Source organism: Hyperoodon ampullatus (assembly GCF_949752795.1).
Source record: "Hyperoodon ampullatus genome assembly, chromosome: 19".
NCBI classification, from domain to species: Eukaryota; Metazoa; Chordata; class Mammalia; order Artiodactyla; family Ziphiidae; genus Hyperoodon; species Hyperoodon ampullatus.
In genome coordinates, this window is record NC_136932.1 from 38,685,030 (window position 1) to 38,824,358 (window position 139,329).

The following is a 139,329-nucleotide window of genomic DNA, read 5'->3' on the forward strand; positions in this document are numbered from 1 at the left end:
CCAGTGGTTGGGACTCCGTGCTTTCACTGGGGAGGGCCCGGGTTTGGTTCTTGGTCCAGGAAATAGGATCCCACGGGGCACAAGGCATGGCCAAAAAAATAATAATAAATAAAATTTAAAAATTAAAACATAAAATAAATAAAAAAGAGTACAATGAAAGTCTCCCTCTCACCCTTGTCTCCTGGAATCTTACTGCCCCAAAGAGGCAACCATTGTTAGATTCTTGTGTATCCTCTGGAGGCCCTTCTGCATACACAAGCAAATAAAAACATATTTTCGTATAGTTCCCTTATTTTCATAAAAGATATCACTGTTCTGTACCTTGATATTTTATTTTAATGATAGATCTTGGAGGACTTACCATTTTTTGTTTCATAGAGAGCTGATTATAGCTGCATAATATTCCCTTGAATGAAGATACTGTAACTTGGCTGACCAGTTAATCTTGCTATTACTAGCACTGCTCCAAAAAATAACCCTGTCCAGACCTCATTCTGCTGTGTGTGCAAGCACACTGGTAGGGTAAATTGCAAAATCCAAGGGTCTACGCACTATGAATTGGATAGGTGTTGCCAAATTGTCCCCTACAGGGATTATAGCAATTTACTAGCAATAACTAGAGTGTCTTTTTGCCCACAGCCTGAATACAGAGTACATTAAAAAAATTTTTCAATCTGCTATTTGAAAAAAAAGCATAAAAATATCTCAGTGTGGTTTAAATTGGCATTTCTCGTATGAGTGAGGCTGAATTTATTTTCATGTTTGTAAGCCATTTGAATATCACTTTCTGTGAATTGATAGTTTATATCCTTTGTTCACTTTTCTATTGTGTTATTGGTCTTTTTCTCATAATTTTTTAGAGCTCTTTAAATGTTGGGTTAATTACACATTTGTGACACAATTTGCAAAAAGAAATATTTTTCCCAGTTTATATGTTTAGTGGTTGCTTATAACCTGGGTGTGTTTTTGCCAAGCACCTTTTTAAGTGTGTTTTTTTGTTAATGCTGTTTGGATACGAAGTCATTGTCTTAAAAGTCTTTGCCTTGCCAAGGTTATAAATGAATTCTCCAGTGTTTTCTTTAAGGACTTATAGTTTCACCTTTGATGACCCATTTGGAATTTATCCTGATGTTGGGCATCAGTAATGGATCCAACTTCCCTTCTGGCTGGCTCTCATTGCCTTATTATTATTCACTGAATAATTCAGCTTTCCCCCATATTAATCATAAAGAACATTCCTGAATGTATTTGCATCTATTTCTGGGCTTTCTCTTCTCTTCCATTGGTCACTCTGTCTAATATGAACCAGCACCATACTGTTTTCATTACTGAAATATTATAATATTTTTAAATAACGAAGAGAGCTACTTCCACCCCCGTCTCATTGCTCTTCTTTTCCAGAATTTTCCTGGCTATTCTTATGCATTTATTTTTTATATAGTCTTTATAATCACTTCGTCTAAGTTTTTTCCCCAAAGAATTAGTACTTTCATTGTTACCGTGTTATATTTATAAATTAATTTATGGAACATTCATATTTTATGATGCTGAAACTCTCTATGCAAGAATATGACATATATGTTGATTTGTTCAAGTGTACTTTTGCATCCTGGGGTGTTTTAAACTTCTCTTTAATGTAGGTATGATATGGTTTTTGCTAAGTTTATTAGAAGGTATTTTGTCTTTTAATTGCTTTTGTAGGGTCTTTTATATCTTCTAACTTGTTGCTGCTTGTTAATATCTATTTTTCTCTTTATAATATACCTTGGGCATTTTCTCATGTTCTTAGATATAGATTTACCTCATTTTCTCATGTTTTTCCATATAGACTTACCTCATTTCCTTAAATAGTGTTCTTCTGTTTGAATGTATATGAAGGTAAGGATCTTGTGATGGGGAGATTATTCTGGATTATCTGAGTGGGCCCTAAATCCCATCACAAATGTCCTTATAAGAGGGAGGCAGAGGGAAATTTGAGACAGAAGAAGGCAATGGTGGACTGAAGCAAGACACTAGCTGCTGACTTTGAAGATGCCGTGAGTTAAGGAACCCGAGGAGATAGTCACCACTATCTATACTCAAAATTTTTTCATGATCGCCAACAAAAATTCTGTACCCATTAAACACTAAGTTCCCCCCTCCCCTTCCTCTATCCCTTGGTAAACTCCATTCTACTTTCTGTCTCTGTATATTTGCCTATTCTAGTACCTCATATGGGTAGAATCGTACAGTATCTGTCCTTCTGTATCTGGCTTATTTTGGCTAGCATAATGTTTTCAGGGCCCACCCATGTTATACCATATACTGAAATTTCATTCCTTCTTATGGCTGAATAATATCCCACTGTATGTTTATACCACATTTCGTGTACCAGGTTTTTTTTTTAATGAATGTGATATTCTGTAATACATAATTTTGAGGACATTAATTTGAATATTTTAAGTACTTTTGTATTTCCTCTGTTCTACTGGGGACCGTTATTTTCCAGATTGTCCTGCCTTTATCAGGATGCTGATGGTTCTTACTCACGCGGTGGTTCTCTGTTGGCTGTTCACACTTAACGCTTGGGTGGAAGTGGGCAGGGATAGAGGCTCCCAGGGTATTTGCACAAATCATCTTGTGCTTCCCCCGTGGGACCCTCTCTCCTCCGCAGGACCACCTTAGCACAGCGGAGGGCTGTTGGCTGGATGCTGTGTGAGTGGAGAAGAGGCAAAGGGCACATTTCCCTGCAGGGACTGGACCAGCCACTGCGCGCCTCAGCGGCGGACCTCAAACCCCTCAAATCTTCAGTTTGGTTGATGGCATTCTCTCCAGTTTTTTGTTTGCTGGAACAGATTTTTTATTTTTTCTTGTAATGTTTCTCTCTTTGATCATTTCCATGGGATATGGAGCGAAAAGAGAGGTGGGGTGTGAGACAGTCCTTGAAATCAGAAGCCGATGAAGTTATCCTTGTCTGGATATTAAAATTCTATCGCATTATAGTTTTCTGCTACTTTTATCCTGTCTTCTTATTTTTCTCTTTTTTCAATAGTTATAAAATACGATTCCTAATGGTCTAGCACATTCTAAATTCACTGTATGATTTTGGGACATGTTTGGTTCAGGATTATAGTTCTGAACTACAAAGTATTATGGGGAAGTGCTGTGATCAGGATTATCAATAGCAGCAATTTTATATTTTTTGAACTAGGAAAGATGTTCTAAATTCACTTAGATATATACAGACTTTTGGGAAACCTGGTGGCATATTATCCAGACGCTGAAAAACAATGTTATCCACTAGGGGGAGCTGTAGGCTATCGCTGAAGATTTTTTTTTTAAAGAGAAATGTTTCTTTGTGTCTTTCATGTGTCACTTTATTTATTATTTTTATTTATTTATTTATTTATTTATTTATTTATTTTGTGGTATGCGGGCCTCTCACTGTTGCGGCCTCTCCCGCTGCGGAGCACAGGCTCTGGACGCGCAGGCTCAGTGGCCATGGCTCACGGGCCCAGCCGGTCCGCGGCACGCGGGATCCTCCCGGACTGGGGCACGAACCCGTGTCCCCTGCATCGGCAGGCGGACTCCCAACCACTGCGCCACCAGGGAAGCCCACTTTATTTATTTTTTAAAAGATTTATTTATTATTTTTGGCTGCGTCGGGTCTCAGTAGGCGGGATCTTCGTTGAGGCATGTGGGATCTTTCACTGTGGTGTGCGTGCTTCTCTCTAGTTGTGGCGTGCAGGTTTTTTCCTCTTCTCCAGTTGAGAAGTTTCTCTTCTCTAGTGGCGCACAGGCTGCAGGGAGCGTGGGCTCTGTAGTCTGTGGCACTTGGGCTCTAGCTGAGGTGTGAGAGCTCAGGAGTTGTGGCACACAGCTCAGCTGCACCGAGGCATGTGGGATCTTAGTTCCTTACCAGGGATCGAACCCGCATCCCCTACGTTGTAAGGTGGATTCTTTACCACTGGACCACCAGGGAAGTCCCTCATGTGTCACTTTAAAATATGATTCTCCTGATGGATTCTGTGAGGGCTCGGAGGCCAAACAGACTAAGCCAGAAAGCTTTAATGGCTTCTTGTAACTGAAAACTTGAGGGATAGGGCTTAACTTCAGGTATAGCTGGATTCAGGCGTAAACAACACCAGGCCTCAGGCTTTGCTCTCTGGCCTCTGTGATTGGCTTTATTGTCCAAAAGGCCCTCCTCTCCTAGTGGCAAAGTGGCTGCAGCAATTCTGGCCTCCCATTCTCCCAGGCTTAATTCCAACAAACAATGACCTCACTTACCTAATGGCTTCAACAAAAGTCTGAGAACTGAGTCTCTTGATTCAGATTGGCCTGACTTTGGTTGAGTGTCCACTCCTGAGCCCATCTCACCTGGCAATGTGGTGGACTGACGAGGCTTGGGTCACCTGGGGCTGAGGGTGGAGTCAGCCTAACCCAGATGACATGGACGGAGGGTGAGGGCAGAGGGGTCTACAGACAAAATCAGGCTCTGCTACTAGCAGCTGGGTGAATGCTGGGCAGCCCTCAGAAAGCACGGTGAAGCCACAGGGAGATGGAATGAGGTAATGCGGAGGTGCGGCACGAGGGGTACAGAGCATACCTTGCAGGATCAGCTGCAGACAAGAGGAGAGAGACTCCTTGGACAGACGTTGTGATGAGCAGGCAATTGCCCTTCTGCATGACCCAATGGCCAGGCCATTAAACATCACTCACGAGTTGGTAAAAACTCTAACACAGGGTCAAACATCACACAGTTCAGCCTACTGAGCTGGATCGATTTTACTTACTTCAGTCAGCGTGGTGGTCTTCCAAACAGGATGATATCTGTTCATCTTGAAACAGCCACTTGTCATCTTGGAAGCTCTTTGCTGGCCAATAGAGAGCTGCGCAAGGGGCTGCCCACATGGCCCAAGTGGCTATAGGATCCAGCAGCTCTTGGGGTACTTCCGTAGTTGGCCCTGGGGGGAAAGAGACTACCTGCTGGTGAGTATCTCCTTGCATCCCCCTGGTAGCATGTTCCCGTATAAACCATTTCCATTTTGTTATGAAACTCTTCTGGGCTCTGCCCTCCCCCCTGGAGTGTTTCTTTAACATTACTCAAGACATTGTGGGTATTTCAGGTTTGAGATTATTTTATATCCTTTAGTCATAGGCACAGTTTCAATTAATGTCCAATAGCAAGCTAGCAATTGTCTCTCAAATGGAAATTTTCTGGTCCCAAATCCCAGTGGTCATTGTTGGGTGGTATTTTGCTATAGCCCAAGTCTTCACTGTACACAAGGCTGTTGTACAGACAACTGTCCGTACCAGGACTGTAGCTTCTAATGGGGCATTAATTAAAGTGGTAATCTCCTTCTGTCCACCAGGTATTCCACACTGTTTCAAATTAACAACCTGTGTGGACTCAGGCAAATTTACTGGTTCTCGTTTAGCATGGCCAGTCATATTGGCAGAAGGGCAGAATTTCATGCCTTCTGTTTTACAATGCTAGATAAGGGAAGATGCAATATCCATCCCCCAAACACATTCAGGGAAAGGGGACAAAACCACTTCACATAAAGTCTGTTCAAACCTTACAATTTTTATCCAAATTTTCACCTTAATTCCATCAACTGTTACGTTGCCATATCCTCCCAATCTAACTGTAGCCCCCGTTATGACTCACCAACAGGTTTTGGAACCACAGTGTATGGGGCCTTGATGTCAAGGAGTCCCAGAAAAGTCTCTTCTCTAGCTGCTGACCATTTTCCCCATGCACGTGGCTGTGAGTCCCCAGCCAGGGGTGGGGCAGAGGGACTCAGGCTTTTCCAGAAGTCCTTATTAGACTGTGAGGGTCTCAGGCATCTGAAGTAAGGTTTCTCATTGTCATCTTTCTTCTGGCTTTTTAAATTCCTCCAAACTGTGGTGAGTAAAGCAGATCTATTTAGGACCCCTCAATGTTGGTGGACCAGCAGGGGCTCCCATTGGTCCACCCAGATTCCAAAAGAATTAAGACCTTTGTATTTTCATCAACAGATGAATGGATACACACACAGACACACACACACACACACACACACACACACACACACACAGAGGAATACTACTCAGCCATAAAAAAGAATGAAATTTTGCCACCTCCTAGGCCACCTGATACAAATTACATATCTGATAATTACTTGTATCCAGATCATATAAAGAACTCTCCAAATACAATTTTTAAAAATCCTAATCCAGGGCTTCCCTGGTGGCGCAGTGGTTGAGAGTCCGCCTGCCGATGCAGGAAACACGGGTTCGTGCCCCAGTCTGGGAAGATCCCACATGCCGCGGAGCAGCTAGGCCTGTGAGCCATGGCCGCTGAGCCTGTGCTCCACAACGGGAGAGGCCACAACAGTGAGAGGCCCGCGTACCACAAAAAAAAAAAAAAAAAGAATGAAATTTTGCCATTTGTAGCAATGTGGATGGACTTGGAAGGCATTATGCTAAGTGAAATGAGTCAGACAGAGAAAAACAAATACTGTATGATATCACTTATGTGTGAAATCTGAAAAATACAACAAACTAGTGAATATAACAGAAAATAAGCAGACTCACAGATACAGAGAACAAGCTAGTGATTACCAGTGGGGAGAGGGAAGGGGGGGAGGGGCAATATAGGGTAGAAGATTAAGAGGTACAAACTATTAGGTATAAAATAAGCTACAAGGATATATTGTACAACACAGGGAATATAACCAATATTTTATAATAACTATAAATGGAGTATAACCTTTAAAAATTGTGAATCACTATATTATACACCTGTAAATTTACATAATGTTGTACATCAACTATACTTCAATTTTTTTTTTTTTTTTTTTTTTTGCGGTACGCGGGCCTCTCACTGTTGTGGCCTCTCCCGTTGCGGAGCACAGGCTCTGGACGTGCAGGCTCCGGACCTGCAGGCTCAGCGGCCATGGCTCACGGGCCCAGCCACTCCGCAGCATGTGGGATCTTCCCGGACCGGGGCGCGAACCCGTGTCCCCTGCATCGGCAGGCGGACTCTCAACCACTGCACCACCAGGGAAGCCCTACTTCAATTTTTTAAAAGATCTTTCTTTTGACCTCCCCAATGTCCACTTTATTCATCCCATTTCTTTTTTTTTTAAATAAAATTATGTATTTATTTATTTATTTTTGGCTGTGTTGGGTCTTCGTTGCTGCGTGTGGGCTTTGTCTAGTTGCAGTGAGGAGGGGCTACTCTTTGTTGAGGTACGTGGGCTTCTTATTGCCGTGGTTTCTCTCGTTGCGGAGCACGGGCTCTAGGCACGTGGGCTTCAGCAGCTGTGGCACATGGGCTCAGTAGTTGTGACTTGTGGGCTCTAGAGCGCAGGCTTAGGAGTTGTGGCGAACGGGCTTAGTTGCTCCGCAGCATGTGGGATCTTCCCAGACCAGGGCTCGAACCTGTGTCCCCTGCACAGGCAGGCGGATTTTAAACCACTGTGCCACCAGGGAAGCTCTTCATCTCATTTCTTAATTACCATTTAAAGATTTCCACCTTGCTGGGATGAGTCCTTTAAACTCCCCTCTTTATCTTTCCTCATTCTCCTACAAATCAGTCTATCTTTGCTATCTGTTGTTTCAGCATAATTTTAACCATTGGTCATGGCCCCAAGGCTAGCAGCTATAACTCAGCCTGGCTGGAGTTCAATCCTGGCCCAGTAGAAGCGACCCCAACACTCTCCCTTGCTTTCATTTTAGCTATCATGGAAAACAATAACCAAGAGATCGTTTCTTGTTCCTTTGCATTTCCTTATGCATTCAGTGAACCAACTACTCAGGAGTTAAATCCGTCATTTCTAGATTCCATCAGTAACTTTTGCCCCAGTAACTTATCACAGTGTAGCTGCAGCGTCATGCCATGGGTGACTAGGTAGTCATGCAGGAACCCAAAGTTTACCAACCCCCACCCTTTCAACCTTCCTCTTTCCAAACCACATGCTTCAGTGAGTCAGGGTCATTCTAGAGAATCCCATTTCTGATGCCACTGAGTTTAGGCCACTGTTCCCTTCAGTCCACACACAGGACTACCCTCGAGACTGACATTGATTGCAAGTTTGGGGGATTCCCCAAACTACCCTCAGTCTCAATAATTCACTAGAAGGACCCACAGAACTCACTGAAAGCAACTGTACTCGTGGCTACAGGTTATTACAGAGAAAGGCTACAGATTAAAATCAGCCAAGGGAAGAGACGCATAGGGCAGAGACTAGAAGGATCCAAATGTGGAGATTCCATTGTTCTCTCCCTACAGAGTGATGGACAGTGCCAGCTCCTTCCAGCCATGATATATAACAGCACACATAGAGTATTGCCAACCAGAGACACTCACCCAAGCCTTGGTGCCCAGAGTTTTTACTGGTACTCAGTCGCATTGCCCAGATTGCTGACCTTTAGTCTTCAGCCCTTCTGGAGATCAGGCTGATACATTTAGCCTCCAGTCCCTCCAGACACAGAACTGATATCACTACCTCCACCAAAAAGCCCCATCATAAATCACATTGTTAGACTGTGTCTTCATTACACAAGTAGGCAAATTTTCTCAAATAGAACAACAACAAAAAACACATGAACCATAAAACAACTACTAACATGTACTTTATCAAAATAAAAAAATTGGGGCTTCCCTGGTGGCGCAGTGGTTGAGAGTCCACCTGCCGATGCAGGGGACACAGGTTCGTGCCCTGGTCCAGGAGGATCCCACATGCCGCGGAGCGGCTAGGCCCGTGAGCCATGGCCGCTGAGCCTGTGCGTCCGGAGCCTGTGCTCCGCAACGGGAGAGGCCACAACAGTGAGAGGCCCGCGTACCACAAATAAATAAATAAATAAATAATAAATAAATAACTTGCATCATTCAAAAACACCATTAAGAAAATGAAAAGACAAGCCAGAGACAGGGAGAAAATATTTTGAATACATAGAGTATTTGACAAAAAACTTGTATTCAGAATATGTCAAGAACACTTACAACTCAGTAAAAAGACAAACCACCCAAATAAATAATGGGCAAAAAACATGAACAGACACTTTATAAAAGAAGAAATGAATGGCCAACAGGCGCACAGAAAAGATGTTTAACATCATTAGTTATCAGGGTGATGCTAATTAAAACTGCCCTGGGATACCAGTACACCCATTAGAATGGCTAAAATGTAAAAGTCTGACAAAATCAAGTATTGGAGAGGATGTGGAGCAACGGGAACTCACGATTCATTGCTTGCAGGAAAATAAAATGGTCCAACCACTTTGGAAAACAGTGTGTCAGTTTCTTTAAGATTTAAATATATACCTACCATAAATCCAGTCCTTTCACTCTTAGGTATTATGTATATGTATTTACTTGGTAAATACAGAATTAATTTAAAAAATCTATGTGGAGAAGCTTGTTTACCTTGGGCAGGATTATAGAGACCCCAGCATAAAGGTTTGGGAGAGAGGGGAGCAGTGGAAGTCTGGGGGTCCCCACCCAGGAGGCAAGGAGCAGTAGCGGGTAGAGAGTAGGAGAGAGGAAGGGAGACTGAACGGAGCTTACATTTGCCAGAGCAAGCAGTGATGGCAACAGATCAAGGGAGCAGTGAATCCTGATCAGGGGAATGGGGAGGATTTATGGAGGCTAGGGCTCAGACAGACCCTGAAAGAAGAACAGATTTTGCACAGAGGAGGGGGTTTCTCACTCTCCAAATCCTCGGTGATTATTAGGAGGGGCCACGGTAGGGAAAGGTGGGAGGGCCCACCAGAGACTTGGGCACTTTTGGTCCAGGTGGATGGCAGCTGAAAGAAAAGATAGGCTGTAAAAAGCGAGATCTCAGAAGGTAGCACTGTGTATCAGCATAAGGGGCAGAGACCTCACCGCCATACTGTGGGAGTCCCTGGGCACCACGCTGTGTCACAAGCAGGGTAATTCATCTAAACTTGTGGCCTTGAGTCATTGGGAAAGTTAAATGATGGTCAGGGGGCTCTGCTTTTTAAGGAAAGGGTTTAGAAATATTTCCATTGAAAAAGTGGTTGAAATTATTTAAAATGTAAGCCCTGGCTGCCTGGAAAGTTCGATTCCTTCCCCTCTTTTCTTGAGGCATGGTCTCGGTTCCCCTGTGAGTTGGTAAATTGTCTGATCCAGCTCCATAGGCCCCCTAGCCTGGCAGTGCTGGAGGAATCAGGCCTGTGTCTGTCACCTCTGGCACATGGCCGCTCAGCAACAGCTGCCCTCCAGCCCTGCCAGTCCTTAAATGATGAAGATGCTGGAGCTGAACCCCATGCAGACCCTGTAGCCCAGGGGGCTATGGGGTGACAAATTGTCTAGAGAGTGTGGGGCTTCTGGAAGGCTGTAATCACGGAAAATGACTCATTTTCCTCCCCGGATCTGTGCTGCTTCTTCTTCAGTGAGAGGACTTATTGCTGCAGAGTTACCTTCCTCAGGAGTGGAGGTATCTGGGCTCTAGAGCATATTTTCACACTATTTACCATGAATCCTTAGGCAAGTGAATTCTCCACTCTGGGCCTTAGTCTCTGCCTCATTTGTGTAAAAAAATTAAAATACAGAACTAGATGTGTTTTTTTTTTTTTTTTTTTTTTTTGCGGTTCACGGGCCTCTCACTGTTGTGGCCACTCCCGTTGTGGAGCACAGGCTCCGGACGCGCAGGTTCAGCGGCCATGGCTCACGGGCCCAGCCCGGACCGGGGCACGAACCCGCATCCCCTGCATCGGCAGGCGGACTCTCAACCACTGCGCCGCCAGGGAAACCCAGAACTAGATGATTTTTAAGGTTGTGTCCTTCCCTAACATCCAACCACGGACCCCTGAGCTCCTGCGCACGTCTGTCATTCCAAGGAATGGATGATGAGTTCCATCCTACCCTGCTCTGCTCAACATCTAAGTCTTGGGAATTTTGTTGTTGTTGTTAATGGGTAATATATTTACAGAATTAAAAGCCACAACTATACAAAAAGGCATCACCGAGAAGCCTCGCTTCCACCCGTCTCCTTCACCTTTCCCCTCCCTCCATCCCCTAGAGACACCATTTTTACAAATATGTGTTCTGATTCCACCTCCTTCCCTAAGAGGCAGCATACACTTAAGACTGAACATTTCTTTCTTCACTTAGCAATAAACCAGGAATTGTCCGTGTAAGTAGAGAGATCTTCCTCCTTCTCTCTTACGGTTTATATTATATATAGGTAGCTGGACTATAATGTATTCAACCAGTCGCCCATTATGGGGCATTTTGATTGCTTCCAGTCTTTTGCTATGAGAGCGTCTCAGTGAGTATCCTGTGCTAGTATCATTTCATTTTTGTGCATGGATCTGTATCTAATGCACACACCTTATATATATATCCCAGACATGGCATTGCTGGTCAAAGAGCAAATACAAACAGTACTGTTTCCCTAAAGCTTTACCAACAGCCTGTGTTGCCCGCCTTTTGGATCTGGGGATTTTTGCCAACCTATTAGGTAGAAAAAAATGGTGTCTCCCTATAGTTTTCGTCTGAATTTCTCTTCTGAGGAAGTTGGAGCTTCTTTTCATGTATTTGAAGACTTAGTATATCTCTTTTTTGTGAACTATCTCTTAATGTCCTTGCTCATTTTTTTTTTTGGTTGGCTGGTTGGTTTTCATTTTTTCTGTTGGATTGGTGGTTTTTTTCTTCTCAATTTCTAGAAGCTCTTTGTATATCAGAGTTAGCCTTTGGTCCATAATATGAGTTGCCACTGTTTACCCCAGCTTGTTGTATATCTTTTGACTTTACTTGTAATTTTTTTAAAAAAATTTATTTATTTAGGCTGCACCGGGTCTTAGTTGCGGCATGCAGACTCTTGGTTGCAGCACGCATGCGGGATCTAGTTCCCCGACCAAGGATCAGACCCAGGCCCCCTGCATTGGGACCGCAGAGTCTTACCCACTGGACCGTCAGGGAAGTCCCTGTAATTTTTTAATTATACTTTTTATTTTGAGGTAAGTATACATGCAGTAGTAAAAAATAATACAGAGCCATCTTGGGTACCCTTTACCAAGCTTCCCCTAATGGTAATATCTTGCAAAACTATAGTGCAGTATATTTCTGATTTTTTTTTCCACACAAAGTGTGCGTGTGTGTGTGTGTGTGTGTGTGTGTGTAAGGTGGTGGAATTTATCAATATTTATAGCTTCTGGAATTTGACTCCGTTGCAAAGCCCCTCTTGCAATATCTGTGTCACCACTAGAGAGAGCAGTTGCTTCTATGAATCTTTTATACTTCTCTTAGCAGGGAAAGGGGATTTCTAGAGAGATGCTCTTTTCCCTGGGAGTGTTGCTTGCCCCACATCCTGACTTTTGCTCTCCCCAAAGAGCCCACTTCTTGCAGGCCCCAGCCTCTAATGTCGAACCCGGGGAGGACAGTTTCTGGCCACATGCAGCTGCACTCAGCTGCAGACACTGGTGCTGGAGGCTCCTAACCTGGCCTGATGGTCCCACCCATGAGCCCCTCTGCGGGGAGAGTCTTCCCAGTCAGGTCAGTACCTGGGTGGGCAGGCATGCATGGCAGTGCAACGTCCAGTGTCTCGGGGCAAACCTCTCAGTGGTTGGTTCTTCATCTCCGGGAACGTCTTCCTCTCTCCAACTCTCCTGCCTTTTCTTCCTACTAGAGATTCAGGGGCTTTGAAGTCAAACTCATCCCCAGGCTGCTATTGATCACCTGTCATTTCTGCTGCTTAAGCCACAATTACTGGGCTTCCTACACTTGACCTGTAATTGAATTTCCCTGGGAACTCAATGACAAGATTGATTCAGCCTAATTGAGTCAAAGATCAACTCTCCCTGCCATTCATCTAGTTCCTGTCTCTGCCTGGGGCTCTCTGAGCTGAGGCTATAAGACTTCCACAGTTTTTGTTTTAAAAGTCAAGAACCAACTGACACCCTTTAAGTACCATTTCTTCAAATGATCCTGTGGAATGTTGCCTGTCTTTGCCGTCGTCCCCCGTCTTCGCCAGCTGAGAGCAGGGGAAATTTCTGTTTTTAAACTTGCTTGCATCCTCTTCACATGAATGCTAAAATACAGTTCTGAGGAAGAAAGTCTGGTTCAAAAGCAGGTTTGGAAATGAGTAAGAAAGAAGTCAGCTTCTAGGTGGTTCCGGAAATTAGCAATTTGTTCTTTTTTAACTTTTCATGATATGACTCAATAATACAAAGACAAATAACCCGGGACTTCCCTGGTGGTGCAGTGGTTAAGACTCCACACTCCCAATGCAGGGGGCCGGGGTTTGATCCCTAGTCAGGGAACTAGAGCCCACATGCATGCCGCAACTAAGAGTTCACATGCCACAACTAAGACCCAGGACAACCAAAAAAAAAAAAAACTTTTTTTTAAATGGGTAAAGGATCTAAGTAGGTATTTCTCTAAAGAAGATACACAAAAGGCCAATAAGTGCATGAAAAGATGTTCAACATTATTGGCCATCAGGGAGATGAAAGTCAAAAATCACAATGAGGGGAATTCCCTGCCGGTCCAGTGGTTAGGACTGCCGAGGGCCAAGGTTGGATCCCTGGTCAGGGAACTAAGGTCCCACAAGCCGCGCTGTACCCTCCCCACAAAATATCACAATGAGATATTGCTCTACACCCACTAGAATGGCTATAATCAAAAAGGTAAATAACAAATGTTGGGATGGCTGTTTAGAAATTGGAAATCTCATGTACTACTGGGGTGAATGTAAAACGGTGCAGCTGCTTTGGTGACAGCCTGACAATTCCTCAAAAGGTTAAACACTGAGTTACTGCATGACCCAGCAATTTCAATCCTCGGTATATACCCAAGAGAAATGAAAACATATGTCCACACAAAAACTTATACATGAATATTCATAGCAGTATTATTCATAATAGCCCAAAAGTGGAAACAACCCAAGTGCCCATTGCTGATGAGTAGATAAACAAAACGTGGTAAAGTTGGTCCTCCATACCTGCTGGTTCCACATCGCAACGAAGACCCTAAGCAGCCAAATAAACAAATAAGTAAATATATTTTTTTAAAAAAGGCCAGAAAAGTAGATAAACGTTGTAATACTGAATGCAAGAAGCAATGATAAAACTCCCTACCTAGAAAATCCAAGAGAATCACTTGAAAAGCTGGTTGGATGCAAGAAAATATTAAAAAGGAGGTCAGAACCAAGATAAATACACACAAATCAATTGTTTTTCTGGGAACTTGGAGGAACCGATTTGAAAATGGGCTTTGCCGGGCACCAATCTATCAGGGACTAAAAGCTCCCTAGACTACATGGAATCACACAAAACTGTCCGCTGTAAATGGTCTTGCTGCTGCTCAAGTAGCTGCTCTTTACTCAACGTGTGGTCTGCAGACCAGCAGAGAGGGCACCACCTGGGCACGTGTTAGAAATGCAGAATCTCAGGCCCCTCGCGGACCCTCGGAATCAGAATCCGCATTTGAACAAGACCCATGGACAGTGTGTATTCACACTGAAGTTTGAGAAGCGCTGAACTAGACAACACTCTAAAGTGGAAATAAAAAACTACTCCTCACCAGCCTAGTCTGTCTCAAATGTTTTCACAACGTGTACCAGTGCAGTAGATAACCTCAGAATAGGGGAGCCCTCAGTTCGTTCCCCTCCTACACCTGCAAACTGCACTTCACGCCAAGGGGTGGAGCCAGCTCTCTTCCCCTCTAACCAGGGCTGGTCTTTCCAACTTACTTGACCGATTCAGTGTGGCAGAAGTGATGCTCTGGGACTTATAAGACTAGGTCATAAGACACCTTGCGGCTTCTGTGTAGGCCTCTTGGACCTGCTCACTCTTGGCATGTCTCAGGTCCCAGCCATCAGGAGAAGTCCAAGTCCTGCCGAGCTCCCAGCCAACAGCCGGCATCAATTGCCAGCCATGTAAGTGCTCCATCTTGGGGGTCCAGACTAGTTGAGGCTCTAGATTTGCCACCGCTTGACTGCAAATCCCAGGCAAGAACCGCTCAGGTAAGTTGGTCAACTCACAGCACGATGAGCAACAGTAGTACATTTTTGTTTAAGTCACTAAGTTTCGGGATGGTTTATGACATAGCAATATATGACCAGAACAATGTGCTACCCTTAGATTAGTTGCCTGTCAACTGCCTGAAATCGGAGGTCATGGTGAGTAAAAATTCTGTAACCAAATCATAATTTTAAATTCCTTAATATGCCTCCCAGGCATTTACCTCATTCAAGATATCACAGAAGAAAATGAGAGAAAAACAACAATAGAAAAATGGGAGCAGCTTAACACGAAAGCCAGGAAAATAAACTTCTACACCTTTTTTTCTTTTTTTTTTTTGCTGCACTGGGTCTTAGTTATAGCATGTGGGATTTAGTTCCCTGACCAGGGATCAAACCTGGGGCCCCTGCATTGGGAGCACAGAGTCTTAGCCATGGGACCACAGGGAAGTCCCTTTTATACCTTCTTAAATGACACTTTATCACTAGATTCATGTGACACACCTGTATCATTGGTGACTGAGAATAACTGATGCTTGTAAGTGACAGAAAACAAATGTTGTCATCAGCACATATGACAAATACCTTATTAAAATATTTAAGAATAAGAAAGTAAATGCAATGACAAAAAAAGATTCCATTCAAGATAGCAATAAAAACTTTTAAATGTCTGTGAAAATTTTAGTAAGAAATATGCTGGACCTTTGGAATAAAATTATAAAGTTTTACTAAAGAATAAACAGATGGATAAATGGAAAGCAATGACAAATGTGAGAGATGTACTATTGTAAAGATGAAAATTCTCCTAAATTAACTTGTGTTATATCTTGTTTTTTTGATGCTTTCATTTGCTATCTCTAGTAATTTTGAGATTACTAGAGATTTTGAGATTTTCATCTCATTTATGAAACATGATAGTTTTATTTTCTTCCCTTTCCTTATGTATATCTTTCTTTCTCTTCTCAAATAGCTTTGTCAGAATTTTTAGAGCTAAGTTAAATAGTGCTGATAATGTATCCTTGTCTGTTCCTGTTTCAAAGAGGAATAATTCATGTTTCTCCATTAAGTGTAATTTTGATTTTTGGTTTTCAATAGAGCCTTTTTGTCATGTTAAAAAGGCAACTCTTTATTGCTTTTAGGAAGAGTTCCAATAAAGAATTCCCTTTTGACATTTATGGAAATAATTATATGAATTTTTCCAATTTTTCCAATAATATTATTGGTTATGCTGACTGGAGCTTTAGTGGGAAAAAACCCAGAAATGGTTAAAGTATATGTTCCTTTTAAAGTTATATTATATTCTGACTGCTACAATTTTATCTAGAATTTTTGCATATCTGTTAATTCATGAGATTACCGTATCAACTTCTTTTTTGATGTTACTCTTGTTAGATGTGATGATCAAAAATCTGTTTCATCAAAGGAAATGAAACAATATACATAAAAGATAAAATTAATAGCAATAATTTTTTTAAACTCCAACCTCACTAGGAAAAAAAGAAATGCTAAATAAAACCACAATGAGACACCAAAATAACAAGTTGACAATTTAAAAATAATCCCAGTTCAGAAAAAAAGGGGGTAATCTTCATGCATTGCTGGTGGGAATGTAAATCAGTACAACCTTAAAATTGCATGTACACACCCCAAATCCAATAAAGTTGTCGGGGGCAGGGTGTGGGGGGAGAAGAGGATGGTAAGATAGAAATGATTTTTAGTTATTTCTTTCTTGTACTTTTGAAATTTTCTATATATACAAATGTATTACTTTAATAATGAAAACGTGCATTTTCAAATTAAAACCATGGTGAGACAGCAGTACACATCCACTAGAATGGCTAAAATGAAAAAGATTGACAATATCAAATGTTGGTAAGGATAGAGAGTAACTGGGACTCTCATACATGACTATTAAGTGTATAAACTGGTTCAACCACTTTGGAAAACTATTTGACAACTGTCTACTAAACAGATGCACCAGCAGTTCCATTCCTAGTTATGTACCCAACAGAAATAAGTGTACTTGTCCACCAAAAAAGTACCAGCATGTTCACCACAGCTTTATTTATAATATCCCCAAACTGGAAACAACCTAAATGTCTACTAAAGGAGAACAGGTAAATTTGGTATATTCAAACAACAAAATACTATACTGCAAAAAAAAAAAAAATTACTGATATGTACAACAATATGGTTGAATCTCATAGACATGACGTTGAGACAAAGAAGTCAGACACAGAGAGCACGTATTGAGGATTCTGCTCATATGAAGTCCAAGAACAGGCAAAAATACTCATCGGTGACAGTAATAGTGGCTATTGCTGGGGAGCAGGTGAGCATTGATTGGGAGGGGGCCCAAGGGGGCTTTCTGGGTGATGGAAATGGAAATGTTCTGTTGTGGTCTGCACAGAGGCTACTTGGGTGTTCGCATATGTATGATTCCATCAAGCTTGTAATGTATGCACTTTATGTAAGTTACACCTCAATAAAAAGAAAAGTAAACACCGTGTATGATCTTTAGCCTACTTCAATTCTACTTCTAGGAAATCACCCTAAAGAAATAATCTGGGATCCTAGCACAAAGATTTCTGTACAGAGATGTTCAATACAACAATAATATATCAGAACCTTTAGAGAAAACCTTACTGTCCAAACCTAGGGAATTGATTACAGATAATTATGGTATCAATACACATCCATGTGATGTAATCTTCTGTAGCCATCAAATTTTAAGATGTTTGAGAATGCTTATGGCCTTAAAAATGTTCATATTCACAATATAAACAAATATTTAACTAATAAATAATATGTTAGGAAGATGCAAAAGTTTGCACAAGTGTGAGTCCAACTATGTAGAAAACAAAAGTAAATAAGCAAAGGAAAAAACAGGAAAAGCAGACAAAATATTGCATTGGCATTGGCCCTAGAAATACAGAGTATGTGTGCAAACGTTTCTCACTAGTGTTCTCTAGAGTTTGAATTGAGACCTGGGGAGAGCGGACCTCAGCACTGCCAGAAACCTCAGGCCTCCTTTGCGACTTGTTCCTCGGCTTCAAGCAAACAGATTATGCTGTGAAAATCATTGGGAGGTTTGATAGAAGCTGCTCTACTGCAGTAGGTTGGCTAAGACTACAACTCCTCTGTAGGAGTTGGAGTCCCTAAATTCTACCTAAAACTTTAAGATGCTAAAATTATTGCTTGTGTAGGGGAGAAAAAACTTTTCCTCCACCCTCTTAAGTTTTATGATGGGGGCCTGCAAATTAAACTGATGAAAGATGGATTAGAAAAGACAAATTTATTCACATATGCAGGCAGGAGCTCACAAAGAAAGTAACTTGGCTCGGTAAATAAAGATAGGAGTTTATATACCTAACCTAAGAGGGGAGAGGAAGTGGGGAGAAAAGTTTCTATGGGAAGAACAAAAGGGTTTCTTCAGGAAAGACAAATGGGCTTTTATGGGAGATAAGATTGTTTGTGATAATGTTTGTTTATGTAAGTGAAGTAGGTTTTCTTCAAGGCCATGAAACTGCCTGGAGAGGGGATATATGGTAGTTTCAATCCCAGAAGTTTCTGCTTTAGTCAGATAAGGGAGGGTTCAGACAAAGCCTCTTTCTGCATCTGTTGATTCTCAAATGTCTTCAGCTCAAAATCATTTTTATGCCACTGTGGTATAATTTGGATCCCTTTACTTGCATGGAAATAATTTAGATATAATTAAATAAAAACATACAAAATAATTGCATAGAAATAATAATAATAATTTGAAATACGATCCACCTTTTCCCCATTTTTCTTATTAAACCTTTTCTCATTTACTCTTCCAGGTGCTCTGCCTTCACTGCCTCAGCAAAAGGGTGGCACTACTTGAACACAAGAAAAACAAAGTATTTTCCTGGCTTTTAAACTTCCAAAGTTTAGGTAGGCCCTGTGGGGGAATGAGAAGGATGGTGGTTAAATGGGATGGAGCTGGACTCTTCATTCCTGAGACAGGAAAAGACTGAGGGGAGAAATGGAGGGGGTGAGTGTGTGCTGAATGCACTGCCCCCCTGCCCCCAACCCGAGGCTGAACCATGAGGTTGAGGGACAGAATCAGAAATCCCAGATAAGGTGGAGTGCTTGGGGTGGACCCCAAGGTGGAGGAAGACCCCAGAGCAGAAATGGTGGGGTGGGGTGCCCAGCTTTGGGGGACACAGGAGCAGCGGACTGGATTCCCGGACCCCAGAGGACACGGAGTTTCCATAAAGAACCAGAAGCTCCAAAGAGGTCTCTGGGATGTGCTTTGAAAAGTGGATGAAAATGTGAGTCTCTGGGTGATAGAATTTCAGGTGATTTCTATTTTCTTATTTATAATTGTGTTTGTTTTCTAAACCTGCTACCATGAGCAAGCTTTAGAAGAGAAAATCAAGTTTTAAAAACTCCAGTCAACAAACATCAATTGAGCAAATATTCTTTGCCAGGTCGTGTGCTTAAGTCCTGGACTATAAAGCTAAGCAACACATGCCCTGTTCTCAAGCTGATTAGGATCTAGTGGGAGCAAGAGACATAAAAACAAGCAGCTGAATCCTGAGAATAAGTGATAAACACACAGTCTTAAGCTTAAGCCCAATGGAAGCCCATTACAGCTAAAGGTTTGCTCCTCTGGACCCACGTAATATTTTCCATATTTGTCTCGATTGTTTTCCTGATAAAAATGGCAGGTGGGCTTTTCTGTTTTCTACTCTTTTAAAAAATAAATTTAATAATTGGATACATTATTCAAATGTACCTATATACAAATTAACACCACCAAGGAATTCCCTGGCAGTCCAGTGGTTAGGACTCTGCACTTTCACTGCCGAGGGCCCAGGTTCAATCCCATGAGACACCTTGATATGTTGGCCCATTTGCTGATGCACAAAAGCCAAATCCAGGCTAATAAGGCAGTTTTGGGGTATCAGTGTATAAATTATAAATAATCTATATAAAAGATACACATTAAAAAGTCAAGGATGACTTATAGCTAGGACTGAACCTGAATCTGTCATGCTGTGCCACCCAATATGGCTTATGGGAGATTTTCTATGATCAGCTGATCAAGAATGAAAAGCATCTTTTGGTCCAGAATCTATGTGATGGCTAATTTTATGGCCATGGAACCCAGCTATTTGGTCAAACATTATTCTAGATGTCACTGTGAAGGTGTTTTTAAGATGAAATTAACATTTAAATCGGCGCACTTTGAATAAAGCAGATTGCTCTCTATAATGTGGGTGGGCTCATCCAATCAGCTCAAGGCCTGAATAGAAAGGCTGATCTCTCCAAGCAAGAAGGAATTCTGCCAGCATCTGCTTTGCCCCGAGTCTCCAGCCTGCGGTCCTACCCTGCAGACTTGGGACTAGCCAAGCCTCTGCAATCATGTGAGCCAATTCCTTAAAATAAGCCTCTTTCTCTCTCAATCTCACCACACACACACACACACCCTGTCTTTTTTCTCTGGAGAGCTCTAATAAATATTCATGTCCCATATTTACCCTCACCAAAGCCCCCCCCAGTGCAAAAGATGCCTTAATATCATGCTGCCCACAGACATTCAATTCGTGGTCGTGGTTGTTCGTCCTCAGTCAACCGAAAAGGCAGGGGTGATGAATGATTATCAACATCAGCAGCACCACTTCCTGCTCTGATGAGGCACAACTACAACCACCAGTGCTGAAGCCAAACCATGTGGTTCAAAATCCTGGCTTTAGAGCCCAGAGCCAGCCCTAAATCATCTCAGCACAGATACAGTGAGACGTTTTGTTCACCAGCCCTTGACAGTTAGATATGACTGTTACATTAGAATTTTAAAAGAAAAATCCATGTATATGCTAAAAAAATAATTTTCAAACAGTAAGAAGTGGTACCAAGATCCAGTGAGAGCTGCTCGGAAGACAAGGGAGGCCCGGGCCAATTCCTTTGTTTTTTTTTTCCTGAGGCTCCTGATATAGCAAAAAAAAGAAATGCCAAAAAGAATTACAAAAATTGTGGTATATTTCAAACATTTACATTTTATTATTTTTATTTATTTATTTATTTATTTATTTGGCTGTGCCAGGTCTTAATTGCAGGATCTTTTAGTTGCAGCATGTGGGATCTAGTTCCCTGATCAGGGATCAAACCCGGGCCCCCTGCATTGGGAGCGTGGAATCTTAACTGCCGGACCACCAGGGAAGTCCCCAAACACTTACATTTTAAATGTAACGTTTTCTTTGTATCAAAATAAAAAGAACCATACACATGAAGATGCTACTAGTGAGATCATTTGAAGATTTATAGAGAACAGGAATTAGAGAGCATTACAGGTGCTTTTCAACTGTCTTAATCTTTCTTCATTCCAAAGCCTGCCCTCTCTTGAATGGCAAAAGGTCCCCAGCCCCAGCCATTGGTGTATTTCCTATCATCCCACAGCGGCAACTTTCCACCGAGCTGGCATACTTTTTTCCTTCCTGTTTTCTCTTGTCAGCAACTTAATAAAATTTGACCTGTAGGACCTCCCTGGTGGCGCAGTGGTTAAGGATCCACAACTTAGCCACAACTACTGAAGCCCCTGTGCCTAGAGCCCATGCTCCTCAACAAGAGAAGCCAGGGCAATGAGAAGCCCACGCACCGCAACGAAGAGTAGCCCCCACTCGCCACAACTAGAGAAAGTCAACACACAGCAATGAAGACCCAACACAGCCAAAAATTAATTAATTAATTAAGAAAAAAACAAGAAATAGACCTCCACAAGTAAGAATAATTAAAAAATAAATTAAAATTTGACATGTGCTCAACATAAATTTGTAAGGCGTTTTGTTTTTGTTAGTGGGTCTTTCTAGTCCTTTTTCTATACATTTTATAAATATGGATGCACACATAGTTTTACATATATGGTTATATATACATACACAGTTTATTTTTCTATTACAAATGCAATAACATCATGTATTTTCTTCCTTACTATGAAATATCTGATATACAAGAATATATGTACTATGTGTGTATGAATTATAAAGCATAATAACACCTTTGTTTGAAAAAAAAATGGGATATCACTTACACCCTGAAGCCCCTGTGTGTCCTCTCTGTGACATCATCTTCTCCCCAACCCCAGGGGTTTCCACTATCCTGAATGTGGTGTACATTGTTCTTTGATTTTTTTTTTTTAGCCTTACCTTATGATGTAAGTATTCTTAAATAGTGTAAGGTTTATTTTTGCCTCTGTTAGTTTTTCCTTTATAGAAGTTTTGACTATGTTTTGTTAGATTTCTCGCTAAGTATATGATGCTACATAAATGGTATTTTTAAAATTTGTTGGTTTTTTAAAAAAAAATTTCAAACTTTACAGAAAAGTTGCAAGTACTATACAAATAACTTTCTTTCCCCCAAATCATGTGAGAGCAAGTTGCCAACAGGAAGCCTCATCACCTCCAAATGCTCTGGAGTCTTGTTTCGTGCACACGAGAAGATTCTCCTACATAACCACAAGACAAATATCAAAATCAGGAAGCTAACGTTGATCCGTCACTGCCATCTAATCCTCAGATTTTTTTTCAAGTTTCACCAGTTGTCCTAAAGAAGTTCTCGATGATGAAATGGTCTAGTTCAGAATCACATGCAGCGTTTGGCTTTCACGTCTGTGGCAGCTGCTTTGGTCCAGAATGTTTCCTCTGTCTTTTCTTAATTTTCATGACCTTGATGATTTTGAAAATTACAGGTCGATGATTTTTGAAGGGTGTCCCTCGGTTTGGGTTTGTTTGACATTTCTTTGTGGTTAAATTCAGGCTGTGATCTTCAGCAGGAATCTCACAAATGCTCTATTCTCCTGGCATCCTCTCAGGCTGCACAAGATTTAGATTTGACCCATTACTGTGGTGTTCACTTTAATCACTTAACGAAGGTGGTTCAGCCAGAGTTCTCCACTGTAAATTTACCCTTTTCCCCATTGTAATTATTAAGTATTTTGGGGATGTACTTTGAAACTGTGTAAATATCCTGTACCTCATCAAACTTTTGATTTATTAGTTTACTTATATCTGTGTGGACCCATGATTTCTCATTTTATTCAATGGATTATAATCCTTTACTATCATTATTTATCAATGCTCAAACTCTAGAGCCAGGTGAGACCCTCAAGCCAGCTTCTGTGTTCTGTTGCCATGTCCCCATAATTCTTAGGGCACAGCCTTACTTTTTCTCACAACATTTTCCAGGCTTACCTTGCACTTTCCCTGATCAAGACCTGGAATCAGCCATTTCTCCAAGGAGCCCTGGTTCCTTTTTAGTAGAAAATGGTATTTAGAAGGCAAGAGCTGGATGCCAGGTGTGGTCGTGGTTAATGAGGTTATTTTGGGTTGAACTGTGTCCCCCCCCCCCGCCAAAATATGTGTTAAAGTCCTAACCCCTGGTTACCTCTGAATGTCACCTTATTTGGAAATAGAGTCTTTGCAGATGTAATCAAGTCAAAATGAATCATGCTGGATTAAGGTATGGTAAATCCAATGATTGGCACCCTTATAAGGAGGCTATGTGAAGACACAGGGGGACAGACACACAAAGAGACACCATGTGATGACGGAAGCAGAGATTGGAGTGATGCCTCTACAGCCAAGGAATGTCAAGGATCGCTGCCGACCACAGGTGGAATCTAGGAAGAGGCAAGGAAGGATCCTCCCTAGAGCTTTCGGCGAGCATGGCTCTGCTCATTAGCCTCCAGAACGTGAGAGAATAAATTTCTGTCATTTTAAGCCACCCAGCTTGTGGTAATTTGTTAGAGCTGTTCTAGGAATCTAATGTATGGGTGTTTTGGGGGATTATGTGAATGTACATACACACACCAGTTTACAAATGTATGTACTTCTCTATCTATCTATATATATTGAAGGCTACAAATCTACACTGATGCATTCAATTCTAATCCTGTGCCACAGAATTCATTCTAGTTTTCTCCCTTTCCATGTTTGTAAATCCTTTCTCCAACAGTAAGAAGCCTGGCTCCCTTTATGCGTGATACATTTATGTATTTGATCAATCCCCTATGTGTAACAATTCCCCGCCACCTCCCTCACACAGATGCTCTGACACCTGCCAAATGGACTCGCTCCTCACCTCCATAGGGAGCCCGGCCGCTCCCTATGAGGGCCCCCTCCTTGCCCCGCTAGGGCTCCAACACCCCACGCTGGACTGGATTGCCCTGTGCTTGTTTTCAAACTTTACATAAACAGTGTGCTGTGTATTTTCTTTGGCAATCTGCTTTTCCCACTCAACCTTACATGTGTAAAATTCATCCATAGTTTAGTTCACCCATTTGTGCTGCCGTGTGGCATTTCATTATAGGAATCTTCCACTGTTGATGGACGATTGTTTTGCAGATTTGTTTCAAAGGCTGCATCTTTTAAGCTTAATATTCATGTTTCTTTTCAAGTTCCATGACATAAAATCTCTTTTGGATTTTAGTTGGACATGCTTTAAATCTATAGTTCAATTTGGAGAGAAAGCACATCTATATGATAGTGAATCTTCTCATCCATGAATATGAACTACCCCTCCATTTATGCATCTCTTCATTAATGTCTTTAAATCAAATTTTATAACTTTCTGGATTGTTCTTAGGTAACTTATGGTTTTTAAATTACTTTTTCTGGTTGTTGCTGATATATTAAAATGTAATTGATTTTTGCATATTGCTAAATTCATTACTTCTATTTTAAGTGTTCAGGTTCTTTTCATTTATCTATGAAGACAATTGTATAATCTATGAACATTAGTACTATCTTTTCCAATTCTTATGTTATACTGCACAAGCTAGAATCTCACTACAATATTAATAGAGGCAGGAATGGAGAGAACATCCTTGTCTTTTTCCTGACTTTAATGATTCCAACATTCCCCATTAACAATGCTGTTTGTTGTGAGTTTTTGGTAGATATCCTTTACCAGGTTAAAGAAGTTTCCTGTAGATTAAAAAGTCTACAAATAACAAATGCTGGAGAGGGTGTGGAGAAATGGTTTTTGAATGTGTTTGTTTTTATAATCCTAAATGGTTGCTGAGTTTATCAAATGCTTTTTCTGCAACTGACATGATTGTATGGATTTTCCCTTTAACCTGTTAGTGCTGTTAACGTGGTAAATAATTACATCTACAGACTTTCTATTGTTAAGCTACACTCATATTCCTAGTATAAACCTGATTTACACACCTACAACCCCCCCCCCACACACCACACTGTTGGATCCAGTTCTACAAATACACTTGGACTGAAAAGAAATTTAAGTGCCCCACTTAAACTCTGTGTTCCTGCCTTCAATTTCAGATTGATTATTCCTTTCTTCCTTGCCAGTTTATCAATGCATTTAAGATTTTTAAAAAATATATTTTATCCCCACACACCTTCGGTCAATTAATCTTTGACAAAGGAGGCAAGAATATACAATGGGGAAAAACCAGCCTTTTCAGCCAGTGGTGTTGGGAAAGTTGGACAGCTGCATATAAATCAATGAAGTTAGAACACACCTTCACACCATACACAGAAATAAACTCAAAATGGCTTAAAGACGTAAATATAAGACATGACACCATAAAACTCTTAGAACATAGGCAAAACATTCTCTGACATAAATCGTACCAATGTTTTCTTAGGTCAGTCTCTCAAGGCAATAGAAATAAAAGCAAAAATAAACAAATGGGACCTAATCAAACTTACAAGCTTTTGCAGAGCAAAGGAGATCATAAACAAAACCAAAAGACAACTTACGGATGGGGAGAAAATATTTGCAAATAATGTGACTGACAAGGGCTTAATTTCCAAAATATACCAACAGCTCATACAACTCAATAACAACAACAAAAACCCAATTGAAAAATGGGCAGAAGACCTGAATAGACATTTCTTTGAAGAAGACATACAGATGGCCAACAGGCACATGAAAAGATGCTCAACATCGCTAATTACTACAATGAGGTACCACCTCACACCGTTCAGAATGGTCATGATTAAAAGGTCTACAAATAACAAGTGCTGGAGAGGGTGTGGAGAAATGGGAACCCTGTACACTGTTGGTGAGAATGTAAATTGGTGCAGCCACTATGGAAAATAGTATGGAGGTTCCTCAAAAAACTAAAAATAGTGTTCCCATATGATCCAGCAATCCCACTCCTGGGCATATATCCAGACAAAACTATAATTCAAAATATCACACACCCCTATGTGCACAGCAGCACTATTCACAACAGTCAAGACATGGAAACAAGCTAAATGTCCATCGACAGATAAACAGATAAAGAAGATGTGGTACATATATACTGTGGAATACTACTCAGCCATAAAAGAAGAATGAAATAACACCATGTGCAGCAACATGGATGGACCTAGAGATTATCATATTAAGTGAAGTCAGAAAGAGAAAGACAAATACCACATGATATCACTTATATGTGGAATCTAAAATATGACAGAAATGAACTTATCTACAAAACAGATTCACACAGAGAACAGACTGTGGCAGCCAAGGCACGTGGTGGGGAAGGGATGGATTGGGAGTTGGGGATTAGCCGATGCAAACTATTACATATAGAATGGATAAACAACAAGGTCCTACTGCATAGCACAGGGAACTATATTCAATATCCTGTGATAAACCCTAATGGAAAAGAATATGAAAAAGAATGTATATATAACTGAATCACTTTGCTCTACAACAGAAATTAACACAACATTGTAAATCAACTATACTTCAATAAAATAAATTTAAATTTAAATATAAATATATATATATATATATATATATATATATATATATATATTTTATCTATTGATCCGGTAGTCTCACTTCTGGGTATATACCCAAAGGAAATGAAAATAGGTTATTGATGAGACATATGCACTCCCATGTTTACTGCAGCACTACCCACAATAGCCAAGATATGTAAACAACCTAAGTGCCCACCAACAGATGAATGAGAAAAGATGTGGGGTGTGTATACACACACACACACACACACACACACAATGGAATTCAGCCATGAGAAGAAAGGAAATTCTGCCATTTGCAACAAGCTGGATGGACGTTGAGGAAATGCTAAGTGAGATAAGTCAGACAGAGAAAGACAAATACTGTATGGTATTGGAAATCGGAAAAGCAAAGTAAAATGGTGGTTACCAAGGGGGCCAGGGGTGGAGGAATGGGAGAGATGTTAAGATAAAGCTTGCAACTAGTAGATAAATAAGTCTTGGAGACTACTACACAGTATAGTGATTATATAAAACAAAACTGTATTATAAACATTAAACTTGCTAAAAGGTTAGAGCTTAATTGATCCCAACACTAGAAGTTATAATTATGTGACCCCATAGAGGGTCACACTATAATGGCAATCATACATGTATCAAACCAACCTGTTGTACACCTTAAACTTACACGATGTTGTATGCCAAATATATCCCTATTAAAAAACATTTTTTTTTTTTTTTTTTTTTTTTTTTTTTTTTGTGGTATGCGGGCCTCTCACTGTTGTGGCCTCTCCCGTTGCGGAGCACAGGCTCCGGATGCGCAGGCTCAGCAGCCATGGCTCACGGGCCCAGCCGCTCCGCGGCATATGGGATCCTCCCAGACCGGGGCACGAACCCGTATCCCCTGCATCGGCAGGCGGACTCTCAACCACTGCGCCACCAGGGAGGCCCAAAAAACATTTTTTAATCTAATATTTTCTTTTAGGTATTTTAGCAGCAAGGTCAGTCAGTTATCTAGATGTAGCTTATTGTTAGAAATACAAGGTCAATTTCCCTTACTTTCTAGCAAACCCAGAAATGTGTTAAAAAGTGTTTGTCATAAAGGGATCTAGTTGTATTTTAGAAGGAGCCCTTCTAAGGAGAATCATCTAGCCGACCACACTTTTGGAATCAGAACTTTCTATTACCTATCACTACTTCTCCATTACTATATTTTCTCCTTCTAGATATTTGGTCTCCTGGATCTATTATTTGCTTTTTAAATCTTTTGTCTCATAACTTAAAATTTTTTCTCTTTTTTGTAAGCTTGGAGATTTCCTTGTTTTTCTTCTAATTAATGTAAATGGTTCCCAGTAGATTCTCTTCTGCTTATTTGTGTTTATTTTTTTTTTCTTAACCCAAATCTCTTGTTCTCTGACTTTTTTTCCATAGTATATTTTTTTTCTCAAAAAGAATAATGGTTAGAATTTAAGTTCTCTCCTTTTTCCTCCATTGATTCTGTTTTGTAGGGGCTATTTAGACCAGTTGTGCAGCTCGGACTACTTTACATATGTCCAGCGTGTTTTTGTTCATTATCTGCACAGTCAATACTGATGACCCTGGGTTGTCCCAGCAATTACTTTTCAGTTTCTCTAAATGAGGTCCCACTCTCTGTAGACTGCAAGTTGTCCACCAAAATCCATTCTCCCCTTCTTTCTTAGTCCTTACACAGTAACGGAGTAATCTATGTATACATGGCAGCCAGCTAGGCTACCTTTCCAAGTCTTTCTTGCAGTCAGATGTGGCCATGTGACCAAGGTCTTACCAACGATATATGAGCAAAATTGATGTGTGGCATTTCCAAGCATGGGTCTTAAGACATTGCACTTGGCTCTTTCCCCTTCTTGCCAGCTGAGAGTCCTACATGGCAATGATCTTGCTTCAACTGCACACATAACAACAGTGATCTAGGGACAGCAGAGCAAGATGGAAGGCATCTGAGACCTAGGTGGCCATGTGGAGCAGGACCAGCCCACGGCTCTGGACCACCACCAGGGAAGTAAATCTTGTACAGAAGCCACTGGGTTCTCTGTTACGGCAGCTTAGCCTTCACCCTCCCATATTCCACCACTAGAACCACCCGCAGCCCTACCTGCAGCAGCTGCAGGAGTTCTCAGGAGACAAGATTCCACAGCACACCCTGTCTGCACCAAGTGAGGCGGGGGCTTAAGGCTGTACCCACCTTCTCTGCATGTGGGCTTTTATGGAGCTCCCCAAATCTTTCATTTTTGTTTCTTCCCCTCTCAGAACATTCCCAAGATGATTATGGAGGAAGAAAGTGGGGGCTGCTTGACTGGGTTTTCTCCTGTCCCCAGCCTCCTTGCTGCTTTTCGGTGAAGAAACAGACTTTTAATGTGGGTACCTTTTTTAAAAAATTAAAGTTATCTTACTGTAACTAGCTCACAAAATAGTTAAGTCAGCAACTGTGCCCTTTTCTGATTTTGTTCTGGAGAGCTGGGAAATATTCTCCACACCGTCTTTCATGTCAAGAAAAACGTAGGGCATGTTGACTGAGGGTGGCAGGTTGGAATCCAGAAGATAATGAGGTAAGACTGGGTGTTCATTTTACCAGTTTTTAAAAATTGTATAAAACCGTTTCCTCCCAAAGACGGTAGTATGCCATCAATCACAGAGTTTGGTCAAATAATTCTAGGCACTTGAGATGAAAAACAGAAGAGCAAACATTTCCATAGGTGGGTAAAGAGGTTGGCCTTGAAAAGTCCCCTGAGCTGGTGCAACTCCTGTTTCTTTGCCAGGAGTCCTGAGCAGGACTGATGACAAGCTGTCCCCAGAGCCAGACAGGAGAGCCTGCACACCTGCTGCTCATAGCTTTTTTTTAATCTTCTCCTCCTTTTCCCTCCCCCAGGAGCTAGAAAGTGACTTCTAGGTGGAAGGAAATACAGTGCTCCCTTGATATCCGGGGTAGGAGGTTGGTTCCAGGACCCCTGCAGATATCAACATCCATAGATGCTCAAGTCCTATATAAAAAACAACAAAGTGTTTGCATATAATCTATGCATATCCTTCTGTACACTTTATTTTTAAAATATCTATTATTTATTTATTTACTTGGCTGTGCTGGGTCTTAGTTGCGGCACACGGGATCTTCAGTCCTTGTTGTGGCAGGCGGGATCTTTAGTTGTGGCAGGCGGGATCTTTAGTTGCAGCTTGCGAACTCTTATTTGCAGCATGTGGGGTCTAATTGCCCAACCAGGGATCAAACCCCGGGCCCCCTGCATTGGAGCGTGGAGTTTTAGCCACTGGACCACCAAGGGAAGTCCCCATCCTCCTGTACACTTTAAATCATCTCTAGATTACTTATAATACCTCATACAATGTAAATACTATGTATCTAGTTATAAAAACAATGTAAATGCTATGTAAATATTAGTTGCTGGTGTGCAGTAAATTCAAGTTTTGCTTTTTGAAACTGTCTGGAATTTTTTTTCTCGAATATTTTTGATCCACAGGTGGCTGAGTGCACAGATGCAGAACCTGTGGGTGTGGAGGGCTGACTATAAGATCTAAACATTTCTTAATATGAAACACCATGTGAATCTATATCCTGTCAAGTCTATTCTGGAGCTAACCAAATAATTCAGGGCACATAGAAGGACCCCACCCTCCTCACAGAATCTAGTAAACTGTCCCTCAAACACCCACCTAGGACCAGGCCCTAAGAATCACATCTACCATCATCCCTGCCCCGCACTGTGCTCCAGAGCTGGAAAGCTGTGTGTGGGTCCCAAGGTACCATCCTTCAGTTTAATCTAAAGTGTACTACGGGTTTTTCTGCGTTTGTACTACGAAGTTGGGGTCTTTCACACTTTCACACTATTGTCATTTTCTTCTCCAATATTGTTTCTCTTTGTTCATTTTGGTGAGTATTAGGATGAAAGTTTTCACAATCATGGCTTTTTTTCCTTGCCAGCACTCTAGTGTTTTATACACGTTTCAAAGCCATAAGAGTGACGATTACAGCTATAACATGTGGCCTGGCTGGAGCAGAATCTGTCCATCAGAAACCTACTAGCGCCATCTGAAAGAATTATCTGCTCCTTAAACACAAAACCGTCTCCCCAAAAATCAAATTTTTACTGAAACTCTTTAGACAATAAATTATTCTTTTACTGAAAGTGTTTTTCTGATTATTAAGTAATACATACTTGTTTTAGAACAGCTGGAAAATACAGAAATGTATAAAGAAGAAAATAAGAATCATCCATAATTCCACTACCGACCAGAGCTAATCACTCTGTGGGTTTTACTCTTGCAACACGGAGCTTTAGCTCACTAATGCTTCTGAAACCTAGCCACAGACCGTTTTCTTTCAAAGCACTCGTGTCTTTTTCCACAGAATATAAAATAGAAACATACAAAAAACATACTCAAATAGAACAATGAGGCTTCTCCACAAAGTGGTTTCCTATAAATCCTCCATTTTCCAAATTCCTATGAGTCAGAGACTCTAAAACAGACTACCGAGATTTATTAAAATAATAATAATAAAAATGAGAGACCAAAGAAGAGAAAGGCCAGGGACTTATCTCCAGATCCCTCCCCGACTCCTCACGCTACCAGGGGCAGGGTGCCCACTCTTCTTCCGAGCTGGAGGTCTTTCAGTCTTAGGGGCGGTAGCGAGGCGGCGAGGCAGAGCCTGGGAGGGGATCTGAGAGTGGAGGGAAAAGAGACAAAAAAGTCAGTGTCGCATCCCCTCAACTGCCCCCCCGCCACTGAGCAATGGCATCGTGGGTGGGGAGGGCCAGCATCAGTCAGCAAAGGGGAAGGGCCATGCTACAGAAAACGGGACCCGGGATCGGAGGGGTCGGGTGACAGAGGACAGAGCCAGCTGGCGGGTGTGCAGAGGGCGAGGGACGAGCCAGTGAGAGCCCCCAGCCGCTCGCCCCCGCCCGACCTTCCCTCACCTCTTTCCGGGGCATGTCACCCAAGCGGGAGTCTGTGTTCCTTCTGGGGGCATTATCCCCTCGGCTGTCAGTCCTGCCACACAAATCAAGGGATGAGGATGGGCAGCTGTTCCCCCGACTCTCCCCACACGGGGTGGAAGAGCTACTCCCCAGTTCTGTCTCTTAAGAATAAGAACAAACAAGACAGACCAGGGATCAAACAGGAGGAAACATTGGTGGAATCAAATACTGAGTTATACTAGATAGTCACAATCCTAGGATTCTCAGTTCTGAGCTGCAGGGTAAAGAGGAAAAAACTAAGGTAGAAAAACATGGAGAAGAGATTTTTTTTTTTAAGAAGTGAAAAAAAAAAAAAAAACAGACAAACAGAAAAGTAGAGACAAAAGACAGGTGCGGAGGAGTGAGAGCTGGGGGAGACTCCGATCTACATCTCACCCTCACTTCTTCCCCAGAAAAGGACGGAAGCTGCTACTCAAAGGACAATGTGCACACTCCACTCTTCCTGCCCACAATCCAGATTCCATCCACCTAGTCCCTCCGCCCTTCCCTCCCAGGCTGGTACCTGCTGTGTTCCAGCCTCTTCAGGTAAAGCAGCAGATCCTCGGCAGGCAGTGCCCCCCAGCCCCGAGCTTGGTACAGTCGTAACAGCTGAGACACCTCCACCAGCTGCCTCGAGGGTGCGAGTCCATCTCCACCTGAGAGACACATCAGTAATGGTCGTCATCCTAGGCCCTCCCCCAACCCTATCCCAGCTCTCGGAGTCCAGACAGGCCTTCAGTTCCAGGTACCAGCTCCACACCCAAGACCTACCTTTTTTATCTGCCGGTAAACCATGACCTGCTTACCTCTCTCTGAGGAGCCACCGCTGGGACCGCCGCTCTGTGAATGGGCTGAGGGAAGCTCATGGACCCGGAAAAGACTGGATGCCATGGCTAAGGGGACTTTAGTTTTATGGACCGGGGGTGGGAGGCGTGGCGCCTGAGGGGCTTCCTCCCAAGATGGGGCAGTCAGAGGACCTAGCAAAGGAAAGAGATTCAAATCAGGAAATGGGGCAAAATCCAAGGAATCCTGCCACCTTAGCCTTCGTGGGGCTTCGTCACTTTTGCCAGCTCCTAAAGACCCATGCCTGGTAACCGGATCTCCCACCTCTTCCAGGCCTGGCCCCAACCTTCTTCAGAGGTGGTGCTCACCAGACTTAGGGGGCAGCAGGTTGTTGGATGGGTTCTCGTTGCTCTGGGGCACTGTCTCCAGCAGCTGGGGGGACAAGACAGTAAGGTTCCCTGAGGACTGCTGAAGAAAGAGACCTCAGTGTCTGATGGAAGCAGCAACTGGGGAAGTAAGAGCTGGGGCTGGTCACCTAAGTTCCAGAAGGAACTACTGCAACTGGGAGAGGCAGAAGCTGGGACAAAGTCTTAGTTCTAAAAGGTGGATGAAGTCCGAATCCTAGTCTCCCAGGGTAGAAAGAGAAACTGAGGAAGGAGAGGAGAAAACAAGGTGGGACGGGTGGGCCCTCTTACCTGGTGCAAAAAGTGCTTGAGGCCCTGCAGCTGGGAAGGGGGTGGCAGCCCTTGCTTCAGGAAGCCATCCCCGTTGGACCCAGGATCTTCCTCAGGGAATGGCCGCTCTGCCCTGTGATCGGGATGGAAGGTCCCAGCTGCAGAGAAGGCCTCAGCTGTGAAATGAAACAGGGGCGTGTGCTGTAGGGGAGGGGGTTCTCCACAAATCAGCTCACCACAGGCCTGGAAGGAAGGGGTCTATTAAATATAACAGGGGCAGCACAGCCAGAAGCTGGTCACAGTGGAAAACAGCTGGAGAGGGAAGAACTGAAGGCAACTGAGAGCCGGCACAGCTGAATTCTAAGACGGAAGGGTAGACAGAAGGGGAAAGCTATGGTACTCGGCTGCTGAATAAATAAATACCACGGCAGCACAGAATGGTTTAAGATCAATAGACATGTTCCGGCTTCTTCACCAGAACATGCCCTCATTCTTAATTCTACCTGGGTTGTCACATTTACACCACACAGAGCACCCTCATCCCCACAAGTCACAGCTGACTGAACCAGGCGTGGCCACCACTCAAGGTCAGCCGATCCAAGGGATGGTTACCAACTCATCAGATCGCCTTTAAACTGGACCTAAGAAACAGAGGCACCAATGTCTCTGTAAGGTTGTCTAGAGTCTTTCTGGAGTCAGTGTCATGGCTGCTCAAACTCACGTGCAAACCAAACTTGGGAGAGCAAGAACCTGAGGGAGAGAGAGGGCTGGTCGGCCAAGAGGAAGGAGCAGATGCCGGGGAGGCAGAGTCCAGAGCCCACGCAGGGCCCAAGAGACGAGGAACAGCTGCCCAGTTCCTGGCAGCACCCCTGAACCAACCCCAGTTCTCATTAAGCACAGATACATCACATTTCCATAAGCCTCACTCCCTTTATTTGAACAAACTTGAGTGGATTTCTGCTCCTTGCAATTTACGGTCACTAAGTCATCTGGGAAACGAAATGCTCAAGTCCCGGACAGAAAAGAAGCTAGGTTAAGAGGGAGCCGATCCGTGTGGGTGAGGAGAACCCCAGGGACTTCTGTCCCCAGTCACCTGAGGATGAAGTGAGATCCGGCTTTGGCTCCAGGGGCTGGAAGGAATGCTGGCCCTGGAAAGTGGGGCCCAGCAGGAGGCTAAGATCTGAGGAGGGGCTGCAGAGAACAGGTGGCAGCATCCCAGGGGGCTCTTCCTGTGCTTCCCGGCTCTGCTGCAATACGGGCTTTAGGGCCACGGCCACAGGGGGCACAGTCCAGACCCTCCTCTCCCCCATCTCCGGTTCCTGTGGCCCAGGGCTGGAGGGGCCGGCAGGAGGAACCTGGGCACAAGAGAGGGTGCATTTAAAGAGATGAGACATGGCCCAGACACTTTAATAAGATTACAGATTAGTAGAACGTCCTTAAAAGGAGGCTGGGGAACATTTAGCAAATTTCTATCAAATTTTAAAATGCTTATTTTTGAACTTACAATTCCATTCCTAGAAATTTTATAGATATACTTGCACAAAGACATATATTAATGATATTTTTTGCAGCACTGTTTGTAGAAGCAAAATATAGGAAACAACTTTAATGTCCACCAATAAGCACTTGGTTAAGAAGGCTACTGTTTGGGGGCGGCACTCGAGGCACCAGTAACAGCCGCTGCTCCTGGGGGGAGGAACCGGGAGACTGAGGTGCAGGGATGGGATGGAGATTACTTTTCACTGTGTACCTTTTTGAACAGTTTGGATTTTTTTTTTTAACCATCTAATTATGAATTTACTTATTTATTTTTGCTGTGTTGGGTCTTTGTTTCTGTGCGAGGGCTTTCTCTAGTTGCGGCAAGCGGGGGCCACTCTTCATCGCGGTGCGCGGGCCTCTCACTATCGTGGCCTCTCTTGTTCCGGAGCACAGGCTCCAGACGCGCAGGCTCAGTAGTTGTGGCTCACGGGCCTAGTTGCTCCGCGGCATGTGGGATCTTCCCGGACCAGGGCTCGAAACCATGCCGCCTGCATTGGCAGGCAGATTCTCAACCACTGCGCCACCAGGGAAGCCCCTGGATTATTATTATTATTTTTTTTTACCATGTGCATGTCATCATCTATTCCAAAAAAGATTTTAGCTAATAATAAACATTTAATAATTAAAAGAAGGAAGTAGGAGATGCCAACATAGGGGTGAACTATGGACCGCCCTTGGGAGGGAGCTAGATTTCCAAAGAAAGGGTCAAAACACGATTCTGCGCAGCGTACCGGGGGACTGGGCGGCAGGGCGGCGGTGCTGAGCAGGTGGCTCGCCTCCTCCCAGTGGGCCTGCAGCATGGCCTGCAGCCGCTCCAGCAGCTCCGCCTGCTGCTCCTGCAGCCGCTGCCTCCCACTCTGCAGCTCCCGCGCTCGCGCCTGCTCCCGGGCCAGTCTGAAGGCAAGACGCGAGAGGCAATGTCGGCCCTTTACAAAAGCAGGGACTCGGAGAATAGGAAGAGCCAGAAGGGAATATGGAACACGTGAAATTGTGAAAGGCGCTGGGGCCCGTGCGGGAGAGGCCAGGGCTACAGAGGAAGCGGCCCTTCACCACTCCCTCTGGGACTGCGGCCTAACAGGGAGACCAGGGGCCGGCACCTGAGCTCATAGTCCTGGGCCACCTGCTGCTGCCTCTCCTCCCGTTCTGCCATTTCCACCTTGAACTGAGCCAACTGAGTGGACAACTCCTGCTGGTGCTGTCCATTTAGCTCCTGCAGCTGCTTCCTGGGAGGACACAGGTGAGAAAAGAGGACTGAATCCTGAGACAGAAGAACTAATCAAGTAAGAAAAAGCCAGAACGCGTGCACGTGAGAGTGAGCCAGCCTGCCCAGCCGTGGCACAGGCGCGTTCAGGCAAGAGGACAGCTGGTATCTTAGGATGGGTTTCCCAGAAGCAGAGCCTGGGATGAGGATTTATGGGAAAGTGGTTCATTTAAGAAGCATTTCTAGAAAAAAACTGGTAGGGGACTAGGGCTGAGGTGGGGAGAAGGCTCAATCCCCCAGGGCGGCTCTGGAAATGTTGCAGGTTGAAGCTCACCACTGTGCCCATCAGGGGCAAGGGAGCTGGAAATGTACACTCCTGTGGCCATCAGTTATTGGTTAAGTGCTACTTCCTATGGGGTGAAGATGGAAAATCCTCAAGCACGGCTGGCTCTCCCTGTGAACCTGAAGGCAGCTCTCCCACCGACTGACAGCAGCCAGTGCGTTGGAAGATGGTAAAGGGATCTGAGAGGGTCTGGACGGGGCCCCGACACCACCTGCTGCGGCTGGGGAGAGGCAGCAGCCGGTGAGCTCCACGTACCTGTGATGCTCCCTCAGCGAGGCTGCTTGACGCAGGCTGCTCTCCTGAGCCTGCGCCAGCCTCTCTGTCACCCGCTGCTCCAGCTGCACGGCCAGCTCCGACTCCATCTGGATCCGCTGGCTTTCACACCGGGCCTGGGAGTAAGGGAAGGCAGGGTCATTGTCAGCTCGCTTCTATCTGGGCTTAGAAGAGGATGGAGGATATAAGGTAGGCAAAAAAGTCCACGTACCAACGTTACCTCATATGCCTAAGAGATAAAGAAACAAGAATTTTGCCACAAGGAGTGAAAGAGGTTTCCTTTCCTTATTAAACCATGAGGTGCGCACACCTTATATGTACACAAAAGTAAAAATGACTTTGGATAATAAAAATATTTTTTTAGACAAAAGTTAGGTAGAACAATCAAATGTGTTACACATGCCTGAGGTAACACATGCAATATTCCTGGTGTACCACCTGAAACCCAGGGAGCATTCAAAAAATGTCCGTGTTCCCTCCTCCTAAAGCAGAATCACTGTCTCTATTTTCTCACCTCATAATCCTTCTTCAACTCACTGAAATCTGACTTCCACTCATAGTCCTTCATGGCAAAGAACTTAATTTCTAAATCCCGCAGTGGTTATTTCTCAGTCTTTATCTTACGTGATCTCACTGCAACACCTGCCGCCTACATCAGTTTTTCCTTCTAAAACCATTTTCCCCTTCACTCCTGTGATACCACCAGCCACGCGATCTCATTCTATCCGACTGCTCTTCAGTCTCAGCTAACTGCTCCTCCTCCAACTGCCCATCAAGGCACAATGCTTCCTTGAGTTCTGTCTTCAGTTTTCTTTTTGACCACATGCTACCATTCTGGGTCACTGATGCTTTTACCTGTGTAGAGCAAATGTCTAGCATTTAGGCCATGTTTTTTGCTACCGTTTATACCTTAAAACACTTTCTAGGGGCTTCCCTGGTGGCGCAGTGGTTGAGGGTCCGCCTGCCGATGCAGGGGACACGGGTTCGTGCCCCAGTCTAGGAGGATCCCACATGCCGCGGAGCGGCTGGGCCCGTGAGCCATGGCTGCTGAGCCTGCGCGTCCGGAGCCTGTGTTCCACAACAGGAGAGGCCGCGGCAGTGAGAAGCCCACGTACCGCAAAAAAAAAAAAAAAACAAAAAAACCCAAAAAAAACACTTTCTAAATCTCTCTCTTTAGCCTGGACCTTTCTTCTAAGCTTTAAGCCCATATACCCAGAAACCTACTGTATATGCCTCAAATAGAACACATCCAAAATTGAGCTCATTTGTTTTTCTACCCTCAAACCTTTTCCTATTATATTTCTTGCCTTAGTTAATGGCACCACTCTCCACTGAAACACCCAACCTATTTGAAACCCGGAGTTATTCTTGACTCCTCCCACATCTTTGCCCCTCCCACATCTTTGCCCCTCCCACATGTCATTTCATTCTGTTCAATACTAACAGCTCTCTAATTTACCCTTCTGCTCACTACTACATTAATTCAATATTACTTCAAGTCTAACTGATCTCCCTGCCTCTATTCTACCCTCCACCCTCTCTCATTCCGGCCCTAGTGGATCCTCTACTTTGTGCCTGAGTGAATATTCTAAAGCACAAAGACGCTCAATTTGTTTCCTTGTTTGAAATCCTTCAAATGTCCCTACTGTCTAAGGAATAAAGTTCTGGCTGCTGAAACTGGCTTATAGGGCCCTTTATGGTCCCACTCATCTATCTCAGCTCTCCCAAATAGGTTCCAATCATACCAAACTCCTTACAGTTACCTAAATTCTTTTTTTTAATTTAAAAAAATTGTGGTAAGAAACGCATAATACAAACTTACCTTCCTAACCTTTTTTTTTTTTTTTTTTTTGCGGTACGCGGGCCTCTCACCACTGTGGCCTCTCCCACCGCGGAGCACAGGCTCCAGACGTGCAGGCTCAGCGGCCAGGGCCCAAGGGCCCAGCCACTCCGCGGCATGTGGGATCCTCCCGGACCGGGGCGCGAACCGGTGTCCCCTGCATCGGCAGGTGGACTCTCAACCACTGCGCCACCAGGGAAGCCCTTAACCATTTTTAAGTGTACAGTTAGGTAGTATTAAGTATATTCATGTTGTTGTACAGATCTGTAGAGACTTTTCATCTTGTAAAACTGCAACTCTGGGGCTTCCCTGGTGGTTCAGTGGTTAAGAATCCACCTGCCAATGCAGGGAACATGAGTTCGAGCCCTGGTCTGGGAAGATCCCCCATGCTGCGGAGCAACTAAGCCTGTGCACCATAACTACTGAGCCTGCACTCTAGAGCGTGCGAGACACAACTACTGAAGCCCACACACCTAGAGTCCATGCTCCGCGACAAGAGAAGCCACCACAATGAGAAGCCCATGCACTGCAACAAAGAGTAGGACCCGCTAGAGAAAGCCTGCGTGTAGCAACAACGACCTAACACAGCCAAAAAATAAACAAATAAATAAAATTTAAAAAAAAACAACCTGAAACTCTATACTCACTGAACTCCCCATTTCTCCCTCCCCAGCCCCCAACATCACCACTGTTTCTGTTTCCATGATTTTGACTACTCTAGATGCCTTGTTACCTAAATTTTTTTTTCAGTTTCATGTGTACAACATAGTGATTCAATATTTTTATACATTATAAAATAATCACTACCCTAAATTTTTTTAATGAAAAAACTTAATATATACTCCATCTGAGCCAGCAATTCCACTTTAAAGAATCTATCCTACAGAAGGGGTGCCAAAGATTTATGTACAATGATGTTCACTGCAGCACTAATTTTTTTTTTTGGCCGCAACTTGTGGCTTGCGGGATCTTAGTTCCCCAACCAGGGATCGAACCCATGCCCCATGCAGTGGAAGCATGGAGTCCTAACCACTGGACCACCAGGGAATTCCCTGCAGCACTATTTTTAATAGTGAAAAAAACTGACATCAGTGTAAATTTCTCATCAAAAGGAAAATGCTTAAATAAACTATGATTCATCCATTTATAGCAATATTATATAATTCTTAAAAATAACATCTATACATCTTAATTTAATTCTTAAAAATAACATACATCTATATGTATTGACACGGAAAGATGTCTAAGATATATTATGAGGTAAAAACAACAAGTTGCAGCGAATGCATATACATTTTTTTAAAGCACCAGCCCAGAAACCCATATGAAAAGGTTCTAAAAGGACACAAAGTGATGTGGGAAGGGAAGGCAACCGTTTACTTCTGTAATATTTGAACTTGTATTACAGATAACTTTTACATCTTAAAAATATTTTTTAGAGTTCTCTGGGGAGACTACTTGACCCATCCATGTAGAATTGACGACTCCTTTCTCTGTCTTTGATATTTACCTCTGATAAGTTAACTTTGAGAATTTAGACAGAAACTGAGTTTGACTTTAAAACTAGCTGACAAAACAAACAAACAAACATGAAATGAGGAAAAAATAATGAATCTAAAAGATGACAAGAAAGGAGAGGAAAATAAATACTGAATAAGCAAGACAAAATAAGATATAAAGTTAAGACATGGATTCAGCTATGAATAAACTAATTAAATTAAATGAATTTAATGCTCCAGCCAAAAGGCAAATATATAAAGGTTGAAAGTAAAAAGGTTAGAAAAATATTTCTCAGGGAAACTCTTAGTTTTTTTAAAGACCAATATAGATCTATTAATATTAGGCAAGATTAGACTCTAAGGCAAAAAGCCTTGTAAGAGATAGAGTCATCTCATAAGGATAAAACACTCAATTTACCAGGAAAGATATAGCAATTTAAAAACTTATATGTATCTAATCATAACAGAGCCTCAAAATGTATAAAGCAAAATTTACAGACTATAGGAGAAATAGACAAATCCACACTCAGTGAGATTTTTAATAGAAAAAAAATAAAAAGGGATATAATGACTTAAACAGCATAGTTAACAAACTAGACACATATACAAACAGACATATAAAACTTCACCAAACAACTATAAAATACATGTTTTTAAGCACACATGAAATATTTAGAAAACTTGACCATATATTGAGGGATAAGTCTCAACAATTTTCAAAGAATTTAAATAATAAAAAGAGTATATTCTCTCATGATATCCACAAGAAACTCTCCAATGATGGGGGTGGGGACAAGAAAAGAGAGGAAGGGGGGTGGGAAGGGGCAGAGAGAGAGAGAGAGGTGCAGACAGACAACAGACAAATGTAGCAAAATGTCAACTGATGAATCTAAGTGTATTCATTATACTTACTATTCAAGCAACATTTAAGATAGAAATATTTCAACACAAAAAGTTGGGTGGAACGTACATAAATAAGTAATTTTTTAAAAGACCATGCTCTCTAATCACAAATATTTAAGCTATAAATCAATAATAAAAATATAATTAGAAAACCCTATATGTTTGGAAATAACCCAGGAGATCAAAAAGTAATCATATAAAAAAGAATATTATTCAGGGGACTTCCCTGGTGGCGCGGTGGTTAAGACTCCTCGCTCCCAGTGCAGGGGGCCTGGGTTGGATCCCTGCTCAGGGAACTAGATTCCACATGCATGCCGCAACTAAGGAGCCCGCCTGCTGCCACAACTAAGACCTGGCACAACCAAATAAAGAAATATTTTTTTTAAATGAATATTATTCAGAACCAAACAATAAGGCAAATATCACATGGGACAAGTTGTAGGAGGCACTTAAGTTGATACTTATGGAGGAACTTAGAAGAAGCAAGCATTCATCTTAAGAAGATTTTAAAAAGAACAACAGAATAAAATCAAATAAAATATAAGAAATGAAATAAAGTACAGACATTAATAAAATAGAAAAAAAAATCAACAAAGCCAAAAGTTAATTTTCTGAAAATATATTTAATTAAATCATGAGTAAGATGGTTGTAAAAAGAGATGATGACAGAAATGACACAAATGAACAATATCTGGAATGAAAAAGTAGAAAAGATGCCAGGGACATTAAGATAAAATTATGAACAACTTTAAGTCAATAGATTAGAAAATTTAGAGTGAATAGATATATATAGGTAAGAGAACACCAAAAATAATTCAAGAAGAAATAGAAAGCCTAAATATTTCTTTCTTTTTTGTTTTTAAAGGATTGCTTTTCTTTTTTTTTTTTAATGTGGACCATTTTTAAAGTCTTTATTGAATTTGTTACAATGTTGCTTCTGTTTTATGTTTTGGGCCATGAGGCATGTGGGATCTTAGTTCCCTGACCAGGGATTGAACCCACACTCCCTGCATTGGAAGGCGAAGTCTTAACCACTGGACCTCCAGGGAAGTCCCCCTAAATATTTCTAGAAACATTCAAGAGGCAAAATCAAGTCAAATACCAAGTATTCAAGAAATACATATTAAATCCAACCTTACAAACTATTTCAAAGTATATTAAGAGAGGGAGTAGATCATGTTTCTAGTACTGGCAGATTGTTATTCAGAGTAACTGTTGTGCTGAACAAAAACAAACAAGTTGAATAAGATATTTTTTAAATATATGTATATACATGTATATCTCTTCCTAAAAAGTATCAAAGAGGTAATGAAACAGTATGGAATTACTAGGTCAAAGTAAAGGAAAAATGGGAGCCTAGCCAGGCGAGCAAGCACAGTAGATTATAAAAAAAAAAAGAAATCTTAAAAATAAATAAACAAACAAATAAGTACATAAAGAGACATGTACACTTTTTTTGGCAGGAGGGAGTCCAGACTTTTAAGAAAATCTGTTAGATCACAGGCTAATCACAGAGATAATGGAACAGAAATGTCAATTACCACACACAAGAAATACCGTTTGCAGGGCTTCCCTGGTGGCGCAGTGGTTGAGAGTCCGCCTGCCGATGCAGGGGACACGGGTTCGTGCCCCGGACCGGGAAGATCCCACATGCCGCGGAGCGGCTGGGCCCGTGAGCCATGGCAGCTGAGCCTGCGCGTCCGGAGCCTGTGCTCCGCAGCGGGAGAGGCCACAACAGTGAGAGGCCCACGTACCGCAAAAAAAAAAAAAAAAAAAAAGAAATACCGTTTGCAAAAACCATTTGGAAAAGTCACTATACAAACAGACGGCTGCAGCTGTCAAAAGAAATCCCTGAGGAGGGAGAAAATATGATTTCCAGAGTTACTACATTATAATACTCCAAATATACAGCTCTCAACAAAAGATTATAAAACATACCAAAAAAACATGAAAATATGACTCATTCAAAGGAAAAAGAGAATATAACAGGAACTCTTCCTGTGGAAGCCCAGACATTAGGATTACTAGTCAAAGACGTAAAATCAACAGTCTTAAATATGCTCAATGATCTATTTAGACAATAAACTAAAGGAAATCAGAACAAAGTATGAACAAATAGGGGGTGTGAACACAGAGATTTAAAGAGATTGAAATTATAAACAGGAACCAAATAGAAATTCTGGAGCTGAAAAGTACAACTCATGATATGAAAAATTCACTAGATAACACTATACATCTACTAGAATAGCCAAAATCCAGAACACTGACATGCCAAATGTTGGTGAGGATGTGGAACAACAGAAACGCTCATTCATTGCTGATGGGAATGCAAAATGGTACACTCACTTTGGAAGACACTATAGTGGTTTCTTACAAAACTAAACGCGCCCTTACCATATGACCCAGCAACCACACTCCTTGGTATTTACCCAAAGGAGTTCACACAGAAAACCTGCACATGAATGTTTACAGAAGTTTTACTCATAACTGCCAACACTGGGACTTCCCTGGTGGTCAGGCGGCTAAGACTCTGTACTCCCAATGCAGGCGGCCCTGGTTCGATCCCTGCAGGGAACCAGACCCCACATGCCGCAATTCAGAGTTGGCATGCCACAACTAAAAGATCCCACATGCTGCAACTAAAGATCCCGCAGGTGGCAACAAAGATCCCATGTGCCGCAACTAAAACCTGGCACAGCCAAATAAATAAATAAATAAATATTTTTAAAAAACCCAACAAAACTGCCAACACTTACAAGCAGCAAAGATGTGTAGGTGAAAAGATAAACTGACAATGGAATATTATTTACCACTAAAAAGAAGTGAGCTATCAAGCCATGAAAAGACATGGAAAAAAATCGTATCACTAAGTGAAAGAAGCCAATCTGAAAAGGCTACATACTATATGATTCCAACTATATTACATTCCGGAAAAGGCAAAACTATGGAGAAAGTAAAAAGATCAGTGGTTTCCAGGGGTTAAAGGGAGGAAGCGATGAACAGTGAAACTAAGTATGATACTATAAAGGTGGATACACGTCATTATAAATTTGTCCAAACTCATATAATGTACAAGAGCAAAAGCGAACCTTAATGTAAACTATGGACTCTAGGTGATAATGATGTGTCAACTGTAACAAACGTACTACTCTGGTGGGAGATGCTACTATTAGGGGAAGCTGCGGGGGGCTGCAGTTAGGAAGTATATGGGAAATCTCTGTACCTTCCACTCAATTTTGCTGTGAACCTGAAACTGCTCTAAAAAATAAAATCTATTTTTTTTAACTTTAAAAAAAATTAATTAAGTAATTAATTTATGGCTGTGTTGGGTCTTCGTTTCTGTGCGAGGGCTTTCTCTAGTTGTGGCAAGCGGGGGCCACTCTTCATCGCGGTGCGCAGGCGTCTCACTGTCACGGCCTCTCTTGTTGCGGAGCACAGGCTCCAGATGCGCAGGCTCAGTAATTGTGGCTCACAGGCCCAGTTGCTCCATGGCATGTGGAATCTTCCCAGACCAGGGTGCAAACCCGTGTCCCCTGCATTGGCAGGCAGACTCCCAACCACTGCACCACCAGGGAAGCCCTAAAATCTATTTTTAAAAAATCACTACAGGGGCTCAATGGCAGATGTCAGCAGGCAGAAGAAATGATCAATGAACTTGAAGACAAGCAACTGAAATTATCCCGTCAGATGAGCAGAAAGAAAAAAAAAATGAAGAAAAATGAATAAAATCTGGGGGACCTGTGGGACATCATCAAACATATGCATTAGGGAAGTCAAGAGAAAGAGAGAAAAAATATCTGAAGAAATAATGGCCAAAAACTTCCCAAATTTGATAAAATTCATAAATCTACACATCCCAGAAACTCAACAATCTCTAAGCAAGATAAACTCAAAGAGATCCACACTGACACATTATTGTCACTCTATCAAAAGCCAAAGAGGGAATCTTGAAAGCAACAAGAGAGAAGCAATTTGTCACTTACCAGGGAGCCTCAGTAAGATTAATAGCTGATTTCTCCTAAGAAATCATGGAGGCCAGAAGGTAGTGGAATGACATATTTTTTTGTTTTTGTTTTTTGTTTTTTAAAATTTTATTTATTTAATTTATTTTTGGCTGCGTTGGGTCTTCGTTGCTGTGCACGGGCTTTCTCTAGTTGCGGCGAGTGGGGGTTACTCTTCGTTGCTGTGCACGGGCTTCTCATTGTGGTGGCTTCTCTTGTCGCAGAGCACGGGGCTCTAGACGCATGGGCTTCAGTAGCTGGGGCATACTGGCTAAGTAGTTGTGGCTCACAGGCTCTAGAGCCCAGGCTCAGTAGTTATGGCGCACGGGCTTAGTTGCTCCGCAGCACATGGGATCTTCCCGAACCTGGGCTCGGACCCGTGTCCTCTGCATTGGCAGGCGGATTCTTAACCACTGCGCCACCAGGGAAGTCCCAACATGTTTTAAAGAAAAACGACTGTCAACTAAGAATTCTATATGGGGAGGGCGGGGGGAATGTGAGGAAAATCCTTCAACAATGAAGGAGAAATTAAAACATTCCCTGATGGATAAAAGCTAAGGGTGATCATTACTAGTGGACCTGCCCTACAAGAAATTCTAAAGGGAGTCCTTCAGGCTGAAATGAAATGAAATTAGACAGTAACTTGAAGCCATATGAAGAAATAAAGCCATATGAAGCAACTGATAAAGGTTGCTACATAGGCAAATATAAACCTATATTATTGTACTTTTGGTTTGTAACTCCTTTTTTCCAATATGATTTAAAAGGCAGAGGCATAAAACAATAAGTACAAATCTGTAATAACAGTATGAAGGGGGAGGGACAGAGACATATAGGAACAGAGTATACACTACTGAAACTAAAGTAGGTATTATCCAAACTAGGTTACTATCACTTTAAGATGTTAATTGTAATCCCAAGGTAACCATTCAGAAAATAACTTTAAAAATATACAGAAAAGGAAAGAGGAAAAGATAACAGTATACTACAAAAATATCAACAAACTATCAAAAAAAAAAAAAGGCAGTAATGGAGGAACTGAGGAACAAAAAACATTTAAGACATAAAAAACCAAACAGCTAAATGGCAGAAGTCCTTCCTTATCAGTAATTACTTTAAATGTAAACGGATTAAATGTTCCAATTAATAGGCAGGAATTGACATAATGGATTAAAAAAAAAATCACGCACCTATACATTGTCCACAAGAGACTCACTTTACAAAGACACAAAAAGGTTGAAAGTAAAAGGATGAAAAAAGATAGTCCATGCAAATAGTAAACAAAAGACAGGGTGGGGGCTATATTAATATCAGACAAAATAGATTTTAAGCAAAAAGGTAATATTAAGAAGATATAGCAGTTATAAATATATGTGTACCTAATAGAGCCCCAAAATATATGAAGAAAAAAATGACAGAATTGAAGGGAGAAAACAGACAGTTCTACAACCACAGCTGGAGACTTCAATACCCCACTTTCAATAATCGATGGAACAATAACGAAATGGAGGACATGAACAACACTAAAGCCAGGCGCTACTCTGGGACTTAACAGTAAATAGACAAAAATCACTGCCCTCATGCACCTTACAGAAAATAAACAAGATACACTATGGGGGAGGTGGAGTGGGGAAATGGGTGAAATCGGTGAAGGGGACTGAGAGGTACCAACCTCCAGCTATAAAATAAATAAGTCACAGGGATATAATGCACAGCATAGGGACTATTCAATGATATTGTAATAACTTTGAATGGTGATAAATGGTAACTAGACTTATCATGGTAATCACTTTGTAACATATATAAAGATATCAAATCACTGTGTTGTACACCTGAAACTAATATAATACTGTAAGTCAACTATACTTCAATTTAAAGAAATTAAATACTAAGTAAAATAAATAAAAAGGTATATTATGTAGTATAGTAGGAGAAAAATTAAACAGGGAAGGGAACAGGGATTGTCAGAGGTTGCAGATTTTACTCAGTGTGGTTGGGGAAGAACTCACTAGGAAGATGACGTCTGAGTAAAGAGTAGTTCTCCTTACTCTAAATTCTTATTTATCATACTCCTTCAAAAATGTGTGTGCTAGACAAACTCCCCATCTATCTGGTGAGCTCCTTGTTGGCCGGGGCTATTGTGTTAGGACTATCCCAGCACAGAGCTTACATAGAAGGACCATTCGATAGGTTTACTGAATGCCCACATAGACATGCACAGCTAGCATCAGTTCAGGGGGTACAGCAGCGTATAAGTTGCTACTGAAGTTTTTACTAACGTCTTCACCCTTGGCCCTCCATGATAAGTTAGTTTCCATGTGGTCAGCCCTGCAACTCAATGGGCCAGGTGAAAAGTAAAAGTGTGTTCTCTCAAACACTGGCCTCACTAACCCAGAAACTGGGTGTCTCCTTAAGTCAACCACTATAATAAGGAAAAAAGTCTCTCAGAAACTCATTAATGTGCCCTTAGCACATATTTTATGCATAAAAACAGAGGCCCATAAAGGTTAAAATTCTAGTTAGAAATGGGAGTGTTTGCCTGACTCCTGAAAGTCACTCTGCCTCAGACCTACGTCTTCTCACCAGGAACTCTCCTCAAGAAACTCTGCCTCCTGACCTGCACCAGGCTCATCTCCAGCTGCAAGGCGTCTCTCTCTCTCCGAGCTGTGTCCAGCTCTCCTTCCAACCGCCGCACCTCAGACTGCACCAATGCCAGCTGCTGCTGGGCCTCCCGGGCTGCCTGGGCCTCCCTCTGGGTGTTTCCATAAGAAAGAGAAATCAAACTTAAGTTTGTACCTCATCCTCTGGGTGTTTCCATAAGAAAGAGAAATCAAACTTAAGTTTGTACCTCATCATTGCCTGTCTCCCAGTTACCTCTATTTCCCAATTCATCCTCCCGTACCCTAAAAACCAAGCTTCCTCTCTCCTCATATGTGACCTATTTCCTCATCTCTGTTGAATCTCACTCTTCGACCTTCCAGGTATTTGATGCCCCCAGCCCTTCCTGCAGGCCCTACACTCTCAATCTTCTCTCCCACATAGAGTTCTTCACTCTCCATCCCAGTCCACTACATCGCGTTTTCTGACATCCGTCTCATTCAATTATTTTGTCCTTCATCTGTTCCCCCATTCCCCAAGTGCCACTTTTACCTTCTCCCTTTCCAACTGAGCCTGGCTCTCCTCCTGCAGTGCCTGGTAGCATTCCTTAAGCTGATGCTCCTGCTGGGCCCAGGTCTGCCGTTCTTCTTCTAGGGCCACCTGAAGTGTCTCCAGCTGTTGATGTTCACTGAGTTGCCCAGCCCGAGCCTCATCCCGTTCTCCCTGCAGGGCCCGGCACCGCTGCTGTTCCAGCTCCAAGCTCAGGGTCAGAGCTTGCCTTTCCTCTTCCTATAGCCCCAGGAGAAAACCAAGATCCTTAGCATGCCCTTAAGAGACCAGCAATCTGCCCCCTTACTCCCATACAATGTGCCCGCTGAGAATTATATCCGTTAAAATACAATAGTTAACAAGCCCACAAGATTACATGGTAAATAAGAGCTTCTGTTCCAGAGTTAGGTAGATTTGGGTTCAAATCTCAGTTTGAATCCCAGCTTTGCATTTACTTTGTGTTCTGAGGCACACATCCTTATCTGTAAAGTGGGCATATTACAGTCTACCTTGTGAGGATTAAAGTTAAAAGCGTATGTAAAGAATTTAGCACAGGGCTTCCCTGGTGGCGCAGTGGTTGAGAGTCCACCTGCCAATGCAGGGGACACGGGTTTGTACCCCGGTCCCGGAGGATCCCACTTGCCGCGGAGCGGCTTGGCCCGTGAGCCGTGGCCACTGAGCCTGCGCATCCGGAGCCTGTGCTCCGCAACGGGAGAGGCCACAGCAGTGAGAGGCCCGCGTACCGCAAAAAAAAAAAAAAAAAAAAAAAAAAAGAATTTAGCACAGTGTCTGGCATGTAGTAAGTACTCAATATACAATAGCTATCACCATCGTCATCAAAAGAAATTCCACGAAGACTAGAAAATCCAGCCTACAATCATGTACTAGCCAACCAGCAGCCACCATCAGCGCTCTTGGATGTAGCCTGTTAGGAATATAAGTACCAGCATGCATGTAGCAAGCATGTGTCATGCATGTAAGAAATTCTAAACCTGGCTACTAATTCATATAGGTAATCTTATCATTTCAGCAATTAGAAACTTGAGTAAGTCTCATCCCATACCTTTTCTGGTCTGCCAGAGACCAGGGTTCTCAAACCTGGTTGAACGAAATCACCTAGGAAATTTCTGAAAATATTTAGGCTCCCCAACCCCCAATATATCAAAACCTCTGGGAAAGGGTCAGAAATCTGTGTTTAAAAATAATTATCCAAATGATTTTAATGAGGATACAATTTGCTGAGTCTCTCAAACTTACTTGGTGGCAGAGCTTACTTTCTGTAGAGTATCTAGCAGAACTATTTTTTTTTAAATCTTCTTTTATGTATGTATTTATTTATTTATTTGGCCATGCCACCAAGGCATGTGGGATCTTAGTTCCCTGACGAAGGATTGAACCCATGCCCCCTGCAGTGGAAGCATAGAGTCTCAACCATTAGACCGCCAGGGAAGCCCCCAGAACTTGTGTTTTAAAGAACACACTTTGCCCTGGTGCAACTCAAATTATGAACTCCCACAATCCATCAAAAGCCCGTATCCCTCTAGAAGTAATTAACAGCCTCTACTGGAATTAACCCAGGAAGCATTCTCACCAGTGTCTCTCTTTCCCGTTGCTGCAGTCTGGCACCTTCCTGCTCACGATTCAGGGCCTCCATGGCCTCAGAAAGGCTTTGTTCCAGGCGGGTTACTGTCTTTCAAGGAGAGAGGAACACAGGACGGAGGAACTGAGGGGAATCCCTGTACTTCGAAAATCATTAACAACGTAAACTCTAAAAGCGAGAGTTAACTAAATGACTTGGGGGCCAGAGAGAAGACCACATGGCGTGAGGAAACCTGAGAAGACATCAACCATGCAGGTTTGACAGCAGAAACACTGAAGGGAGAGGAAGTGAGGAGAACTGTCAGGCCAGCTATGGCAAGACTGAGGTCAATCTGTCAGGAAGGCAAGATTGAGGTCAATCTGTCAGGAACCCTGACTCCAGAGCTGTTTCTACCCTCTCCCATCCAGCCGTCAGTGACCTACGTTCTAAAGCCCTATGACCCGGGTTGCACACCTCCTGCTGCTTGCTTCTAGTGAGTTCAGCTGCCTGGCGCTCCTCCTGGAGTCCCCGAAGCACCTCTGTCCGCTCAGCTTCATGCCGGTTCCAGCCCTCCACCACGCGGGCCAGGGTCTCAGGAAAGTCAGACAGAATTTCAAATAATTTTTTTGCCCTCTTTCTGCCCACAGGAGCAGGGTCAACAGCCACCTTCTCCCCGTGGTCAGTTAACCCACCACTTACCCCAGCTCCTAACATGAACAAAGAAATGTTGGTTGGCCTCCCCCTATTCACTATTCCTTGGTGCCCCCCATGGAGAGACCCACCCGCATTCTGCTACCCCGGCACCTTGTCCAGTTGTTCAATCATGATATCTTTCTTGCGGTCGGCAGTCACGGCCACAGCTAACTGTTGCTGAAGCTCTAGCACGCGGGTCTGCAGGCTCTGAATATGGTGCTCACAATGCTGGGAAGAAGGATGAGGAGTCTGGATGTTGCCATCCTTAGTTTGACCAAAGCTCCAAACTTTCCAGCTCCTCTACAGGGGAAATGGGCTGGAGACAGGGAGCCTGGGTCCCAAGAACAGAACAGGTTTGGGGAAGGAGAGTCAGGAATTCTGGAGCCTAAGACCTCCAACACCTTCCTCTACCACCTCAGGAAGCAGGGGCTTAGTTTCCAGCCTCTTCCCTTTTCCAGATCTTCTGGGGAAATTTTCCATGAACCTTTTGGCAGGGGTGCAGCAGCCCATGCTGCAAAGAGTGAGAAGTTACTCCTGCCCTAAGAAGCATATTGGACACAACAATTCAACATGGCAAGGATAAAGGGGAAAGCCTTTCATTCATGGCCAGGCAGTTTAAAATGGAGGAAGAGAAGGTCCCCAAAATGACAACACAACCAGTAATTCTGGCCCTTCCTCTGCCTTGTCCCTCTCTCTGCCCCCTTCAGATAGGCTTAGGCTCACAGAAACAAAGCTCATTATATCACTGGTAGCTTTGCACAAGACAACCAAGTTTCTTGTTCATTCACCAAACATGCACAGGGTATTTCTATGTGTTCAGTATATTCTAGACTTTAGGAAGAAAGTGCTGAACAAGATAAGGTGTGACCTGCATGGAGTTTAGGTTTTAGAGGGGGAAAACAAACAAAATATATCAGACTTTGATAAACTACATGAAGGAAATAACACAATGATCTGAGGGGATAATACCTGGAGGGGAGGTGTGCCTTTCTAGCTAGGATGGTCAAAGAAGGCCTGCCTTCCAGCAGAGCCATTTGAGCAAAGTCCCAGCCTGCAGGCCCTTAACCTTCAGCCCCTTTTCTAATCTTTGCTGCTGTCAAAAGGAAGCCTTTATATCTCACCTTGCGACGGGTATGCTCTGAATCCAGTGCATCTCTCAGCCCCTGAAAATCCGGGGGATTGAGTGGGGGCCCTGACCGAAGGCTGGTGTAGCGGGGAAACAACTCCTCCAGGGCTTGGGCTGAGCTAGATGGAGATAAGTCGTGCAGGGGCCGGGTGCTGAGCAAATCAGGTAGAGAATATTAGGGTTGGGAAAGCTTTTGAGATCCACTAGTCCAACTGTGACATTTTACAAATGAGGAAACTGAAACTCAGGGCAGGAGACTTGCCCAAAGTTATAAAGCTAGGTAGATAAGTGATAGAGCCATAGATAGCACGCGGGTTCTATGATTCACTCTATAGTGCTCCTTCCTCTATTCCACACTCCCTGCAGTACAAGTCTCAGCAGAAACAAACTAGCTCTTCTGGAGGAAGAAGGACTAGAAGTTGGGAGAGAGCCAGGTACTAAGCAGCAGATGCCCATGTTCCCAAAGGAGGAAAGGGGATAGAAGAAAGGAGAGAAAGGATGAAAACTGAAAGCTAAGTGACAAGCATCTTAGGTCCTTAAGAGATACAAAAGCAGTAAAGGGAGAACTAAGCACTAGAACATTTGGTTTTCCAAGAAAGAAAGGAAGTCAGCTAGGAGAATCCCAAGGAAAACTCACTTAAGTAAGGTGGCCGTGCTGTCACTGTCAAAGGAGTCCTCTTCCCGTCTCTCTGAGCCGGCACCTGAAGTAGCGGGATCCTCTGTGGGCCAGCCAGAGAGGCCCATAGCCAGGGTCAGGTAAGGACAGGAACAGGGACTTGAAGAAGAGGTCCTTCCTTTCTACTTCACCCGCTCCTCCTGCCCTCTCCCAAAGAACGGGAACCTTTCCTCCAAAAACTCTTATCTCCGAGGTCTAGGTCGCCACCCCCCACACACCCTGCTTCCTTTCTCCACTTTTTCCCACCCCTTAAATCTAGGTTCTCCTTTATAGGGAAGGGGTTCGCTCACGATAGGCCGTATCTCGTGAGGTTTGGAGCATGCTCTGGAGTTGACCCCGAACACTTTCCATCTCAAAGATATGCTTGGAACCATCCTAGAAAAAGTAACATGGAAATCAGATGCAATAATCCATAATCTGCCTACTGCCAGGGTAGATGGCATCCAGTAGCCCCTAAGGCCCAAGATTTTTTACTCTCACACCTGGGAAAACAAGAAAAATAGGACTGACCTAGTAAGAAACTCGAATGTCTACCGAAGCCAGACAGGAAATGTAAATGAATTAATTGGGCAACTTAGGACAAGAGTGGTGAGGATTCTTGCCAACTAGAGAGCAAATATCCTGTCTAAAGACTCTGTAGTCCATGGCTATCAGTTTTTCAAACTCTGGGCGGCCTAACCAGTCTGCAGATTGGTTATGATACCTGCTCTCTCTGACACTATCTATAACATGTATTATTGATTAAACTATGTTTTAATGATTTACATTCCAAATTTTGAACCATATGATCAAAATAGTTTTGAGCTGGAAGGATCTCAGCATATTTTCCTTAAGTCCCTAGTTCCCTCTTGGGATGAAGAAACGTTATCCTCACTCCCAGCACCCACATCCCAGTTAAAGCACAGCAACCTATCCCACAGGTGTCTCTGAAGGAAAAAAAAAAAGAGCTAGTAGTTTCACAACTTTCCAAATTATGGTGGCCCAGGCCACTCTCTCCCTCATAAACATTTGTTCCCAGGAACAAGCATGACTGACTGTGTAGTTAAAAGGAATTTGGAATCCAACAATAGGAGTTCAAGTCTCAGTAAAGCTATTTTTTTTTACCACCCCCGATCCCAAGACCCTAGAGGTTTCCAAGACACACCTCCCTCACCTTCCTCTTCAAGTTGTTCTCCAATCCAACCGACAAGCTGTGACTCAGTTCTTGGGCCAAGCCATCTAACACCTCATGAGGAGGTGGGAAGGTGGCGGGCAAAAACAGCTGGGCTCGGGCTGTGCTCTCTGCCTGACGACTGAGGTGCAAAGAAGTATACAGCTGGGAGGTCACCTCAGAGGATGCTTGGTCCAGCCCAGGGGCTTCTGATGAATCACTCAGGAGATCCTTGGCCCGGAGAGGTGAACTGGGGCTGGTAGCTGATGTTGCCATGAGTACAGGGAAGAGACAACTGGAGACAGCAGAGCTGGGAACTCCTGGTTCTGCTTTAGGAGAGCCCAGGCGGAAAGCACCCCGAGAAGGAAGATTTGGGAGAAAGGAGGAAGACTCCAAGTGAAGGATTCTTGTTGAATGAGGGTATGGAGACTTTCTGGTTAGAGGAAAGGTTTCCAACGGTTCGAGAGGGCAAAAGGATTTCTTTCCACAGCTCCTGGTAACAGTGGAAAAGGAGGGTGCAGCAAGGAGAGGGTGGGGACGGAAGACCTGCTGCAGTTCCTCTGGAGCACTGAAAGCTGCAGATCAACTTCCGGCACAGGCTATCACTGGTCAACTGAGCTCTTAAGTTTTCACACCCAGAACGTGCAAACTGAAACGGACCCAAATCCAATAGAGGCCTAATTTCCGTCCAGCTGCCTTATTTGCCCCTCAACTGGCTGTGGTCTCAGAGGGGCAGGCACCTCATGCTCCCCACCTCCCCTCTCCTCCCACGGCACTCGTTCTACCCAGGGTCAACTCTCTAGTATATCCCCTCCGATCCCTCCTGTCAAGAAAGCCATAGCAAGGTCCCTAGAATCCCTCCCTCCCTACTATCCACAAAGAAACTTGGTGAACAGTCACGCCCTCAGACGTCCCTAAAAAGTACGCCACGCTCAAGCCTAGCCTGAGATACCCTACCCCGACCACCCCGTTCCAACTACTCTCCACACCTCCAGTCCTCGGCCACGCAGTCGGCCAAGGTGGGGACAAGGGACTGCCCCCTCCCCTAAGCCCCAGTTCCGCAACACCAAGACACCCCCTTCTCGCGCCCTTCCCTACAATCAAAACCGTTGGCAGCCTCCCGCCCACAGTCCGCAGCCCCGCCTCGCTCGCCTCGATGACGTCACCAGCCCAGGACACCTTGTTTTCAGCCGCTCTCACAGCTTCTAGAGCCGCAGAGCCTGGACGCGCGTGCGCGTATCCGACGGCCACGGATTGGCTGAGAGAGGTATAGGGGTGGGGTTATTGCTCCGCCGCTAGAGCGTGTAGGACCCGGTGGGGCGGGGCTCCGCAGAAACCGGAAGTATCGAGTGACGGGCACTCGGAGAAGTTCCGGTGAGTTCGGGGGCGGGGGGTCCCCGTCTGGTTGGAGGGATCCCGGGCCGAGAACCGGAGCCTACGGGGTGTGGGCGGTCCCGGAGTGAGGCTCACATTCTCTGCCCTGCAGATGACTGTCCACAACCTGTACCTGTTTGACCGGAATGGAGTGTGTCTGCATTACAGCGAGTGGCACCGCAAGAAGCAAGCGGGGATCCCCAAGGAGGAGGTGACGAGAGGGTCCCGCGCAACCCGGGTGACCTCACATCTACAAATGCACATTGTCCCAGTCCAGCTTCTTCTCTCCAAACCCTGGTTCCTTCCCACCCCAACCCTGGCTCCTTTAAAAACCGAGAGCTAACTCTGCCCCTCTCCCTCCAGGAGTACAAGCTGATGTACGGGATGCTCTTCTCTATCCGCTCGTTTGTCAGCAAGATGTCCCCGCTAGACATGTACGCGTAGTCAGAGGGGTTGTTGAGGGAGGGAGGAAATTTGGGGGTGGGGAAAACTTTCTGGAGTGGAAGGGGCTTTGGCCCCCAGAGAGGGTAAGGAGACAAGAGGGAGAGGCTGAGTCCGGGGCAAGAGTGCAGGAGCTGGCAGGAGCGGCGGTGGGGAAGATCTGAAGATAAGAGAGGTTGGGCAACGGGGCTAAATTGAGGGGTGAAGATGGGAGGTGTCTTTAGTCAACCAGGCTCCTACAAACGACATGTTTAGAGAAGAGGGAGTCAATCTAGAGGAGATCAGAAGAATCTCTTTGGGAGAGATTTCGTTTCTATTCCTTAACATCCTCCTCATCTCTGCAGGAAGGACGGCTTCCTGGCCTTCCAAACTAGCCGTTACAAACTCCATTACTACGAGACGCCCACTGGGATCAAGGTTGTCATGAACACTGATTTGGGCGTGGGACCCATCCGAGATGTGTTGCACCACATCTACAGTGCGGTCAGTGCCAGCCCCTCGGACCCTTCCGCCAAAGCTTCAACAGCCGTGGCCACTTAGAGCCCCAAGCCTCCTTCAGCTTCCCTGCCCTAATCCTACTGTATTGTATCTCTATTGCAGTCAGACTTCTTGGGACCCTTTAGGTCCTTATACACTCCCACCACCAGTTTCTCCCCAAGGAGGGTTTGCCTTCCAGCCCTTGATCGCTGTGCATTCACACACCCTTGAGGTTATAGTAGGTTTGGGGTTGAAAACAAGAAGTGTTCAAAGCCTGGCTCTAACACCCTCCCCCTCCACAGCTGTACGTGGAGCTGGTGGTGAAGAATCCCCTGTGCCCACTGGGCCAAACTGTGCAAAGTGAGCTCTTCCGCTCCCGACTGGACTCCTATGTCCGCTCTCTGCCCTTCTTCTCCGCCCGGGCTGGCTGAAGGAAGCACTCTACCTCACCCCTCAGAAGAATCCCTGTCTGTCTGGGGCCCTTTGTTTCACCTGAGGGCCCCTACTGGCAGCCGCACGGCCCCAGCTCCTCCATCCCCGTCAAGCCCCTCGGCAGCCCTCCCAGGGGAACAGCCTAAAAAGCCCTCCATGGTGCCCTTCCCATCACAGGAAGGAAGCCTACTGGAGTCTCTACACCTCCAAACCAGGCCCTCTCTCCAGTTTTATCCCCTACCTGACGCTGGGAGAAGTACAGAATAAACTTTTTATCACCCTCTGCGACCTTAGTGTGTTAGTTTCAGTGGTCGATCGGGGCCTGCCCCTCTCATGAAGGCGTGAACCAGGGTGTTCACATCCCCTGAGCCAGCAGAGGCTTTGTCCACGGGTTTCTCAACAGCGGCACTATTGACGTTTGGGGCTGGATAATATCTTGGTGTGTGTGTGTGGGGGGGGGGGGGGTGCTGCCGTCTACTTTGTTCTGGCCGCCACTCACTAGATGCTGTAGCACATCTCCATGTCTTTTTCTTTCTCTCACACGCGCGCGCGCGCGCGCGCACCCAGACCGTGACAGTCAACAATGTCTCCAGATCTTGCCAAATGTCCCCTAGGGGAGAAAATAGCTCCCCGATTGAAAACCACTGAGTTGGGGGAAGGCCGACTGGCCTCGGGGTGCAGAGAGTAGAACCACCCTCCCGGTTCTGCTCTCCGGTTCCTGTGAGCCCACAGAACACCCAAGCTGCGGAGCTCCAGAAGGTGGGGCTTATGCAGATGTGCGGCAGGTTTTGGCTGGGAGGCGGGCGTCTTTATGCAGATGAGGGGGCGGTGCCTGCATGTTGATAAGCTGGGCCCGCAGCCGACGCGGCTGGGAGTCTATCGGGTCCCGCTGCGGTTCGGGCTGAGGTGGCATCTCTCTTCCGCACCCCCCCCCCCCGTCCCTAAGTTCCTACCCTCCGAGGATAGCCCTCGACCTTTACCCTCGTCCATTTCCCCCTCTCCTCCCCGCGCCAGTACCCCCGAATCCTACTCGCTCCACTCGTGGCGCCCCCCGCGTTTCTCCTCTCCGCCGCAAACCCCGCGACCTCCAGCAGCCCGCCCCCGCGAGCCGGATCCTGCCTGGCTGCTCCCGCCGCAACCTCCTCAGCCTTCCCGCTCTTCTAGGGCTCGCGCCACTACACCCCCGGGTGTCTCCCCTCGGGCTTCCCGGTTCCCTCCTCCTCCCGCCCCCTCGGAGCCCCCTGCCCCGCCTTGGCCAGCCGGCATGCAGGTGTCTATCGCATGTACCGAGCAGAATCTTCGCAGCCGGAGCAGTGAGGACCGTCTGTGTGGACCCCGGCCGGGTCCCGGGGGCGGTAATGGCGGGCCGGTCGGCGGGGGGCATGGGAATCCTCCGGGGGGAGGAGGGTCGGGCCCCAAGGCCCGGGCCGCAGTGGTTCCCCGACCCCCAGCGCCCGCTGGGGTCCTCCGAGAGAGCACCGGCCGAGGCACTGGCATGAAATACAGGTATGGGGGTGGCCGGGCAGCCCGCCACATCTGCTCCCCTTTCCTGACCCCTGAGGCTTCCTGGGATGCTTCCAGAACCCCCTCCAACTTCGCTAAGAAGGTCCCGGCTCACTCCATCTCCTCTTCCCATCACTGGCACTCCCTTACATGGGCCCTCTCTTGCTCTCCGTCCATACCCCCGACTAGTAGAAAATCAAGTTTACCAAGGTTGACCAGGCCTGTCAGACCCAGGGGATGCTCCTAAGCTTCCCTCCTTACCCTCAGGAAGGCAAGGGATGCACGGATCTCCAGGCTGCACACCCCCCACCCCCACCCCCCGGGATGAAGTGTCCTTGGGTCGTGTCCTGGGAAGATGGGGGAAGGAAACGGCTTCTCACTCTGGCCTGCTCAGTGTGCCTGACCCAGATACTGCCCCCACATGCCCCAAGGTCTCCTGCAACCCTTCTTGGTGGGAAGTGGGGCCCTTGGAAGGATGGACCACATCTCTCAACCCCCTGCTGAAGGACAGGGGCCATGTGGGAAAGGTGGACGGAAATGTAACCGACTTTATCTCAGAGAACCGCCGGGCTCTCGGGACTACCAGTAGGGGGGAGGGGAGGGGCTCCTGCTTGAGAGTGAGCAGAGGTCACTGATCTGACCCGCTTTGTCACTTGAGGAATTTGATCCCCTCCATGTGGTGGCCCTGGTTGGGAAGCTGAGCAGACTGCCTGGGTGGGGGGGTCCTTGGGAGGAGGGGCTCTCTGGTTTGAAGACAGAGTTCACAAGCCAACAGGAGCAGAGGGAGTAGAGAGGGGAAGAGGGAGAACTGGTCTTTCCTCTCATACTCTCCACCCAGGTGTCCTACCTGCTTTTGTTGGAGGCCCGCCTGCCTAGCCTATCCAAGGATCCTTGCCTGCCTGAGTGCCTGAACTTGACTTGGTTTACCCCTTCCACCCCAGTGTCTGCCCTTTAGCACAGCACTCTCTGATGATCTGTTTTCACAAACTCATCACAATTAGCCGGTCGCATTCCTCCCAGTCAACCCCCACCCCCGACTCTACACATCCCAGAGATGACTCAAATAAACACAAGACCCGCCAGCAGAAACGCTAAGCAGGCAGCGCATCTTCAATGTGATAGGAGGGAACAGAGGCACTGGACAGTGGGTCCAGAGGAACAGTCATTATTTGTTCACTTGTGCTATGGCCATAGCACTGCCCAATTCAGTGGGCTCACTGAGTCTAGTTTCTTTGGACTGAGACACCCTGAGGGCATCTCAGTCTGGAAGGAGAGGAACTGGAGGCTGGTAATCTATGTCCCTAATGGAGGCTCTACCCCTTCCTTCTGCCTCTGTGTCCTGCAGGAACCTAGGAAAGTCTGGTCTTCGGGTATCCTGCCTTGGCCTAGGTGAGTTAGAAAGAAGAGGAATTAAGGGAAGGGGCGTTCTTTCATGGCTTTCCCCCACAGGTCTCACTTGCCTGGCTTCTCTCTTGCAGGTACCTGGGTCACATTTGGTTCTCAGATCTCAGATGAGGTATAAGTGATGGGACCTAGAAGCAGGGTGAGGGGGTATGAGAGAACCAAAGAGGGGGGGGAAATGGACTTGCATAGGGGTTTGGACAACAAGCATGGGGAACGGTGGACCTGAGGTTGGAGGATGGGGAAAGGGGAGTGAATGTGGAAACCAAGGTTGAGGTCTGATGGGCTAGAATGCCATAAGGAAGGTAACTGAGAGGCTGGTTGCCGATCTTCAACTTTTTCTCTCACCATCCTAGACAGCAGAGGATGTGCTGACAGTAGCCTATGAGCATGGCGTAAACCTGTTTGACACCACCGAAGTGTATGCAGCGGGAAAGTAAGGACTGGGGTGAAAGACTAAGTTACACTTGGAAGGCTGAGAGAATATCAGGGCTCTTTGGTTTTCCTCCTAAAGAACCCTGGGAATTCCGCATCACTAAGTTCCAACCTTTCAGCCAATGGGGCCCCGAAGCATTATGGGAACTGTAGTCCCAACATCTGTCTCTCTCCAGCTTTGAGGGCAATGGGGCATACTGTGCAGTCAAAATGAAATAAACAAATATTTCCTGAACATCATTTATGTGCAACTATGTGAGGATGACAAAGCTAAATTTCAAACATACTATACCACAGCACACGTGGCTTCACGCTGGAAATAGTAAAAACCTAGGATGACTACTCCTGCCTCTTCTTCTGGCAAACTCTTCTGCTTATCTTTAAGACTTGTCCCAGATGTCAGCTCTTCCAAGAAGCCTTTGCCCAACTCCCCAAAGTTGGTCACTATCCCCCTCAGCTCCCAAGCACTTTACACTACCCTCTGACACAGAGTTCATCAGTTACTCGTTTACAAGGCCACATTCACTGCTCAAGTGGGAGGCTCCTCCCTCCACAGAACTTGTCTTGCTCTTTCCCACCTAAGTACCTATGCAGAGCCTGTCACAGAGCAGGTATCTGATTGAAGGATGACATCAATGTGCCCTCAAAAAGCTCACAGTCTAAGTGGTTAAACAAACCAACCAAAAGACAAGGAGATACGAAAGATTAAATAACAGTAACACTTCAGTAAGAGCCCACCATAACTTAAGACTTGTCACACATTAACTCATGATTAAATGTCAAAAAACTGTGTAGCCAGTAAGAGCTATGGAAGCTGACAAGGACTGACCATAGACTACAGCAATCAGAGAACATTTTCCATAAAATGAGGCAGAATCCAAGGTAAATTTTGGAGAACCAAGCTAAATTTTGGAGGATGGGTGGAACTTTGCAGAGACTAAAAGAAGGGGGAGGGCAATACAAATGGTTGGAACCAGACGAGGCAGTGTCCTCCCTGGCTCCACTATAGTTGGTCCCTCTTCTCTCATCCTATTCCATCCCTTCAGCACCCAGAACAGAGCTTGGTACACAGTGATGCACAACTGACATTTGTTGAATGAATGAATGAAAACGATACAACTCTAACCCTAGATTGGGAGCCCCTCTTACTTAGTCTAGGATGGGGCTGACAGCCCAATGGGCTCCTCGTTTATGCTCCATTTTACAGGAGAGGAAATTAGTTGAAGGGAAAGGTGGGGAGGAGGGAAAGAAACTGATCCACTTTGGAGGGGTCAGTGCTTCTGCATTGTCTTCCTTCCAGGGCTGAAAGAACCCTAGGCAACATCCTCAAGAGCAAAGGTTGGAGGTAAGATATGTTGGGTGGGTGGGGAGGGCCAGGAGGTTGCTGGGGACATGATCATCCAAAAATCCTTTTCTTGCTCGTTCTACCATTTCTCCTTTTTCCAGGAGATCAAGCTATGTCATCACCACCAAGATTTTTGGGGGAGGACAGTAAGTGGCTGCCTCACTATAATTGGGGAGGTCTGCAGAGACTGTGTGAAGGTGCATGGGATGGGGGTGGGGACAGCAGTCCCTGCACCTGCTACCCCAGGTCTGCATTCTGCCTGTGAGGACCCCTGAAATCCCAGTTCCTCATGATTCCAGGCCAGCCCTGGTCCCTTATCTTTGACACACCTCATCTCTGACTTACCTTTTCCTACAGGGCAGAAACTGAGCGAGGCTTGAGCCGCAAACACATCATTGAGGGTAAGAGTTAGGGGCTGGGGACCGGAGGTGGCTGGGTATGGAAGCCAGAGGAGTTGGGAACATTCTCTGAAGCTCTGAGTCTGAGGCTTTGAATAGGGAAGCTGGGATTTAGGTGGCCATGGCAAAAGGATAAGGTCTAAATTCTTAGGAAACTGAAGCTGAAGAGCTTACCTTCCTCGCCCCATGCTTACCCCAGGCTTGCGAGGATCCCTGGAACGCCTCCAGCTGGGATATGTGGACATCATCTTCGCCAATCGCTCAGACCCCAACAGTCCCATGGAGGGTAAAAGCAGCACCCCAACCCTGACAGCCCTTCAAAACTGAGCACTTCTCAAACCCTCAGCAGAAGCCAGCCCCTGCTCAGGAGGCCTCCCAAGCTCCACAGTAGTGGCTCACACCCCAGGACTTGGACAGGGAGGGAGGTGAAGAGCAGATACCAACCTCTCTGACTCCACAGGGATGAGTGGGGCCTTGGTGGGGTAGGCAGAGGTCTGCAGATCTGGAACCCAGGATGCCAAGGGTCTGACAGTGAGGCTCTCCCTCTCCTATGTGCCTAGAGATTGTGCGAGCCATGACCTATGTCATCAACCAGGGCCTGGCCCTATACTGGGGGACATCCCGATGGGGGGCTGCAGAAATCATGGTGAGTGTGCCACCCACCTCGCCGTCCTACAACTTGTTCCCACTTTTCACATGGCCACTCCAAACCCCACTCTACTGGAGGAGGGGGGAGTGGAAGAAAATGGAAGGAGTGCTCTGACCCCCATCTTTTCCCCACCCCAACCCAGGAGGCCTACTCCATGGCCAGACAGTTCAACCTGATTCCTCCAGTGTGTGAACAAGCGGAGCACCATCTGTTTCAGAGAGAGAAGGTGGAGATGCAGCTGCCAGAGCTCTACCACAAGATTGGTTCGAAGTCCCCTCATCCCTACCTTTCCCTCGGCCTCACCATCACCTAGATCCCTTTCCCCCATCCAATCCTCTTCCTCTTAGGTGTTGGCTCAGTCACCTGGTCCCCTCTGGCCTGTGGCCTCATCACTAGCAAGTATGATGGGCGAGTCCCAGATACCTGCAGGGTCAACATCAAGGTGAGATCTGGGGGCTCAGGACGGCAGGAGTGGACTATCTGAGGAGTCGTCTTTTGCTGATTCTCCTTGGCCTCCAGGGCTACCAGTGGCACAAAGACAAAGTGCAGAGTGAGGATGGCAAGAAGCAACAAGCCAAAGTCATGGACCTTCTCCCCATCGCTCACCAGCTGGGCTGCACCGTGGCGCAGCTTGCTATTGGTGAGACACTGCCAGCCCTGGACACTGCAGAGGCCTTGTCTCCTGAGACGCTCCCAAAGCACAGACTGATTTGTCTCTGGGGAGGACCCTCTTCCTCGGAGGCACCTCTGAAGTCTGTGTGCTCACTGTTTCCCACCAGTTCTTTTTTATTTCCTTCTCTGGCCCAGCGTGGTGTCTCCGCAGTGAGGGTGTCAGCTCGGTCTTGCTGGGGGTGTCCAGTGCAGAGCAGCTGATTGAACACCTGGGCGCCCTGCAGGTGAGGGGGGAGGGGTGTGGGGGGCAGTGGGGGGAGTGTCAGAGCCAGAGCCCATCTCTGTCCCCTGCCCCAGCAGTCAAGCAAGGCCTTGCTGTCCAGCCCAGAATGGGCCTGTGAGGTCACCCACTACAATGTCCTCGCTTGGCAAATGAGAGGTCCCAGGGCGAGACGGTGAGGCAGGGGCACAGCTGCGACTCTTTCCCTGCCACTTGGCTTCGCTGTGCGGCTCCCCGGGTTTTCGAACCTCATTCCCTTGTTCAGCAACCCTGCATGCACTGCCCTCTCCACCACCCCATTCAACTCCAGGTGCTGAGTCAGCTGACCCCGCAGACGGTGATGGAGATAGAAGGGCTCCTGGGCCACAAACCGCATCTCAAGAAATAGTCCGTCGGGGGCGCAGGGACCCAAACCGGAACCGATGCACCCCCCAGAACCGCTTCCCCCGCCCCCGCCCCGGATCCCTCCACGCAGCGGCCGGAGCCAGGGAGGCCCCGCCCACTAACGAGTTCCGGCTACAGTAGCGAAAGCATGAACAAAGCCATATCCTCCCGCAGTGGGGCTTGAGAGGGAAAGTAGTCCTCCGCCCCCTATTGCGTTCTCCTAGGCCTCCCTGCTAATCCTGGGCATGAGCTACTGGTCTGTCCCCTCTCTGCCACTTGGCCTCGCTCCCTTCTCTCTCCCCCTAATCGCCGAGGCCCAGGGGGAAAAAAAAGGCAGATACAAGACCCATGCAGAGTACCTCAAAAGTGCCCTTGAAATGTCATCAAGGGGTAACAACTCAATATGAAGTGAGTTTTGATGTCATCTGGGACAAAGGAGATGGGGCTCTTACATTCGTTACAAAGGAAGCCAGGCTGGTCCTGGCAGGAAGTAACTGATAATCTTTGGGAAACTAGGACCCTGCCTCAGCCAGGAGGTGGAGGAGGGCTTAAAACCACAAAGAGAGGGGTAGGGTGGGGAGTGCAGTGACAAAGCACTGATGAGGGAAAATTGACAGCCGATGTATAGCCTGTCCTGGCACAAGTGGCCAGGGAAGCCCTTGGAAAGTACGGTTGGGCCGCACTTCGCAGGAAAAGGTGACAGCCTTTAGGTCACGGCAGAGAAATGGGGCTGACATAAAAAGGTCTGGGGATAAACTTTTGAGCCTTGAGCAGGACTCCTACCTGGGAGTGGAGGACTATAGTCTTCCTCCTGGCAATAATCTTAAAGCAATAATGATGGCCCCTCTTGTGTAAGACTTCCCAGGGAACTGTAAATAAAATCTCAGCTTGATCATCACTTACCGCGTCTGAAATTGCTGGGGGCTGAGAGGTTAGGATCTCAGTCTCACATATCTGGGCCTCTAGCACCCTGCCGTTAGAAAGGTCCAGTACTACCTTTCCACTGCTCCTTTACCTTAGTGACCCAGGCATCATGCTCCTAGTCACTGCCCTCATCGAGGACCCAGGCACCTGATCCTCCAGGCCACAGCTTTCTTCCTTAGAACCCAGAGGCCTGGCTTCATAGCTTTGTTGCTCCTCCATCTGATGCTCACTCTTATCCTTGTGGGTTTTTTTTTTTTTTTTGCGGTACACGGGCCTCTCACTGTTGTGGCCTCTCCCGCTGCGGAGCACAAGCCCCGGACGCGCAGGCTCAGCGGCCATGGCTCACGGGCCCAGCTGCTCCACGGCATGTAGGATCCTCCCGGACCGGGGCACGAACCCGTGTCCCCTGCATCGGCAGGCAAACTCTCAACCACTGCGCCACCAGGGAAGCCTGAAAGATTAAGATTTAAATACCAACTGAAGATATTAAAAGATGTGAGGAGATCTCTAAGCACCATTACAAAGAGAAGTTCCAAAAAAAATCTGAATTATGACAGCATCATTGGTATAAGTAGATAGCTTCCCCCAAGTGATCATAAAGACAGTAAAACTTAGAAGTTCTGAAAAGATATAAAATAATTAAAAATAATGATATACCTCCTCACAAAAGATTACTCGCTAGGCTTTAAAGAATCTGGTTTTAAAAACCAGCTTTACACTGCCTGTTACAGCCAGTGAATGCCATGGGTGTGGAGAAGCCCATCTTATGTTGACCAAAAGAAATGGGTGTTGAGGGACTTCCCTGGTGGCTCATTGGTTAAGAATCCACCTGCCAATGCAGGCAACACAGGTTCAGGTCCCGGCCTAGGAGGATCCTACATGCCGCGGAGCAACTAAGCCCTTGCACCACAACTACTGAGCCTGTGAGCCACAACTACTGAGCCCACGTGCCACATCTACTGAAGCCCGTGCGCCTAGAGCCCATGCTCCACAACAAAGAGGAGCCACCGCAATGAGAATCCCACGCACTACAATGAAGACCCAATGCAGCCAAAAAAATAAATTAACTAAAACAAATAAAGCATTGATAATAAAAATGGAGCTTTAAAAAAAAAAAAGAAAAGAAATGGGTGTTGGAAACGTTGGGTGCCGAGAAGTTAAAGTAAACACAACATAGGCTGGGGCACAGGATACTAACAACAGCTAATATATGGTGTGTTTACTGTGTGCCAAGTATCATTCTAAGCACCTTAGAATCAGTATATAAGCTGATTCAATCCTATTATCATCCACATGCTACAGATAAGGAAACCAAGTCCCAGAGAAGTTAAGTAATTTGCTCAAAGTGTCACAACGGGTAAGCGGGCTCTAGAGTCCGTGCTATGAACCTCCACAACAGAATCTGGACAGCAGGTCCAGGAGAGGAGGGTGAGGCTGCGGCTGGGGGATGGGTGTGGCACCGTGAGGGAATGTGGGCTGTGAGTACTATGTCCTGTTTACCTGTAGCAGAAGTCACACCCCTCAGTCAGAGCTCAGGCTGGGCTGCTTTGCTGGAGCCATTATGGTGTGTGGGTGTCCAGGCCTGGCTACTCAGGAAGGGTTCCCAGCATTCCTCAGGCCGTGGTCCTGGAATCTAGGGCCCTCCTTAGGCTGAGATGTCAGCTGAGAGTGGAGCAGTTTGAGAATAAAATTTGGGAAGCCAGCCTTACAAGAACACAAGAAGGTCGTATACAACAAGGAAAACTGAGGGCATCTGCTCAAATGCCCAGGAGCCCACTAAAGATTGGGCAGAATGGGCGGTGTCACTGGCTTTCGAAGTACGTTTGGGTGGGTTGTGAAAGAGTGTGAGAAACCCTGTGCCAGTGGCTGAGGGCCCGGGCCCAGGGAGGGTACTGGGGATTTGCACACACTAGAATTAAGGAACGCTGGCTCTGCTTGGGGGATAAAGGAAGGCATGGAGGGAGTGTGTGTGTGGGGGGGCGTACCGCGACTTCCCCTCCCCAGCCCTCGCACCGCCTGGCCCGCTTCCCCCGCTTCGCCATGGCTGGCATTCGGGGCCTCGCACCTCCACCGCCCCCACGCGTGCTGCCGCGGGGAGCGGCCTGACCGCCGCTTGACGCCTCAAGAGGGGCGGGGGTCTCACTATTAAAAGGGGCAACAGGCCTCGGCGCAGGCCCCAGAACAGGCCCGCTCCGTTAGCGACGCCCTCGAGTCCGCGGCGGGCACGATGCAGCTCCTGGTGAGGGTGCCGTCTCTTCCGGAGCGGGGAGAGCTGGACTGCAACATCTACCGGCCCTTCAACCTCGGGGACCGCGAGCCCCGCCGTCTCCCCGGGACGGCGCGCGCGCCCGCTGCGGCCACACGCTCTGCACCGCCTGTCTGAGCGAGTTGGCTGCGCGTGGCGACGGCGGCGGGGCGGCCGCGCGCGTCTGCGCCACGTCGTCACGTGCCCCTTCTGTCGCACGCCCACCCCGCTCCCGCGCGGCAGGGTCACGGAAGTCGCGGTCGACCCGGACTTGTGGTCGCGCTTGGAGGCAACAGCGCGGGCCGCGCACGAATCTAATGGGGCGGGTGGTCCGGTTCGGGAAAGCGGCGATGTGGACCGAAAGGCCGATGACGACCGAAAGGCCGATGACTAGGAAAAGGAGAGAAGGGGGCGGGGCCTAGGAGCGCGGGATGGCGTGAGCTCCTGCGGCCCTGGGCCCGGGTGCTGGCACCCGCGCGCAGGTGGCGGCGCCCGCTGCCTAGCAACGGTGAGGGGCCGCCCGGGTAGGCAGTGGAGGGAGAGCGCCCCGGAACGCCGGTTCGGCGGCACCCTTCCGCTGCCACTAACCCTCCTTCTTTCCCCCAGTGCTGTACTGTCCAGAGATCAAGGACTCGGCCCACATGACCCGCTGCACGCCGTAACCGCGGAACCCTGAAGCTACGGCAGAAGAAAGGTGGGAGCTGCATTCTCGGGGGGGGGGGGGCGCTGTACTACAGGGAACTGGTACCAAGCCCACCCCGTCATATCCCGGATTGTCACGGTTTTGGGAGGTGAGCCAAAGGCAGGAGGGAACGCCCTGGGAGGTGTTGATGCTGCGCTGGGGAGGCTCCTAGACAAATCGCCCCCATCTACTGACTGTGCCAGCCTTGCATATTCTGGATGGAATGACCCAGGGGGGTTAGAAACAAAGTCTACGTTCCCGTGGGAAGAAGACAGACTATTTCCCTAGCTGTGACTTTGGCTTTTGTCCAGGGCAGCTCTGATGTGTGGGAGCAACAGGTCCCATTTTAGCAATTCTGTGTCAATGATGTGAACGTTTAAAAAAGACGGAACAGGAGAGAAGAGGCTGATTTCCATGTCCTATTAATCTCACTTCTCTAGCACCTAAGAGAACTGAGAAAAATAAACCGTACCCACCCTACTCCCTCCGCTGGTATGCCTACTAGTTTCCCCATTCCCAGTACTGTGTTCCTAAAATTGTCAAGACGCATCCCCACCTATGAGATTAGGAGCCTCAATTCATTTCAGAATCTCCCTTCAACCTGTTAGGGCAGGTATGACAACGTCCAAAAGCCATTTATGCGAGTCACCTCATTAGGGCCTATCAAGGATAGGAGAGCCATTTGGCGACGGCAGTGAATTGTAAACTTTTGATATTATGTTATTTTTACAGCACAAGGAAACAGTCACTACTGAAAAAATATGCTCATCATACAATTTTAAACTTGTGTCCCCTATTTAGACATCACCTATTTCAGGGCAGGGGTTCAATTTAAAAGTCCTGTTCGTATCTTGTGATCGTAGAGTTACAGTCAAGGACCAGCAACATCGGCATGACTGGGAGCTTGTTGCAAGTGCAAAAATCTCAGGATTTCACTCTGACTTACTGAATTAGACTCTGCATTTTAACAAGAATCCCAGGTGATCCATTTAAATAAAAATTTAAGAAGCACTGGTCCAGGTCCTAGACTATGTTGCATTTTCCCCTGAGTTAAAAAGGGGAACTTATTAAGAATAAACGTCAATTTTCCTAACTATGTTTTTACCTTTTTCCTTTCCTTAAGTCGTAGGTCTCAGCTTAAATATCCCCTCTTCGGGGAGGTCTTTCTCAGCTTTCAATCTGGTGTAGCCCCCTCCCTCGCTCTCTGTAATACGATGCCTTGTTTTAGTTTTTCACTACTTTTATTTTCTGATATGTGTTTTGTTGGTGTCCTGCACTACAGTGTAAGCTCCACGACAGCAGTGACTAACTTGTGACTGTTGTATCTGCAAGGGCAACAGCAGTGTTTTTAACATGTACTCAATAAATGCTTGTTGGAATTACATTTTGTAATATAATAGCCTCAAAAATTGTCTGGTCTCTCAGCCTCTGAGAAGCTCTGGTAGTGAATACATGTCAAGCTGTAGTGTCTAGCAGTTCAAATCTTTGGCAAGCTATGCAGGTCTGACCGCCCGCCCCCCCCCCCCCCCAATCCTTTAAAATAAAAAAGTGTGCTTCTGCAACTGGGAACTGAACCTATGAAGCTGTAGTGACCTCTACTGACTCTTGGCAGAACTAAACAAGCTGAAGGTGGAAAGGATGATCAAAAGGATGAGTGGAAGGCAGTTCTGAAACTTATCAGGCACCCCTCCCACTAAACGTCTGTCCAGTAAGTCCTGCTATCTCTCTGATCTCAACCTGAGGCCTGTGGAGGTGTCCTGCTGTCACCCTCCATCTCCGCTGAGCTCATCACACTGGGGTGAGGGTTGGAAAAAGAGCCTTGGAGTTGTAGCTGATGATCCAACAAATAAAAATGAGAAAAAGGAAAAGTCACAAGATTTAAAAAAAGAGAGAAATGGGTAATAGGAAATGGCAGGAAGCAACACCCTTTCTTTCCTCATCCCTCCCCGAAACCAAAGAACTCCCCCACTCAAAAATAACAGAGCACACAGAAAGGAAAGTATAATTTATATGTACAACCAATAAACCTGATACAGAAGAGGGGACTGGGACAGACCAGGAGTGGGTGTGAAGAGACCGGGAAAGGAGCAGCAAGAAAGTGAAGGGGAGCGAAGAGCAAGTGGGGGGTTCGCCATGCAAACTGCCACTCTCCCCAGCCCCTCCTGGGGAGGAGGATGTGCCCATGTCTCCCCAGCCTGCCCTCCACTATTTTGCTCTGGTCCCAAAGGCAAGGTAGTCCCCTGACTAGGCCCCCTGCCTGACCCACTCAAGTTTAGTCCATATCCAGGTCTTCAGGAGGGAGGGTAGAAGTCCTCCAAGAACCTGAGCCCCAGAACTGGGGGCTCCCCCCACATCTGGCCCATTGTGTTCTCCGCCACCCTTTCTAGGTTACCTGGGTCCCTAGGACAGATTGGGGAGCTCCTCTTTGGCTTAAGGGAGTATCACCCAAATATTACTCTTTGTAGGGGTGGTCCTTGGTCCCTAGGGAGGGGGGAAGATTCCCAACACAAGATGCCGGTACGCAGGAGGTAACTGAGCCAGTGAACGGCGCCTTTATTCTGAGGCTGAACAGCAATGGACTCCCTCCCTTGTTAACTGCTCCGCCCTCCATTTGGGGGGAGGTAGGGGAAGGAAACATGCAGCCGCCCCTCCTCTTCCCTTCCACCCTCCCAGGGCTCACTGTCACCCCTCTCTAAAGTCACCCTCCTCTCTTGAAAGCTCTTTTCCCCACCAAAGTCCCTAAAGGCCGGGCAAGGCTAACCCCCCACTTCTGCAAGAGATGGAGCTTATGCTGCAGGAATAAGATCTGGGGCGGCTCCACCTCTTTCCCCCCCACAGCCGCTCACTGGGAAGCTGTGTGTGCTGGGCAGTGGGGGGTACAGGTACCTGGAAGACCCTGCTGACCACCTCCCACCCAGACCTCTTCTCACCAGCACAGTCTTCAAAGCACGGTGGGAAAGGTGCACGGGGTGGAGAAGGGCAAAGGGCCCTTCTTGAAGAGAGCTGTAGAGAGGGGCAAAGGGGCTCCTAGCCCAGTGGGGGCCCATGGGGTGGGGAAGGCGGAGGACTGGCAGCAGGCCCCAGAGCCTGAGCTGGGGGTCGGCCTCGGGGACGGGGCCTGGGTGAAGGGCAGGCCTGGGATCCGGTCAGTCGTCTATACAGATCACCTCCCCGGCTCGGGGCTCCTTCCGATCCAGCCCGTCTGACACCAATGCCCCCACCATTTCCTTCTCCTTCTTCACCAGCACTGGAGGGCCGTTGGTGGCGGCTGTTTGGGAAGGGGGTAAGGAAGGGTCAATCCCTCCTTCACTTCCCATTGTCGACTGCTTCCTGACGACAGTATGTTCTTACTTCTAGGTCACCTCATGCCACATCCAATTTTCTAAGGTAGGGATGGGAAAAAAATCTCTCTCTCCGAGATTCCCCACTGTACGCATGATGGAACACACGTTCCAACTTTCACCGGAACCCCCTTCCAATTTCATATTCTCTTTCTCTGAAGTAAACAGCTGGAGGAGGCTCAGGTAGGAGGTACCAAGCCACAGAACCACTAAAACCCTAGATGAGGTTTTTGACGATGGGAATGGAAGAGAAGTTGAGAAAGGGATGGGAAAAACAAAGTCCAGAACCACTCTATTCCATAAAACACTGGATACTTCCAAGGAAATGAGATGGGCTGGACAAGTAAAAGGGTAGCTGAGCAGGGATGAAGCTTGGAAAAGGAAGAATGCAAGAAGCAGGAGGCAGGAAGTCACCAGCTGACCTGTGATGAAGGACCCTGCAGGCATCTGGCTGTAATTGGCGCCTGCGGCGGCCAGGGCCCCTACGGGTGCGGCGCTGAAGGCCGCCCCGTACCCCGGAGGTGTAGCGTACGGACCCGGGGGGAAGGCCTGGAAGAGAGAGCGAGCCCACATTAGAGGGTCCACAGTCTGAGAGGGAAGAAGCTTCGGGGAGACATCATGGGCCAAACTCCAGAACTACTGAGGGGTATCATACAGGCAGGGAGACTCAAGGCTGATGAGCGTGCTGGAGCAGGTCGTTGTTCCACACTGCACGGGGTTCTGAAGGAGGTGTTCATTTGTGTGCAGGAGGAGTACCAACAGGGAAAACCGGAGTCGGGGGAAAGAGGGTTACCGGTGTGGGGTGAGGCTCCGTGCCCTTGCTGGCCAGCCGGCTGAGGATGCTGCGCTCGGACATCTGAAGGCGGGCTGCGATGGGGGGTATTCGGGACAGCGTGGCTGGCAGGCGGGTCACGTCCGCCTTCATGTCGCTCAGCAACTCCTCCAGCTGGTTCAGAACTGGGGCCCGGGCCACGGAGAAAGAAGGGCAAGAGAAAGACAGGGAAAGGGAGAGATGGAGCCAGGAAAAGAGACGAGGAGTCAGATGGACAGATACAGTCAGAGAAAGAGAGAGAGAGGAGGGCACAGATGTCGAAGAATCAGAGACCAAGGAAATGACAGAAGTAGAAAAAAAGAGCAACTCGGGGACAAAGAAAAAGTGTCAGGTAAAGAGGCAGAGAGACCAGATCACCACAGAGGACAGATGGAGAGAAAGAAGAAAGGAAAAGGGAATATGGAGAAAAGGGAGATAGGGGAGGGAGGACATCGGAAGACATGGGGGCGGGGAGTTGTCAGAACATCCCATACTGAAAGAGTGAGGTTTTGGGGTTGGGGATGATGGGGAGGAAATAGTCAGGAGGCGTGGGAGGTGGTAAGTGGTGTCAAAGACGTAAGGAATCAAAGTTTTAATATGTAAGGGGGGGAGGGAGGTTAGAGGGTCAGCATTACAGATTCAAGGAATTAGAACAGGAGTCAAAGGGGCCAGGAATCAGTCACTACATCAGACAGGATTAGATGGTTAGAGGGCTTTAGAACTTAATCTATTATTGTCAAGGTAAGAGGGTTTGGGAGGAAGGGTTGAAGGTCAAAGGGAAGTTTCATGGGGTAGGGTCAGAGGGTGGGACGGTGGTGGTTTCTGCTTCATGGGGTGAATGAGACGTGAGGAATGTGATTTGTGGGACCGGGGGTAAGGACTTTTGTGGACTATACACAGGCCACAGCCCCAGAGAGAGTGCTATTAGCAATATGGCAGGTGTGTGGGTCAGCGAATAAGTTCCGCCCTGTGGAGGGGACGTGGCACAGTCTCACGGAGATTGGGGCGGGGGGGAAGGTCCCTCCCTTAGGCACTGATGTGAATGCTACTGGGCACGGATGAGGGTTGGCTGCACGAAATCCTAGAGGCTAAAAACCAAGGGGGTACCAGGTGGGTCGGGGTGGGGTCAGAGGTCAGAGGGGGGTGGTTCAGAGGGTAAGGGGGTCAGAGGGGTGGGAGGATTTTGAGGGGTGCGGGGTGAAGACTTACGCAGCGTTGTGGGCCCTCCCCCGCGCGGGGCCGCCGCGGCCCTTACCCTTGTGCAGCACGGCGTTGGCCGGCTTGTTCCCCGCCAACGACTCCTTGGAGAGGTGCTGGTGGCTCTCGGCCAGGCACTCGGCCTCGGCGAAGCGGGCGTGGAGGGCCATGGCGGGGTGCGCCGGCTCCTGTGATAGGTTCAGGTAGGCCGCCCGCCGCAGCTGCTCCTCAATCACCAGCGCCTGCTCCAGGAGCTAAGGGCGTGGGGAGGGGGCGAGTGCGGGAGCTGCCAGCAGCAAGCACGCAGCTCGGGGCTGGAGACCCACACCGCCCTCACCAGCGGCCCAGACCCCCAGCTCCACACCAACACTGACTGCGACCCCGATCCAGACCACAGTGCCAAACACAAGGTGACCCTCTGGTCTTTGCCTCAAGCATCGCCTCAACCCTCAAGGTGTGAACCTTGCCTACACTGCAACCAGATCTGGTCCCACTTCTGACCCAAGCCCCTCTTCAACACGGTTCCTTTCCTCCCTCATCCTCACCTTGAATCTCCGGGCCAGGAACTTATTTTTCATCTCCAGAAAGTTCCCCTTATTGGCTTCAGTTTTAAATGGCTCGTTGATAATGGCAAACTGAGCATCATTCTGGATGTCCTGCCACCGTGCGTAGCCATGGCTGCCAGCGAAGGAAGTGGATCATCAAGGAATTTAACAGGGCTAGGCTGGACTGTGAACACGCCTTCCTTTTGGCCTGGCCGCCCCAAAGTGCGGCACTAGGCCCCCTTCCCTAAGTATGGACTCATGTTCTCTGTAGTTCCCCTCTCTCCAGGTTGAGAGAACATTTTTTTTCTTGCATTTGTATCCAAGGATACAGGACAATCCCAGCCAGAAGCCAATAGTCATGTCTTCGGTGCCAGATCTCATTGAGTTTCCCCGAGGAAATAGCTGCCCGTTCCTCATTCTGCCACAGCGTGTGGAGCTCTGAAAAGAGGGCAGAAGACAGACGAGGCATCAGGAGTTTGTGAAGCCCAACAGGCTGGTACAGAGGGAGGAACCGAACAGTGGGACAGGACTAAGGGCTTTTTAGGAGGAACAGGGCAAGGTTAGGTGAAGGGTTAGGAAATAAAACTAGTTACAAACAAGGTTCAAGTTAGGATTAAGAGTACAGGTGGGATTAAGGCAGCTCTGGAGTTAGAAGTACACTTAAGGAGGACCAGGGCAAGGGTCAGAGACAGCATGCGCCATTTCATTGGCAGTTACTTGGAATTAAAGGTGGAAGGAGGCCTCAGGCCCAAAGAGAAACCCCATGAGGATGAGCTAACCCCAGTGAGGAGCAGAGGGCAGTGAGGGCCCCCCCCACCTGTGAAGCCACCGTCTGCAATATTGAACATGAACCGCGGCTTCTCTGCCTTCTCCTCACGTCGCCCGTTGGACCGCGGCTCGTCTCGAGGAGGCCCAGGTCGAAGCTCCCGGTCCCCTTTTACGTCTTCTGCTACAGCAGACGGGGCAGAGCTCACACCTCAGGAGAGTCTCCTCCCAGGTACTGGCCCCTGGAACAGCTACCCACCCGGGACCCAGGCATTTGGTTCCCAAGACCCCACCTCCCCTCCCCTGATTCCCTCAGGGACCCAGGTGGCCGGTCCTTCCACCCATTACCTCTCTTGCCCAAATCCCCCGTCTCCCCCTCCGGCCTCTCCCTGTGTTCCTGTCCATCCATCGGCTTCTCCTCTCCCCTCTCTCCTGGCGTCGACTCCGTGGCTGTGGGAGGGGGTAGGGGACAGGAATGCAGCATGTCACCCTCAGCCCCTGACCCCAGAAGAGGGAACCCCCAAATTCTAAGCCCCCCATCACCCCTAAGGCCATGCACCCACCTGACTTCTCTCTGTCCCCACGGTACCCAGGTTCAGGCTCCATCTCTCCAGGTACCCCTGGCACCTCATCCTCTAGAGGAATCTTCCTTGGCTCCAGCCGCTCCCCAAGTGATGGGGCTGGGCTGGGGGTATCAGCCTGAAAGAGGAAAACGGAGTCAGGACGAAGTGGCGGCTCCTAGGCACCTGCCTCCACGACTCTGCCACTCCCTCCCCTCAAAGAAAGCCAGGTAGCCACACACCTCTGTTTCCATCTTCTCCCCAATTTTGCTATTCTTCTCCGGCTTCTCCTCCTGGTTTTCTGCTTCATCCTTCTCCAGAGGTGTCCTTATGCCATCTCCTTTCTCACTGGGAGCTGGAGTAGCTGCAAGGGTAAGGCGGAGTGAGGCAGGCAGAAACTCCCCACCCCAACGCCAGTCCCTCGGCGTCGAACGGACACTGGCCCCATCTGTCTCTCCCGCCATCCTGAGCTGATTACCAGGTTTTGAGGTGCAAGGACTGTTTGCAGCAGAAGCCTCAGGAGTGGTGGGAGACGTTTTGGTAGGAGAGGAGGCTCTGGAGGAGCGCTTGGAGTCAGCACTGGGGTCGGGCATCAGCTCCGGCATAGACCAGCGCCCATTGATGTGCTCAAACTCCTGAACCTGAAGGGTGCGGGGGAGTCGTAGGGACAGGGATCAGCTCCAGCGACTGGACACATAGCAAGCTCCAGCGCTTCTCCCTATCTCGCACCAGCGTGAGTCCGGAACTCAGGGACGAGAGGCGGAGGAGCACAGGGTCTAGGCAGCCAGCCTCTTTGGCTGAGGGGAAGACGGATACCTTCTTCTTGACGAGAGACATGACTCCAATGCGGGTCAACACTTGCTGGCGACTCAGTCCCTCCCGAGGGACCCCGTCAGCAAAGGTTTCAGAGCCGTCTGCCCCGGGCTCACAGAGATGGCGCATGAACAGAGACACATAGGCCCTAAGGAGCACGGGGGTGGGAGGTGCGTTAGGAGAGCCTTAGCGGGGGGCAGGGGAGTAAAGGGGGCACATGGATTACTGAACCTGAAACTCCCGGGTGCCTCCAGGGGTCCTCCCCTGGGCCTCTCAATCTCACCATCACCTGTCCTCCAAGTCCTAACGCCCACATCTGCCCCTCCCCTTGCATTTCCACAGTCCCCTTGGCCTTGGTTACTTCATTCCTAGGCCCCATCAGTCAGCTCTTCATCCTTCCCACCAGCTCCCCTGCCAGGTTATCGTGGTCAAATAAATGTGAGGCAAGGACAGCCCAGGCGAGGCTCCTGTCTCAACTGCCTCTCCCATTGGGGAGGAAGCCCGGCCTCCCTGCTCTAGGCTCATCTGAGGGGAGGTGGGGCAGGCTGAGCCCACCCCCCAGGAAACTGAGCCACAGGAAACACTGTCTGGCAGGGAGTACGGTGATCAGTTGAGTAAGGTCACATCATATGGCGGCCAAGAGGAAGGCAGTAACGCCCCAAGTTTTTACCCCTCCATCCAACTCAGCCCTGTATCACCCCCACTCACTTGAACTCTTTCTCAGTCTTGCCCCTGAGGTCCCGCACCAGCCACTGGGTGGTGAAGGCGTCCTGTGGGGGCATGCCCCAGCGCATCACAGCGTTGAGGAAGGCCTTCCGCTGACGGGTGTTGAATCCCAACACCTGATGATGGGGGGCAAGGAGGGAGTGGGCAGTGAATGTCCAGGATCTCATTTCTTGGTCTGTTCTACCCTCAGTGACTCAGCTTCAATTTCCTTCATTCTCTCCTCAGGGACCTAGGCCAGCTCTCACCTCAATGTTGCCCCCGACTCGAGCCAGCAGTGGAGGCAGTGGCTTATCCTTTTCGTTCCGGAGCTGCCTCTTGGACTGTCGACGCCCTGGGTGGGGAGATGGTGACCCCGGTTAGTAGAGCTGCTGCCTCCTCCCCCCGCCACTCTTTCCTAGCCCTCCATTCTCACAAGATACAGAACACAGGAAAGGCCTGTGTCAGCTCTGAGGCGCTTCTAATTTTCTTCCCAGCGCATTCAGAACTACTACCCCAATAGGTCCAAAAGAATCGAGTCATACTAAAAAATCAGTAGCACCCATACGATGCAAGCAAGATTACTGGCGGGAATGTAAGAGGATGTTCCCTTTCTTGATTTTTCATCTAGGTATCTAAGCCTGCATGGTTATATACTCCCAATTTTAACAGTGGCGAGATTATAGATATTTCTTCCTTTTTGCTTACCTGCAATCTTTACTTTCTCTACAAATGAGCATTTTGTATAAAAATAGTGGGCTTAATAGACAATGGGAAGTGAAATGGGAAGAGGTGCGTAGAAAGACAAGAAAACAGATGCCACCTTCAGGACGCTCATCAAAGTCTTCATCCTCCTCCTCTGATCCCACTGAGTATTCTGACTGGTTATCTGCGAGGGGAAGGGCTCAGTGGTCAGCGATGGCTCCCTGGATAAGCCCAGGCTGGGGCCCTTCTGTCTGGACGCCTCCCCTCGGAGACTTCTGCACCTTCACTCTGGCCTCGGCCCTCCTAGGGACGCCGGATGACTGCCTGCAGTCTGACTCAGGACCACACACCATGTCCACTCACCCACCTACCTCCTGACTCCTGCATACCCCACTCTAAACAGGGACCCCTGGGTGTCCATCGGAGCCCTCTGCAACTGCTACATAGCTGAGATCACCTGCAAATCCACCTGGCCTCCGGGTACTCCCAGTGTCCCTTCCTAATCTCTTTCTACTTGGCAGGGAAGGCCCTGACTTCGAAGCCTCTCTTTTCCTCTAAATGCCCCCAGCTCCAAGCTCCTTCTCAGCACTGTCCCCTTCTCGGTCCCTCCCTCAGGGGCGGTCCTCACCTTGGTCCTCCTGAGCAGCATCGTTGTAGTTAACCTGCTTGCGGACCCTCTTGCCTTTGCCGAGGTTGCGGGCCAGGTCTTCCTGCTGCTGCTCGTAGTGGTGTCTCAGCAGCTTCTCCCAGTAGTCAGGATCCACATTCTCCTCCTGCTTGATGATCTCTCGCTCAATTTCCTCAATCTGAAGGGCAGCAGGACGAACGCTGAAGGCCTCCCCTTCCAGTCCTTCCACCATGACAAAATCCCTACGCGCCTGCCTCCACCCAGCCCTAGACCTCGTCACTGTGTGTAAGTCCTCTGTGTAAGTTTTCCTTACCTCTTACCTGCAATATGCTTCTCCTCCTCGTTATTTCCCTCTTTTCCAAACCTCTCCTCTAGTGCCCTCTGTGTCCCTCACACTCTGACTCAGAAGGTTCCCTCCCGAGTTTATCACCACTTTCTCTGCCTAAGTTTTCTCCAAATTCCAGTCTCATCCTTTAGACCAAGAAGTCGTTTGAGGTCCACTACCGCTCTTTAATGGGCACTAGGATAAGAGATCAGATAAAAAACAAGAGCGAAGGGGGATCCTCCAACCTCAAGGTCTGGTCAAGGACATCGACACCACCCCTCAGAGATGGCCCGGGATGGACCGTGTCTGGCCCCAGCCTCTCACCTTGTCCTCTTCCCTCACCACGTACTGGGCCACCTTGAAGGAGCTGAGATACTCATTCATGTTCTGCACATCCGTGTCCTCAGTTGCATCCTGGTTCCGGTCCAAGAGTCGAGCGATAGCCTCGTTGTCATAGTGAATCACACTGCTGTCCTCCTCCTTGTTCTCCCCTGGTGGAGTTGGGGAACGAGAGGGGACTCTGAGCTCTAACCAGAACCTCAGGCAGAACTTGAGAGAGATCAGAGGAAAGCCCTCCCCTCTGCTTCCTTTTCACGGGAGCTCTGGAGGAGAAGGCCCTTTCCCTGGACGTCTACACAGACATTTGTTGTTGTTTTCAACCTTACAGGTGAGGAAAGAAGCCAACCTTCCTCCAAGGATGCAGAGAAGAGATCTTCTTCAGGGGGTTTCAGAAGAGAAGTGCTCACAGACAGCAAAGACCTGCTTACAGGGAGCTGCAGAAAAGGCTCTCACCCTCATTTTCATCCTTAAATAGCTCCTCGGTGCCAAATTTGAGGATGTCATCCAGCTCCTGCTTGGACATGGAGCCCGCCTTGGAGCCCAGCCCAGGCCGCACCACCAGATGCGTCAGCATCATCTTTCTCTTGGCCACCTGTGTGATTCGCTCTTCCACTGATGCGCGAGTCACAAACCGGTAAATCATCACTTTGTTGGCCTGGCCGATCCGATGAGCACGGCTGAAGGCCTGCAGGGGCCGGAAAGTGGGGATGGGCCAGGGGAGTGGCAGCGGAGACACGCCCTACATGCTCTGGAAAAGAGGCTGACAAGGAAGGGTCTTCTACCCACCAAGAGGTTTTTCTGACCCCAGAACAGACAGACACATCTCCTTGCTCAAAGGGGCTCCAGGAGGCGTGTTCTCACCTGGATATCATTATGGGGGTTCCAGTCTGAATCAAAGATGATGACAGTGTCGGCAGTTGCCAGATTGATGCCCAGGCCTCCAGCCCGGGTGGACAGGAGGAAGCAGAATTGTTGGGCCCCAGGAGCTAGGAGGCAAGAATCAGGAAATCAGGCCTTTCTTGTACCCAGCAGGTCTGTCCACCTGCTCCTAGATGTTCCCTGACTACAAACGATGCTCTCAACTCAAAAGCCCAGGTGGCTAATATCCTCCCAGGCCAGCACCCTCCCATCCCAGGGACCTAGGCACAGGTTTCTCGGGCCTCCCACACCCAGCAGGGACCAAGGTCCCCCTCACCATTGAAGCGATCGATGGCCTCCTGCCTCAGGGCACCAGTGATGCCGCCGTCAATGCGCTCATACTTGTAGCCTTCGTAGTCTAAGAAGTCCTCTAGCAAGTCTAACATTTTGGTCATCTAGAGCAAGAGAAAAGGCAGGAGTCTAGAGCGACGAGGCAGTGGGATGCGCCCTGTCTGTTCTGACTACCTCTTTATTCTCTCTCAACCCCAGGCCTTACACTTGTACCCCTGCCCTGTCATATACCCCCCAGAGCTGTTTCCTCCACCCCCAGCTCCTCCTGGGACATTCTTGTCATTCTCTCTCTCTTGACTTAAGACCATTTCTCCTAAGGAAGAGGTTCTCCTCTGACACCCATGACAAAGTTTCAGGGAAATCTGTGAATCCCCTGAAAATCTGTACAAAATTGTCTAGTGGTATGTGCAGTTTTCTGGAGAACAGACCCACAGCTTTCATCAGATTTCCAAAAGGTCTGTGCTCGCCTCCCTTCCCCAATAATGTTAAGAAACTGTACCAGTCCCGGAGATGACCTTTAGGAGGCAGATGGCTCACCCTTCCCTTTCGCCCCTTTTGGCATACAGAAACTGGACTACAACTTCCAACAGCCTTAATTAAGAACAGGGATCAGAGACCAAGATGAACTTAGCTATACCAGAAACTCTTAGGGGTGTAATTGCCTAACCTCGCATCCCGTGGCAACCACAGGAACGAGGTAAGCGATTATCCGATGGTGAGAAAGAGCTACAGGGATGGGTCACCTGCGAGAAGATGAGCACTCTGTGTCCTTGCTCCTTCAGCTTCCGCAGCATCTTCTGCAGCAGCATGAGCTTCCCAGACGCCTTAATAAGTGCCCCACCCTCATATGCCCCACTGGGAAGTTTGGGGGACTCCTGAAAAGAAGGCAGGAAAGAAGGAGGAGAGGCTCAGTGAACACACCCCCGTATTCTGACTGTGCCTAGAAAGCTGGAGGCCCCAATCCAGGCTCCACACTTTTACAATTCCTACTCTTCTCAGAAATCTAGCCTCTGGCCTCCCAGCCCAACTCCAGCCCTGTGCTCAACTGCCCATGTTGCCAAAGAGCCAGGCATTTCACAGTCCCCCAGCTCCCGTATCTACCATAGCAGCCACAGGAAAGAGATATGGATGGTTGCAGCACTTCTTAAGATCCATCATGATGTTAAGCAATGACACTTGGTTCCCACCTCCTCGTGAATTCAAGGCCTCAAAATTTCGGGTCAGGATATACTTGTAGTATTTCCTAAAGCCCAGGGCAGGGGCATAGAAGAGACACAATAAAGGAAGCAATTATGATGTTGCATTTGGCCACCAACTCTTGGAAAGCTGCCACCAAATCCTCAACCCTGGTCCAGGTAACCCGCCTTGCATCTCACTTCTGCATGGGGCTCAGCTCCACGCGGACGATGAGCTCTGTCTTGGCCGGCATATTCTTAAAGACATCAGCCTTGAGCCTCCTCAGCATATGTGGCCCCAGCAAGTCATGAAGTTTCTTAATCTGGTCTTCTTTGGATATGTCGGCAAACTCCTCCAGGAAGCCTTCCAGATTGCTAGTAGCCAGAAGGAGAAAAGGAAACGAATAGGCGTCAGGTTCTTTGCCCCTGACCTCAGGCTCTGTTCTTCACTCCAGGTGAATCCTCCTCCCACTCATCTTCTCAGTCCCTCCACCTCTCCTCTCTGCAGACCACCCTACTGAGCCACTTACTTAAACCTCTCTGGGGTGAGGAAGTTCAGCAGATGGAAGAGCTCCTCCAGGTTATTCTGCAGCGGAGTCCCTGTCAGCAGCAACTTATGATCTATCTTGTAGCCATTGAGGACCCTGAAAAACTAGAAAATGGGGCAAGGAAAGGCAGAGGAAAGGGCCCATCAGTGGCAAGTGGCTGGCCCACAGTACCACCTTTCCCTGCCTCTAGCTCCTATTTCCTTCAGGATCAGAGGCCCTCACATCCCTAGTCCTCTCCCTCTTCCAACCTGGACTTCTCCCCAGACTTATTCCCAGGCTTCCTGCCTCCCTGATTGCAGAAAGTCCCTGAAACTTTATTTTTTAGGACTAGGGCAAGTAGGAGTCCACAGCCTCAAGTTTCTGAGGCCTGGGTATCTCACTCACCTTGGACTGGTTGTTCTTGAGCCGATGGGCCTCATCCACCACGAGACAGGCCCAGCGGATGGAGCCAAGAGCTGCCTGATCAATGGTGATCAGCTCGTATGATGTCAGGAGAACATGGAACTTCACCTGCGCCTCCCTCTGCCAACACAACCATTGTCCATTTGGCTGCCACCCCACACCGGAGCATCTAGGCCTCCACCCCCATTCTCCACGCAGACACCCAGTCCTAACTGAGACTCCCAAAGGGAGCCCGTTGTCCTGTCCTCCAGCTTTGACTCCATGCAGGGACTTCTGAATGTGGCCCCCAAACTTCCACCACCTATCCAGGATGAACAGATCCACGTACACCCCTGGGAGTACCCACTACATCTCCAGGACTGGAGTGCAGAGGCGTGAGGGAAGGTGGAGGAAAGGAGGGAGAAAGCTGAATGGGGAATAAAGGAACTGAAGTCCCGGTTGGGGCAACGAAACGACAGATCTGAGGACTTTAGAGGACATGAGATAGAGGGGCTTACCTTCATCTTAAAAGCTTTCTTGCCACCTTTGATGGCATTGTCTTCAAAGGAAAACTCATTCTCACGAATGATGGCTCGGCTGTCCTTGTCACCCGTGTATGTCACCACATAGAACTTGGGTGCCCACATCTGGAACTCCCGCTCCCAGTTAATGATGGTGGAGAGCGGGGCGCTCACCAGGAAGGGACCCTTTGTGTGGCCCTGGGAGTTGAGGGTGGGGGACCATTAGTCTAGGCTCACGGTTATACACCCCAGTCTGCTGCCTGCCGCACCCCTCCCCCCAGTTCTCTGCCCTCACCCTCCACTCCCACCTTCCCCAGTCCAGGCTAGGCCTCAGCACGGATGTCCCCCTCAGGGCCCGAGAGTCTAGCACCTCCTTATACAGTGAGTAGAGGAAGACGATGGTTTGTATGGTCTTGCCCAGTCCCATCTCGTCAGCCAGAATGGTGTCAGTGCCCTGGGCCCACGAGAAGCGTAGCCAGTTCAACCCCTCCAGCTGATACATGTGCAGCGTGCCTCCAGTGGCCGTGATGAACCGTGGCTGAGTCTCGTATTTCACTGTGGGCTGTAGAATCAAGGAGTCAGAAGGCTCAGGGGAACCATCAGCTGCTCCTCCGGTCTTGGCCTCCTCCTCCCCTCTCCCCGGCACTGATATCAAACGGGGTTACAAGTCCCTCTCCTATGGCCTGAGCTTATGAAAGCTTGAGTCTGCAGTGCCTCCCCCTCATTCCTTAAAACAATACCCAGAAGCACTGTGGGGAAGGAAACTGGTAGAAGAGCCCTGTGTGCTGCTGCCTCTAGCAGCTCTCACTCCCGTGCCAAAATTCCTAGCACTCTTGGGGCAAAGCTGGACACTGAAGGAAGAGCTACTGTTCAAAGAAGTTGTTGAAACTCTGGGAAGTTCTGTCAGAAGCCCCCAGGAAATCTTCAATCACCATGGCTCCAGAAATGGGAGGCGGGCCGAGTGAGAGGGCTTACATCATTAGTAGGAGAGCTGGGAGGCCCATCACCCTGCAGCTCCTTCTTCTTCTTCTTATACTTGCGGGGCTGGGCGGGGTCCTCCCCCATAATTAGTTCTCTGGGAAAACAGTGGGTCTGAGTGAGACCTGGTCCTTGGACCCGCCCCCTGTCCTTCTGAACCCACTCCAGACCTAGCTCCCACTTTCCATAACCGAGATTTTCTCACATTTCCTTTCTCCCAGGTTCTTTACCCTCACCCCTTGGATTTCAGCTCTAAAGCCAACCCTCCCCACTCCTCAGCATCCTCATCTCCATTACTCAGGCTAGATCTTCTTTCTGTTCCTCACACCGCCTCTTTCCCGACCCCACCGCAAACAACCCAGCCCAGGCTCCCACTGCCCTAAATTCTAGATTGGGTCTGTCGCTACTGCATCTCATTTAATGCTGGAGGTTTAGCTTTCATGCCTCTGTCCTCAGACTCCCTCTAACCCACGACCTGGCTCCCTCACCGGTGTCTCCAGTAGCTTTGTTTATGGTCTTCATATTCAGGGATGTTCATTTCATCTTCCTCCCACGTGGACTGGTCATAAGGCAAGTCCCTCCATTTCACTAGATAGTGGTAATTTCCCTTCTTATCCACACTGTGGGGAGAGAAGCCAGGAGAAGGAGCAGGAGGAGAAAAGTAATATGTGTCACAAGTAGAAAAAGTCATAATAAACACAATTATCAGCAAACATGGAGAATTTGTCACCTAATCCTCAATGGTGGCCCTCTGAAAGGCAGTTTGGAATGGCTGAAGTACTACCCTAACTTTTTCAGGACGGCTTCCTAAAAATCAACGATCACAAAACATCCCTGGCTTCAACATCGTTTGTTCATCCAATCAGTATTTACTAAGCATCCACTACATGCCAGGCACTCTCCCAGGCACGGGTGACTGAGCAGAACTAAGCAGACAAATGACCTATTCCTGTGGAGCTCACATTCTATTGAGGGAGGCAGTGATGAAATAGAAAAATAAAAAGACAATGTAACATTAGTTAGTAATAAGTACTGTGAAGAAAAAGTACTAGAAACACTGGTCTGTATGAACCATGTGTTTCATGTTTTGCTTTTTTCACAACCAGATCCCCAGACTCGTGTGTCATTTCTTAAGCTGTTAGAAGTTAGAGGCAGCAAGGACAAAGCAGTCAGTGCTGGGCTGGACTTTCCAGCTGGTTCCTCCCATCTCCACAGAGGAAACAAAGCCAGAAGGGCTGGGGCTGCAGTGGGAATTATCCAGTTAGATCAATTATCTGGTTAATCAACAAATACTAACATGGAGCCACAGCGCAACAAGAACAGTGGCAAAACCCAGGTAGGCCTTCGCACGGACCAAGGACCAAGGACTCACCTGTGGTTGATGATCCGGTGGACGGTCATCCACTCCGGCTTGATGCCGAAACGATAGTACTTCTCCTCCATCTCGGCATAGTGCGGGTCCTTCACCTTGCGTTTGTCGCTCTTCCCATCATCCTCACCAGAGCCGTAGTCGAGGGGTGGGGGCTCGTCCATGTCATTCTTCCGTTGGTAGTTTCGGTACATTACCAAGTGGAAAATTTCCAGCTGATGGGGCACAGAGGAGGGGGGAACAGATAGTCCCAACATCCCGAGAGGACAAAAGGAGACGGCAGAGGCCGGCAGGGGGAATGGCATGGGAAAGCAAGCAACGAAAGAGGTGGGATGAGGGACATAGTGAGTTAAAGCCAAAGCAGGAGAACGAATAACATGCCAGGGAACAGAGTCAGAGACAGGACCTGGGTGGGGAGGTAATGAGCAAAAGGAGGAAGGGAACGGGGTTGTTAAGATTGGGGCTATCAGTGTAACAGGGTTAAGACAGATAAAGAAAGAGATGGAGTTAAGGCAGGCTAAGGAAAACCTACGTTATACCTAAGGGGAGGAATGTAACGGAGACTGAGGGAAAGAGAACTGGAGTCCAAGAGAACCAAGTGTGGAAACTAAGGGAGCTGGTAGGGTGTGGGCGGCCAGAGGCCTAATGTGAGGGAAAGCAGAGGGGACGGAAGACCAGAGAACAGCGGGCCAAGAGAGAGAATGGCAGTGAATGGGGTCCCAGGAGGCAGGGAAGGAGAGGCCCTTGTACCTGAAGCTCCTTGGCCCAGGAGCAGTGCCAGTAGGACAGTCCTACCCACTTGACAAAGAACTCTCTCTCCGATCTGCCTTGAAGAGGACGTGCAGGTGGGGCATCCGGATTCCCGTCTGCCTGCTGGGGGGCTGGCACTGCCACGGGGGGCTCCCCCCACCGCCAGTGCAGGATCTTCTGCACACGGCCTTTCAGCACGGGACACTTCAGGACGGACGCACACAAAGAGGAAAGAAAGAGGCAGGAAGAGCCCATCATTAGAGTAGGAGGATGGGGGTCCCACAGGGGGATCAAAGGCTAGGTGTGGGGGAGAGGAGAGAAAGAAAGAGCTGGACCTTTGGGCCCCGGAGATGGAGAAGGAGTCGGGGCTGACAATAAACCCTGAGAGATGGGCACACTCACTGTGCATCGGGGACACAGCCACTCGCCGTTGGGGATGTCAGGCAGCGGGGGGTTCAGACAGTGAATGTGGTAGGAGGAGATGCAGGCGTCACAGCACAGGAGCTCCCCGCCATCCTTGCACACACGGCAGTACTCCATGTGGTCGTCCTCTTCCTCCTTCTCCCCCTCCTCTTCCCCCTCCTCTTCATAGTCTTCCTCCTCCTCCTTGGCCTCCCACTGTACCCCCTCCTTCTCCTGGGAGGCCAAGGACAGACACAGACACAAGAAAGAGGATAAGGAGTGAGACAGAAGACAGAGCCAAAGCAGGACAGCTAGATCCTAGAAGTGCAGAGAAGACAGCTGGGAACAAAGGAACAGGACACCTCAGTTCCCCAAAATGCTAATTTTGGGGGCAAAGGGATGGGGGAGAGGATCAAACTAGGATCTTGGACACTTAAACATCTGTTACTGAGAAGCCCAGGCATCTGGAGGTAGGGAGAGGACAAGAGAAAGCAAGGAGGAAAGAGATGGGTGGGTCCCTGAGGGCCATAAGAGGTGGCACCAGTACTCACACAGTGGGGGCAGCTCCATTTGCCCTCAGGAGCCCGGTCAAGCTCAGGATCAAGGCAGACGAGGTGGTAGGCACGAGGGCAGGTGTCACACAGAATAATTTCCCCACCCTGCTGGCACACCTCACAGTAATCCTGGTGATCCGTCTCGTAGCCATCAACCTCCTCCTCCCCGGCCACTGCAGGACAGCCCAGGACTGTCATACACCCCAGTGGAGGCAAAGGGAACAGAGAGAGAGAAGGAGAGCAGAATGCGGGAGGGGAGAGAAAGAGAAAAGGGTTCAATAAAGAGGTCAAAACTACAAATAAGAAAGACAACGAAGGAATGAAAGGAAGGCTGAGTGACAGGACCGCACACAGCTGACACCGCTTACCCTTCTTCTTCTTCCTTCCTGGCCGGCCTCTCTTTAGTTTCTTGGTGCGGACAGGACCATCAGGGCGGCCTGAGGCACTGTGGACACTGCCACTGTCCAGGTCTGACTCCTCAGCCTCTGGTTCAGGGCCCTCGTCACTCTGGAAAACATACTGCCCATAGCCCCCGTGGCTGTCAGAGAGGCCAAATGGATTCCACTCCCCTCCCCAGGCCTTGGGCTCCCGCTCCAGCTGCCCTCATGGACCCTTGTGTCTGGACCCCCAGCCCCTGACCACATCCAAGAAGTATACTGGACAGGGAGGGGCCACTCACCGAGCCTCCCTTCTTCCTCTTGCTACCCAGCAGCCCTAGTTTGATTTTGAGTGGTGCCATCTTCTTTCCCCGAAGCTTCTTGCGTCCATCAGGCACTCGGGGACTCTTACTCCGCCTCTTGTGGCCTGGACCTGAGTGAGGAGTGGGGTGACAGAGAAAAAGCCAAGATCATAACAGCCAGGAACAACGGAGGCCATAGGGTTTCTGGACCTCTCTGTGGGCTATGGTCTCACTGAGACCCCTTCCTGGACAGCATTTCGTCTACAACGATCAGGGCTCAGAAGACAAGCGTTCTGGACTATAATTTGAGAACATGCAGTTTAGAGGGTGGGGTGACAGTTGTTCCAACTAGAGGGTTTCTTACCTTTGCCCTCTTTGGTTTTGGCTCTTCGGATGGGTGGGGGCTGGATATCAGCAGCAGGGGGTGGTGGAAGGGCGGGGGGTCCGGAAGGTGCTATGGGGGTGGCCGATGAGACAGCAGCTGACACCTGCTCGGCTACAGCTGCAGCCGCTGCTGCCGCCGCTGCCGCCACAGCAGCTGCCGACCCCTTGAAGGGGTTGTTGGCGCTGAACTCTCTCCACTTGGCCCCAAGGATGGTCATCATCTTGGACATTGGGATCTTAGGGTTCTTCTTAGCAATCAGGGGCCTGAAAATATAGAAGCAAGACACTCGGACCCTTCACAGATGGTCTGGGAACACTGTTATTTCCCCTCACCAATTAAGTCTATGTACCAGCTAGGATTCCTAGGTGGTGAAAATATGTCCTATGAAGAATAACATCAATTTTGAAATAAAGAAATAAAAAGTTTAAGAAGGAAAAAAACGTTTAAGAAACAAGAAAAAAGTATGAAGAAGAAAAAAAAGGCAAAATAAAATTTAAATGCAGATTAAAAAGGATAAAAAAACATGAGATTAATAAGAAAGCTCTTCTTTGGACAACTACTTTACAGTTCCTAAAACACTTCCACACACATAATATCTTATTTCGTCCTCACAATACTACTAGGAGTTGCTATGATTCTCTGTGCTTTTCTAAAGAGTTCCATGGGCCCTGATGAAGGGTCCCATCGGGTGGAGTCTGATGTCCTGCTCTGCGGTGGGGTGTTAAGCTCTTGTGAGGACGTGGGTGACCCCCGTGCTGACAGAAGCACTGTCTTTAGTAGTGAAGCGGTGAGACAACGGGACCAAGGACAGCTACCAGGGACTGAACACCACTAGGGGCCAGGCACTGAGTGTGCTGAGCTTTCCATCCATCATCCCATGAGGTACGTATTATGTGCCTATTTTACAGATGCAGAAACTGAAGATCAAAGAAGTGAGCTGCCCAGCGTGACACCGGGACCTGAACCTCAGCAGGCTGCCTCCAGAGCGTTGAACGGCTCTGCTAAAGTGCCTGCCCCACAAAAGGCATCTCTACTGTTCTGTACTCTACTGCGGGAGCCACTGAAGCTCAGGTCCCACTGTCAGCAATGCATCCTCCGTGATTACTGGTGTCTAACTAAGGGACAGAGGACTTGATAACCGAGCAAAGGAAACTGGGCAACACGGATACCACCTCCCCGCTCCAGTCTAGAGAGAAGTCAGGCAGGGCAAACTGGAACTGTTAGACCAAGGAGGGCCATCAGTCCTCCTGACAGTCTGTCACCACAGAGCTTTCTAACCTAGCAGTGGTACTGTGACCCCCCAGTGAAGGGTTCCTGACTGGAGTCCTTGGATCCTAGGAGTCCAGGAATTCCCTAAGATGACATGTGGAGTTTTATGTGTAGTGAATTTCTCTGGAGGGCAGTTTCTCAGCTTTCATCAGATTCCAGAAGGGTCCAGAGCCTCCCCCAAATTAAAAGTGTCTGCTCGAGAGGGTTCCTCGGTCCTACTGCACCTCATGAACTGGCTAAAGGCTTTGTAGTTGGTGAGTGTGTGGTAATCCTCCTCCGAGAACACATGTTCCACGTCCTCCAGGCCCCAGGTCAGAAGCAGAGTTGCCGACGACTTCTGCTCCACCTGCTGTGAGAGACCAGGCTTCAGTGACACAGGTGTCCAGTCCTGGGCCCCCCACATGCCTCTCTACCCACCCACCAGGTTCCCTGGGCTTTCTGCTTCCTGCTCCACTCCCAGCCCAATCCCACTCCTCACAAACCACAGCCTCTCCACTTAGCACCCTGCTCGCCCAGGGCTCTCCCTCCCCCACTCCTCATGCCTGTCATTAATACTGATTTCTCCCCTCACTCCCTAATTCTACTCACCTTTTGCCCTCCATCTCCCTCCCCTTTTTTCCGCCGCTTCGTCTTCTTCTCCTTTTTTTCTCTGTGCTTCCGTCTCCGTTTCCGACCTGGTCCAGTTCCATATTCACTGCCTCCACTCTCTGACTTCTCCCGGTACTCATCTCGCTCGGAGCCAAATTCCTCCTCGCTGTCCTAAGGGAAAGAAATAAAAACACTATTTCTTCAGGCCTTCCTTGTGCCAGGAACTGTTCTTAGCACATAACATTTATCATCTCTTTTGATCTTCACAACAATCCTGTGATAGTAACTCGTCTATCTTTATCCACTTTTTGGTAGATGAGGAAACTGAGGCACAGAGACCTAAATAAATTGTCCAAGAAGACAGATGACTGCTAGGCTCTAAATTCACGCAGTCTACCTCCAGAGCCTGTGCTTTCAACTGCTTCTCTGTGCTGCAGGGCGAGTCAAGTCGACAACTGGGCTCTTCACTAGGCTGGGGTGATTGAGGTTAGGGTCCCAGACCTGGGAGATACAGGCTGGCAAGCGGGGGTGGGGGCAGGTAGAGGGGATCAGGCCTCCCTGACTTCAGGATCCCCCACAGTAATCAAGACCAGAGAAAACGTAGGTCTCTAGGGATGGGTCTCCAAGCCTAGCTGTAGAGATAGGAGTCCTGAACACTTACAAGCTTCTTGCGTTTTCGGGGTTTTCCTGGCTTGTTCTCCTTCTGCTTCTTGGGTCCTCTTTTTCTCTTCTTCACACCCAGTGCTGAAGGCAGCAGCCGAATGTCATCCTTATCTTTGGAGCAGAGAGCACCAGAAAACCTAAGCCTCTAGGCTCCCAGTCCCTGCAGCCCCTTCCCTTCCTCACCTCCTCAGTTCCCGCTGCTCTCTAGGAACTCCAGCTTTAACTCTTCCAAACCTTGCCTCCCTCCGCTGGATGCAAACAGAGAGTGTTTCGAGTACTCTGGGATGCTCGGCTTCTGAATGGGAGGTCAGGGGTCAGAATGGAAGAGCAGCCAAACCACTCCCGTCTCTCCCCTCCTACTAACAAGGGACCAGGCTCTAGGCCATGGGCTCTGACTGTGGCAGGTCCTTTTAGTCGCCGCCAGGGCTCCTCCTGCCTTCCCCCTCACTTAGCCAGCTGGCATCCTGCCCAGGAACTGGGGAAGCCATGCCCAGCTGCTGGCCTGGCCTGACCCCAGCACTTGGAGTGGGGAGACACAAGCTGGCAGCTCCCTAAGCCAGATGCTGAGAAGGCAGAGCCAAAGGTGGACACCTGGGTTCTCACACCAACACCCTGGGGCCCTGACATCCTTTTTGTGAGGAGGGAGGCCTCTATTTATATTTCCTCAGATAATCACCAAGCCTCTTGTCACCCCAGCACAGCCCTGGAGGAAAAGAAATCCTCAGTCAGGCATGTTCACTTCTTGCCCCCAGGATCATAGTGTCCAGCTCCTTTGTCACACCCTAACCCCATCGAAGAAGGTCTCCACAATTACCTAAACATTCCTCCTCCTCCCAAGGAGACTGGAAATGTGCCTGCAAATCTATACACTCCTCCCTGTTCCCTTTGAGAACTCAGGGACCCTGCCCTTTGTCCCCTGGTCTCACTCCTTGTCTCCAAATTTAGTCCCAGACATCCTAACCCATTCATATATAAGCAGTATGGGAGACCCACACAAAGACACGGGCACAGACACACCCCGCATATGCATTCTCAAATGCACAAGCATCACATACTCATGAGCACAAACCCAGAGGACAGCCTGTACCTGCTTTCAGCAGGGCTAGGTCCCTGGCTTTCTCTCCAGATGTCTCTGTCAGAGAGAACGGGGCAGGTTCTTCCCAGATGTCCCCTCTCCCCATTCTCCATGACCCCTGTCGGACTGTGGAGGCTTAGGGGACAGAAAGTAACTCCGGACTGTGGAGGCTTAGGGGACAGAAAGTAACTCTGTGAGGAGGAAGACACCAATGCCACACAGACATGAGGCCCTGTTTGGACTCCCTCCCCCAGCAAGCACTAGATTAACCCGCCAGACCTGTCTTGCTCAGGCAGAGGCAGCTGTGCAGGAGGGGAAAGTCTGGGCCTGGCCCAGCCCCTTGCTCTAGGACACAGAATCCTTCTTCCCACAACAGCCAAGGGAAAATTAGCCACAATTAACACCGGAGGCCTTGGTTTCCACTGCCTCAGAATCTGGGCACCTCCTTCCTTCATTGCTACTTCTCACAGCTCCAGCATCCTGTGCCCTCCTGTGCAGGAAGACACTCTAGGGGGGGATTGTGGGAGCGGGGAAGGTGCCTGTAGGCAGCCCCAGGTGTGGAAACAGAGTGGGGACCCTGATAGGAAGTCAGTAAGACGCCATGCCCCAGCAGCCCGCGCTCCCTCACCCCAGGGACCGCGGCTAATATGAACATGGAAACGGAGGCCGCCAGGGCAGAGGCAAGGGCAGGCCAACTGGCTAAGGACCAGGGAAATGGCCTCGGTCTCCACCAGCTGGGGGGGTGGGACACAAGCCCTGGGACCTCGCAGCCAGTTAACTCCACTCCCCACCCCAGCGGGAGGTTCCCGAACTTGGGAAGACGGCGGTGGTGCGGAGAGGCAAAGTAGACGGCGAGGAAAGGAAAGGGAGGGCAAGAAAGCAAATCTAAGTCCCAACCTCTGTCTCACCAGCCACTCAATGCTGGCCTGGAGCCCAGACTCTCCCACATCCCGGCTCAGATCTCGGGAAGACGGCGAGGGAGGAGGGAGGCGAGGAGGGTGGGCGGAGCCTGGCGAGCCGGAGGACGCAGGAGGAGCCTCGCCTCCCGCCCGCCCCTCTCTTCTTCTAATCTCACCATCAATCTCTCACACATATATTTATTTTTTCTCAAATTCCCCTCCCTCCCCCACAACGAACCACCATAATAGGTCTGCTGCACATGCGTATTGCATGCAGGGGGTGGGTTTGTATTTTCAGACCTTTTGCAAAGAAACTACCAGAATTTTCCGCACCACCCACAACCATTCCCCACCCCCACCCCCAAGGAATCACATCTATATATTATGTTATATTATTTCTCTAGACTTGCCAGAAGGGGGAGGGAGAAGAAATGAGTTTTTGGCTTCCTGCTCCCTTCCCCCATCGGCACGAGTGCTATTATTTTAAACGTTTAACAATGTACGGAGACTGGAGAGGGGGGGAAGGGATAAAATTGGTCTTGGGTAAGAATGTAAAACAAAATGGTGAGAATCAAAGCCGTCAGAATGAAAAACAATAGAAACCTCTAACACGTATAAACTCATCTTGTAGAGGAGGACGAGGGAGGGCAGCCTGAACATATTGCCTCAGAGGAGGGTTATTTTGCCCACACTTAGGTAGACAGAAATAATGGGCAGACTAAAAATATTTTCCTAAAGTTTTACCTCAGAAAGTCATCTGAGAGGGTGTATCTGGGTCACTCGTTTGACTTGGAGGGCTGAAAGGGAGATAAAATTGCCCAGGGAGAGAGAGTAGGTGGGTTTTCATTTCAAATATACCATTTAAAAAACATTTGACGATGCTTAGAAAGCAAAGGGAAAGGGGGAGGGAGTATTGACACAAAGACCCATCTCGACCTCAGATTCTTTCATGCCCTCCCCTTCACAGACCCAAATCCGGGATCAAAAACCCCCAAATACCACATTCCAAGTTCGGAATACACATAGGCGAAAGCTGCTAATGCCCTAACTTAACCTGACATCCTTTCTTCCTCTCTTTTTAGCACCTCTGCTGTCTTCCAGGCAATCCCCTACCCACAATTCTTTATTCCTTTTCCCTTCTGCAAAATCAGTGGGCTCTCTGGGATAACTTTTAAAAAACTTTTCCGGTTTTTGGACCAGCCTGATGGGAGGGGAGCTGGACTTTATCCTGTTTCCATCAGATACACATACCCCCCCCCTCCCCCGGCCCAAGAAAGCACCCCACAGTCCCTCAAAGGCTGTCTCAACTAGACAGGAACATTTGCCACTGAAGCCACACAGATCAATATGACAGCTTTACAAAGAGTATGATGTTAGACGTTTTGAAGTTTGGTACATTTGTGCTGCACCGCACCAAGAGGCCTGGGGGTGTGAACACCCGAAAGATGCTCACTTAGAGTCTATTCTGAAAAACACTAGCTGAACACTCTGGAGGGTGGCCGGAGTGGGACCACTGCTGGGCCCCCCACGCGAGGCAGCGGTCAGGCCCCTCCACCGCGGACGGAACTGCCCAGACAGTGCGGGTGACTTGTCATCCCCGGGGAGGGGTGCTGAGTGACGGTCAAGCTGCAGAACAGCTGGGTGGGCAGTTCACGCCCCCCAACGTGGTCAGGGTGTGGGTGGTTTCATTGGGAGAGTGAGTGACAGTGAATGGCAGCCACGTGAGAGTCACAGCTGGGCAGCTCGGCCACCCCAGACTGACGGGGTCATGGTGGTGGGGGGGCGCACTTGACACAAAAGAGCCCAGAGCAGAGGAGAGATAAAGGGGGTGGGGTTGGGGGCATCTGGTCTTCCAGACACTCTCCTCTCTGTCCCCAATTTTCAATGACTGCTCTCCGTAGTACGAGCCGGAGAGAGGGGGCAGGAACCAGTCTCATTCCAGGAAGTGGTCCGCGTGGAGTGTGGCCACCACCTGCCCCTAGTCGTCAGCCGCCCGCAAACATTCACCCGACCCCTCCCCCACGTGCCACCGCACTCTCCAGAGTTGGCGGGCACCGAAGTCCCCGCAGGTGGCGGGGGTCCGATGGCCACCCGCTCCCCCCGGCCTTCCCAACTCCTGGCGGGGGGTGAGGGCCGCGGTCCGCTCCTCACAGGCAAACCCCACTTCGCCTCGGTCCAACCCCACCGGGGCCGAAGCCCCAGGGGCGCCCGCTCGGCCGCCCCTCCCCCACGCGCCCCTCCCCCACGCCGCCGTCCGGCCGCCAGGGTCTCCGCGGTCCCTCGCGCGGCCAGGGAGGGGGCCCTGGCTTCGCCTCGGCCGTTTCCTGCCTACCCCCTCCCCGCCGAGGGTAAAAAAAAAAAATCTCCTCCTCCTCCTCCCCCGAAAGCCGCGACCGAGTGGCCCGGTCCGCGCATGCAGCTCGCGCCCAGCGCTCTCCAACCCGGGCGGCTGCAGCGGCGGCGGCGGCGGCGGCGGGGGAGGGGTGCGGCGGGGGAGGGGAGGAGGCCTGGCCCGGCGGCCGCCGCCGCCGCCCGCCCGGACCGCCCGGACCGCCGCGGGGCGACGGGCCCGAGACGGCGCCCCGCGCCCCGGATTCGCCTCGGCTCGGCCGCGCGGTGGGTGCCTCGCCCCCGCCCGGGCCTCGCGCGCCCGCGGCTCCGGCTCGGTCTGGGGCGGGAGGGGGCGGCGGGGGGGGGGGAGTCAGCGGCCGCTTACCTGGCGGCGGGGGCGGCGGCGGCGGCGGCGGCGGCGGGGGCAGCGGCGGCGGCGGCGGTGGCGGGAAGAGGTGGCAGCCGGGGGGGCTGTGGCGGTCGCGGCCCCGGTCGTGGCCCGGCCCGCGCCCGAGTACTCCCTCGTCGTCGTCCTCCTCGTAGTCCTCGTCGGCCGCCTCCACCTCCTCCTCCTCCTCGTCGCCCTCTTCTTCCTCCTCTTCTTCCTCCTCCGACACCACCATCTCCTCCTCCTCCTCCTCCTCGTCCCTCAGAGGGGAAGCCATCCTGTGGCTCTGGCCCCCCCACCACCCCCCCACCCACCGCCCGCCCGCCTCCCCCACCGCTACCACCACCACCTCCTCCTCCTCCTCCTCCTCCTCCTCCTCCTCCTCCTCGGCGGCGGCGTCCTCCTCCTCCTCACCGCCTCCCCCAGCCCCCAAAACCCCCGGGCCACCCCCCTCCGAAACCCCCCCCTCGGGGCCGCCGTCTGACGAGGGGGGCCAAACCACCCCCAAAAATTTTCTTGGGGAGAATTGAGGACTTTTTTTTTCTTCTCTCCTTCCTCCCGAGAGAACAAGAGAAGGGGATTAAAAAATATATATATATATAAAAGTTTTCGACTTCTCTCTACCCCCCTCTCCGTTGCTTTAAATATATTTAAATTCTGAGGGGGGCGCTCAGAAATATTTCTCAGAGCTGAGGCACTAAGATGGCCGCCTGGAAATTATTTTTAAAACAACCCCCCCTGCAGCACCGCCACCCCCTCCGTGAAGAAAGGGAGAGGGGGGAAAAATCCCCTTTTAAAACAAAATGGCTGGCTTAATATTTCATTTTCCACCCCCCCATTCTCCTCCCTGTTACACCCCCATCTCCTAGCCTCTCCTCAGAAACCCACAAATTTCTCCCTTTTTCATAACTGATTAGTGCACAGATTAATAGAGATATTTTCCTTGTGTACTGAGTGTGTGTGTGTGTGTGAGTGAGCGTGTGTGCGCGTTGGGGGGGGCATGAAGGATTTCTGCATAAAACAAAAATGGCTGCTGTGACTAACTCCCCCCTTATAAAAAAATATTTGAGGGGGGGCATTAATCAGTACTCATGCTCAGTCTGACATCAGCATAAATTGTTAAAGGTTAACTAGTTAGATACTAGTCCAACTAGATTAAAAAAATTTTTTTTCTTTACTAGTCTCTTCCTCCCCACCTCCCTTCTCTTAAAGAAAAGCTTTTTTTTTTTTTTTTTTTTCTGAATACTTCAGAAGGGAGTGGTTTGATGTGAAGGTTTTTTTTTTTCCCCTTCAGGCATTGAAAAGAAAAAAGATGAAATATATGTTTATATATAACTCTGTTTCTACATACCTCATTGAAGTCAAAACGCATTTAATTGTGTATGTATCTTTTAAGTGAGAAGGGGTACTGGATTTTTTTTTTCTTTCTTTAAAAAAGTGATAGAAATCCTAGTGACTTTTGGGGGAGAGATATGAATAGATACGATGATTGAGTTTTTTTCAAAGGAGTCCATGTTTGATTCTCCCCTTTGCCCAGCCTTCTCAGTGATGTATGATTGTAAATTTTATCCTCACTCTTTTCTCCTTTACCTCGCCTTCCCCTCCCCCAATTACTTGAACATAAAATTCATCTGATGTGGGAAATTAATTTAGGGGGTAAATAGAACAGATTTTTAGAATAAAGGGGAAAGAGTTAAGTCTGAAGATTGTGAAATTATTTTCTCTTTTCTCCTCTTTCAGTATATTTCCCTTCCTCCATGATCTCCAACACTGATAGAGTGGAAGAAACTGAGGTACCATGAAAAAGAAAAGTAACTGGGACTGAGAAAAAGAAAGAGGTAGGGGGTTACACTCACATTTTCATCTGACTTTCTGACCCATGGTTTCCCACTGTACCCCAATGTTCATCTTTAAAGTGGTATCAGGAATCAGATGGAAGGTTGGAAAGGAGTCCAAAAGTAGCGTTCTCATCCAGAGATTTGGTCAGAGAAGTCATAAAATAAAACTTGCCAGTTGAGCAATGCTAGCAAAGGAAGAAGGGCAAATAGCTCAGTTCAACCCTATTTCGTTCTTGTCACCCTTTTCTTACTACAGTTTCCTCCCATTCTTTTGATCTCACTTTGACCTTTTCCTTGCTTCCCATCCCATGCCTGTGGAATCATTTCTCTCCTGGGTTATTTCTCTGTCTCTTGAGTATAGCTGCCAGCCACCCAGCAGCCCCTGCAGGGTTTGGGAGTACCTTAAGAAGGAGAGGTAGGTAGGCAGCAACCAGAAAGTAATAGTGACAGGGCATATTTTTGCTTACAAGGTTTAAATATTCTTTATTGATGTGCCACCCCCCAACCCCAGCTAATGCTCTTTATTGAGCATTGATTTCCATCTTTTTCTTAACCCGGACTTTGGAGTTCTCTTGTTTCTGCTCCCATATCATTCCTGTACTGAGTGTAACTCCTATTCCTCTTCCATTTGATTTTGTTATGTCCTCTTTCTCGGTCCCTGTGTACTAGTCCATCTGGGTATCCCCCTCTTGCTGTACATGGGCTTCTGTGTATGTGTGTCTTTATTCTTTACCGAGACTGTCCTTTCTCATCCCTTGACTCTCAGGCTCTGTCACCTCTAAGTGACTTTCCATCTCTGTCTTCTTTCTGTTTACTTCTGTCTTCCGGGCTCTGACTGCGTGTGCCTCTTCTTCATGTGTGCCTGACTCCCCCTCTTTCTGGCCTCTCTGTGTGTGTCTGGGAAGAGTGTCCTCACGTGCATGTGGGCAGCCCTGCGCATCATGGTGCGCCCTCTCCCTCTGTGCTGAGCGCCTCTGCCTGCCTGCCTGCCTGCCACATGTGCCATGAGCTGCAGGTGTGGGGGGCGAAAGGTGGCTGTGTGCATCCCTGTACAAACATTCATCATTCTCTCGAGTGCGCTTTGCGTATGGATCTGTTAATTTGCCTGATTCTCCCTCTTGTCCATATCCCCCTCTGCCTGCCTGCATCTCCTGTTCTCTTTTCTCTCCCTACTGATCCCTTGATTTTTCTTCTTCTGTCCTTGTTTCCGCCTGCCCCTCTACCTGCTTGCTCCTGTTATGGTGTCTGCCTGCCTGCCTGCCTGTCTGCTCCTCCCTGACTGGCTGGCAGCCTCTTTCTCTCTCTGGTTGTCTGTCTGCTTCTCTGGCTGTTTGCCCACCACTCTCTCTCTAGCCATCTGTCTCCCCGCCTGCCTGTCTCTATCACTTTTTTAGTCTCCGTCTCTTGGTTTGTCTACCTTCCAGGCCCTACCATGGTTCCCTGTCTTGGTTTGCCTCTTATCTTGCCTTCTACTTGTTCCTTCTCTTCTTTATGTCTATTTAGTTCATGCTTTTTCCTGGCCTCCCTTTATGTATGTCTTCTTACCTGTCTACTCTACTTGCTTGCTGCTGTCCCACTGTTTAATGCTTGTATCTTTTTAGTGTGTCTGCTTATCAGCATTTTCTCCCTTGGCTTCCCCTGTGCCAGCATCCCATCAATGGTGATAGTCTCGCTACCACAGACCTGTCAGTGACCGCCTTGCCCCAAAGTCTTACCTGCCTTCTTGCCATATACCCTACCCTGCCTTCTCTCACTGCTTGCCTCTGTTTCAGTTCTTTCTTTTTCTTTTTATCTTTCTGGCCCCTCACACAGTCTGCCTGCCTCAATCTTTTTGCCATTTTCCCAGTCTCTCCTTGTCTTTCTGCTTTTTTGCTATCTGTCTGTCTGGCTGGCTCTTGCTGTCCACATCTCAGCTTGCTTTTTGTCTCCTCCCTTTTTTATCAGCTTTTACATAGATAGTGCATACACATGGTACAAAATTTTTAAAGAACTAAAAGTATCCTGTATGAGAGTAAGCCTCCCTCCTACCCCCCACTTCCTCTCCTCTGAGGGAGTCACTACACATTTCTTGGATCTTGTTCGAGAGAAGAGTCTACACATATATGTCTAATTGCTTTTTGCTGCACTCCTTCCAAATTCTCTCCCCGTTTTGCTGGATGCTTCTTCCTCTGTCAGTCTGTCAGTACTCCTTCCTATTTCACTGGGCTTGCCATTTCTTGCTTCTTGTTTTTTTGATTCTATTTTATGGTACTGGTCTTTTTGATTGACTGCTTGCTAGTTACACGCTTTTACTACCAGGACCTGAAGTGTGCTTAGGAAGGGCTTGCTCTGTCCTAATATCCTGTTCTGCTCTGCGTCTTGAGTTGTCCTGATGACCACACGCCATTGCTGAACTATGTATTAATTGAGAAAAGCCATGAAAGCACTGGTAGTACTGAAAAATACCTTGTAAATATAGGAACAATTAACAATTAATAAGTACAGATGGTTTGTAAGCTGAGCTTACATGCACATGGAGTAGATAGGGGCCCACTCTGCTTTTTCCATTCTATATGAATTCTTTAAAGGAATATGAATCTAGATCCTTTTAGGTTCAGCAGTACTCTTAGGCTGTTGACCTAGGCCTGTCCAAGAAGTTTGTCTTGCTCCTAGTCTAAAAAACTCTGCTTCTTACTAAAACTTTCTCCCTTTTTCATCCTTCCTTCTGGCTCTTCTCACATGCCACCTTAGAGATGTTATAACTCCTTGGGGGAAGCACAGACAACAGCCTCTATCCAAGTCTCTTCAGAAAGATGATGATAAAACTTTTACACACAATGCACTGTTCTTTCATTTTTGCTTTTTCACTGCCTGTATTCCTGAATTTAACTGTTTCAGCCTCTATCCCTGTCTCTCTCCTCTTTTTCCCTCTCTTCCTCTCTCACTTCTCTTTTCTTGGTTCTGTCTTTCCTCTTAGCTGTCTGTCTTGGGCTCCATTCTAGCCTCTCTTTCCGATTGGCCACCTTCCCTTTCTTCTGTCTGATTGGCCTGTATCCCTCCATCACCCCATCTGTCTGCTGGATTCTCCCTGTCTGCCTGCAATAATGTATGTGATAGCACTTTATAAATTATAAAGCACTGTGTAGTATAAAATGCTATTATCACTTTGTCTTCTTTCTTTGTTTATTGTTTTCTTTCTCTGCTTTCGTTCTCTCTCTCTCTCCCCCTTTCTGTTTGTCTGTCTGTCTGAGTCCCTCTTGGTGATCTTGCCTGCCTCTCTGTCTCTCTGTCAATAATTCTCCTTTCTCTCCTTGCCAGCTTGTCTGGGTTTTTTTGCCATGCTTCTTCTCTGTGTGCTCAGTTCTTGTGTCTCTCCTTCTGTGTTTCCAGGTTCCTCTCTATTTCTTTTAGCTGTCTATTCTGTCTGTCCTGAGGCCTTTTATATGTGCCTGTGTGTCTTGCTCTCTAGCTGCTTGTGTCCCTGCCTGTCAGTTCCAAAGTGGGCACCACTCTGCTTTTTTCTATCTTTCTGTACTTCGAAAAATAAAAATAAATTAAAAAATTAAAATACCGTATAACTAATTGGTAGGAGAGAATTTTTTTGTTTTTAATGAGAAGACCATTAAGGAAGTGAGAACAGGAACTCAGGAATACAGCTGTCAAATGCAAACCAGAAATTAGATGCCAACACTTGCTGCTGCTGCAAAAAAAAAGAACAAGAAAAAAATTGTAAGGGACTCCCAAACCAATAATAAGATTATTTATTTAAAGCACAAGCTAGAAACATCCAAAGCTATAGTTTCTAACCTTTTTTTTGGATCATAGAAAGTTATAAACCCCTTCCCCCAGAAAAACAGTATCTACACAAAATACCACATATGTTATCCTGAAACCTATGGAACCCAGGTTAAAACCCTGATGTAGGGAACCAATGAGAATGATTGATAGAGCACAGGCATGAACTCATGCAACAAGAAGATCAAAGGACTGTAAAAGCACTTTGCAGTCTGTGATTTTCTACCGAAGGAGACGTTAAAGAGATTCCTAGTTATCTTTTGAAATATAGAAGTTAGTGGTAATAATGAAAGGCATGTAAATGCTGAGGGTTTTCTAGGCTTAATCATGGAATTTTAGAGATAGAAGGTCATCTAAACGAGTGTTTAGGTGGCTAAGTAAGGTTGCCACCTGTCCTTTCCTGGGGAGCTCTGTCCTTTGTTCTGAGATTATATATTTCTCATATATTTTTATATAAAATAAATGTGTAATATGCTATATTTATATGAAACAAATATGCTATATATATATGCTAATGTATTTAACAGTATATTGTGTTTATTTAAAATGTTCTAAAAATTAGGTAGATCTGTGTTAGGAGGATGTCCATGATAGATTTTATAGGGAGAGAGAAGGAGAAAGAAAATGAGTTTTTATACTTCTGTACAACTTGAAAATTTTCCAACATACAGGTACTTGTTTTATAGTTACAAAATAATATTTCCAATATCTTTCTGTTAAATAATGGTGATGGGTATATAGGTTTGGTTTTGTTCTTTTTTTTTTTTTTTGGTTTTGTTCTTAATGTCATTAATTGGCGCAATAAAAAGTCAGGAACTCCATGTTGATCACTGACTTTTTTTAATGTTTTACTGGTCACTGTAATCTAAAAGTCTGGGATCTACTGCTTTAATCTAACCTCTTCTAGATTTCGTGAAGCAAGAAACCTCAGTCCTTCATATATCATAGTCATGACTTGCCATATTTACATGCCACCTATACTATTATATGCATACTATTTTCCTTTTTCAATTCACTTTTCTTTAACTTAAACAAATGTCCTTTAAAAAGTAAATTTTATATAACTAAGAAATACTATCCATAAATCCTTGATTTGATAAGGTAATTATAATTTTCCTAATTTATTTTAAAATACAAATAATTATTAAAAGTCAATAAAAATAAAAGCATCTTGCATGCTACCAGTGGTATAGGTACCATATTTTAGGAAACATCACTTTAATCTAATTTTGTAGGTACAGAAACTGGGGCCCAGATGTTGAAAGGATTGCCTAAGATCAAGTTAGTTGTTAGGTACAGAACCGGAATTTGAACCCGTATCTTCCAATTTCTAGTCTGCTGATCTTTGTTCTATATACTAAATGACTTATAAGTCAATGGATGTCCTAGGGTTTTAAAGGAACTAATATGTAAAATTGATGGTCACATGTATAACTTATTTATAACAGCTATACTACAGAACTGGCAATGGTCAACTTAATTTATCTAGTACATTATTAAACTTACATGTCTTCTGTTAACAGAGTTTCACCTCTTATCATCTACCCTAGAGAAATAGTCATCACACTTGTGCATGAGGTGACACATACAAAGATATTCATTACAACGTTGTTTGTAATAGCAAAAAACTGGAAACACTCTAAATTTCCAACAGTAATGAATAACTAAATAAACTATACAGCAGTCAAGAAAAATGAGTTACATCTACATAGTAAGATTCTTTACTATATTGTTGAATGGAAAAAGGCATGCTGCAAAACAGTATATACATTATGATATCATTTATGTTCAGAGAAACTAAAAACAATATTATGTGTTTCTACAGATACATTTATATGTATATAAATTTCTTTTAAAAATTCTGGACATATACATACCAAATTGGTCACAGTGGTTACTTTTGGGAAATAATAGTCAAGGGGGATATTTAGCTTTATTGATAATTTTGAATTTTTACAGTATTTACTTGTGTAAACAAATTTATGTAGCCTCATGATTACACTAACAAATGAAGCCAAATGGGACAAAAAGTAGTGTGATTTCTCTAAAGAAATCATTCCTCACTAATTTCTCGTTCTTTGAGGAGAAAAGTATGGAAGCAAAGTATAATCAATGTGTGTAATGTAGTTAGACTTTAGAGGACATTAGTGAGGTTCTAGTTTAAAAACTAATTAAAATATGAAGGGAAAAAAGGAAAGTTATAGAAGAGCATGTATAATATGGTACCATTGATGAAAGGGAAAAAAAAATGTGAATTTCCATAGAATATTCCTGGAAGAATAAACAAGAAACTGTAGTCATTACCACCAGGAAGCGAAACATATTTTTTCATTGTTTTTCATTGTGCATCTTTTAAAGCAACTTGAAAATGTTTTAGTGACCAAGGGATTAGTTAGGTGGAGGGAGGAGAGACATTTGAGATCGGAAATAAACACACAAAAAAGTTAATTAAGGATATGTGGTAGTGATGATTGCTGTGGGCTGTAAAAATCTGAGAGTTCAGAGAAGAGAGCTCTTAGGGAGAGGAGGGGAGGGGGACTGAAGGACTTTCATATGTAGTTGTACTTGAAGTAGGCCCCAAAACATAACTAAGACCTATATAGCAGAGAGGAGGAAGAAGGGCAGTTTAGGTTGAGTAAGAAACTGTTCACCAAGTAGTATGTCGACCTCATACAGCTGGAGTGGTAAGTTCATGATAGAAAGGAGGTTTTTTTTGTTTTGTTTGTTTTTATAAATTTATTTTATCTCTGGCTGCGTTGGGTCTTCGTTACTGTGCACAGGCTAGTTGCGGCGAGCGGGGGTACTCTTTGTTGCAGCGCGTGGGCTTCTCATTGCAGTGGCTTCTCTTGTTGCAGAGCATGGGCTCTAGGGCACGCAGGCTCAGTAGTTGTGGCACACGGGCTTAGTTGCTCCACGGCACGTGGGATCTTCCTGGAGCAGGGCTCGAACCCGTGTACCCTGCATTGGCAAGCAGATTCTTAACCCCTGCGCCACCAGGGAAGCCCAGAAAGGAGGTTTTTAATTTAAAAAATTATATCTATTATTGAGAACTACTTCACAGGTCCAAAAGAGTATGTATAACATACATCAGCCACAAAGAATATTAAAATGAACACATGTATTCAATATCGGTTTAATAAATATAACATTAGTAACATCTTTGAAGCCTCGTAATGGTCTTCCATATTTCACATTCCTCTCCTGCCCCCTGCCCTACCAGTATCCTGAATCTTGTGTTATCATTCACTTGTTTTTTCTTTCTGATTAGTTCCCTTCCCACCTGTAACTTGTTTTTCTTTTTAATTTAAGTACAGTTGATTTACAGTGTTTCAGGTGTACAGCAAAGTGATTCAGTTATATACTTATATATATATTCTTTTCAGATTCTTTTCCATTATAGGTTATTACAAGATACTGAATATAGTTCCCTATGTTATACAGTAGGTCCTTGCTGTTTATCTTTTTTGTATATAGTAGTGTGTATCTGTTAATCCGAAATTCCTAATTTATCCCTCCCCCCACCTGTAAGTAACTTCTTAATTTTGAAAAACTTCAAGCCTACAGAAAAGTTGAAGAAGTACAGTGAACACCTATATACTCTTCACCTGGATTTACTGATTGTTGACCTTTGGCCACACTGACAGAATGACATGAGCAAATGCTTATGATCTAATGTTAATTGCATAAAACAATATAAAGCCATATATGTAGTATAATCACAACCATGTAAGAAAATACTAGAAGGAAGTGGATAAAATGTTAATACTGGTTTCTGCTGAGTGATAGGAACAAGAGTGATCTTTGTTTTGCATCTTTATGCTTCTCTACCTGGAATTTTCTGTAAGTAACACATATTCTATAATGAAAATTTAAAAATCTTTTCAAGTTTAAAAAAATAATCTTAAAAATATATGGAGAGAGAGAGAACAGGAGATAGTATCTAACGTTTGTTCATCAAGTTTGGTAGTCCCAAAAAGTTTAAAACACAGTAATATGGAAAACACAGGTACAGACCTCATATCTGAAGGAATCTAATTCTTTTTCTGCAAGGTTGTTTCCCATCTTGTGTGAAAAGGCCCTATTTCTTTAAGGCTCCAGCAGTCCGGCTGTTTACCCCTCCACTTCTCTCCCTGGCTGTCATCTGCTTTCCTCCCGATCATTCCCCTCATTCATTGAAGACTGACGCTTGGCTCAGTCCTGCCCTCGACGCTGTAACCAGAGACCTTTCTCACCATTTCCACTTCTCTCTCCCACCTCTAGGAAATAGTAAATTCTTACCTCTTCTGAAATATTGAATTCAAGCCTCCTACTTTGGCTACAGCTTTCTATCCTTCCAGCTGTCTCATTGATTCACTATTCTTGGACCCATGAGACCCTGTAATCCCTTAATTCTTCCATTTTCTCCTAATCAGCTCTACCATGTTCTCCCCTCCTTCCCTGTCCAACTTAGATTCCATGGTCTGTCATTTCAGCCACTGTGCTGCCCGCGTCTCAGCACCCTCTTTATTTACCTCTTGCAAACCCCCAACCTTGGATCACTTCGGCTGTCTGTTTACACTCAGGAGCACTTTGCGTGACCACGTGGTGTCAGAACACCATGACCACTCCAGATTAGTGTCCCTGCTCAGAAATCCTTTTTCCTAGTCAGCTTCCTTTCAGTTCTCCATGGTGACTTTTTCAAACCTTCCTCAGATTCCTCAAACCTCCTCCATCTTATGCTTCAGTAGAACATCTTATCATCTCCCTCTAGGAGACAGATCACCAGATGAGAACTCCCTTGAAATACTGACACTAAGACTACATATTTAACTGTATTCGTATTTGTCCTTTCCTCCCTCCTATCCTGTCCGAAGCTGATGCCTACACTTGGGCTCTGGCTCCCAGCCTTGCCACCTTCTCAGGGTGTAATGGTTAACAGTGATCCCCTAACTCTCCTTTATCTCCCACCCTACTTGCTGCTTCACAAGCACATTTAAATGTACTCAAATCTCCCCAGCTTTAAAAGAGACACTCTGGACCCCAAGCTGCCACCCTACCTCACTGTGCCCATCACAGCCACGCTTCTTGAAAGAATTGTTTACACTCAGTCTGCTTTTCTTGCCTACTCATTTTCCAACCCTCTGCCCAGCCTCTCTACAGAAACTGCTTTCACAAGATGACCAACAACCTGGTTACTGAATTAAGAGGAAATTTCTGAGTTCTTAACTTGAACACCCCCTTCTTGAAATAGTCTTTGTGATCTGTGTGAGTCTGTGATCTCACATCTGCTCATACTTCTGTTGCTGCCTTTTAGCTAAATACTTTCCTTTGCTATTCATTGAGTAAAGGGGATACCTTAAGAAGAAAAGGAAGGGATTTCCCTGGCAGTCCAGTGGTTAAGACTCTGCACTCCCGATGCAGGGTTAGGGTCTGGTCAGCATGACCAAAAAAAAAAAAAAAGAAGAAGAAGAAAAGGAAGATTTAGCCCCAAATTGTTATATTTGTCTTTTTCCAGTTTTTGGCCAGGCTGCGAGGCATGCAGGATCTTAGTTCCTCAACCGGGGATCGAACCTGTGCCCTCGGCAGTGAAAGCACAGAGTCCCAACCACTGGACCACCAGGGAACTCCCTCCCAGTTTCTTTTAGACCTGCTTTGATTGACCACTATGATGGAAACAATATAACAGTCCTATACAAAATGACAAAAACCAAACATTTTTTTTCCCCTTTGACATTGCCTTTTAACAATTTCTTAATAGGTTTTCACTGACTGGCCAGCCAGAATGCTTTGCTTTCCACCTACTGTTAAGCCCCGGATATTTCAGGAGAACTGCCCTGACCCCTTTCCTGGCAAACCCCAAGCTGTCATCCTCCTGCCCCTTTGCTTGCTCGTGGGCCCTTTCCCCACCTAGCTCTCTGGATAGGGAGAGTTAATTTCAGACTAAATTGGATATGATTAGTAAATTAAAATTGACTACTTTTTTAAAAAAGATGCTATATTCCCAAACTATATAACTTCTAAAATGTATTCCAGAGCCAAGTAATGAAGTTATTCACTGCCTCCATCAGAGGAAGAGTTTGAGCTCTGGATTCAGGCAGCACCTGGAATCCAAGTTCTGCCACTTTACTAACAGTAACCCTGGGCAAGCAACTTATCCCTCAAGTCTCAGCTCCCTTATCTGTCAAACAGGGATATTAATGCCTACCTCACGTGGTTGTAGTGAAGATTTCGAGCTAACTTACATAAAGCACTGGCTATAAGGCACTTGATAGTTGGTAGCTAGTGTTCTAAACAGTCACGTTTACTGTTAGCCATTTCTCACTTCAGAGAGATTCACTTAAGATGCTTGTAAGGTGAGAGGATTGACAACCTGGGTTATTTCATAACACCTTAAACTGAAGGAGCAAAGGGCTGACTTTAGTTATTCTTGTTCCCAATAGTTGCCCCATTTCCTTGCTTTCCCCTGCTTTATTTAAATAAGCTCAACTCTGGTATGATATGAAACAAACCACATTTTACTATACTCAGTTCTCCCAGTAGAGGCACAAACACTGTTGTTAGGTTAGAAACCAAATGTTAGTCACAGATACGGTCTACTAATTTCCTAATCATGACAGATGTTCCCTGGATGCTGAATAGTGTGGACTCTCAGGAAATCCCAAGGGAAGCATTCATTACTAAATAAAGAATGGCTAGCACAAGGAGAGGGAAGAAAACTAAAAATTTCGAGTGCCTGTCCCAAGGGCCTTTAGTACTGCTGGGCATTGCCCCATACCTTATATTTAATCCTCTCAACAACAGTGTAAGGTAGCTTCTCTTTAAGTGACCATGTCCTGGTTTATGCCTGTTGTCCTTGGTGAATCCTTACGTCTATTGTTCATATTTTGTGATTGAAGAAATGGAACCTAAAAGAAGAAAAGTATTCTGTGCATAGTTACAAAGCCAGGAAACTCCTCCCTCTGCAGCTGGATTTCTTCTGTGAAGACCTCATTCATACCTCATCCATCTACTGTCTGACTTCTCTTAACGCACCACTGTTTTGCTGTCCACTAAATCTGTGGATGCTCAAGTCCTCACCTTACTTGACTCTGTGACATTTCACACTGTTTATCATTCCCTCCTCTCAAATACTCTCTCTTTGGCTTCCCTGGCACCATTTTCCAGGGTCTCTCTCACCACTTGGGCTTGTACTTCTGAGTCTCCTTCTCCTCCCCTCCCGTAGGTATTGTTCCTCCCAGGCCTCGCATGTAGATCACACTTTATTCTGGAGGTGATCTCATCCTTGACTTTGGTTGACAGTTACTCACTGCGGGTAATTCCCAAATCTTTAACTCTAGCCGAGAGCTCTATTCAGGATCTCGTACCACACATCTGGTAAGGTCTGGACATCTGTATTTGCATGTCCTGGAGTTACTTCAGATAGCTAACTAGAAACACATCATCTTCCTTCCCCATGAAACTCTTCTTCCAAGCATTTCCCTCCTCTGTCAGTGGATTCATCACCCTCCGCCCAGGCCAGAAACTTGGGTGTCGTCCTCGACTTCTCCCTCTGCCCCAGACCCCCTCCCAGTAAATTACTGAGTTGTGTGATTCTCTCTTAGCTTCAGTTCATCTTCTCTGATCTCCACTGCCACTAACTAACCTCATTCCGGCCACCTTCATCTCGTTCCTGGACTGCTGCAATAGCATCAGTCTCCCTGTCTCCACTCTCTCCTCTCTTTTTCTCCCCTCCGATCCATTCTCTCTTGACATTGTAGTCAAGTCACCTTTCAAAAATGCAATTCTGATCGTGACATTCTCCTCATAAAACCCTTAACCTTGAATTGTACACTTTAAAAGGGTGAATTTTATAGTATGTGAACTATATCTTAATTAAAAAAAAAAACACCTTAACCTGATTTACAAAGTCTCGCAGGACCTGGTCTGGCCTCCATGTCTCCCACTGCCCAGCCTCTTCAGGCCTCCCGTCTCCTCTTGGCTTTACCGTCCTGCACTTCCTTCTGCGTCTGAGCTCTCCACATACTCTCACTGCCAAACTGCGCTCTTCATGCTGTTTACTCTTCCTCCTTCCCGCTCTCACTTCTTCGCTTGGCTACCTCCTCCTCGTCCTTCTGGTCTCAGCTTGAGATGATGTTCTCCAGAAAGCCTTCCCTCATCTCCCCAGACTGGGTTTAGATATTCCCAAGGCACTTCTCTGAGAAAGTGACATTTAAGCAAAGCCTTTAAGGGGCAGGAGTTGGCCAGGTGATGAGTGGAGGGTGGAGTGTCCCATGCAGAGGAACAGCATGTGAGAAGGCCTTGGCAGAAAGGAGCTTGGGGGAGTGTCAGAAACTGAAAGGCCAACAGGGGGATAAAGAAGGGGCTTGGGCACGGGGGAAAGGATGGATTGGGTGTTTGGGATTAGCAGATGCAAATTATTATAAATGGAATGGACAGAAAACAAGGTCCTACTGTATAGCACAGGGAACTATATTCAGTATCCTGTAATAAACGATAATGGAAAAAAAGATGAAAAAGAATGTGTGTGTATATGTGTATGTGTGTGTGTGTGTGTGTATATATATACATATATACACACACATATAACTGAATCACTTACTGTATAGTAGAAATTAACACAACGTTGTCAATCAACTATACTTCAATAAAATAAATTAAAAATAAAAAAAGAAGAGCCTGGAAGAGGCAAATCATGCAGGGCCTTGTGGACAACAGTAAGGGTGTCCTATGTCCTCTTAAGAGGAGTTGGAAGCCTTTGAAGACTTTAAACAGGGGAACTTTAAAAGCTTCCCCTTAAGGACCTACTGTAGAGCACAGGGAGCTCTACTCAGTACTCTGTCATGACCTATATGGGAAAAGAATCTAAAAAAGAGTGGATACATGTCTATGTATAACTGATCCACTTTGCTGTACACCTGAAACTAACACAACATTGTAAATCAACTATACTCCAATTAAAAACAAAAAAACAAAAAAGCAAACAAAACTTCCCTTGGCTGCTTTTATATAAGTAGAAGCAAGGTGAAAAGAGGCTCACAAACTTCTCTGAATCTCCCACTAACCTGTAAGCTCCTTGAGGGCAGAAATTATGTCTTCTTATTTAGTGTATTCACAGAGTCCAGAATTGTGCCTGATACACAGCAGATGCTCAGTATTAGGTTAATGAATTGAATAAATGGATGGTGGGGCCAGGATTCCAACTTTGGTTTTCAAGAAAGACTCAGCACTCCACTCCTACCCGAGACTGATTGGATATCCCTCCTTTTGCCTCCAGTGCATCTGTGGTCAATTGTATTTTCCAGAAATGGCCACAGTAACAACTCACATCCAGCATGCTCTTATTACAGTGTGACTTTGACACTCTTCCCACTGAAAAGTGAGGTCTAGTTCCTTCCCCTTGGATTTGAGGTGAGGTTATAAAAGGTGCTTGAGGCTCCTTAAGCAGCAGTAGGTGACTAGAACAGCAGCCTATGTTTGCCATGCAGGGAGGTGATGCCACTCAGTGGGTAAGTGGGTGGCCTATGACTGTCTTGTTTCAAAGCCCACCTTTGCTGCTTAGTATGACCTTTGGCAAGTTACTTAACCTCTCTGTGCTTCAGTCTCCTTCTTTCTTCAGTGTAAGTAAAAACACTATTTAAGTTTGTTATGATGATTAAGTGATTAATGCAGGTAAATGCAGATCTACAGGTAATACAGATCAGTCTTTGTGATTATCTCAGGCAAGTCTCTGATCATTCAGCCATCACTGTCTCTTGTAATTCTGTTTCTTTGTCTTTATAGTACTTTTGGTATTTGTGTGTGTGTGTGTGTGTGTGTATATTGTGTTCATATATGTATATGTGTATATACACACACATAATATATAGCTTTTAGCACTATCTGAAATGATCTTGTCTACATGTTTTTTTATCCCACCAGAGTATGAGTCCCAGTAATGCAGGAGCCTTGCCTGTCTCATTCACTGCTGTATCCCCAGTACCTGGAACAGTACCTGGCACAAAGTGCTTATTAATAACTTTTTTTGTTAATGAATGGATGAATAGCACTTTCATACTTCTTGTGGAAGACATCACTAGTTCCTACCCAGTATCCCTTCTCATTCCACAGTAGTGGTCCCTGCTTTTGTTGTGGATGTCAATACAAAATACTGTCCCAGACTCCCTTGCAGCTAAGGGTCATTGTGTAATACATGTCCTATCAATGAGACGTAGTCAAAGTTCTGCTAAGAATGTCTGGGAAAATTTTTTGCTTTGATTTAGGCACTGCCCTTTCATCCTTCCCCTCTTCCTCCTTCCTGCCCACAATACAGACAGGAAGGAGAGCAACCAAAAAGGAGATAATCATGAAGACAAAAACAGGAGCAACCTGTGATGTTGATGAACTATCTAGTGGAGTCACTACACCACAGACTCTCTCATTATGTAAGAAAATTTAACCCTTTTTAGTTAAGCCCCAGCTCAGCCTTCTGTTACTTGCAGCCAAATACATTCTCACCTGATACATTGTGGCAGAGTAATATCTACTCCTATAGGCTGTTCATTAAGGGCAAGGAAATATTTCCTCCTCCTTAGTTTCTCTAGGAGGACTGGAAGAATTTATCAGCACAAATGTCACTCACTATCCAGATCTCTTCTGCTCTCTTCAAATAGTGAGAGTGGGCAAGTAGCAAGGGACACCACAGTGTCTGAATATATTTGACTCCTGAGTTCACATATTTCAAGTAGTGGGGGTTACATTTACCATTCATTCCTGAAACAAACATGTATTTATTGCCACTCTATGCCAGACATTATATGGCTGTTGGGGATACAGAGATGATTAAGTCAGATGATTGAAACTGGATGCCCAAGTTCCCACTAAACATTAAGCTCCCAAAGGGCGGGAGCTGGGCTGCTCCCAGTAAGAAAGGGACTTAATTGTAGCAGCGTCTCATCCATATTGTTCCTCGTCTCAACCTTCTCGACCCCTGATCCCATTTTAATGGCCTCAGTTCACTTATTCATTCACCAGCTTTTGTGTGTGAGAGTGTTTCCCTGGGAAATAGATATGGACTGCATATCTGTTTGTATTTTGAATGCTTAATCTTTGACTTCCAAGATCATTCAGGTTTCAGATTGTCTGCTTTCCCTACAGCTGAGCCTCCGTGCACTCTTGCTGCTCCATCATAAAGTGGCTGTTCTCCCATTAGCAACACATCTATGTAGTTTATCTAAACTCAGCTGTGGGGACTGGGTACATTAACCTTATCCTGATGTCATGAATCGGTGTTACGGTCCCAAGTCCAAACGATAGATCCCCTCACTCAGCGCCAGGGTATGTCCAGATCAGAATTTGGGGCAGTAAAATGTTTCAGACTAGTTGTAAATGTAGCCCCAAGGCTTAAAGTTTTAGGAATTGCTGCCATGGGAACACAGGTGTATCAGGTTGAAGTAGACCACTGAGGCAGGTGCCAGGAGTCCAGGAACCACATCATACTGTCACCTTTGATATTTTACTTTTGAGGGGCTTTATTATTGTGCTTGTGTGTGTACTATTTCAGGGGCAGAGGGGGTTGGGCCATTTTGAGACTGATGGAAATTACAGCACCCTTCTCCAAGATAATACACATCTGCACACACACACACACACACACACACACACACACACGCGATATTTAGAAGTCATTTCTGGAGGCCCAGGTTAAGAACCCAATTGTGATTTGCCATGAAGGTGGAAACTTTTTCTGTACCATAATTTGGTCCTTTACCATGTACTATTTTCATTTACCTTTTCATGTGTGTATGCTTTAGCCCATTCAGTGAGCAAGCTTTCTGCAAAGAACATACACCTTTTTATGACCCCCAATGATATGTGCATATAGTGACTGAGCCTTGTAGGAAGTATGTGCAAATTGAGTTCTTTGAAGCTGCTATGATTTACTGAGGACAGGCAACGTTCCTTTCAATATACCACCCACCACCCGACCTCCCTACAAAATGGAAGAGATCATTACCAAAGGACCTACAGTCATATTCTGCTTACTTCCTAGGTTTTAGGACGAGGCATTATTTACATACTCCTCATGCAAATGTCCAGTCTTGGATATTTAGAGAACCAAGGTAGTTCCTAGTAGAAAGCTTTATCAAAACAAAACCCTCGGGCTTCCCTGGTGGCGCAGTGGTTGGGAGTCCGCCTGCCGATGCAGGGGACACGGGTTCGTGTCCCGGTCTGGGAGGATCCCACATGCCGCGGGGTGGCTGGGTCCGTGAGCCATGGCCGCTGGGCCTTGCGCGTCCGGGGCCTGTGCTCCGCGACGGGAGAGGCCACAGCAGTGAGAGGCCCGCGTACCACAAAAAAAAAAAATAAAAAAAATAAAATAAAATAAAATAAAACAAAACCCTCTAAGAATAAATGAACATACTCTATTATCTTAAAAACTTGTGATCTTTATTCCTTCCATAGTTCTGTGCCTCACCCTGTACATACCCACATCCGTAATCAGACCCCTTACTTGTCCTATCCCGTGAGTTTTATTTCTCAAACTACACTCCTTTCCTGGCATGTGCTTATGGAAAAAATTAAAAATAGGAATAAACCTAATGCTAATAGAATAGTGCCCATGTTGTTTTCCCTTTTTTTCTGATCCTTCCCTCTCACCTGTACGTTTCCACAGGCTACCTTTAATCCTAACCTGTTTACAACTTGGAAGTGTTTTCCCTCATCCGGGCCCCTTTCCCTTCACTCTGTAGGAGACTACAGCCACCTGGTGGCCATGTAGAGAAAAGACAGGTCGATTGCCCCAAAAATCTGGTGAGAGGAAGAACCTTTATGGAGTAATTTTTGGTTTTGGATCTATGGCGAACAAGGAAAGAGAAACCCGTGGATAGAGATGACAGCAGAGGATCCAGACATCCTATTTCTTGGTCCCACCTTGCCCCTCCCCAGGACACAACATCCCATCCACTAGTTATTAGAGGCAGAGGAATTCACTTAACATTTGAGATCATTCAGTCAAAATTTATTGAGCAGCGGGCTTCCCTGGTGGCGCAGTGGTTGAGAGTCCGCCTGCCGATGCAGGGGACACGGGTTCGTGCCCTGGTCCGGGAGGATCCCACATGCCGCGGAGCGGCTGGGCCCGTGAGCCATGGCCGCTGGGCCTGCGCGTCCGGAGCCTGTGCTCCGCAACGGGAGAGGCCACAACAGTGAGAGGCCCGCGTACCGAAAAAAAAAAAAAAAAAAATTTATTGAGCAGCAACTGTGTGCCCAACACTGGCAATACAGCAGTGAACAAGATGGACACGATCTCTGCCCTCATGAGCTTACAAGCTAGCAGCCAGCCAGCCGATTACATCCATAATTTTAACATTACTATTGTAATAAGCGCTCTGAAATTTAACAGAAAGTCCTGACCTGCATCGAGAAATCAGAAAAGTCTCTGTGAGGAAGAAACACATAGGATTAGCAAGGTGGGAAATGGAAGAGTGTTGTAAGCAGAGAGAACAGCCTGTGTGCCGGCTCTGAGGCAAGAAAACCTTTAGTGAACAGAAAGCCAGTGAACAAAGAGGGGTGATGCAAGGTAGAGGCTGATATATGCAAGGTCTTTGGATTTAGCACTTGATTCCAAAAGCAACTGGAAGCCACTGAAGAATCTGAAGGAGGAAAGTTAGATGTTTAGGTTTGTTTTTCAGAGCTCACTCTGCTGTGTGTGGAGGACAGAAGAGGAAATGGGAGGACTGGTTAGGAAGTTATCCCAGCAGTCCAGACCAGAGGTGATGATAACAGCTTCGAGAAAAGAAGATGGATTCCAGAGATGTTTAGGAGATAGAATCTACTTGGAGAGTGACTGGCTGTGTGAGGAAAGGGATGTGTTTCTGGCGAGAGGTACTAAAGTAGGAAACCCTGGAAGAGGGAAGAGTTTGGGCAGATCCCATAGGCACAGGCCCTGAGGCTGGGGTTACAGCAACAGCATAGCTTTGGTTCTCAAATAGTTTAGGGTTTAACTGAGCAAACAAGATACACATGAAACAACTGCAGGTGGATACAGATGTCTTCACCTCTGTCCATGCCGTTCATAGCCCCTCGGCACACTCCTCTGCAGCCTACCCAGTGTCTTATAGGGGGCCACCTTCCACGAAGATGCACTAACATCTCCCTGCTTCTTTTTTTTGCCTGCTACTGTCAAGAAATTCACCTGTGATTCTCATTCCCCTTCCCTCCTTAGGTCATAGGGGGCCAAATCTGGCCACTGCCCTCCATGGTTGTTCTCTTTTGAACACCAGGAGTTTTCTGACTTAATTAGCTCCTCTCTTTACATCACCTCTGTCAAGCCCCTTCTTGTAGAGTCACCATCTGGCAAAGTCGACCCTGTCTTCCTCATCTTTCCCTCAGAGGCACAGGCCCATCATGAATATACATGCTGTTGCCTACTTTTTGCTCCCCCTACTAAAGTGTCCCAATCCAAAAGCTCCTTCCCACTCTAATTTTCCTGGAATCAGTATATACCCACCTCTTTGCCTCAGAAAAGTCAGAGGAAAGTTTTGCTACAGGATTAACCATGAAGTAGCCTCAATAGCTATTACTCAGCTGACACTTGGCCTTCCCTGTGTCCTCTCTACCACTGCAGAACTATGCTAAGTCCCTTCCAAAGGCAATAACTAAAAAAAAACAAAACAAAAAAGCACAACACCACGGCTGACTACACAATAGGCCTACAGGTTCCCATTGTGCAGTGAGCCTGGACATTGAGAAGAACATAGACTTTGGAATTGGGAAGACCTGGGTTTGCAATCTGGTTACTAAGTAGTGTGCCTTTTGTGCTATTAAATCTTACTAAGCTTCAGAAGATTTATCTGTAAGTAGTGGTAATGGTATCTGTCTTATGGATAGTTGTATTAAATGAGGTGTATAAAGCACACAGCATAATATCTAGCCTGAATTACCTGGTGACCGTTCACTTCCTTTGTTCCTCTTGGGTTTCAGCTGCCAAATACTATTCAGAAGAGAGATTAGCCAGTTTTATATGGCCAGTGATAGACATTTCCTATTCCTGTCTTTGTAAATCCCATCTTCCTACAGCCATCCCATTTCCATCATTGGCAGAAAAGTTCTTCCATCCCTCATCCCTGTGTAGGACTTCTCTTTCTCTTACTATTGAAAAGTTCTGCCTGAGCTCTATCTGACTATCCTCTTCTACATCTCCATGATCTAAGATACTTTATTTTCTTGTATCATTCCTAAAAATTAATTCACTTCTAGCGTTCTTCCTAACTTTCTCAGAGTAAATTGTAACTAACCCGAGGAATAGGACCTTTACACTTCAGTAGGGCATGGGAACCCCAGGCCAGCTCCCAGAGTGGAATGGAGGTCTAGGTCCAGGTACCGCCCTCCCTGCCCCATCCCCACCTCTTTTCCTACAGGTCACAGAAACAGCTAAACTCAAAATATGTCTTGAGCCTACATGAGCTTTACATCTCCCTTTCTATAGCTCTGTGAGGTCATCACTGAAGTACAGCAGTACTGCAGGTGTGTAGAGTGTACTGTCCATATTGAGATAATCAAATTCTTCCTCCTCATCCCGGATACCATTCTCTTCCAGGGTATAATCCATATTCAGGTTCTTCCCTTCATATTTCCATGTGTAGCTGGCAGCATGTGCGTTATAGAGGAGATAGCGGTGTAGGATTTCCCACATTGATTCCAGGGCCCCCACCTGGAGAACACGAAAGCACCCCACCCAGAATTGTGGGTTGAACGAGCAAACACACACACACACACACACACACACACACACACACACACACACACACACACACCCAAGCAAAGGCCAGGAACCCAAAGCTGGGATGAGAGTGCCTCCCTTGGCAGAGAGCAGCTTAAGGCACTCCACAGTCCCAGAAATAAAGTTGGAGCTCCAGCATGCAACAAATGGCCCCCAAATCCTACCTGCCTTTATGGCAGCCACTTGTAATAAACAAATGGCCCTAAAGTCACTGCCCCCTCACCTCATCCCCACAATAGAGTAGACTAATAAGAGAGCCCAGTTGCAATTGCTGTACAAAAACACAGCATGTAAGAGCTTCCGAGGACAGCCATCACTAAGGTGCACAAACTGTCACCCTGGGTTTAAGAAAAAGTCTCTTGTACCCTGTGGCCCAGCCACACCTTTAATTCCCAACCCTGAGGACGTAGGTGGTCTTCTTTCCTCAGTTACCCCTAAAAGGAAAGAAAATACAGCTCCCACTGGTTGTGGAGAGCTGCTGGCCTACAGATCTGCTTGGAGATTTGCTGGGATTCTCGGTTCCCTCTAACCTGCCCCCAGGTACCAGTTCTCACCTCCAGAGTGTGCTCTTGCGACGTGAGCGTGTTAATGATGCGGATATTCCGGGTCTTGGCGGACAGCCGCCCCACCTCGTAACGCGACCCCTGCCACCAAGGCTTCCCGAAATCATTGGCCCAGTCCGAACGGGGCAGCTGAGGCGGCACGTGCAGAAAGCGGCCCCACGGGGTGCGGTATCTCAGGGAACCGGTCAGCGGATCTATGTGCTTGCGGATCTTTTAAGCAGGGTTTGGGGGAGGAGGGTCAGAGCAGTCACTATCTCGGGCTCTGTTTAGCCTCTGCTTTTCCTCTTCATCCCGCTCTCCAGTGCCCCTCCCCCCAACCCCAGGTTCCAGCAGAACTCACGTCTCTGGTGTCTGGATCAAACCAGTGACTGATGTCCTGGCCCGCAACTTCCACGATGGGTTTCAGCAGCAGGTCTCCTGGGAAGGAGCAGCTGCTGTCAGTGCTAGCCATCCAAGAACCAAGCACCCCCCAAACACACCCTCGACGCTGGCCCAAAGTGTGGCGCTTACCCTTGTACTCCTGTGCCAACGGCGTTAGGTCGTACACGTTTCCCAGGTAAGACACCCAGAGGTCTTCCGGCTGGTTATGTTGGGCCACCTCGGCCGGCGTGAAATAGCGACGCTGAAAATACTCAAAGTCTGGCCCGGCCACTAGGCCCCGGCGTGACATGGCTCTTGCTCTATAGGTCACCGACTCCTTTAGTTGCTTCCTCGCTTTTCAGCACGCACTCTCTGCTGCATCCTCCCTCTGGTCCGGGAGCTAAGGCGAGCGCGTTTATCCGCTGACATGGAAACCATTGTCCTTTTCCGGCCACCGTCTACTGAGATCAAACGCTGTATGGGCGAGGAGGAGCGTGGGCTGCGCGTGCTCACGGGAAACGTAGTCCGATTCAGGCATTCAAGTAATTTGAGTTTTGTCCTCAGGAGTTCCGCGGGAAAGAGAACACACTCCGTTTTTATTCACAGTGGCCTAGGCTACAGGGAGTATTTAGGACATACTATCTCGCGAGGCAGAAAAACAAGGGAGGGGAGGAGTGTGATTATGAAAAAAGGTATTCTCGCTAAATTCCAGGGTCCTTAAAGGATGTGTAAGAAACTAGAGTTGAAAATTTCTCGCGATATCTTGGTACATCCAGCGTAATAGGCCTCAGTGAGCCGCAGCGCCGAAATAGAAGCTCGCGAGACTTCTGCAGTTGCCGGAGACGAAGAGGAGGAGGAGCGGTGATCTCGCGAAAGAAAACAGGTCGGGAGCGCTCGCGAGATCTCAGACCACCGGGCACCAAAGGTTCTTAGGAAGTTGAAGGGCCTGGAGGAGGCCCGGGAACAAATGGCCGCAGCTGGACCAACCATGCTGCTGCGAGAGGAGAATGGCTGTTGCAGCCGGCGTCAAAGCAGCTCCAGCGCAGGGGTTAGCTCGGGTTCTGGGGTTGAGGGGCCGTCGGGGAGCAAGATGGGGGGACGGAGGGGGAACTGCAGCTCCCGGCAGCCTCTGGGCTCCGTGTGAGCGCCCCGCGGGCTGTCGGGAGCTGTGGTTCCGCGGGCGGGCAGCAGCCGGGGCGGCGCGGTCTGAGCGCCTGTCCCGCCCCGCTCAGGACTCAGATGGGGAGCGCGAGGACTCACCGGCTACGCGCGCTAGGCAGCAGCTGGAGGCGCTGCTCAACAAGACTATGCGCATTCGCATGACAGATGGACGGACACTGGTCGGTTGCTTCCTCTGCACCGACCGCGACTGCAATGTTATCCTGGGCTCGGCGCAGGAGTTCCTCAAGCCGTCGGGTCAGTGCCCGGGGAATGCACACCCGCCTGGGAATGCGGCGGAGCCTCACGCAAAGCATTTCCCCCTAAGTGCCTGGCTGCACCCCTTATCTTCTGGGACTAGAAGTCGTGGCACAGAAGGGGCGGGGCCGACGCTGGCCTGCCTCTCTGATGCTCTGACTCTTTTTTCCAGATTCCTTCTCTGCCGGGGAACCCCGTGTGCTGGGCCTGGCCATGGTACCTGGACACCACATCGTTTCTATTGAGGTGCAGAGAGAGAGCCTGGCGGGGCCTCCCTATCTCTGAACACGATCGCGCATGCCTTTCGGACTTCATTAAATCTATAACCGACGTGACTTGTGTCTGTGTGTAGCTGGGTTTCTGGGACAGGAATTACACACCTCATCCGTAGAGGAATAGGTTTCTCCGAGGTCGGGAGCACTCTCAACCCTCCTTCCACAACCTGGACGTCCAGGACTGCCAAAGGTTCCCTCAGGTTCGGGGTGGGGATGGGGGACAGGCTGAACTTCGGATCCACGGGCCCCAGGATGGGCCCCTCCATCTTCCCTCCCACGCAGCTGCTCCAGAATTGTGGCGGGAGGGGGTGTCATCCTGCTCCGGAAGGCCCATTGTTTCTCTCTCCGGCCTGGCAACATCGAGTTCCTCTAAGCTGGGGTCAGAGAACAGGCTCAGGTCCCCAAGGGGAGCAGGGCAGGCTACAGAGGCCGGGCTCCCTCCATTCTATTGATAAGGAGGTGACAGGGACAGAGCTCTGGGGTCTGGCCAGGAAGAACGGCTTAATGCGATAAGGGAAGGAAGGCCTCCTTCCCAGGAGGCTGAAGGATGCTCCGGTCTGCGCAGTAGAGCCACGCCCCACCCCCACCCCCCACCCCCCACCCGCTTGTTGTTTCCTGCTCCTGGGCACGTTGCAGAAGTGATTGATAGTATTTGTGCCGCCCTTCTGTTCACAGGATCCCAGGATCGCGTTCAGTTCATTAACTCTTTATTGACGTGTGATGACTCCTTCCCCTCCAACCTCGCCCACCCCACCCCACCCCACAGCCCGTAAATACTAGGAGCAGCACCGGAAAAGGAGGGCACCAGCGCACCACCGAGGTTCAGTAGTCCTATTCACAGGGGGGTGGGGGATGTAGGGTCCAGCCCAGATGTTTAGGATTCAGATGTGGGTTGAGAGAGGAAAGTGGGTTTTCCGGGGTGTGGCGAATTTTCACCAGAATTGGGTCCACAGATGCTGCCGTTCTGTTCCTCAAGAGGATGCTGGGACCCGGCTTAGGCAGGAGCGGGGACAGGGTAGGTCGGGAGACCCCCGGGCTTCAAGTCCTTGGGCCGACCGGGAGAGAGGGCACTCCTCGGGGTTGTTTTTGACTCGAGGGTCCTCAGACCCAGACCTTTCCTGATGTTGGAACGGCCTGGGGCCCTGGCGAGGACCGGTTTTGCCGCGGTTGCGGGGTGCGCCGGCGCCGATAGAGGGCTCGGCTGTAAGGCACGAGGCAATCGGCCAGGCGGAGGCGGAGGCAGAGGCGGCGGTAGCTGGCCAGGGCAAGCACGAGCAGCGGCACGAGGAGCAGGAATCCGGTGACCAGCAGGGCTGTGAAGCCCGGGTCCCGCAGGTGCGCGGTGCAAGGGGGTGCCTGGGAGCGCAAGAACTGTGGGAGGAGAAGAGGCATGAGGCCCAAGCCAAACAGCCCAGGCCGGGAGAGGCTGTGGCCCACAGACCCCACCGCCACCGTCACCAGACACCCACACGCACACCGCGGGGCGCACACTCACCTGGGAGTGGCAGAGGAAGCCAAAGCCTAGCATGGTGACAGCGGGCAGCAGGATGGTCCCCAGCACCAGCGCCAGCAGGAGAAGATTGAAGGCAGCCACCAGCAGATTCTGGGCGGTGACCAGCACAGCGCAGGCCCAGCAGTCCAGGGGGTCCCGGGGCTCAGGGCCGCCGCCGGGAACCGGTCGCTGCGCCCCGGGGACATCCGCCATGGCCCGCCTGGCTCCCTCCCGCCTGGGCCACGGCCCTTATAGCCCTCTTTCCTGCCCCTCCCCCGGCCCAGCCTCTCCCCACCCACCCCCCCTTATCCTGGAATGTGGCTCCAGGATTAGGCACCCCCCCATAACGAGGAGCGACCGAGCTCTGGACATTCCACAGGCGCCTCCGGGGAGGGGCTCCCCTCCCCATCAATCACGGTCTCGCCGCCCTCTTCCCAGTGTTCTCCCTGCTTACCACCAGCACTTATCGAAAAGAGATTTTTTTTCTGATTTTATTTTTAATATTAATATTCTCACACAAAAAATCACCGAAAATAAGGGTAGGGTTGGGAAGACCCCTCTGCCCCTGGGGCAGAAAGACAGTGCAGTGCGAGGGGGCAGGACTGTAAACCCCCCACCCCTCCGCAGCCCCAGCGTGGAGGAGATAAAAAACAAACGACAAAACGAAAATAAAGCCCCAGAGAAACTCATCCCGGGGTGTCCCTGCCCCAGTGAGGCCCTGGCCCTGGGCTGTTTCACGCTTAAAAAGAAAAGGGGGGTGGGTTGTAAGGGGAAGGTCCGTGTTTTTAAAATTGGCCGGGGCTGGGAAGGACGGGGCTCCTTTTCCTCATAATTCTTTCTTTAAAACTTTAAAATTTTTATTTATTTATTTATTATTATTATTTTTTTACAAAATACCATTTCAGTTCCCACTTCTTCCCCTACAGTACAGGAGTCGCTCACCCTCAGGCGGGGTTGGGGTCGGGTCGGGAGTGGGGGACTGGTCCGAGAAAGTGCAGGACGTAGGGGAGGGGAGCGGGTTTGAGCACCATGAGAACCCGGCTGGAGCCGCGGGCGGGCGGACGGGCGGAGACGGACGGGCCGGGCCCGGACACACACTGGGGCGCAGGGAGGGCCCGGCGGCGGGCGGTCCCTGGAGGGGCGGGCGGGATGGCTTGGGGGTGCGGGAGGTCGGGTTTTCCCAAAAATGAATAAATAGAGGTGAGTGGGACTGTTATAAATTAAAAACCAAAAAACAAAAACAAACAAAAAACCCAGAAAATACAAATCATAACCAAGTGAATAAACAAGAGACATGTACAGGGGTCACAGCTAGCACTGGAAGTAAAAAAGGAGGTTCTGGGGGAGGGGTAAAGCCCATACAAAGAATCTCATTAAAAACCTCGGCTGCCGTAACGTCTATGTACATACACGAGCCGCGTGCATCTGCGCCGGGCGGGCGGCTGGCAGGCGTGAGGGAACCCGTATGTGACCCCCGCCGCCGCCGGAGCCTGGTCCTTGTGTCTGTTGCTAGAAAGGCCAAAGTCGGTGAGGGGAGGCGCTGGTGGGCGAGGGGCTACCAGCCCCCTTCCCCGTCTCCCATTTTTTTTCCTTTTTTCCTCATATTTGTTTTTTAAAAAATTCTTTTTCTTAATAAATTAGGTGAGGGGAGCTGCCAATGGGGTGGAAGGGCTGGGCCCGACCCCCTTCCCGGCCAGAGGCGGGACCTAGGTCCAGCCCAGGCGTGTGCTGGTGGCCCCGCGGCGCCCTGCGGGCGGGCAGGCGGGCGGGGCGTCCGGCCTCATCGCGACGTGCTGGCCGGGGCCTGCGGGAGAGAGCGGGCGGGGCTCAGGATGCGCGGTCGCCCACCCCCGGCCCGCCCCGGCGCCCCCTCGGGTCCCCGCCCCGCCGGGCCCTCACCAGCGTGAAGGCGTCGTAGGCCTGCGCCAGCTCCTCCGTGCGGTACTGCTCCAGCACTACCACGCCCTGCAGGCCTGCGCTGCGGCGCCGCGCACAGGCCTCGCAGTGCACCAGGTACGTGTTGCGGCTGCCGTTCTCACTCGTCACGAACAGGATGTTGAACACCTCCACCTGCGGCGGGGAGGAGGCGGCGGTCAAGGGGAGGGGGGGAGGGAGGGAGGAGGGAGGGAGGGAGGAGGGAGGGAGGGAGGCAGGCCGGAGGCGAGCGCCTCCCTCCGAGGAAGCGCTAGAGGGAGAGGGCGCACTCACGTCGCACTCGTTGCAGTAGTAGGCGGGCTCGTCCTTGACCCGGCCCTGATAGGCGATTTTCTTCCCGGCCCGCACCAGGCTCTCCCGCTGCACCTGGCAGTGCTTCATGGACTGCAGGAGGCAGAACCTGCGGGCGGGGCGAGGTGGTGAGGCGGGGCGGGGCCTCCCCGCTGCGGGCCCGGGTCACAGCCCCCGACACATCCCCGTCACAGCGGAGGTTTCATGTGGTTTTTGTCTACTTGGACCACTGGAAAACAAACCTTCTCAGGGCAGGGGCCTTGTCAGCCGCCCAGCACAGCAGCCCTTGCAGGGCACGCGGTAAAAGGCGGAGAGGCGGGGGAGGAGGGGTTGGAACCAGGAAGAACAAGGCGGGCCACGTCGGATGGAGATGAGCTCCCTCCCAAACAGGGCCCTCCCTCACTTGATCATCTTGAACAAGTCGGGGTCGCTGATTTTGACCGTGCGAGCCACGTTCCAGGACACGTGAATCATGGGCACGATGGATTTGACGTTCTTCACCTCGTTCCACTCGTATCGTTCCAGGGCCAGCTGGTACTGATAGGCTGCGGGCCAGAGAGGGTCACGACAGGACTCCCCAACAGCCCGAGACACTTGGGCCCCGCCCCTTCCCTCACGGCTGGCCTGGCGCCCTCCAAACCCGCCCTCCCCCCACGGGGCTCACTCCCCAGGGGCCCCAGCCCCTCACCGCTGAGTGGCTCACCCCACCACCGGCCCCGCCCCCTCACCGGTGAGGGGCCCCACGTTCCAGGCGATGTTGTTGCACCAGCCGGTGGCCTGCACCCAGTGCACGGTCCCCGCATTAATCCACACAAGGTCTCCGGGGCGCTGCACGAAGCGGTACACAGGGATGTTGGAAGCATAGAGGTCATCCAGGATTGGCCACCAGGAACCCGTCAGGTAGTCCACGCCATGCCTGGAGGGTAGCCACAGGGTCAGATGGAAATCTGGGAATCCAGGGACGGGGCGTGGGGGGTCTATCTACCCGAGGAGGTGGGCGGAGGGCGGCGCGCACCGGTCGCAGAAAGCGCTGATGGTCTCCCAGTAGTGCTCGTGCACCGCGAACCACTCGCAGTCTCCTGGGCCAATGTTGATGTTGACCGAGCAGAAGTTGTTGTTCTCTTGATGGCCTGAAGGGGGCAACAGGGAACTGCACGGTTGGTCGGAGCCGGGCCTACGCTGCGCGACAAGCCCGCCCTTGGGCACTCATTGGTTGACGGAGGAGCGCTGGCGGCAGCCCCGCCCCCCGCGCTCCTCGCGCGCGCGTCGCACTCCGCAGCCCCGTGAAGAGCGCACCTGGCGTTCGGCTGCCTGGGACCTTCATGTACAGCTGCACTGTGTTCATGCCCAGGATGGTGTGGCCCACGTGGCTCAGCATGTTGCCCGTGGAGGTTACCCGCATGAAGGCGGGCAGCTTCAGCAGCTCCTGCAGCTGGGGCTTCCACCTGCCGTGGCGAAGGAGGCAACGGAAGTGAGCAGCTACCCCGACTCTGCTGACCCATCAGCACTCCCGCCCCAGCTTGCTGGCCTCAGCCCCACTGACCGCTTGGCATCGGACAGGTCGATGTTGGTGCCAAACTTGATGATGTGATGGTTCTTCGGATCCGGTGCGCTGCTGCGGGGGCAAAGAGCACAGGTTGGTGGGGAAGCGCAGGGAAAGGAAGGAGTCCTGAAGGGCAGAGGCAAAGCGTCCCTACCTAGGAGGGGTTCCCGTGGTGCTGTCCGGCTCCTCGGACTCCTCGTCCTCACTCTCCTTCTCCTCCTGCTTGGTCACAGGGGTTAGGCAGGCCTGGGTCAGCGGCCTTCCAGGAGCCCTCCCACCGCAGCCGGAGCCCCAAGTCCCCTGATTCCGCACCCCCGCCTCTGCCTGTGCGCGCCTCTCACCTGCAGGGACTCTTGGAAGGATGAGGCCTGGTACTGCGCGTACTTGGCAATGGTGGTGTGGGAACGGGAGCTCTCGCAGGGCCAGATCTGTCGCGTGCCTGTCAGGTCCCAGTTCTCATCTGAGGGCTGCTGCACCTGGGTGCGCACCTCCACCGTGTGCTCACCACTCGCCTCCACCAGCGTCTTGGTAGAGAAGAGGCCTAAGTCTGCAAGGGAGGGCCGAGCAGAGTGTTGGGGCAGGGGCAGAGGACGGGGAGCGAGGCCCCAACTCACCCTCTCCCTTCTTGCTCCCCAAGACTCTGACACAGTGGACACAGGCTTCTCAGAGCTCAGCCCAGGAAGAACAGGCGAGAACCCCAGCCCCTCATGAAGCGGGGAGGGTTGGCCCTCCCAGGGCCTGGCCTTTACCTGGATCATAACCAACCCCCGCTCTCTCCCACTGCTGCTCTGAGTCCCAGCCCCTCCACCAGAGTCCTCAGGTGTCCATGAGGCCACATGTGCAAAGCACCTGGCACACAGTAGGTGCTCAATGACTAACAGTTTAAGTTATCATTGGATCCAATGAAAGATTTCATCAAGTAAAAGCCTAGACCGTGCTTCAGTAACATTGGAGGAAAGGAAGGATATGTGCGTAAGAGAAGGCTACAAGGAAACAGAGGAAACAAGATTAATTTTTACAGGAAACAAGATTAATTTTTATAACTCAGTATGGTTTCCTTTTACTTTGGAAGGTGTTTGAAATTGTGCACAATAAAAGGCTGAAAAAGAGAAAGCCCCAAACCATGGGTCTCCTTGGATTTTACACAACCTGTATTCTTCTCATTCTTAATCACCAAGAAAACCAGAAGTGACTGTAACCAGATCCCGAGATACATCCCCTTCTCACCTGCCTACTGCTGGGGACAGACAGATGGGGGGAGGAAAGCCTGAGGTCAGCTGACCCATCACTCAGAGCACTCTTCAAATATGGCTTACACGTGACTGAGGAGAGCTCACTACAGCTGTGGCCCTGGGTCTTCCAGAGCGGGGGCTCTCCGAGGGCCCCAAAGCTCCAGATCCTCCCAGCCCTCCCCAAGCCTTTCTGCCTCCACACTCACTGAGCCGCAGGGAGCCTGCCAGGCCCCGGATCACGGTGATGGGATTTCGAGGGTCTGTACAGAACTGCAGCAGCACTGGCGAGAAGGCATCCCGTTTACTCTCCAGCTGCGGAACAACCAGGAGACAGGGCTGAGGTCAGAGGCCCGTCCCAGGCTCAGGGCCCCCCAACAGTCCCAACACTGTCCTAGAACCCTCAGGCAGGGGCGGTTCTGAGCACGCAGGGCACTCATACATAGATGCTGGGTGTGGGCGGGTTCAGTTTTTCCCGGGGCAGCTTCTCCTCCGAGTTGATCTTCGGTTTCACAGACTGGGCAGGGGAAAGGTAGGACTCTCGAAACTTCCCTTTCACCTTGGCATTCCTGTAGAAAGACAGTGAGATGAGAATAGGAATATCAGAGTGCTGGGGGAAGGGAGCTTCCCGCCGGGCCAGGCCAGCAGCCTCAGCGGCGACAGCCCCCCGAACTCACTTGCTGGCCCTCACGACGTCGGCAGCGCAGTGGCTGATGGTGAGGTCTGCCATCCGCAGCCTCCGCTCTTCCACCTCCGAGGCAATGAAGGTCTCCTTGTCACCACTTTCTACTTTGATGAGCCGGATCTTCAGCTCCTTGGGGGGCCCTTCACTAAGTGAGCGCAGCTTCAGCATGTCAGCCCGGCTGACACCCGGTGGCCCTGGAGCTTCCTCCCGAGCCTTCTTCCCAGGGACAGGGGCTGCCGGGGGTGTGGGCTGGACAGAGGGTGCAGGAGCTGGCGGAGGGCCCGGAGCTACCGGCGGCTTGGCCTTGGAGGCCCCGCCCAGATCCGGCCGGGCCTTCTCACGACCCTGGATCTCCTCGCTCTGCAGGTCCAGGTTCCCCAGCACTCGGCGGCTCTTTTCTTTGGGGGCCTTGGCCTTGGCCTTGGCCCTGCCCTCCCGGGGCCGCCGACCCACACTGTCCTTACAGGCCCGCCTGTGCCGCCGGTGCTCCTTCTGGTGCTCCTTCTGCCGCCGCTTGCTGCTCCCTGGTCGTGCCACGGCCACCACCCCACCACTCTCCTCCTTGGCCTGAGCTGGGGGCTGCAGTCGCTCAGTCCCGCTGTCCGCTCGATCTGCCGTGTCCACTGGGTCGGCCGGGTCTGCGGCGCTCCGGCCCACCCTCTCCACAAGGGTCTCACAGGCCCGACTTATCTCTTCTAGCACCTCAGACTCAGAGCGAGCAGGGGGCAGCGGCAGGGGGTGGGGCGGGGGGGCGGGGGTCATGGGGCCCGGGGCTGGCTCTTCGCCCGCCCTGCGCTCCCGGGCCCAGGGCCCGCCTGAGGTAGAGAACTGAGATGACGAGGAAGCGGAGGGCTGTGGGGAGCCCTGGGCGCTCGGGGCCGCGGAGGTGGGCGGTGGGGCGGTAGCACCTGAAGAGGAACCGGGGGAATACTGAGTGGTGGGCAAGGGCCCAGGCCGGGTGGGAACAGCTGCTCCAGTCCCCCGGTAACAGTACTTTTGTCCTTCCAGCACGGAGGCCAAGGACTTGAGCAGGTTGGCCGGGCTGGCTGGTGGGGCTCGCGCGGTTGGCGGTGGCTGGGGTGGTGGCGGGAACTTGGCTAGAGGAGGCGGTGGTGGCAGGGCTGGTGGTAGCTTCTTCTCCTCTTCCTGGGTGGCCGGGGTGGTGGCGGCGGTGGCGGTGGCAGCAGTGGTGGCTGGGGCTGTGTCAGTGGGGAATGGAGGCTGCAGAGATGTAAAGGGCTCCTTCAGAGGAGGCGGGGGGACCACACCTGCCTCGTGTTGTTGCTGCTCCTCCTCCTTGCGAATGGATTCATCCAGCATCTTCATGATGTTGGCCAGCCCATCAGGTAGGATCTTGAATTCAGCTGGCTCCTCAAACTGGTCCTCCAGTGGGGTAGGGGGGAAATCAAAGAGTCGAGGGCCTCGGGCAGGCAGCTCCCCAACCCTGGGCGGCACAGGCTGGGGGGCTTTATTCAGGGGGCCTGGGGATGGCCCCGGCCCCCCCTCGGGGGTCTTTGGGAAGGAGACCCTGGGCCGAGGGCTCTCCGGGCGCCTGAAGCTTCCTGAGGTATTCTGGTGGCAAGAGGAGGGAGGGGCTGGAGGCAGGGTAAGAGTCAGGGGTGCAAGAGGTGGGTCCTGGGGGCTCAGTGTTGGGCTGGGGGGCCGGGGAAGGGGGTCCATACTTCTGGCCAGATAGGAAGGTGTGGGGAAGGACACAGGCCCAGTAGGGCTGCTGCTGTGGCTGCCACTGTTGCTGCTGCTGGTGGTTGGGGGAGCGGGAGGGGTGTGCGAATCCTGAGTGCCCACAGAAAAGCGGGGGGCCGGAGGCCCCAAGAAGCCCTCGCGGTGGGGGAGGGGGGGAGGGGGAGGGCGGGGGCGTCCCTCAGCCCCGAAGAAGAGCTCGTCTAAGATCTCTCCATCCTCACGGGCTGCTCGGCAGGCTGGGCCCTTCAGCCAGGCAGGGGGTGGTGGAGGGCGTAAGAGGCGGGGACAAGGTGGGGGAGGAGGTGAGGAGGGGCCGGGTGGCAGGGACAGGTGGGGAGTGGCAGCGGGAGCCCCCAGGAATGGTTTCCGACTACTGTGTGCCGAGGGCCCAAGGCGGCCTTGGTGAGAGGAGACCTCCAGCGCGGGAGTTTGGAAATGGTCAGCGCCGGGCTGCAAGTGTAGGACGGCGGTGGTCAGAGGGCTGCTCCAGCCACCCCAGACCGGCTCCACTCAAACCCCCCCCACCCCACCCCGCTCGGCCCGCCACCTGCAGTTGTCACTCACAATGCCTGGGCTCGGCTCCACGCCCCGGAGACCAGGGTTGCTGCTGCTGCTACTGCTGCTGGTGGTGGTGCCGGGGGGGCCGGGGGGCCGGGAAGGGGCGTAAGGCACGCAGGCGGTGGTTGCTGCTGGTGAAACGCTGGAGTCCATCCGCGACCTCTGAACTCTGCTCTCTCTAAGGTCACTTCCGGGGGGACGGGTGGCAGGCGGGCAGCCATGGCTCTCTGCTCCTGGGGGGCGGGGGCCTGGGCCTGGGGGTGCAGCCGGGACCAGCCGGTGGCCGGGGGGGTGCACAGGGTAGGCCGGAGCTGGGTATGGATATGGGTGAGGCAGCGAGTGCCGCTGCTCCTGTGGGCGAGAAATGAAGACACTGCGTGAGGAACGGAGGACACAGGGACTTGGAGGTAAGAGGTAAGAGGTGAGGGGACCACAGAGAGGTGCTCACCTGGCGCTCTGGGGGTGCTGAACCCTTGCGCTTGGGGCCCCATGCATCTCCATGTGGGGTACTCCACAGCCCTGGCTTGGTCAGCTGGAATGGAGGGCTGGTGGCTAGGCCAGGCGGGGGTGGGGCTGGGGGTAATGGTGGCGGAGGCAGCGGCAGCCCTGGGGGAAGGCCAGTCTGAAAGAAAACAGAGTGTGAGAGTCCCACTCCTCGCCCCAGCCTGCCCACTCGCTGCTGGCCCACCCACATACCACCATACCTGCTCAGAGTTGCAGCCTCTCCTGCGTTTGCCTCCAGGGCTGAGCCCCTCCTCCCCCGAGGGGCCTGAGAGTGCTGCAGGAGGCATAGGCTGCACCACCGGGGGTTCGGCGGCTCGCTTCACCGGGGGACCCCCCCGCTTGGCCCCATAGTTCCGTTTGTGCTGAGGACGGAAAGAGGAGAGAGAATGGTACCGGTGCTGACCTGGCCCAGCCCTCCTCCCTAGCCCACCCAGTCCCAGCCTCACCTCAAGGTGCAACAAGTTCCACACTTGCTCCAGGGGAGGCAGGACCTTGGGTCGGTGCTGGCAGGAGCCAGCATGAAAGTTCCAGAGCTGGGCCTGAGGAGGTGGGGGAAGAGTGCAGAGCACAAGGCAGAGGCAGACGTAAGACGAGGGCACTGAGTCAGAACGCACAATCCTAGCCCCGTGTCCCGCCTCATCCCACCTGCTGTAGTCGGCCGACGCGGGGCCCCAGCTCAGCCAAGCTTCCTCCATATCGAAGGGCGCTGTGGTAGCAGCGTATAGCCTCCTCATTGTCGTGCTCTGACTCGTACAGCTGCCCAAGCTGCTCCCACAGCCCTGGCTGGGCCGGCTCCCGGAGCAATGCCTGCACACAGCCATGCAGGGATTCCAGCTTCCCATGGAGGGGTCTTGGGGTGGGTGTCCTACAGAGCAGAAGGGGTGGGGAGGTGGCAAGGCTTGGCGAACTCTTTCAAGGCCCCAGCCTTACCTCCCATCGCCAGCACCTTTCAATCCTCACTCACCCTGGAGCATAATACAGTTTGTTGGGGTGGCCAGAGCTACTGCCGTGTGAAGGAGGTAGGGGAGCAGGGAGTGGGGGCTGCCCGATGCTGGCAGAGCACCTGGAGAGAGGAGGGCTCTGTTAATGTACAGCAAGATGGAAGTCTTGTCCCTACCTAGGAAGGAGGGGACTGAAGAAACAAGAGAAAGCAGCTGAGGACTGCACTGAGGCCCACGGGATGGCAGAAATGAGAATGACACAGAGACTGAGGAGCAGAGATGGGAAGAGGATTGCCTGGAGGCAGAGAGACAGACCAAGTTCTCACCTGCCTCCAGGCAGCCATGCGCTCCGAGGAGGGGGATGGGGCGGGCAGGAGCTCCAGGCCCCAGCACAGCTCAAGCCCCCAAGGGCAAAGGCTTCCCGTGCAGCGCGGGCCCCTGCAGGGTCCACTGCCCGATGCATCCAGCCTGAGTCAAGGAGAAGAGATTATGATCCTACTGGGGACAGAGACTGAGCTGTCAGGGTACACACAGCCGACCCGGCCCCCGTCTTCCCTTACCAGGTCAGCAGTGGCCCCAGAGATCGGGCACGGCCCCCTGCCCCAGCTCCTTGGGGCGATGGTCCGGCTCCAGCCGCTCTGACAGGAGTGCCCACTGCCCCCAGATGGTCGCTCAGGGCCTTTCACAGCCAATTCTACGGAGAGGAGGGGGAAAGGAGTGAGGTGAGCGGGCCAGCACACAGTCGGGGCCGCAGGCTAGGCTAGGCTGGGCTGGGCTGGGCTGGGCTGGGCTGGCCCGGCTGTGGCGCCCACAGGTCTGTGATCTGCGCAGGGCTGGCTATCCCTGAGGAGCGGCCCACCCGGCCTAAGGAGCCGTAGGGGAGTGGGGGCAGCGGGAGGGCCAGTCGGTGCGATGGGGTGGCTGCGCTGCTAGGCTTCCAGCCGGGAGCCCCGCGGGCCGAGCTGCAGCGCTGCGGCCGCTTACCCGGCCTCCGTGGGAGCTTTCTCTCCCGGCGTCGGCGAGCTCCGGAGACCTGACCAATCACAGGACTTCCTCTCTCCCCAGAAAACCAATCATCACCCGTGTCTCCGCCTCAGTAACAGCCTGGCCGGGACCAATAGGAGCGAGGTTAGCCCGGCCGCTGCCGGGGGAGGAGGGGCGGCGGAGCCGGTCAGACAGGCTCTGCCCGGGGTGACCCCGACGTGACCCCGCGGCTCCCACCTAGGGTCTCCATCTCCTAGCTGACACTAGGCCGGTCGAGGCAAGCGGAGCCTGAGACCCGTGCGGGTGAAGGCGGCGGGTCGCACGGTCGGGCCGGCCTGGGACATGGAGCTACCCGCAAGTCCCACGCGCCCACAGAGCCACCGGTGGTCCGTGCTAGACCGTCCGAAACGCCCCCTGCCCCGCCGCCTAACACCGATGGACAGCAGACGGATGCACAACGCCGACACAGGCGGCGCTCCCCCTTCTCACTTCACCTCGCCCAGTGCCTGACCTCCCCACCCCATAGGAACTGTTTAGGGCTGGCCACTCACGGCGACTTCTACGGCACCCAAACCTGCCCGCGCCGCGATCTGAGCGCTCCACCCTCCACGCCTGACCCCCATCCCAAACCATGGTCAAGCCCCCAGCTTCATACCCAGTTCCTTCAGCTCCTCCACTTCCCCTGGCTCTGTAGGCCTTCAATACCAACCGACCCCCAAAACCAAAACCGTCCTCTAATCCCCCAACTTCTGAGAAGTCGCGCACAGCGGTCCCGAGTGGCCCCTCTCGCGTGGCTCCCGTATCCTCTATGCCCTTCCCCGCCGGGGCCACGCGGTTCCCCACGGCCCACGTGGCCCCCGCCCCCCAAGGGAGGGGGGATTTCGGGGGTTGCCCGTGACGTGGCTACTTGCGCAGCGGAAGCGGCGTGTGTAAGAGTACGGGGGGGGGTCCTTCGGGAGGGAGGAAGGAGGGAGGAAGGAGGAGGGAGGAAGGAGGAGGGCGGGGCGGGGCGGGGCCCGCCCGGCGGTGACATCACCCTTGTCCCACTCTCACCGCCCACTCCCTTAAAGAACCCAGAACCCGTTTCACTTCCTCCTTCACCCCCCCCAACCCCTTCCCGTCGGTGCTGGCTCGACCCACGACGGGAGCAGCGCTCCCCTTCCTGGGCACCTTCCCTTTAGCCCCAGTTCTTCCTTCTCGCCTCTCTGAGCCCAGGATCTCGGTCCCCGCGCGTCCTGCTCGCCTACCCCGCGTCCCCGCAGGTAGGAAGCCGGCTCCGCTCCCGGGATCGGTCCATTGAGAGTCTAGAGTACAAAGAGCTGCGAGAGGCGAGTGTAGAGTACAAAGCGGCGGGGGCGGGGCCAGCGCTCCAGCTGGAGCTAGCGCCGGGCAGGAAGCCGGGGGAGAACGCGCGACGAGGGGCTGGGGGCGGCTGGAAAGTTCGCCTTCGCCGAGAGAAGTCTGAGCTGTGGGGAAATTTCCACCCAGCCCACAAGGGCATTCGGGTTTGTGGTGAAAACAGTCCTCGATCTGCAGGGCAAGGTCGTCTGTTTGCACGCAAGCGCTTGGACCCTACAGGTCCCGGCGTGCCACTCCCCGGCGAGCCCTAGTAGGCGCTTGGGCTCTGTGGACCCTCTCTGCGGTTCACGCGGAGTTTCGGTCAGAACTCTCTCTCCTCACCATACAGCCTTTATGTCAGTTACCAAGCCCTGGGCCAAGTACAGCGCTTAACTTAAGTGGTCAAGCATAGCCCTGACCGGCTGCCCCCACCTAAGTCCCCGGACCCATGGACCAGACATGGGAAAACGGGGAACCCGGGGTCCAGACATCAGAGGAACAGATCCCCGATTGGGAAGTGGTGCCGAGGGCGCTGCCAGTTACCAGGAAATGCAGCTTCCCCTTCTGCGATGATGACACTTCCCCTCTACCACTTCCCCTTTCCCACGGGGAACTGACTCAGCTTTCCCTCAAACAGCGAGTCCCGTCCTCCAGCCCCTTTCCACCTCTATCCACAAACCCCTACGCCGGTACTCGGAATACAGCAGCCCTCACTTGAGAACAAAAACTTCCTGTACACTAAACACACACTCACTCTCGCCAACCACCTCGGATCCTTGTCCCCACCAGGGACCCAGGCGCCTGACTTCCCATCCGCCTCCTGTACAAAGCCCTCCCTCGGGGTCTGATTCAGGCTTGGGGTGGGGGAGCGTGAGTCACCCAGAAAACCTTCCTCTATTCCCACTGACTCAGCCCCCGCCTCCCTGAACACACACAGACACACACAGTCAGAGGCAGACACAACTCAGCCCACACACCGCTCCCCACCGGTCCCGCGGAATTTCCCCTCTCGTCTTCCCCCATGACGGCCCCTCCCCGCGCCGGGCAGCCCCGACGCCGCGGTCACACCTGTTCCCCAGGCGCCAGCAGCCGGCTCGCGGTCCACTCTCACCTCCACTCTCGCTTTGGGGCAGGAATAGCCCTCCCCGACTCCCGGCGTCCGTACTAACCCAGGGGAGGGGACAATCACCGGCAGGCACAAAGACAGACACCCAGAGACTCCTCAAAGACAGATGAGAGGTAGACGCACACGGCCAAAGAGGACGGCATACTTCTGGGGCAGGCATTCCAGCCTCTCCAGTCGGACCCACAGTACTGGGAGTCAGCCGTTCAGAAAGAGTTAATTCTTCTCCTGCCGAGGCCACGCCCTCTCCATCCGGGCACTCCCGGCTAAGCCCAGCTCCGCCCCCTCCATCCGGGCTCTGGACTCGGGGACTTTAACCGGCCCCCTCCCCCTAGCGCCCCGAGAGGGACCCACTCTATCAAACACACCCACTTAACTCTCTCTGGGCTCCAGGCCGGAGGAGCCCCTCCGCACACCGCTCCCGCCGCGCGGGATGAGGGTCCAGACGTGAGCACGCAGATTCACGTGCCGGCCAAAGACAAGACCCCGCAGTTAGGGTATTACCGAGCAGGGAGTTAGCAGGCACGCGGCACGCGCGAGGAGGTGGGGCCGGCCCGGGAACCCCGCCGCGTCCCGCTCCCTGTCAGGCCCTGTTCTGCCTGGTGGAAGCGAGGGGTTACAGCTCGCTTCTTACCTGGGGGAGGGGGAGGCGTAGGGGAGGGCCGCCGGCTGGGGCTCCGCTCTGACTCAGCCACCCCGGGCAGGCCGCCCGCTCGGGATTCCCTTCCCCAGCTTTCCCCCGCTGCTGGCCCCTCCCCGCCCCCCACCGAGAAGTGACAGTGCCGGCCCTGGCCCGCTATGTGTCACTGCGAGCCTTGTGTCTGCCTCTGACTGGACCGCTGTGTTCACCAGTCTGTCTGACAAGGTCGGCTGTGTGTGAGTCCCGGTGTCTGTCTCCGTGTGCACCTGCATATCTGCTCATCTTGTCTCCTTCAGTGCCTGTGTCTGACGCGTTCCTGTCATTATGCCTGTCTACACGACTCCGAGGGGCTGTCTCTGTCTGTGTGTCTGCCTGGCTCCTGTCTCGGTCTTTTGTCTGGGACTGCCTCTGCATCACTTGCCGTGATCACGTGTGTCTCTCTGCACATGCCCTTCTGTGTTTGCCTTCATGTTCCTGAACAGAGTCAGGGAAACACTGGTGCAGGCTGACCCGGCAGACTCCTCGCCCCACTCCCCTGAATCCTGATGTCTTACTGGATCAGTGATCCTTCTGTTTGAGTCAAGCATTTGGAGGTCTGGGTGCCTTCATTTAAGTTCTGTCCTATTCCTCAACATCCTCACTTATCCTCACAGCTCCCTGTGGCTCCCATTGTGATGGTAATTGCTAGCATTTACTGAATACTTATTACATGCCAGGTACTGTGTTAAGCACTTTATATACATTTTAAAAAACCCCTCTCCAGAACCTGACATAGTACTACCCCATTTTACAGATGAGGAAATTGAGGCTCAGAGAGGTTATATAACTCTGTCAAGGTCATTCCACGAGAGAGTAAGAGCTAGGCTTCTTTCCAGAGCCTTATTCTTACCACTCTTCTATAATGCCTCTGTACTATTCTCTGTTGGTTTTATCCTCACAGGACAATTTCCTAGGTCAGCCTGCCCCTCAGCTCTACCCCACAGTACCATCCCAAATGTCTCATGTCTTTAGAGAAGGTGTAGGTAGGAGGCTGTGCAGCATTTCTCAGAAGCCATTGGTTTCTTGGCCCTGAAGCTCATTCAGTTAACACATTCATTCAACGCAATTCCACTGAGGCACCCCAAAGTGCAAACCATCTCGCCAAATAGTGAGAGATACATAGAAGAAAACAGTCCCACTCAAAACTTAGTGAGAAGTAGAGAAGAGCAACACACACTCAGAGAACTTAAGTCTCTGGCTTAGGTACCATCTTTTCTCCTACAGAAGAATGGGGGATGGGATGGAGCAGGGCCTTAGGCAGAGAAGTGGCAGAAGGAGAGAGGGAAGCACAAGAGGAGTAAGATTTAGGATGTATGGGGCAAATGCTGTGGTGCAGCAGGGAGAGAAAGGAACCGAAGGGATCTGGAAGGAAGGGTGGGAATGCCAAGACTGCCATGGCAACGGCAGGTTTTTGTGACAATGGCCTCCACTATCTCTCCAAATCAGTTCCCAATCACCCTCCATAAGCCAGGCTGTTCAACAACTATTATAGGGGCAAAGACCTCCTCATTCCAAAAAATAAAAATAAAATCCCTCCAGGTATCTTATCTCTACTTTCTGGCCTGCAAACCCCAGGTTAATTCAATTCAGTAAGTAACTGAGTTGTAGCACTGGGGGGGAGGGGGAAGGGGGGGTGATTTTTTGGTGGTAGTTGAGAGGCTGGTGAAGTACAGGGATGAACCATTCATAGGCAACAGAGGGGAGCTCCGTAAATGAGGAAGACTGAACCACTCAATCACCTCATGGTGGGGGGGATGCTCAGAGTTGGACTGGACCATTCTGAGGAGTGGGCATGATCTAGATCATATCAATCCTTCTTGCATATGGTGCAGAGCTGGACTGTTGCGGGGAGGCGCTGCATTGCTCAGGGGCAGGACTTACCAGATGGGAGTTTGGTGTGCCCTGTCTCATTGGAACCAGTGCCCCAGCAGTAGGGTGCAGCAGACCACAGTGGGTGGGGTGGGTGGTACTACGGGGCTGGCATGGTGCCTGGGGGAACCTAAAAGAAAAAAGCCAGTTAGAGGTGGGATCTCCCAAGCTGGAGAATTTTCCTATGCCCCCTGTCCCCTTATTGAGGAGAAACCTGGCTCTGGTGGTCAGATGGGATGAGAGAATATGTTTCCATGGCAACCAGAAAAAGCCAACCCAAGAGTGGTCCTCCAGCCTTCCCCTTTAGGAAGCAGCCTGGACCAGGGAGTGAGGGGAGCATGCTACAGCATCTGCGTTAAGTCCACAGTGGACACCCAACCCATGATCCCTCTTCTGACTGGACCCTCCTGCTGAGAGTCCTTGGCCCCAGAGTAGCCCTAACTGCCTCTGACATCTGCACCCAGGTCAGCTTCAGTCCCGGCCTCAGGCTCACAGAAACTCTTCCTTCAGTTCTGCCTCCTCCCTAACCTTATCAAGGCACCAGACAACCCCACCTTCTGGACTCTGCCCCCTCTCCTTCCACCAGGCTGGTGCTGGCAGGTCTTGGTGAGCAGCACAGGTGGCCAGACTAGATGAACGGGCCCAGCAGGGAGGAGCCTTTCTCCTCAGCAAGGACTGTGACTCCGGGCCTGGGTCTGGAAGTGGCCTCTGCTGCAAGCCTCCCCTCCATCTACCCATCAAGGCCATATCCTGTTTCCCCATCACCTCCTTCCTCTATGTGGCCCAATTAGGTGATAGAGGCCCACTCCCTCCCCTCCTAATTTTCAGAGACAAGAAGTTAGGTGTCTAGGTCCAGGGCCAAGAATCTGGTGTCCATCCAGGGGTCAGACCTAAGTCTGCCTCACCTCAAACTCACTCCTCAGGGACCTATGTTTTCTGCCCTCTTAGTCACAGTTCTCTGCCCTTAAGCACCCAGACACTTGGGCTCCCAGTCTAGCCTCTCCATTCCCTGTCCTTCCAGCCCCCATCCTTCCCCCTGCCCCAGAGGCTTAGGCCTCCAGCCCCCAGCCTCCATGATGCAATGTGCTGCAAGCTGCCTCAGCTGCTGATGACACTGCCCCCAGGGGAGGTGCTATTTCTGACCCATGCAAGGCCCCTCACCTGGCCAGGGTAGTGGTCAGCTGCAGGCTAGGGAGGCCAGGCAGGCAAGGTCCTTCTGCTGGAGAAGGGAGCTTGAGGCTGGAACCCTCCAGGACAGGGACACTCAGAATGTGAGACCAGAGAGTGAGTGAGTAAGAGAGGGGGGGGGGGGGGGAGAGAGAGAAAGAAAGAGAGAGAGAGAGAGTGAGTGTGTGTGTGTGTGTGTTTGTAGCATTTGTATTTGTGGTTGTGTTGGGGAAGAAGGGGATGCTGGGGAGGGGCCTTAGGACAGACCAAGAGGAGGAGTGAGGGGCAGCCAAGGGGGTCAGCCAAGGGGGTCAGCGGGGTGTGTATGGGGTGTCTGGACAGCAGAGTGGGGGAGGGGCCAACAGCCATTTAAAGGGCCAGCCCCAGAGCTTTAATCCCTCACCAGCCCTGGCCCCAAGCCGGAGGCTGTAATTCATCTGTCCAACAGCTGGGGTGGGTGTGTGTGGTGGTGGGGGGGGCATGTGGACGGGAAGGGGGAGCTGGGGGAGGGGCTGGGGCTTTCTTGTGCACAGAGCCAAACAACAAAAGGGGAAGCTGAAGGGCCAGCTCCAGTGTGCCCAGGACAGGCTGCTGACCTGCAGACCTGCCGGTGGCCCCCACCTGGTGGCCGACAGACTCCGCAGTTTAGACTCAAGCATTCTTGGCCAAGGAGTCCATGAACCCAAAGGTGGGGCCCTGGAGAAGATCCAGGTTGAGTGCCCCCCAGGCAAGCTGTCACCCCTCCGTGCAGGTCCCATCCGCAGCACTGTCCCAGACCTGGCAGGCCCCGAAACAGATTCAGCCTCAAATGCCCTGCTCGCCAGCCAAGCCTCCCCAGACAAGGCCTGCCGGCTCCCCCCTCCCGCTGGCACAGGGTGGCAGCGGCCACACCGAGGCTGTCCCTTTAAATCATTACCACCCCTGATTGTGTGGACGAACAGAGGGCCCTGCCCCCCAGGCAGAGGCTTGCCACCTCCCCCCCACGAGTCCCCAGAAATGTGAGGGCCATTTAAAGGGACAACAGAGAGGCAGCCGGGTCTCTAACCGTCCCCGCCCCCACCCCAAACACACTCACAGACCCTTTCGCCCGCGACACATAGCCCCTTGCCCCTCCAGAGGGCCCCCCAAATTCCGGTTCTCTCCCCACCCCTAGAGACTGCTAGAAGGAGAAAGGGGCCAGAGTTGGGGGGCGGGGAACTGGGGAAACGAGAAAAGGACAGGGACTCCCTCCTTCCTCAGAGCCCCAGGGGACAGGTCGGAAGGAAAGCAAAGCCTGGAGAAGCAGCGAGACAGAGCCCCGAAAGGTGCCGCGGGCAGACCTGGGGCGCACCGGCTGTCGGTCGAGGGGAAGGGAGTTGGGCTGCACGAGACAGCGGCGCGGCCAGCGGGCGACTAGCCCAAGTGGGGAGATGGAACAAGGAGGGCCGGGGGCAAAGAGGCAAGGCCGGGGGAAACGGGGAGACGGAACCGGGGAAAGGGGTCATCTGGGAGGGTGTGGAGGAAAACCCGAGAAGGGAGGGTGAGCCAGGCCGGGGTTACCTGCTGGGTGTCTGTCCCCCGGCGGTGCCCCCGGAGTCCGGGTAGGGAGGGGGGGGAGCAGCGGGGGGGGGGGAGTGGGGGCTGGGGGGGCGGGGGAGACGGTCCCTCCTCTGCCTCCTGGGCCTGCCCCGGCGCTTGCAGCCTCTGCCTCCCTCCCTCCTCCTCCCCGTCCCTGAGTCCCGGAGTCAAACAAAGAACTGTAGCAGGCTCTCCCCAACCCCCTCCCTCCCCCCCCCCTCCTCCTCCACCTCCTCCTCCTCCTCCTCCTCCACCACCACCACCACCTCCTCCTCCTCCTCCTCCTCCTCCTCCCTCCCTCCCTCCCCACCAGCAGGCTCCCTCCTCCTCCCTTCCGGTCTCTTCCTTTAACTACCCGCCCCCCCCAGCCCCCAGCACTAGTCTCTCTACCCACCCACCCGAACCTTTTACACACCCCTCAGCCAGCCCTGTCCCCGCAAAGGAAACTGTGGAGTCCCTCTGTAAAACTGAAAGGCTCCAAAGAGCATGGGAGGGGACTGGGGTCTTGCTCAAAAATCAAGAACCACAATACAATTCTTTTATTTTCACAGCCAGAGGAACAGTCTTAGCTGTTTCTTCTGCGAGAAAGGGGAAAAAATAATCGCAAAGAAAGCAATACAAATCTGACTAAAGCCCTCATCAAATAAAGTGCACAATGCAGTGGAAGCTAATCCCCAGCCCCCTCCCCCGGCCCCCCCCGACCCCCTACCAAATTAGCACAAACTCTCCACTCCTCCCTGGAGAACTCCTAAGGTCTTGGCCAGTTTGAAGCAGGCCTGCCAACCATAATAAAAAAAAACCAGCATTTAATAATAATAAGCATTTCATAACAAGCATTCATTCAGTGTTCATTCTGTGCCAGGCACTGTGCTAAGTGCTTTGCATAAATTATCTCATTTTTTTCCCTATCAACTGCCTAGAAGGTAGGTATTAATATTTCAATTTTCCAGATTAAGAATATGAGGCACGGGGAGGTTGTGACCTTTCCAAGTCTCTACAGCCACTAAGTGGCAGAGCTGGGAATGGAATCCAGGTCTGATCTGACAGCCCAAGCCCTAAGGTACACGAAAAGAGAAACCAATCTTTTCCAATACCATAACCAATCCCAGGACTTAATAGAGAAGGGCAGCCATAGCTATCAACTGAGTCCCCTTCCTTCAAGAGACAGAGATCCACCCACCTAGACAGAATAAAGGCCCTGACTTTTCAGTCTAATACAGTTTCTTGACCCTTTTCCTCACTGTTGGGGCTGGGGGTGGGGTGCCATTGATTAAGGTCAGGGCTGAGCTGGTATCCACACAGTATACCACACAGCTCTTCTCCTGGGAGGTAGCTATCTGGCAACCACTCCCACTTCAACTCAATACGGGGGCGGGGGCGGGGGCAATGAGACACTTGGCAATGCAGCAGGTGGGAAAGTAAAAAGACTGCTGGGGAGACTCTTTCCAGGAGGGACGGGGGGCTTGCAGGAAAAGCTCTTCCGTGCCAGTCTAGGGAAAAGTGACCCAGGCTTCGCTTCGCCCAGCAAAGGGGTAAAGTCCACCACACCACACCCGTGCCCCTCCCCCTCACAAGACTCCAGGCCAGGGTTTCCCACCTGCAGGCCGCTAAGGCCAAAGGAAGGGAGAGGGAAAAAAGATGGCACGGGGTTGCAACTGGACTCGGGGCGGGGGGTGTGGTGGGGGGAGGGGGCCGGAATGGAAAGGGCACGTGCACTGGTGACATCATCCCAGGCCACCTTTAACACAGACCTTTGACCCCGAGGGGCGGAGAGGAGCCTCAGGCTAAGCTTCCTGGGAAATAGCCTTAAGAATTCTGGGAACCCAAAAAGGAGAGGAAGGAAGGAACCCAGGCGTCCCGCCCTTATCTTCTGCTCCCAACGCGGCTCCAATCCCTTGGACTCAGGCCTCTCGGCTCCTCCTCTCCGCCTCCAGCCCTGACCTCCCAACCCACATTTCTGACGGAGTCCCGACACGCCTCTCAGAGATACTGTGCCTTCTCTCTCCTGGGCGAGATCTCGGGTCGGGGGCGGGAGCACCAGGTCCCGCGGGGCTCCGTCTCCCATCAGCGGGATCCCCCGTGCCCCAGCCGGCCGCCAGCCGGAATCTGTCTGGGTCCCAATTCTCCTGCCCCTCCCCGCGCTGTTCCAGGGCGGAGTCTGTGGAGTTGAAATCAGGACAC

At 49.4% G+C, this 139,329-nt stretch overlaps 9 protein-coding genes across 15 annotated transcripts; 4 read left to right on the forward strand and 5 right to left on the reverse strand.

Moving 5' to 3' along the window:
* Nucleotides 1-31,262: 31,262 nt before the first annotated feature.
* On the reverse strand, nt 31,263-53,386 carry CNTROB (centrobin, centriole duplication and spindle assembly protein; the record flags this gene model as incomplete). Of its 5 annotated transcripts, none has more annotated exons than XM_079725068.1 (19): nt 31,263-31,388; nt 31,645-31,717; nt 32,207-32,339; nt 32,490-32,660; nt 32,835-32,898; nt 33,162-33,316; nt 34,234-34,495; nt 35,411-35,573; nt 35,777-35,902; nt 36,479-36,612; nt 47,357-47,503; nt 47,890-48,126; nt 49,478-49,576; nt 49,940-50,056; nt 50,270-50,386; nt 51,280-51,436; nt 51,922-51,985; nt 52,251-52,335; nt 53,114-53,386. In XM_079725068.1, 19 exons carry the CDS (start codon nt 53,384-53,386, stop codon nt 31,263-31,265), a joined length of 2,703 nt encoding a protein of 900 aa, XP_079581194.1. The 5 variants fall into 5 exon arrangements, with proteins under 5 accessions (XP_079581194.1, XP_079581195.1, XP_079581192.1 ...); XM_079725069.1 differs by having other exon boundaries at nt 47,357-47,491; nt 47,884-48,126; XM_079725066.1 differs by having other exon boundaries at nt 51,922-52,003.
* Nucleotides 53,387-54,499: 1,113 nt separating this feature from the next.
* On the forward strand, nt 54,500-56,119 carry TRAPPC1 (trafficking protein particle complex subunit 1). The gene is made up of 4 exons (XM_079724973.1): nt 54,500-54,695; nt 54,848-54,918; nt 55,270-55,408; nt 55,705-56,119. Exons 1-4 carry the CDS (start codon nt 54,597-54,599, stop codon nt 55,831-55,833), a joined length of 438 nt encoding a protein of 145 aa, XP_079581099.1. The 5' UTR covers nt 54,500-54,596; the 3' UTR covers nt 55,834-56,119.
* Nucleotides 56,120-57,098: 979 nt separating this feature from the next.
* Nucleotides 57,099-62,845, forward strand: KCNAB3 (potassium voltage-gated channel subfamily A regulatory beta subunit 3; the record flags this gene model as incomplete). Its single annotated transcript, XM_079725072.1, has 14 exons — nt 57,099-57,340; nt 58,683-58,726; nt 58,816-58,853; nt 59,095-59,174; nt 60,474-60,518; nt 60,620-60,664; nt 60,876-60,919; nt 61,116-61,202; nt 61,477-61,562; nt 61,708-61,828; nt 61,913-62,007; nt 62,085-62,205; nt 62,373-62,461; nt 62,768-62,845. 14 exons carry the CDS (start codon nt 57,099-57,101, stop codon nt 62,843-62,845), a joined length of 1,215 nt encoding a protein of 404 aa, XP_079581198.1.
* A 3,147-nt stretch (nt 62,846-65,992) lies between these two features.
* RNF227 (ring finger protein 227) lies at nt 65,993-66,672 on the forward strand (the record flags this gene model as incomplete). Its single annotated transcript, XM_079725558.1, is given in 5 exon segments — nt 65,993-66,103; nt 66,106-66,187; nt 66,190-66,401; nt 66,404-66,518; nt 66,617-66,672. Coding segments are annotated over 5 exon segments (576 nt in total).
* A 3,036-nt stretch (nt 66,673-69,708) lies between these two features.
* On the reverse strand, nt 69,709-93,864 carry CHD3 (chromodomain helicase DNA binding protein 3; the record flags this gene model as incomplete). Its single annotated transcript, XM_079724680.1, has 40 exons — nt 69,709-69,960; nt 70,456-70,582; nt 70,827-70,990; nt 72,100-72,295; nt 72,587-72,719; nt 72,916-73,024; nt 73,404-73,532; nt 73,700-73,801; nt 73,915-74,050; nt 74,154-74,275; nt 74,390-74,552; nt 74,728-74,872; nt 75,433-75,566; nt 75,696-75,781; nt 76,250-76,315; nt 76,760-76,937; nt 77,409-77,575; nt 77,877-78,108; nt 78,285-78,409; nt 78,619-78,736; nt 79,376-79,507; nt 79,734-79,875; nt 80,009-80,182; nt 80,338-80,459; nt 80,740-80,877; nt 81,255-81,455; nt 81,628-81,819; nt 82,233-82,332; nt 82,724-82,855; nt 83,608-83,819; nt 84,355-84,558; nt 84,757-84,990; nt 85,308-85,501; nt 85,679-85,829; nt 85,990-86,120; nt 86,354-86,637; nt 87,868-87,992; nt 88,232-88,402; nt 88,893-89,005; nt 93,585-93,864. The coding sequence occupies 40 exons, from the start codon at nt 93,862-93,864 to the stop codon at nt 69,839-69,841; spliced, it is 6,186 nt and encodes a 2,061-aa protein (XP_079580806.1). The 3' UTR covers nt 69,709-69,838.
* Nucleotides 93,364-117,599, forward strand: NAA38 (N-alpha-acetyltransferase 38, NatC auxiliary subunit). 3 transcript variants are annotated; one of them, XM_079724684.1, is made up of 5 exons: nt 93,364-93,484; nt 95,328-95,425; nt 116,571-116,906; nt 117,091-117,274; nt 117,447-117,599. In XM_079724684.1, the coding sequence occupies exons 3-5, from the start codon at nt 116,826-116,828 to the stop codon at nt 117,557-117,559; spliced, it is 378 nt and encodes a 125-aa protein (XP_079580810.1). In that variant the 5' UTR covers nt 93,364-93,484; nt 95,328-95,425; nt 116,571-116,825; the 3' UTR covers nt 117,560-117,599. The 3 variants fall into 3 exon arrangements, with proteins under 3 accessions (XP_079580810.1, XP_079580808.1, XP_079580809.1); XM_079724682.1 differs by having other exon boundaries at nt 116,571-117,274; XM_079724683.1 differs by having other exon boundaries at nt 116,635-117,274.
* CYB5D1 (cytochrome b5 domain containing 1) lies at nt 114,106-116,269 on the reverse strand. The gene is made up of 5 exons (XM_079724681.1): nt 116,009-116,269; nt 115,839-115,915; nt 115,490-115,708; nt 114,615-114,866; nt 114,106-114,146 (listed from the first exon to the last, which is right to left on the reverse strand). The coding sequence occupies exons 1-4, from the start codon at nt 116,166-116,168 to the stop codon at nt 114,636-114,638; spliced, it is 687 nt and encodes a 228-aa protein (XP_079580807.1). The 5' UTR covers nt 116,169-116,269; the 3' UTR covers nt 114,106-114,146; nt 114,615-114,635.
* A 746-nt stretch (nt 117,600-118,345) lies between the features above and the next one.
* Nucleotides 118,346-119,254, reverse strand: TMEM88 (transmembrane protein 88; the record flags this gene model as incomplete). Its single annotated transcript, XM_079724974.1, has 2 exons — nt 118,346-118,920; nt 119,045-119,254. 2 exons carry the CDS (start codon nt 119,252-119,254, stop codon nt 118,651-118,653), a joined length of 480 nt encoding a protein of 159 aa, XP_079581100.1. The 3' UTR covers nt 118,346-118,650.
* A 1,162-nt stretch (nt 119,255-120,416) lies between these two features.
* Nucleotides 120,417-128,894, reverse strand: KDM6B (lysine demethylase 6B; the record flags this gene model as incomplete). Its single annotated transcript, XM_079725168.1, has 20 exons — nt 120,417-120,845; nt 120,941-121,111; nt 121,250-121,376; nt 121,671-121,812; nt 121,996-122,183; nt 122,283-122,397; nt 122,564-122,712; nt 122,811-122,882; nt 122,965-123,029; nt 123,152-123,357; nt 124,249-124,354; nt 124,482-124,608; nt 124,717-126,878; nt 126,993-127,337; nt 127,435-127,608; nt 127,691-127,852; nt 127,937-128,029; nt 128,136-128,355; nt 128,455-128,553; nt 128,758-128,894. The coding sequence occupies 20 exons, from the start codon at nt 128,892-128,894 to the stop codon at nt 120,822-120,824; spliced, it is 4,884 nt and encodes a 1,627-aa protein (XP_079581294.1). The 3' UTR covers nt 120,417-120,821.
* Nucleotides 128,895-139,329: the final 10,435 nt, after the last annotated feature.

Coding starts and splice junctions, on each gene's coding strand:
- TRAPPC1 (XM_079724973.1), top strand. CDS start 54,597: ATGACTGTCCACAACCTGTACCTGTTTGACCGGAATGGAGTGTGTCTG. Junction 54,919..55,269: donor AAGATGTCCCCGCTAGACAT/GTACGCGTAGTC, acceptor TCATCTCTGCAG/GAAGGACGGCTTCCTGGCCT. Junction 55,409..55,704: donor TGCACCACATCTACAGTGCG/GTCAGTGCCAGC, acceptor CCCCCTCCACAG/CTGTACGTGGAGCTGGTGGT.
- CYB5D1 (XM_079724681.1), bottom strand. CDS start 116,168: ATGTCACGCCGGGGCCTAGTGGCCGGGCCAGACTTTGAGTATTTTCAG. Junction 115,916..116,008: donor GTTGGCACAGGAGTACAAGG/GTAAGCGCCACA, acceptor GCTCCTTCCCAG/GAGACCTGCTGCTGAAACCC. Junction 115,709..115,838: donor TTGATCCAGACACCAGAGAC/GTGAGTTCTGCT, acceptor CCTGCTTAAAAG/ATCCGCAAGCACATAGATCC.
- NAA38 (XM_079724682.1), top strand. CDS start 116,866: ATGGCTGTTGCAGCCGGCGTCAAAGCAGCTCCAGCGCAGGGGTTAGCT. Junction 117,275..117,446: donor GGAGTTCCTCAAGCCGTCGG/GTCAGTGCCCGG, acceptor TCTTTTTTCCAG/ATTCCTTCTCTGCCGGGGAA.